This window comes from Homarus americanus, unplaced genomic scaffold (genome assembly GCF_018991925.1).
Source record: "Homarus americanus isolate GMGI-L3 unplaced genomic scaffold, GMGI_Hamer_2.0 scaffold46716, whole genome shotgun sequence".
Taxonomy (NCBI): domain Eukaryota; kingdom Metazoa; phylum Arthropoda; class Malacostraca; order Decapoda; family Nephropidae; genus Homarus; species Homarus americanus.
The window spans coordinates 909-138,616 of NW_024750650.1; the positions used below are offsets into that span (position 1 = coordinate 909).

A 137,708-nucleotide genomic window follows, 5' to 3' on the forward strand; every position below is an offset into this window, starting at 1 on the left:
AAGGATGCAGCCAAGATAAAGGAGCACATGAAGATCACAAAGTCTACAGGTGCTTCTATGATCAAGTACTGCCACAACCAGGTGCTTCTCAAGACGGAAAAATTACTTGTGAGCTACTTGGTTCGTCAGGCGCGACGGAACATGGCGGTGGACACACACTCAGTAAGGAGTACGCACGTGAACTGTACGCTGCAGTGTCACGTAAGATGGGAATTGCAGAGCCCAAACCCTTTAATGCTTCCTCTGGATGGTTGCAGAGGTTTAAGAAGAGGAACAAGATCACCAATATTAACATTGGTGGTGAAGAAGCTAGTGCTGACCGTGTTGCGGCTAGGGAATTTCCTCCGTTTTTACGTGAGATTATGAAGGAAGGACAATACACCGACGACCAAGTGTTTAACATGGACGAATCTGGTCTTTTTTGGAAAAAGCTACCTTCCAAGACCTTCGTTGTGAAGAATGCCAGCAAGTGTCGGGGCCGGAACTTGCAGAAGGAGCGCATCACCGTCCTGTTTACCACCAATGCCTCCGGTACCTGTAAGCTCAAGTTATCGGTGATCCACACAGCCCGCAAGCAGCACGCCTACAAGAGCATGAACATGACCAAGCTCAATGTCCACTGGCTGACCGCACGTAAGGCGTGGATGTTCTCTACTCTGTCCCTCTCCTGGTTTGATGACTGTTTCGTTCATGACGTTAAGAAATTCTGTAAGCAACACAATGTTCCATTCAAGATTTTGTTGTTGCTTGACAACGCACCAGGACACTTCCCCCTACTGTTAGATCGTCACCCCAACGTAAAAGTGGTCTTCCTCCCAACACTACGTCTATAATACAGCCCCTGGACCAAGAATTGATCTGTAATGTGAAAGCTGCATTCTCTGCCAAGAAATTTAAGCTCCTGAACGACTACACCAACACCAAGGAAGAGTTGCGTAACCTGACTGACACTGATAGCAAGAGCGAAGACGACGAGGAACAACAGTTGGCAGAGCAAGAAGTACTTGTGAAACAATTTTGGAGAACATTCAACGTCAAGAAAGCTGTGGACTTCTTGGTGGAGGCATGGGATCAGCTGTTTGTAGCAACTGTTCGTCACGCATGGAGACATGTGTTGCAAGGTATTCTGGGTGGGAGGCAGAGTAAATCTGTGACTGGTGAGGTTCAGACTTTTGCAGTAGCAGTGGACCTTGCCAGAGAAGCTGCGCAGAGTGTTACAGCTGCAGGCTTCTCTGAGACCACCAACGACGATATCCTAGAGGTGATAAGGGATCCTGATATGACTACCGACGAGATGCTAGATGATGACGACGTCAGTGAAGAGGCAGGTGGTGCGTCATCCCAAGAAGAACGCAAGTTATCCCATAGTAATGTAAGGGATGCCATCGAGTGTATTGAGAAAGTCAAGCTCCTCCTTTCCGACGACAACCGGTATGAAATCTTCACTACCCATCTATGGAGCCCTACATCAGGGTGTATCAAGACAACATAAACACCAGCCGTCAGCAAAGCATAATCGAGTTCTTCGCCCGCAACGCACCATATCCAGCCCAAGCCAGTGATAGTGACAGAGACAGTGATGATGACTTTGGGGGATTTGTCAGGGAGGCACTACTAAGTGCGGATGACAGTGATGAAGACTCACCTGAGGGCCAGTAGCCTGCCCTCTGCCTCGGAACCAGCCTCCATTCCCGTACGCCGACCCATCTCTTCTACTAACGTAAGTGTTGACCCTAACCTTGTTTTTTTCTAACCAAACCTACTGTACAATATATTATTCTCTTATTGATTGTTCCCTTCTATATTATGTGTGTGTGAATACCATCATAAAGTTAAGATGTTATTTTTACTAAAATGTACGTATTGTGTCGGGAAAAAGTGGAGTTTGGGGGTCGGCCCGGTCTCTATTTCAATTAATCCCATATATTATGTTGTTCGCTTTATGCGTTTCTCACTTTACACGGGCCGCCGTGGGTTCAATTGACAGCGTAAAGTGAGGGTTTATTATATATATATATATATGTTATATATATATATATATATATATATATATATATATATATATATATATATATATATATATATATATATATATATATATATATATAATAAACCCTACTTACTAAGTCAATTGAACTTATCGGCGTCCGTAAAAGTGAGAAAACGATAAAGTTTAACAAATAATATATATATATATATATATATATATATATATATATATATATATATATATATATATATATATATATATATATATATATATATATATATATATATATATATATATATATATATATTGAGTCATCTGAGTACCTTAGCTGGCCAGTTGCCTCTGAAGATGTCTTGAATAAAGACGAAGTTAAGGTAATTGTTTCCATTTTCCCGCAGGATTTTATCAAGATACAGTTTATCTCGCCTAATCATGTTTCACTTAACGCGTTTTCGCATATACGCGGTGCCTTGCCAAAGCTGAACTTTCACTTAACGTGGATTTTTTCCACATATACGCGGTGAGTGTCCGAGACGCTATTTTTAGATTTGCCCCACCCGCCACCCTGCCTGACTGCCTGTTTTAGCTCATAAAATTCATACAAATTACCAGGCCAGAATATAATTTACATTGCTGGAATTCTTATAATTTGGTGATCATTTTGAATATAAACATCATATATTTTGCTTTAAACTTACAATTTTTAGATAAAATTTTTTCTCTAGGTAACTATGGTATCTTTTGTGCAAAATATATGACATTTATATTCAAAATATTCCTGGTCTTACAAGGAATCCAGCAATGTCAATTATATTATCCTAACTTTAGTTTGAAGTATTATTTATTAAAATTTAGTGGTTATCCCACACATCTCCTTGGGACGGTTGGTGGGGGGGTGGGGGGGAGGGAGGGACCAACCGACCATCTGTTACCCTGTGAAGAATTATTATTTTTTTTTATTTACTGAAGATATTTGTTTTAGCTCATAAAATTCATACAAATTACCCGGTCAGAATATAATTTACATTGCTGGAATTCTTATAATTTGGTGATCATTTTGAATATAAACATCATATATTTTGCTTTAAACTTACAATTTTTAGATAAAAATTTTTCTCTAGGTAACTATGTTATCTATTGTCCAAAATATATGACATTTATATTCAAAATATTCCTGGTCTTACAAGGAATCCAGCAATGTCAATTATATTTTCCTAACTTTAGTTTGAGGTTATCCCACACATCTCCTTGGGACGGTTGGTGGGGGGTGGGTGGGGGGAGGGAGGGACCGACCGACCATCTGTTAGCCGGCTGTGTAGTGTGAGAGGGAGGGAGTTGAGTCCATTATTTGAATGGACATTAACTTGGCGACTGTATTTCTCTATTTCTCTTAAGTATTAATTGTGTGCATGTACCATCATAAAATTAAGATGTTATTTTTACTACAACATAGGTATGTGCCTTCAAAAAGTGGAGTTTGGGGGTCGGGCCGGTTTCTATTTGAATTAATCCCATATGTTCTGTTGTTCACTTAACGCGGATTTCACTTAACGCGGGACCCTCTGGGTTCAATTGACCGCGTTAAGTGGGGTACATATATTTATATATATATATATATATATATATATATATATATATATATATATATATATATATATATATATATATATATATATATATATATATATATATATATATATATATATATATGCAAGTAAATCACTGTAAAGTGGATCTAGGTAAGCTGATAACCACAAGGAAAGAAGAAACAAAAGTTCCCAAGAGCGTAATTCACATCTTCGTGTATATTACCGAAGTAAGCATTAACTCTTCCTGTATATATATATATATATATATATATATATATATATATATATATATATATATATATATATATATATATATATATATATATATATATATACACATATATATATATTTATATGTATGCTGATAACCACAAGGAAAGAAGAAAACACGAAGTTCCCAAGCGCTTTCGTGTAATTCACATCTTCAGGGGTGAGTACAGACTAAGGAGAAGTACAAAACAAGGTGTATATATACAGAGGAGGGTGAGATCAGGTCCACAATGGTCAGGTATTAGGTAATGACCCTACTAATCTTTAAAAAGCACCGCAACGGTCGGTAGTCAGGTCAGAGGGTAAGGTGACCCAACCTTCTCACCTGGTTACAAATCTTCTTAATTACAAAATTGTCCAGTTTGTACATGCCATTACTCAAATTCATGTTGACTGCTTCGGTATGTTTAATAAGACTAGATTCTATAATGTTCCTACCGTCAATTGAATTACAAGGTAATATTGAGGAGGCATTATCCCAGTCAATGCAATGCTTATTATCCCTCAGATGAACAAACAGAGCATTGGATTCCTGGCCTGTCCTAACACTATATTTATGTTGTTTAAGTCTAGTTACAAGATCTTTACCTGTCTGGCCTAAGTAAAACATATTCCATTCCTTGCAAGGAACTTTATAAATGCAACCAATTGTGTCGTTGGGGAGTTCTTGATTCACATTTGTTGAACAGTGCTTGAGTTTTTAAATGCCACATTGACGTTCCAGGTTTTTAGTTGTAAATGAATTTGAGAGAAATTTTTGTGAAATGGTAATATTAAGAGATTCTTATGGTCATGGGTGAGCTTGGGATCAGTTCTATAAAAAGATTTCTTAGTAATCCCTTGGTTAACGAACGCCTCGGTTAACGAGATTTCGGTTAACGATTTACCTTCCATAAGATTCTTAACTTCAGTTAACTAGCAATCCCTCGATTAACGAGTTTTTACGAGCCGACCTCAACATGTTTTCGCTTGCATTTGATGGTCCACCAGCTGTAGTATTAGTCCGCCAATACAGCAATGGGTTTTAGGGCTTAAATTCCTTACTATTTTAGTAAATATCAAGAAGTTTATTCCATTAAATAATTTTAAAAGTTTAATATTAAATTTTTTAGTCATTTTAACAATTATTGAACATAATTGAAGGTAAGAAAACTAGTTTCATGCACGCCATCCAGCCTGTCAACACACGAAACAGGCACCAGCCTCTCTGTCTTTTCAGTGGAGGTAACATCTTGCTTGAGACTCTCTTCAACTAAATGCTATTTTTCTGTGTGTGCAAGCAAATTATTGGTCATTTTGAAATTTATTTTACATATTGACAATATATAATACAGTGCAGTGTTGATTTAAAGAAAATAATCTTGAAATACACCAAGAGAACTAAAATTTTATGGGTCAAATGGTGCCATGGGGTGACTTCTCTTCCACCCCAATGCCTTCTCTTCTTCCTTCTCCTCCACCCCCATTGTAATTCCCATCATCATCATCATCATCCAGGAGCCTTCTACATACACACCTCAAAGTAAGTGAACTTTTCTACCATTTTTGTTGAATTTAGGAAATTTTCGGTGAGCTGGAACCAATTACCCAAAAACCCATTGAAACAATGGTTTCGGTTAACGAACTTTTCGGTTAACGAACGACCTTCTGGAACGGATGAGTTCGTTAACCGAGGGGTCACTGTATACATATATATACATATATATACATATATATATATATATATATATATATATATATATATATATATATATATATATTTGTTTTTGTTTTTATTTTCATGATCATTAAAATCGCCTCTAATCACAGTACATAAATTTACTTGATAGTAAGATTCCCTTTTGACCAGGCTACAACCTCCTTTTTGGGAGAATTTTCCTAAGACCTAAATTTAATTCACTAATATAGGTATTCCTAGAAAAAGTAAGTAGTATTGTGGAAATTTTGACACATAGCAGAATTCTGCTTCATCTATGACACATCTACAATATGTGAGTTTATGTTCAGTGACAAAGGCTAATAAATGCATACAGTATGATGCCCTACATTCCCCATACTTTTTCCTGTTCTCTGTCCAGTAGTGTAAAAATGTCCTGTATATGCAGTACAAATAAAAGACTTCTATGATATAAAAAATTTATGTCTTGTGTTCAAACATAATGGCGAGGGGTAAATGCCAGTTTTTCTTCACAGTAAGTGTTCTCTCTGTACTGTAGTTGATGAAATAATCATTCCCTGCCAAGTTTGTTAATGTTGGATTTCACTGTAAAACATTAACAACCAGTGTAATATCATTGTACGACAGAGTAAACTAGGTTGCAATTAATGACAGGAGATATTTGCTATTCTCACCTTGGGTCCACTACAAAAATGTATGGTTCATAGTAAGCACAGATGCAGATATTCACATATAAAAAGTTCTCTCATCTTGTCAAGGAAAATAATGCACTATCAAATACTGTTCGTACTCTGTATTATAATAATAGAGGTTTATTGCAATTTAAAGAGTACTGTATCCCTATTACTGTAATGTATTCCCTCATGTGATGCATAACCGAGGTTTATGAGAGCCTTAAAAGAGCCCAAAATGTAAGTGTGTTTACTGGCACACACTATGTGAGGGAACACCAAATCCACACTGTAAAAGCATTAAGAGCTATGTAAACTAGTCTAATAAATAACCAAGTGCTAAAAAATAAGTAAATAAAGTATATGCAGTGGCAGTTTTCTGTAAAGAATGACTCCTTCTCAGTGAGGTGAACAAATATGTGGTTGGTTCTGCATTCTTGCTGCCAGATGCAATGCAAGCTGTTAGAGTGATTAACTATTTTTCAAGTGCAATGTTTGCAACAGAAAAGTACTGCTGATCAACTGCTTAGTACAGTACCAGTCTTCAGTGTCACGGTAAATCCTGGGTGTTCACTACCAGATACTTGTCATGCATTAAACAAGTCATCTGAGTCAGACAATGTCATAAAAAAGTAAACATATAATAAAGTCATTATTACATTGTATCCCAAAATCATATTATTATTCTTTTATTTTGAAGTACATACAAGGATGTTTTGTTTTGTTTTATAAGTGTTCTGTAACCATTTTACTTCATCCCTAACTAACAGTTGGTTTATAATGTATTAAATGTAAGTGTTAACTCATCTCATGAAATCTAAAATGTAACTATGTATCTCACTTTCTCTCAATCAATATAAATTGAATATGTAAAAATTATACACAGGACATATCTAATATGTGAAAGCTTTTATCCATTTTGTAAAGTAGTCTCTCTTGACTTTTAGTGTTTTTTAATGAATAACTGCTTATTCTCAGAAATAAAAATCAACCTAAATTCCTTCAACATACCGAGACACATTTAAATGATGATAAACTCAAAAATTATTTTATATAAATTTTGTTATGAAACAAAAATGCCACAGGATCATATAATTACAAAGGTAATACCCAGTACCTAAAAAGCCCGATTCCATTTGATAGCTTGAATTATATCCATATAATGAACCCTAGCCAAAAATGTTGATACCAACTCATATTCTAGCTGTCCACCCTGACGCTCAGATGATCCTCCCCTCATTTCTTCCATTCTTTTCCTCTGCCCTCGATTCTTTTTTCCATCTTGGTTCTGAGGTCGAGACAGTCGAGCTTCACAAAGAACTTTCGTGGTAAGACACAACAGCCACTGCATTATCTAGAAGGTGAAATAGGGATTTATTCATGGATTAAAAACACATTAATGTACTATTTATTTTCTAATACAGGTTGTACCTCTCTAGTCCGGCAACCTCGGGACCTGACCGGTGCCGGACCATGGAAATTCACCCTATTCCTGGATAGATAGTGACTTGTGCTTATGCTTGGAAGCACTAGCACCACTTTCTCTGCATCATGGTCTCTTTGAAGACACATTGAAGGGTTAAATGTCGTATAGTAGCTTCTCAAATTTCGCGAGTTTTTAATTCTTAACGTATTTTATTGGAACACAAAAAAAAAAATAAATAAAAATTTTGACAGCGGAAACTTGAATTTCGACGGGTTTGAACGGCCCGCCAACATGCAGACGACGTGCATAATCGTGTAAACAGCGTCATTTCTCTTATGTACAAAAGATTCATTATTGTTTATTAGTGAATGTCTTTTTTATTGAATGAATGTTTATGTGTGCAAAATGAGCAATACAATTCATTAATAATACGTAGAATGTTAAAACACACGAGGAAATGACACAGCATTGTTTTCGTTGATTACAAAACCAGTGACTGACTGATTCTACATATAAAACTGAAGAAAATAAGACCTTGGTTGTAGCTGTAGTAAAATTAATATGGTTGTTTTAAGTAATGTTATTTAATGTTAATAAATGGAGCAATAGAAATAGCTAACGATAATGGTAAGGAAAAAAGAGAGATCGCGTATGTAAGTGCGCGCACGTGAAAACATTTCGTCATTACTTTACATAAGAATATGAAAGCAACACTTATTTACTGTTCATAAATATTTTAACTAATGTTTCTGAATATGTTTTTATTGAATTAATGCTTGTGTGTGCAAAATTAACAATACAATTTATTATTAATACGTGGAATATTAGAGGAGACGAAACGGCTACCGGCATTGTTTATGTTAAAGCTTACAAAACCAGTGACTCATTGGTTCTACATATAAAACTGAAGAAAATAAGACCCTGATTGTAGCTGTAGTAAAATGAATGTAAAAAAATTAATATGGTTGTTTGAAGTACCTGTTATGTTATTTAATGTTAATAAATGGAACAATATAAGTAGCTAACCATGAATGGTAAAAAAAAAAAGTGAGACTGCGCGTATATAAGTGCGCACATGTGAAAACATATCGTCATTACTCTACATAAGAATATGAAAGCAACACTTATTTACTGCTCATATATATTGAAGGGTTAAATGTTGTACTCTGTATAGACAAGCACACACACACAGAGAGAGAGAGAGAGAGAGAGAGACAGAGAGACAGAGAGACAGAGAGAGACAGAGAAGTATTATCGAAGCATTAATCACATTATCTATTAATTTGCTATTAATCGCTACATCACACATCAAGCACATCACATCAAGCATATCGCTATTATCATATTAATTTAAGACATCACACATCAAGACATCACATATCAAGACATCAAGACATCAAGACATCACATATCACATATCACATATCATACGTTACATCATATTATCAAGATATCGCATATCATGGAGCATCAAGATAATACATTATCGGGCATATTTACATTAATAAGACAAGAGACAGAGACATTAAGAGACAAGACATTAAGAGCATTATATCAGAGACAGAGACAAGAGACAGAGACAGAGACAGAGACAGAGACAGAGACAGAGAGAGAGAGAGAGAGAGAGAGAGAGAGAGAGAGAGAGAGAGAGAGGAGAGAGAGAGAGAGAGAGAGAGAGAGAGAGAGAGAGAGAGAGAGAGAGAGAGAGAGAGAGAGATATATATATATATATATATATATATATATATATATATAGAGAGAGAGAGAGAGAGAGAGAGAGAGAGAGAGAGAGAGAGAGAGAGAGAGAGAGAGAGAGAGAGAGAGAGAGAGAGAGAGAGATATAGAGAGAGAGAGAGAGAGATATATATATATATATATATATATATATATATATATATATATATATATATATATATATATATATATATATATATATAGAGAGAGAGAGAGAGAGAGAGAGAGAGAGAGAGAGAGAGAGAGAGAGAGAGAGAGAGAGAGAGAGAGAGAGAGAGAGAGAGAGAGAGAGAGAGAGAGAGAGAGAGAGAGAGAGAGAGAGAGAGAGAGAGAGAGAGAGAGAGAGAGAGAGAGAGAGAGAGAGAGAGAGAGAGAGAGAGAGAGAGAGAGAGGTAGAGAGAGAGAGAGAGAGAGAGAGAGAGAGAGAGAGAGAGAGAGAGAGAGAGAGAGAGAGAGAGAGAGTCAAAAATGCAAAATAATCGATATAAATTCTAAAATAAATTCTAAAATGGGTGTCTCTTTTTCTTCTCAGCACCACGAGAACTCTCATTTTTACACTTGACAGCCATTTTAAAGGGAATTACAAACAAAAATTTTGTCCGTACACAGCGCAATCACTAATGTCGGGACTCGAAAATACGTAATGTGAAAAATATTTTATACGACCATGGCTTTCGTATGTCTGGGTTGTCGTAAGTCGAATATGTCTACAGTTGTTCAGACTCAAGTAGTATTTGAGCGGTGTAGTACTGGGCCTGGTAGCCTCTACTAGCAGATGATGTGCCTGCTTGAGTTTTAAAATCTTACAGTAATATCTCGGTTAGCCGTTATCCCTCAGACCCGGAACTCTCCGATAGCTGGAATTGAAATTTTCTCGGAAAATCATTCCAAAAGCCGGAATTTTCCAGAAAATTCTGGCTTTGGGAACGATTTTCCAAGGGGAACATTTTCTGGAAAATTCTGAGAAAATTTTCCCAATATGTACCTGGAAAATCCCAGAAAATTCCAGGGATGGGGGAGTTTTTTCCAGGTTTGAGAGATGGAAATCAGGTGCATTTTCCGGAAATTCCAAGAAAATTTTTCCGGTGACCCGGAAATTTCAGGGGATGGGAGAATTTTTCCGGGTTCAAGAGATGATGTAATGCACAATTTCTGGAACTTCCGAGAAAATTTTTCCGCTATCCAGAATATTCCGGGGATGAGAGATTTTCTTCCGGCTAATGGAGACATCACTGTATTACAGTACAGTACAGTACAGTGAACCCTCACTTTACACAGTTAATTCAACCCACAGGGTACCGCGGAAAGTGAGAAACGTGTAAAGTGAACAACATAACATATGGGATTAAATGAAATAGAGACCGGCTGACCCCCAAACTCCAATTTTCCGACACAATACCTATGTTCTAGTAAAAATAACATCTTAATTTTATGATGGTACATGCACACAATTAATACTTAAGAGAAATAGAGAAATACAGTCGCCAAGTTAATGTCCATTCAAATAATGGACTCAACTCCCTCCCCCTCTTCTCACACTACACTCCTGGCTCTTCCCTCTCTGAGAAATGTTTGGGGGGAAAACCACTAGATTTTAAGGTATAGTAATAAATAATACCTCAAACTAAAGTTAGGATAATATAATTGACATTGCTGGATTCCTTGTAAGACCAGGACTATTTTGAATATAAATGTCATATATTTTGCACAAAAGATAACATATTTACTCAGAGTAAAGAAAATACTTACATTAGATTTAAAATTTGTATGTCTAATGCAAAATCTATGATGTTTATATTCAAAATGATCATCAAATTGTAAGAATTCCAGCAATGTAAATTATATTCTGGCCGGGTAATTTGTATGAATTTTATGAGCTAAAACAAATATCTTCAATAAATAAACATAATATACTTACCGAAATACTATCTGTCAATCAAAATACCCCACCTCCCCCCCTCTTCCCACCTGCTCCCTGGGTCCCTCCCTCCCTCACCCCCACCTTCCCTCCCTACCAGAGAAATGTTTGGGTTATAACAGTATATTTACATTTTTAGTAATAAATAATACCTCAGACTAAAGTTAGGATAATATAATTGACATTGCTGGATTCCTTGCAAGACCAGGAATATTTTGAATATACACTTCATATATTTTGCACAAAAGATAACATATTTGCTCTGAGTAAACAAAATACTTGCATTAGATCTAAAATTTGTATGTCTAATGCAAAATCTATGATGCTTATATTCAAAATGATCATCAAATTGTAAGAATTCCAGCAATGTAAATTAAATTTTCGCCGGATAATTTGTATGAATTTTATGAGCTAAATAAAAAAATTATACTTCACCCGCGTAAAGGGGTACACGCACCGCGGAATGTGAGCATTCCGGTTTCGGCAGGGTACCGCGTAAACGTGGAAACGCGGAATGTGGGACCACGTAAAGCGAGGGTTGACTGTACATATTTAAAATAACTTAAATTTGTTTTATTTATGGTTGTACGGTATTTATATGATTAGTATATGTTTATGTTTTTTTCCATGTTTAGCCCACAAATGTAACCTAACTTGATTGGTTAGGAACCAAACCACCACTTATTACATTGACTTGTATGGAAAAAATTGCTCTGTTATTCATACAATCATTATATATTACACCCTCGATTTAACAAAATCCGATATAACAAACTCAATTTAGTGGAAGTAATTTTTTTTTATTTTTCACTCGATTTAGTGAACTAGTTTGCCAAATCAGACACATAATATGTACATAGAAACATTATTCATGGCTTACCTTAAACTAGGGGGTTCAGTGTTTATAAATTTTTTCTATAATTTCCAAACTTTTGACTTTCTCCCCCACACCACTTCCTTTCTGATTCTTCTGAGAGACTTTCAACATGATGTCTAAGCACAGTAGTTAGTTGACCAAGATGTAGACCGAGAGGTAGCAGTGAACAACACACGCGGTGGTGGCAGGTCACAGATCGAACAGTTGTAAACAAACCCCTCGCAGAGCATTTAATGGACTCATGGGTGAACTTTCATTTCAAATCTCAAATTTAGTGGTCATAGTTTACAAATTTCGTAGGGGCAAATTTCTATAACCTGAATGGTCATCAGCCATTTTTTTTAAACATTCGGGTTACTTATTAGTAACCCGGAAGCGCCCTCCGAGACGTAATCCATTTTTTTTAAACCAAATTTTGTTGGGTTACCATTTGGTAGTCCGATAATTTTATTGGAAAGGTCGGGATAAGTCCTCGGGTGTGGGTAGGCACCCGAAAGACTTATCCCGAATTTTCAAACTAGTTATACAGTAATACCCATGGTTTACGCGTTTCTACATTTACGCGGTACCCTGCCAGAACCGGAATTCCCACTTTACGTGGTGCATCTACTCATATATGCAGGTGAAGTATAATTGTTTTATTTAGCTCATAAAATTCATACAAATTACCCGGCCAGAATATAATTTACATTGCTGGAATTCTTACAATATGTTGATCATTTTGAATGTAAACATCATGGATTTTGCATTAGACATACAAATTTTAGACCTAATGCAAGAATTTTGCTTACACAGAGCAAATATGTTATCTTTTGTGCAAAATATATGACGTGTATATTAAAAATATTCCTTGTCTTGCAAGGAATCCATCAATGTCAATTATATTATCCTAACTTTAGTCAGAGGTATTATTTATTACTATACCTTAAAATCTAGTGTTTTCACCCAAACATTTCTCAGAGAGGGAGGAGCCAGCGAGCGTGGGAAGAGGGGGGGGGGGAGGAGTTGAGTCCATTATTTGAATGGACATTAACCTGGTGAATGTATTTCTCTTAAATATTAATTGTGTGTGCATACCATCATAAAATTAAGATGTTATTTTTACTACAACATAGGTATTGTGTCGGTATTGCGTCCAAAAAAGTGGAGTTTGGGAGTCGGCCCAGTCTCTATTTCAATTAATCCCATATGTTCTGTTATTCTATTTACGCGTTTCTCGTTTTACACGGACCTCCGCGGGTTCAATTGACCGCGTAAATCGGGGTATTACTGTACAGTTTATTATATAGGAAAGATATGAGATGAGCCAAATATACTGTACTAGGTAGGTTGCTGACGTAATAGTTAACAAGTGTCATCTGTGACCCACGCTGATAATTACCATGGAAAAAATTTCTCCTGCTATATTTCACTGTTGGGGTTGTTGTTCCGATTGTGTTTAGGTACTACAAGTTGTACCTCTCTAGTCCGGCCTTCTGTGGTCCGGAAACTCTCGTGGTCCGGAACGATTTTAGTTTGTCCAATAGGTAGATAAGCAGCTCTCTCTCTCTCTCTCTTTTTTTTTTTTTTTTTTTAATCTGAATTATTATTATTACTGGAGTATTGCATTTTCGCCCTTCAGGCTCCAATGTGGGTCAGTGACCTGTGCCCGGGTGGGCTAATCCCCGTAAAAAAAAACAACAACAAAGCCGCGAGAAATTAAGGTTTGTTTACATCTGGCAGTTCGGCTCTCTCTCTCTGTTTGTCTATACAGTACAGAGTACAACATTTAACCCTTCAATATATATGAACAATAAATAAGTGTTGCTTTCATATTCTTATGTAGAGCAATGATGATATGTTTTTACATGTGCGCACTTACATACGTGCAGTCTCACTTGTTTCTTTAACATTAATGGTTTGATACTTTTATTGTTCTATTTATGAACATTAAATAACATTACTTAAAACAACCATATTAATTCTTTACATTAATTTTACTACAGCTACAACCAGGGTCTTATTTTCTTGTTTTATATGTAGAACCAATCAGTCACTGGTTTTGTTATCAACGGAAACAATGCTGTCTCATTTCCTCGTGTGTTTTAATATTCTACATATTATTAATGAATTGTATTGCTCATTTTGTACACATAAACATCAATTCAATAAAAAAGAAATTCAGTAATAAACAATAATGAATCTTTTGTACATAAGAGAAATGACGCTGTTTACACGATTGTGCACATCGCCTGAACGTTGGCGGGCCGTTCAAACCCGTCGAAATTCGAGTTTCCGCCGTCAAAATTTTAAATTATGTAGTGTTTTTTTTGTGTGTCCAAATAAAAAACGGTGAATTAAAAACTCGTGAAATTTGAGAAGCGACTGTACGACATTTAACCCTTCAATTTGTCTTCAAAGAGACCACGAAGCAGTGAAAGTGGTGCTAACTTAAGAGCAAGTCACTATCTGTCCAGGAAAAGGGTGAATTTCCATGGTCCGAAAATTTCCATGGTCCGAAAATTTCCATGGTCCGGCACTGGTCAGGTCAAGAGGTTGCCGGACTAGAGAGGTACAACCTGTACCAATATTTGATTAGGTTACGTAAAATATTTTTTTTAGATGAAATGTTTGAACACAGGGTTAGAAAAAAGTGCCCAAATTGATTAATGATGTTTTCAATCATTCGATTTAAATCGTGTCAGTCCTAATTTACATCACCTGAACAACAATAAACAAAAGTTAAATATACTATGGACAACTTTCTAAAAGAAATTCTCTGTAATAGCTGTGCAACACGCTTGTAAACTATTATCAAAAGAAAATTATCTTATATTCGGTAGTTACCGCAATATATAGATAATAGATATTTGATTTTGTTTTATTTTCTCAGGCTGTCATTATAGCATTGTGGTATTGTTATTAGAGACCATCAAAATCCTTTTGCATATCTCTCTGAGGAGGAGTTCATCAAGAGGTATAGGCTGTCCAAGGAATGCATCCATGAACTTCTTGAACGAGTTGAACCACATATGCCTCGGTTAACGAGTTACCTTCCATAAGATTTTTAACTTCGGTTAACGAGCAATCCCTCGATTAACGAGTTTCTTACGAGCCGACCTCCACATGTTTTAGCTTGCATTTGGCGGTCCACCAGCTGTAGTATTAGTCCGCCAATACAGTAATCGGTTCTAGGGCTTAAATTCCTTACCCTTTTAGTAAATATCAAGAAGTTTATACTATTCAATCATTTTAAAAGTTTAATATTAAATTTTTTAGTCATTTTAACAATTTTTGAACATAATTGAAGGTATGGTCACTAGTTTGTGGCACGTCAACCAGCCTGCCAACACAGCATACAGGCGTCAGTCTTTATGTCTTTTCAGTGGAGGTAACATCTTGCTTGAGACCCTCTTCAACTAAATGCTTTTTTTGCTGTGTTTGCAAGCAAATTATTGGTCATTTTGAAATTTATTTTACATATTGACAATATATAATGCAGTGCAGTGTTGATTTAAAGAAAATAATCTTGAATTACACCAAGAGAACTAAAATTTTATGGGTGAAATGGTGCCATGGGGTGACTTCTCTTCCACCCCAATGCCTTCTCTTCTCCCTTCCCCTCCACCCCCATTCTAATTCCCATCATCATCATCATCATCATCCAGGAGCCTTCTACATACACACCTCAAAGTAAGTGTACTTTCCTACCTTTTTTGTTGAATTTAGGCAATTTTCGGTGAGCTGGAACCAATTACCCAAAAACCCATTGAAACAATGGTTTCGGTTAACCATTGTACTCGTTAACCGAGGGACCACTGTACAGTACAGTGCAGTGGAGTGCAGTACAGTATATGTAAAATTAAATAATTCAAACAATTTAGTATTTTGCTTGAAATAAAATATATACACATTTCTAAAGGCTTCAAAGTACAGTACTATACTGTACTGAAATAGTTTGCAAGTGTCAGAGAAATCCATAAACAATTTTAGTTCCTCTAAATAAGAACAAGCAGTAAAACCAAATTTACCACAGTACCTGTACAGTCCTGTATATAAATTAATAATACTGTAAACATACTTAGTTTGAAATTGCAAATACAGTTATTGCAATAATCAATCTTTAAAGATTTTACATGTACAGATTGACCCTCGTTAAAACGGAATAATAGGGGGGGGGAAGGGTGTCCGTTTTAGCCGATTGTCCGAATTAACCGATTTAAGGGTTAATATTGCATAATATTGCATTATACAGCTATGTGTATGTATATTTGAGTGCCCCGTCATAGGAGTCTGTTTTCCCTCACTTCAGGACGCCTGAGTCGTCCGTTTTCTCTTTATCTTAGAGTGCAGTACACCAGTGACTTCTTTATTTCTTAGTAATGACACAGAATTTGAAATTGTAACTGGGGTTGCAATTGTTGAGGCAACTTAGGTATGTCTGATTACAGCTGGAATATTCAAGATCCATTGTGAGTGATGTTTAAAGCTTCAACTGTCTTTATGGTTGGTAAAACTTGTCAAATCTGTCAGTATGAATGGCATGTGTGAGGCCTTGTGTTTGTACAACCGCTAAATATATAAATATATAATGTTATGGTAATTATCAGAAACACACATAGGCATGACTAGGTTTATTACAAAGTGATGAAAAGGGTACTGTAAAGTGGGTAGTCCACAAAACATGTAGCTACGTCTCTCTTTATTTGAGTGCCCCGTCAAAGAAGTCCATTTTCTCTCACTTCAGGACACCTGAGTCATCCGTTTTTTCTTAATCTTAGAGTGCAGCACACCAGTGACTTCTTTATTTCTTAGTAACGACACAGAATTTGGAATTGCAACCCGAATTGCAACTGGGACAATCCCAGAACCAGAAATTTGATACAGACAATTCAGTTTTCGTCCGATTTATCCGAAATTCGGATTAAAGGGGTCCGAATTAATGAGGGTCGACTGAACTGTATTGTACCTGTATTGAAACTGTCATTGAAGTACCAAAGAAATGTGAAATAAAAGAATGATTAAAATTACCAAATAAGTACAGTGGTCCCTCGGTTAACGAGATTTCGGTTAACGAGTTACCTCCCATAAGATTCTTAACTTCGGTTAACGAGCAATCCCTCGGTTAACAAGTTTCTTATGAGCCAACCTCAACAAGTTTTGGCTTGCACTTGGCGGTCAACCAGCTTTAGTATTAGTCCGCCAATACATTAATCGGTTCTAGGGCTTAAATTCCTTACTATTTTAGTAAATACTGTATCAAGAAGTTTATACTATTCAATAATTTTAAAAGTTTAATATTAAATTTTTTAGTCATTTTAACAATTATTGAACATAATTGAAGGTAAAGTGACTAGTTTAATGCGCGGCATCCAGCCTCTCAACACACCATACAGGCGTTAGTCTCTTTCTGTTTTCACTGGAGGTAACATCTTGCTTGAGACTCTCTTCAACTAAATGCTTTTTTTCTGTGTTTCCAAGCAAATTATTGGTCATTTTGAAATTTATTTTACATATTGACAATATATAGCGCAGTGCAGTGTTATTTTAAAGAAAATATTCTTTATTTACAACAAGTTTAACTTTAAAAAACAAGTGTTGACATTGTTTGAATCCAGCATGGGGCCTAAGAGATCAAGAAAAGCGATTTCAATCCAAACCAAGCAGGAAATCATAAAAAAACATGAACAAGGCATTAGAACAAATGCGCTATGCAAAGAATATGGCATGTCGACATCAACTGTGTCGACAATTCTTGCACAGAAAGACGAATTTAAAGAAGTGAAAGTGAGAGACAAATCTACAAGAGTGTTTAAAAGTAGATCCATAATTGCAGAAACTGAGAGGTTACTTCTCATCTGGATTAGGGAAAAACAGATGAAAGGGGATTCAGTTTCTACTGAATTCATTTGTGAAAGAGCCAGGGAGATTTACGAACATTTAAAGACAGATCAACCTGGTTCTTCAGGCACAGAATTTGAAGATTTTCGGGCCAGCAAAGGCTGGTTCGAAAAATTTAAGAAAAGAAGTGACATTTTCAGTGCTGTTAGGCATGGTGAAGCTGCTAGTGCTGATAAGGAAGGGGCAGCAAAGTTTTTCGTGGAATTTAAAGAACTGATGAATACAGAAAATTATCTTCCACAGCAAGTGTTCAATGTGGACAAAACTGGGCTGTTCTGGAAAAAGATGCCCAAAAGAACATTTATCACCAGAGATGAAGCCTCTTTACCTGGGAATAAACCCATGAAAGACCGTCTCACTCTATTGCTTGGTGCCAATGCTTCAGGGGATTTCCGACTGAAGCCTACGCTTGTCTACTACTCTGAAAACCCCAGGGTGTTCAAGCAACAGAAAGTGGTAAGAACAAAGCTTCGAGTTTATTGGATGTCCAACCGTAAGGCATGGGTGACAAGACAGCTCTTTAATGAATGGGTTGTTGATGTGTTTTGCCCTCCTGTCAAGAGCTACCTAACCACCAATAAACTCCCTTTAAAGGCTCTTCTCCTCATGGATAATGCTCCTGGTCATGACCCTGACCTTGCCAGAAATTTGGAGTATCAATTTGACTTTGTGAAAGTGTTTTTTTTGCCTCCAAACACTACATCAATCATACAGCCAATGGACCAGAATGTGATCAGCAACTTCAAGAAGTTGTACATGAAGAAAATGTTTAGGTGTCATCAGGCAACTTCCAATGATCCTGAACTAACACTGAAACAGTTCTGGAAGACCCAATTCAACATCCTGGAGGCTGTAAAATTGATTGTGTCATCATGGCAAGAAGTCTCCACTAGATCCCTCAATTCTTCATGGAAAGCACTGTGGCCATCAGTAGTCCATGATTTTGAGGGATTTGAGGAAGAAACAGAGTTGGACCAGGACATTGCATCCATTGGTCAGTCATTGGGCCTTGAAGTGGAGGAGGAGGATGTGGAAGAGCTTGTGATGTCTCATGAGGAGGAACTTACTCCTGATGACTTGAAGCAACTGGATGAGATGTTACAGGTAGAGGCTGACAGTGGTGAGGAGGAAATTGAAAGTGATGACCATAGGCCAGCTAAACAGTTGAAAGATGTGATTTACTACTGGGAGAAGTTCAGGGAACTGGCTTCAAAGCACCCAGATGTGGAAAAAAATGAACTAACTTTGTGTCATGTTGAGGACTCAGTGGTCTCCTTCTTTAAACGTAAGTTAATGGTGAGGAGGAGAGATGCCCCACAGACCACAATTGACACTTTCTTCAGTAAAAGGCAGAGGGAACAAGATGCTATCCCTCAGCCTTCCACTTCAAGAAGGAGAGAGGATGTTCATGGTGGAGAATTTGTCAGTCCAGAGGTTCCTGACATTTTCATGGAAGGTGACTCACCTTCCACGAAGCAGTAAAATGCTTCTCCTCCACCTCCACTTCCTTCTCTTCTCCCTTCTCCTCCTCCACCTCCCACTTCAAATTCACATCATCATCATCATCATCCAGGAGCCTTCTACATACACATCTCAAAGTAAGTGAACTTTTCTACCTTTTTTGTTGAATTTAGGCAATTTTTGGTGAGCTGGAACCAATTACCCAAAAACCCATTGAAACAATGGTTTCGGTTAACGAGCAACCTGCTGGAACGGATTGTGCTCGTTAACCGAGGGACCACTGTACAATGAGTATATAATACACAGTATCACAGTAATGTATATTGTAACTGACATTATATCACAAATTGAGTTGAAAGAATCTATATTTGTTCCACAAAAGAAAAAAAAAATATTTCATATTCTCCATTAAGTGCCTAAGAAAAATTAGTAAACAGAGAGAGATAGAAGAAGATCACAGTTTATACATTATCTATTATGACACTGATGGCAAAGTCTCCATAATTTAACTTGATTGCCCACTGCCAGAGGTGGAATTATGGCTGCACTCTTGACATATGCCACTGGTCAACAACTCTAATGCTTGCTCTAAATACATTACGCACAGATTGGGCTGATAATGTATTGTACATACTTGTGAAAGCCTTTATAGCCTCCAATATAGCACCATTCAGTTCTTGTGCACTGTCCTTAATAATGGCAATGAAGCATTCATTCCTCTTATTCACCTGCTTCCTTATCTTCCCCGTGACTGGATGTTGATGCTGCTGTTGGTGGCACGGGTGATCCTGATGTTGGATCAGTTGACCTAAGTGTTCCTGCTGGTGCAGGCGCTGGCATAATTGTTGGTGATGTCTGCCTTCTTCCTTGAAGACGAACTTTTATCTCCACAACTCATGTTTCTGCTTCAATTTTGGCGCGGGGATCGACGTGGTTTGTTTGTATTTATGTTGGATAAGGCGTACCAACCCTCTCGAGTTGCGGCGTTCGGGTTACTAAATAGTAACCCGATGTTTGGGATTGATATTCGAGTTTCACGAATCCATTTGACGAGTTACCAAACAGTAACCCGACATTCGGGCTTGCTGCCCCGAGTGTTTAAAAATATGGCCGTATAACACAAAGGGGTGCCTGTAAAGCATTATCAGTGCTAACTTTAGAAATTAGCGAGCACAGCATTGCCTGAATACAGCATAGCTCAATTTTTGTTTTTGTAATGCAGAGCACTAAATTAACAGAGCACTAAACTAAGATGCATGTCTCTCATTGTTGATCAAATTTTTCACATACTTGTACTATATTAAATTTTTGGTGGAAAATACATGTTTGCACTTTATTGGCAAGATTTTTCAACTCTTGAAAGCTGTCATCCTTAAGTGAAGTATTGAATCGTTTCCTCAGGATTTTACTTTTACTTTTATCCTCTTCACCACTGATCGGCTTGTTAGCCGGTTGGGCAATCGGTCATGTCTCTGTTACGCACTGTTGGCAAGTACCGGGCATCCGGCTCCTGAATGTACCTGAACCTGCTCCAGTGTTGGTCAAATCTGGTCTTGAAAGAGCTCACACTCGGTGCTGTCACAACACTTTCTGGCAGATTGTTCCAAGAGTTCACAACTCTCACTCCGAAAAAGTTTGCCCTCACAGTTTTCTGGACCTGCGGCTACTTTAATCTTGAGATGTGACCCCTTGTGGGGCGAGTGTCCGCCAGCTCCAGGTAAGGACAGTCGACTGAGTAGTGCCCCTTGAGATGCTTATACACCTCAATTAGTTGCCCTTTGCCCATCTGTAGTATAAGCTAGGCAAGTTCAGGTGCTCCAATCTCTCAGGGTAGCTGAGGTGCCAAGGTGCAGGCACCAGTCTGGTGGCCTTCCTTTGAACATTTGTAACCAAGTGACAGTCCCTAGATGGGGAAGCACTTCACTCTTGAAGGGTCATTACAAGGGTCGGACCGTCTAGATATCTGAATGACTTTCTTATAGGACCAAATAATTTATTTGCCTGATTTACCTTCTTCTCGCAATGGTCCGAGAACTTCAGCTCATCTAATATACTATATGAACAGCCGTGTGTCTGTCTGTCTGTCTGTCTGTTCTGGGCAGCCGAAACGGCACAATCGTGTTTCATCAAACTTGGTGGAAAAATCTTTAGGAAGGCATTAATTAACCATGGAAAACGATGCAAGTGTACGGACTTGGCGCACCCTAATTAACCATGCAAGTCTACGGACTTGGCGCACCCTCATTCGCTGTACGCTAGCCAAGCACGAGCGTTCAAACTTTCACCGGGCACGAAGGGCCCGCGATCGCTTGTTGTCAACCTATACACCTAGATCCTTCCACATTCAGTCTCAAATAGTGCAATTTCTTCGTCCCGTTGGGACATATGATACGCCTCCTTACCGTTGGTACGCCCCAGGTGCATCCTCTTACACTTCGTGACATTGAATCTCAGCAGCCATTTCTTTGACCATTCTTGGAGCTCACAGAAATCCTTCTGCAGCTCTTCACAGTCCGCTTGGTTCTTTATTTCCCGGTATAACTTGGCGTCATCCGCAAACATTTGTATTAATGAGTGTACAGTTGTGTCTGCATTTACACGGTCAATTGAACCCGTGGAGGCCCACGTAAGACGAGAAAAGCGTAAATGAAATAACAGAACATATGGGATTAATTGAAATAGAGACTGGGCCGACCCCCAAACTCCACTTTTTCCGACAATACCTACGTTGTAGTAAAAATAACATCTTAATTTTATGATGGTATGCACACACAATTAATATTTAAGAGAAATACAGCGCCCGGTTGATGTCCATTCAAATAATGGACTCAACTCCCCCCCTCTTCCCACGCTCGCTGGCTCCTCCCTCTCTGAGAAATGTTTGGGTGAAAACACTAGATTTTAAGGTACAGTGGTCCCTCGGTTAATGAGCACAATCCGTTCTAGAAGGTTGCTCGTTAACCGAAAAACTCGTTAACCGAAACCATTGTTTCAATGGGTTTTTGGGTAATTGGTTCCAGCTCACCGAAAATTGCCTAAATTCAACAAAAAATGTAGAAAAGTACACTTACTTTTAGGTGTGTATGTAGAAGGCTCCTGGATGATGATGATGATGATGATGATGGGAATTAGAATGGGGGTGGAGGAGAAGGCACCCCATGGTGCCATTTCACCCAAAAAATTTTAGTTCTCTTGGTGTAATTCAAGATTATTTTCTTTAAATCAACACATGCACTGCATTATATATTGTCAATATGTAAAATAAATTTCAAAATGACCAATAATTTGCTTGCAAACACAGAAAAAAAGCCTTTAGTAGAAGAGAGCCTCAAGCAAGATGTTACCTCCACTGAAAAGAGAGAGAGACTGGCGCCTGTTTCGTGTGTTGCCAGGCTGGATGGCGCGCATAAAACTAGTTTCCTTACCTTCAATTATGTTCAATAATTGTTGAAATGACTAAAAAATTTAATATTAAACTTTTAAAATTATTGAATAGTATAAACTTCTTGATATTTACTAAAATGGTATGGAATATATGCCCTAGAACTGATTACTGTATTGGCGGACTAATACTACAGCTGGTGGACCGTCAAATGCAAGCGAAAACATGTTGAGGTCGGCTCGTAAGAAACTCGTTAATCGAGGGATTGCTCGTTAACCGAAGTTAAGAATCTTATGGAAGGTAACTTGTTAACCGAGGGACCACTGTATAGTAATAAATAAAACCTCAGACTAAAGTTAGGATAACATAATGACATTGCTGGATTCCTTGCAGGACAGGGAATATTTTGAATGTAAACGTCATATATTTTGCACAAAAGACAAAATGTTTGTTAATTTTCATCATCTCCTTAAATTACATCTAAAATTTTTATGTCTAATGCAAATTTTAAGATGTTTATATTGAAAATGATCACCATCTTGTAAGAATTCCAGCAATGTAAATTATATTCTGGCCGGGTAATTTGTATGAATTTTATGAACTAAAAACAAATTTCTTTAGTAAATAAACAAATTATACTTCACCCAGACACTATCTGTCAATCAAAATACCCCACCTCCCGCTCCCCCCCCCGCTCGCTGGGCCCCTCCCTCCCTCCCTACCAGAGAAATGTTTGGGTTTAAACAGTATACAGTGGCCCCTCGGTTAACGAACTCAATCCGTTCCAGAAGGTCGTTCGTTAACCGAAACGTTCGTTAACCGAAACCATTGTTTCAATGGGTTTTTGGGTAATTGGTTCCAGCTCACCGAAAATTTCCTAACTTCAACAAAAATGGCGGAAAAATTTACTTACTTTGAGGTGTGTATGTAGAAGGCTCCTGGATGATGGTGATGATGTGCATTTGAAGTGGGAGGTGCAGGAGGAGAAGGGAGAAGAGAAGGAAGTGGAGGTGGAGGAGAAGCATTTTACTGCTTCTTGGAAGGTGAGTCACCTTCCATGAAAATGTCAGGAACCTCTGGACTGACAGATTCTCCACCATGAACATCCTCTCTCCTTCTTGAAGTGGAAGGCTGAGGGCTAGCATCTTGTTCCCTCTGCCTTTTACTGAAGAAAGTGTCAATTGTGGTCTGTGGGGCATCTGTCCTCCTCACCATTAACTTATGTTTAAAGAAGGAGACCACTGAGTCCTCAACATGACACAAAGTTAGTTCAGTTTTTTCCACTTCTGGGTGCTTTGAAGCCAGTTCCCTGAACTTCTCCCAGTGGTAAATCACATCTTTCAACTGTTTAGCTGACATATGGTCATCACTTTCAATTTCCTCCTCACCACTGTCAGCCTCTACCCGTAACATCTCATCCAGTTCCTTCAAGTCATTAGGAGTAAGTTCCTCCTCATGAGACATCACAAGCTCTTCCACATCCTTCTCCTCCACTTCAAGACCCAATGACTGACCAATGGACACAATCTCCTGGTCCAACTCTGTGTCATCCTCAAATCCCTCAAAATCATGGACTACTGATGGCCACAGTGCTTTCCATGAAGAATTGAGGGTTCTATTGGAGACTTCTTGCCATGATGACACAATCAATTTTACAGCCTCCAGGACGTTGAATTGTGTCTTCCAGAACTGTTTCAGTGTTAGTTCAGGATCAATGGAAGTTGCCTGATGACACCTCCTAAACATTTTCTTCATGTACAACTTCTTGAAGTTGCTGATCACATTCTGGTCCATTGGCTGTATGAGTGATGTAGTGTTTGGAGGCAAAAACAACACTTTCACAAAGTCAAATTTATACTCCAAATTTCTGGCAAGGTCAGGGTCATGACCAGGAGCATTATCCATGAGGAGAAGAGCCTTTAAAGGAAGTTTATTGGTGGTTAGGTAGCTCTTGACAGAGGGGCAAAACACATCAATAGCCCATTCATTAAAGAACTGTCTTGTCACCCATGCCTTACGGTTGGACTTCCAATAAATTCCAAGCTTTGTTCTTACCACTTTCTGTTGCTTGAACACCCTGGGGTTTTCAGAGTGGTAGACAAGCATAGGCTTCAGTCGGAAATCCCCTGAAGCATTGGCACCAAGCAATAGAGTGAGACTGTCTTTCATGGGTTTATGCCCAGGTAAAGAGGCTTCATCCTTGGTGATGAATGTTCTTTTGGGCATCTTTTTCCAGAACAGCCCAGTTTCGTCAACATTGAACACTTGCTGTGGAAGATAATTTTCTTCTTCCATTAGTTTTTTAAATTCAATTAAAAACTTTGCTGCCCCTTCTTTATCAGCACTAGCAGCTTCACCATGCCTAACAACACTTAAAATGTCACTTCTTTTCTTAAATTTTTCGAACCAGCCTTTGCTAGCCCGAAAATCTTCAAATTCTGTTCCTGAAGAACTAGGTTGATCTGTCTTTAAATGTTCATAAATCTCCCTGGCTCTTTCACAAATGAAATCACCAGAAACTGAATCACCTTTCATCTGTTTTTCCCTAATCCAGATGATAAGTAACCTCTCAGTTTCTACGATTAGGGATCTACTTTTAAACACTCTTGTAGATTTGTCTCTCACGTTCACTTCCTTAAATTTGTCTTTTTGTGCAAGAATTGTCGACACAGTTGATGCCGACATGCCATATTCTTTGCATAGCGCATTTGATTTAATACCTTGTTCGTGTTTTTTTATTATTTCCTGCTTCATTTGGATTGAAATCACTTTTATTGATCTCTTAGGCCCCATGCTGGATTCAAACAATGGCAACACGTATTTTTCAAAGTTAAACTAGCTGTAAATAAAGAATATTTTCTTTAAAATAACACTGCACTGCACTATATATTGTCAATATGTAAAATAATTTTCAAAATGACCAATAATTTGCTTGGAAACACAGAAAAAAAGCGTTTAGTTGAAGAGAGTCTCAAACAAGATGTTACTTCCAGTGAAAACAGAGAGAGACTGACGCCTGTTTGCTGTGTTAAGAGGCTGGATGCCGCGCATTAAACTAGTCACTTTACCTTCAATTTTGTTCAATAATTGTTAAAATGACTAAAAAATTGAATATTAAACTTTTAAAATTATTGAATAGTATAAACTTTTTGATATTTACAAAAATAGTAAGGAATTTAAGCCCTAGAACCGATTAATGTATTGGCGGACTGATACTAAAGCTGGTTGCCCGGTCAGTGCAAGCGAAAACATGTTGAGGTCGGTTCGTAAGAAGTTCGTTTAGCAAAATTTTTTTCGTTAAACGAATTGAAGATCCTTATGGAAGGCAGTTCGTTAATCAAAATTACGTTAACCGAGGTGTTCGTTAAACGAGGGGTCACTGTACAGTAAAAGTCCAAAAATCCGGATGCCAGAAATCCAGACCACCCGAGAATCATGACTTTTCGAAAACTCACTTTTTTTTTAAATTTAGGTGGCTTTTGTGTATATGTGCGCATGCGTGAGCGCCACCGCTGCACAGCGACAACAAGCGAACACGCAGTCGCCACTTTAAAACAAGCAATCAAACTGTGACAACGCATGTAATTTTGAGTTCTACTCTTTCCATTTACAGAATACTGCACAAGCCCATAATAATGGCTCCTAAAGTAGATAAACTTCGTTGTGTGAAGAGAAAGAACACATTGAAATTGAGTGACAAACTTGAAATAATTAAGAAACTAGAACGTGGTGTGAGCAATACTGTTCTAATGGAAACATACGACATTGGAAAGTCTACAATTTATGATATAAAAAAGGCAAAGAATAAAATTCTAGAATTCATATCTTTTTCTTTAAGACTGCTCGTTTTGATAAATGAAGCATGCTATATTTGCTAATGAATAACCTATCAAAATGTACCTGTTCATCTCTTCTTTATTCCTCCTTAAATTAGAATTTTAAAAGTACTGCCTGAGAATCCGGAAAATCCGAAAATCGGGACCGACCCAATCCCCAAGCAGTCCGGATTTTTGGACTTCTACTGTATGTACATTTTTATTAATAAATAATACCTCAGACTAAAGTTAGGATAACATAATTGACATTGCTGGATTCCTTGCAGGACAGGGAATATTTTCAATGTAAACGTCATATATTTTGCACAAAAGATAAAATGTTTGCTAATTTTCATCATCTCCTTAAATTACATCTAAAATTTGTATGTGTAATGCAAATTTTAAGATGTTTATATTTAAAATGATCACCATCTTGTAAGGATTCCAGCAATGTAAATTATATATTTTATGAGCTAAAAACATATTTATCTTCAGTAAATAAACAGGTGCACCCCAACTTACGACGGGGTTAGGGACCCAAATCCAGGTCGTAAGTCCGACATGGTCGTAAGTCCGACATCGATAAAAAAAAAATCTACAATGAAATACAGTACAGTTAACCCTCACTTTACGCGGTTAATGTAACCCGCAGGGTCCCGCGTAAAGTGAGGAACGCGTAAAGTGAATAACATAACATATGGGATTAATTGAAATGGAGTCCGAGCCGATCCCCAAACTCCACTTTTTGACGACACACAACTATGTTGTAGTAAAAATTTTATCTTAACTTTATGATGGTATGAAAAAACAAGTAATATAGAAGAGGTTAGGTTAGGAAAGATAAAGGTTAACATAGGAAAAATAAAGGTTAGGTTAGAAAACTAAAAATTAGGTGTAACACTTACGGTAGTAGAAGAGATGGGTCGGCATACGGGGATGGAGGCTGGTTCCGAGGCAGAGGGCAGATTACTGGCCCTCAGGTGAATCACCATTACTAGGTGAATCACCATCACTGTCACTTACAGTTGTCAGGGCTTCCCTGACAAATCCCTCAAAGTCATCTTCACTGCCACTATCACTGGCTTGGGCTGGCTGTGGTGGGTTGCGGGCGAAGAAATCTGTTATGCTTTGCTGACGGCTGGCGTTGATGTTGTCGTGATACACCTTGATGTACAGGCTCCATAGCCTGCACCAGCCGGGTATGGAAGACTTCATAGCGGTCATCGTCATTGTCGCGGGAAAGGAAGGACTTCATCTTCTCTGCACACTCCATGGCACCCTTAATATCACTATGACTTAAATTGTGTTCTTCGGAGACTGACGCACCTTCTTCCTCCTCTTCACTGACGTGTTCTTCTTCCAACATCTCGTCGGCAGTCACTTCAGGATCTCTGATCACCTCCAGGATGTCGTCGTTGGTGGTCTCGGAGAAGCCTGGAACTGTAACAGTCTGCGCAGCTTCTCTGGCAAGGTCCACTGCTACTGCAACATTCTGAACCTCACCAGTCACAGATTGACTCCTCCTCTCACCTGGTATTCCATGCAACACATGTCTCCATGCGTGACGAATTGTAGCAATAGACAGCTGATCCCATGACTCCACCAAGAAGTCCACAGCTTTCTTGATGTTAAATACTCTCCAGAATTGTTTGAACAGTATTTTTTGCTGTTCTAACTGTTGATCCTCATCTTCTTCGCCCTTGCTATCGGTGGTGGTGTCACTCAGGTTACGCAACTCTTCCCTGGTGTTGGTGTAGTCGTTCAGGAGCTGGAATTTTTTTGTTGAGAATGCAGCTTTCACATTGCAAATCAACTCCTGGTCCATGGACTGGATTAAAGACGTAGTGTTGGGAGGAAGGAAGACCACTTTTACGTTGGGGTGACGATCTAACAGTAGGGGCGAGTGTCCTGGTGCGTTGTCCAGCAGCAACAAAATATTAAATGGGACATTCTGTCGCTCACAGAATTTCTTTACATCGGGAACAAAACAGTCATCAAACCAGGAGAGGGACAGTGTAGAGAACATCCATGCCTTACGTGCGGTCAGCCAGTGGACATTTAGCTTGGTCATGTCCATGCTCTTGTAGGCGTGCGGCTTGCGGGCTGTGTGGATCACCGATAACTTGAGCTTACAGGTACCGGAGGCATTGGTGGTAAACAGGACGGTGATGCGTTCCTTCTGCATTTTCCGGCCCCGAATCCTGCTGGCATTCTTCACAACGAAGGACTTGGAAGGTAGCTTTTTCCAGAAAAGACCAGATTCGTCCATGTTAAACACCTGGTCGTCACTGTACTGTCCTTCCTCCATAATCTCACGTAAAAACGGAGGAAATTCCCGAGCCGCAGCACGATCAGCACTCACTTCTTCACCACCAATGTTTATATTGGTGATCTTGTTCCGGATCTTAAACCTCTGTAACCACCCAGAGGAAGCATTAAAGGGTTTGGGCTCTGAAGTTCCCATCTTTCGTGCCACTGCCATGTACAGTTCACGTGCGTAGTCCTTAACAGAGCGCGTGTCGACCGCCATGTTCCGTCGCGCCTGACGCACCAAGTACCTCACAAGTAATTTTCTGTCTTGAGAAGCACCTGGTTGTGAAAATACTTGATCATAGAAGCACCTGTAGACTTTGTGATCTTCATGTGCTCCTTTATCTTGGCTGAATCCTTCTTTATAGTCCGGATCGTAGATTCGTTCACGCCATGCTGGCGCGCCAAATCAACCTGCCTTGTTCCTTTCTCCAACTCTTGGATGATGCTATACTTCACCTCGTAGCTTAAGGAACGTCGTGTCTTCTTTGGTTTAGTGCCGCTGGGTCCAGGTAAGGAAAGGTTTCTCTCTGGGGGTGGTGGTCCGGCGGAAGCCATTTTACGGAACAATGGATGCGCGTTTACACGGTGTGGCCTTGAGGGATGAAACTGCCGCGGCTAGGTCAAGCATCGTCTCTCCTCCCTCCCTCCCCGGGGTGGTCACGTCATAATACTTTAAGCCAATTACAGCTAGCAGCAGAGGGGGGTAGGGATGCATGGCCAATCACAGGTCTGATACGTCATATGACGTCAGTGATAACGCAACAAAGACACACACTGCGCAACCTTACCGCGCCGCTTGCCCAAGCGGAGGGAGGAGGAGGGAGAGGCAGGCAGGCAGGCAGGCGGGCGGGTGGCGCGAATCTAAAAATAGCGTCGCGCCGGACACTCTCAACGTAATGGGGTACACGACCGCGGAATGTGAGCATGTTAGGTTCTGGCAAGGCACCGTGTTAACGTGGAAACGCGGAATGCGGGACCGCATAAAGTGAGGGTTAACTGTACATTAAACGTAATAAATAACGAGGAATGGATACAGTAGAGTAAAAGTAATAAATAATGAGGAATGGATACAGTGTGACTGAGCACTTACCATAAATGTAGTCAGCTGAATGCACACAGGGCCCCCATAATTTTCTATTTACAGTGACCCCTCGGTTAACGAACTCAATCCGTTCCAGAAGGTCGTTCATTAACCGAAAAGTTCGTTAACCGAAACCATTGTTTCAATGGGTTTTTGGGTAATTGGTTCCAGCTCACTGAAAATTGCCTAAATTCAACAAAGATGGTAGAAAAGTTCACTTACTTTGAGGTGTGTATGTACAAGGCTCCTGGATGATGATGATGATGATGGGATTTAGAATGGGGATGAAGGAGAAGGAAGAAGAGAAGGCATTGGGGTGGAAGAGAAGTCACCCCATGGTGCCATTTCACCCATAAAATTTTAGTTCTCTTGGTGTAATTCAAGATTATTTTCTTTAAATCAACACTGCACTGCATTATATATTGTCAATATGTAAAATATCTTTCAAAATGACCAATAATTTGCTTGGAAACACAGAAAAAAAGCATTTAGTTGAAGAGAGTCTCAAGGAAGATGTTACCTCCAGTGAAAACAGAGAGAGACTAACGCCTGTTTGCTGTGTTAAGAGGCTGGATGCCACGCATTAAACTAGTCACTTTACCTTCAATTATGTTCAATAATTGTTAAAATGACTAAAAAATTGAATATTAAACTTTTAAAATTATTGAATAGTATAAACTTCTTGATATTTACTAAAATAGTAAGGAATTTAAGCCCCAGAACCGATTAATGTATTGGCGGACTGATACTAAAGCTGGTTGCCCGGTCAGTGCAAGTGAAAACATGTTGAGGTCGGTTCGTAAGAAATTCGTTAACCGAATTGAAGATCCTTATGGAAGGCAGTTCGTTAACCGAAATTTCGTTAACCGAGGGGTCACTGTACAGGATACATGGAGACTATATTATTTGGAAGAAGCAGAAGAGGAGACAGGGCTGGGTGGGTCATCAAAGTCGCTTTCTTCAGACAGGTTTATGTGCTGTGGAAACTTGCTGGTTGAAGGTATTGGATCATCTTGAGGGAGTGAAGAGGCAGCACTGGTGGGGCGTGAGGAGACAGCACTGGGGGACTTCTTGAAATAGATGTCCAATTTAGACTGCACAGTTTGCTTTTTCTTTTCACTATAAATTTCTCTGTAGCAAGCAAGTGCATCTTGGATCATTCTGTCAACTTTGGCATAACGCTCATAATTTTGATCCATGTCATCAAACATTTGCATTGCTTTATTAATTGTAGCAAATGCCTCTGCCATATGTTTCACTGAAAACTTTTTGGGGGGTACAGGTTCTTCTGTTCTTCTTCTACATTTTGTCTCTCTTCTTCCTCTGCAATTTTCTGTGCATCTAGTTCAATAAGATCCTCATTACTGAGGTCTTCTGCTACACTTTCAACCAACTGTCCAACATCTTCATTATCAATTTCTAACTCCAGCTGTTTACCTAACTCCACTACCTTGTTACTAATATCCGAAATAACTTCATTTTCATTAAATCCTTTGAAACTGTTCACAAATCTTTTCAGGATTTTCTTCCATATTCCATTCATGCAATGTTTTGTAACCTGATCCCATGCTGCACTAATGTTCTTTATACATGACAAAATGTTGTACTCCTTCCAAAACTCTCTGAGCGTTATCTCACCTTCAGTAGCAGCAACAGCCTGAGCGAAGGTCGTGCGTAAATAATTCGCTTTAAAGGCAGCAATAGCACCTTGATCCATGGGTTGGATGATAGAGGTAGTGTTAGGTGGAATGTAGACTACCTTAACATCAGGGTGCATGTCGTCCAGGTGTGGTGGGTGTCCCGGAGCATTATCCAAAATCAGTAAAATCTTGAATGGAATCTGTTGTTACAGACAATACTCCTTGGCTAGTGGAATGAAACAAGTCATGAACCAATCCTCAAACAGTGCTAGGGTCATCCAGGCTCTCTTATTGCTGTGATAAAACACTGGCAGTGTGTGCTTGCTGACATGTTTAAAAGCCCTGGGGTTCTCTGAATGATAGATCATGAAGGGCTTTAGCTTGAAACCAGCAACATTCCCCCACAACAGAAGAGTAATTCTGTCCTTGAATGCCTTGAATCCGGGCATTGTTTTCGCCTCTTTGTGGATGTATGTCTGCTCAGGCATGCGCTTCCAGAATAATCCAGTCTCATCCACATTGAATATTTGCTCAGGCAAATAATTCCCTTCCACAATCACATCAACTAACTTCGCCTTAAAAGATTCGGCAGCACCAACATCGGCACCAGGTGCCTCTCCACTCACCTAAACATTATGTAGACTGTAGCGTTTTTTAAATCTATCAAACCACCCATGACTTCCTGTAAAGGTTTGATCACATTCATCTCCTGCGTGCTCCTTCAGGCTTTGGAACAGGCTTCTTGCTTTAGCCTGTATGGTTAGAAGGCTTAAGGGTACACGCTACTGTATCTGGTCTTCTATCCATATCACCAATAATTTTTCCATATCGTGAATAGGACCTTGTTTTCTCTTTGATATTATAGTTCCCTTTATTGGTGTTGTTCCTTTCACTACTTCACGAATACGTTCCTTGTCCTTCAGAATAGTGGATATAATCGAGTGTGAGAAACCTAGGTCGCGTGAGATTGTTGCTACTGTTTTTCCATTCTCATACTGTGTTATTATCTTCATTTTCATCTCAAAAGTAATTGCCAGTCTCCTTTTCCTTGGAACACCACCAGCACTCTCTCTTTTACGCTTTCCAGTCATTATATAGTCAATTAAATACGATAATAACGAAAGTTTACAGCGCTCCACTGAGTGAGTGTACCCACGAGGCGACCCGAGACGCGCCACCCTCTCACCCGGGATGGAAACGTTTCAGTATAGAAAATGCGCACGTCATTTGAAAATATTTTTGGTCACGACGGTCGCAGTCGTATGTCCCGACGGACGTACGGTCAGAGCAGATAGTAGTCGGGGACTACCTGTATACTTCACCAACGTAAATGATGAAATTTACCGCGTAATGAAAACATCATTCTGGCAAGGTGCCACGTAAATGACCAAACGAGTAAACAAAAACCGCGTAAATCCAGACTCAACTGTACAACGTCAGGCATGTCATTTATGAAACAAACAAACAACAGCGGGCCCAATACACTACCCTGTGGTACCCTGCTTGTGACAGGTCCAGATGATGATTTTGTGCCATTAACCACCACACACTGCTTGCGGTTATGCAGAAAGTCTTCTATCCACGCTAGGACATTTCCCCGAATTCCGTACCCTTCCAGTTTGATTTTCAGCCTTTCATGGGGTACACTGTCGAAAGCCTTGGCAAAATCTAGGTCGATATTACTACCCTTTTCCAGAATATGGGTCCAAATATCCAATACCTTGAGCAATTGTGTTAAGCAGGAGCGCCCTGGCATAAAACCGTGTTGGCAATCCTTTACAAGGTTGTTTCGTATTACAGTAAACCCCCACTTTACGCATTTCCATGTTTACGCGGTACCCTGCCGAAACCGGAATGCTCACTTTCCGCGTTGTGTGTACCCTTTTACGCGGAGAGCGGCGCGAGCAGGGTGCGCACAAGGTCGCCCAGTCATCAAAACATTACCGACTTCTTCACCCGCCACCCACCACAGCCGGCCCAAGTCAGTGATAGTGATAATGATAGTGAGGATATGGACTTATATGGACTTTGAGGGGTTTGACAAAGAGGCCCTGCAAGCCTCTGTGGTGGATAGTGATACAATTGATACAAGTGATACAGGTGAGGGCCAATAATCTGCCCTCAGTCTCGGAACCAACCCTCCATCCCCGTGTGCCCAGCCATCTTTTCTACTCATGTAAGTGTTAAAAAACCTAATATTATTGATATTTCTCTTAATTATTAATTGTGTGTGCATACCATCATAAAATTAAGAAGTTATTTTTGCTACAACGTAGGTATTGTGTCTGAAAAAGTGGAGTGTGGGGGTCGGCCCGGTCTCTAATTCAATTAATCCCATATGTTATGTTGTTCACTTTACGCGTTTCTCACTTTACGCGGGCCGCCGTGGGTTCAATTGACCACGTAAAGTGAGGGTTCACTGTAGATGTTCCATCGCGGCATCTCTGATAATACTCTTAAGTACTTTACATATTATGCTGGCCAGGCTCACCGGTCTATAGTTGTTCGTGGAATGAAGATCGCCCTTCTTGAAGATAGGACTCACATAAGCAATTTTCCAATCACTGGGGACCTTTTGTTCATCCAGACATTTACAGAACAGGATCTTCAGGGGCTCAGCAAGCTCATTGCACAACTCTCTGAGCACTCTGGGATGCACCATTAGGGTGGGTCATAGGAGGGAAGATCAGCTAAAACTAATGGCCCATCACTTTTTTGGTAGATTTTAGTGTATATAAACAGAAAATAATTTCAGTTTCAATATTTTGCAACCTTATGCTAGGTAAATTTTAGCGTGAAATTTATCGAAAATCTAATGTACAGCTGCATTAGTGCATTACAATTAAATAGTGAACATTGCTTTCTGACTTCATTCTTTAACAACCCAACTAACATTATTTTTTTCTGTTTCAGATTCTGATGCATTTATAAGTTGATAATATTTGCGATGGCTGCTTGTGTCAGGACGAGGAACCAAAAATCCAGCCATCTCAGTCACTATCTTGGGTCTGGAAGAGAGCTCCTGAAGTAGGAGTTGCCTACATTGAGAGATGCTTTGAGATACGGTGTTTTAATCAGGCAAATCAGTGAAAAGAACCAAAGAACTTACACAAACAAAGACATTGCCAGTGATATGACCAAAGCTGTCTTGGCACAGTACACTCTGGCTAACGCTCAGTTCAAGCCTCCAGTCATAACAAGTCAGAAGAAGATTAGTGAGAGACTGCTAGCCAGTTGGGAAAAGGCAAGAAGATATCTCTCTTGGGGAGAGAGGAAAACTTGCAGTTGAGGACAGCTTTGCCAATAACTGGACCCAGTTATTTGACATAATTACTTGCAAGTGCCCAATTGTTCTCTGTCTGAGTTTGGATCGTCGTGACTGTAAAATCCGAGGCCCACATCTCCTGTATTTGCAAGCGTGAACTGAAGATTCCTGTGGTCGAACTGGCATTTGTCAAAGCACAGAGACTGGCAGTATAGGGCTCTCATGATTTCTAGCCAAGATATTCCGGAGTCCAAGAGACAGGAGGCTCCCACAGAGAGACAGAAGAGGAGAAGAGTTGCCGAGGAAAAGAGACTTGAGAAGGCCCAGGGTGAGGTAAAAAAGGCCGATGATTGGAGTCAAGCTGATTCAGAGTTTAATGACTTCCCCATGGCTGATCCGAGTGCTGACCAGGAGAATGATGACTTTGTCCCTAACCCAGAAAATAATGATCCCAAACCTTCCAGGCATAAGATTCGAAATAGGAAAGATATCCCGAGCATAGCTCTGGCCAGCATCCGACACCACACTGGTCTCAGAGAAACTGCAGAGATAGCAACAGCTGCCTGGATTGACGGTGGTTTGATAACACCTGATGATGTTCACCTGGTGATAGATCATAACAAAGTAAGGAAAGCTCAGGAGAAACTTGTCAGTAACCTAGAAGAGGAGTTTGATAAGGGGATAAGAGAAAATGGAATCAATTGTTTGTTCTTTGATGGGAGAAGGAATGACACTAAAGTGTTCATGAAAGTTGGAGATTCTGACAAGTTGTTTCCTGCCATGGTGAAGGAGGAACACTACTCCTGCTGCAGTGAACCAGGAGGGAAGTATTTGTGGCATTTCACTCCAGAGAAAGATGACATCAGGAAACCAGCTGAGATAATGGCAGATAACATTGTGAACTGGCTCAGAGAGAGGAACGTAGACCAGACCCTGCAGGCCATTGGAGGGGACAGCACCAACACGAACACAGGGTGGCAAGGGGGGGTCATACAGTGGATAGAGCGGAAGATTGGGAGGAAGCTGGTCTGGATTGTTTGTGACCTCCACACCAGCGAGTTGCCACTCAGACATCTGATCCAGGAGCTGGATGGCAAGACCTTTCAAACAATGATGGTCTGGTCCTCTTGGCAAGATGCTGGACTCTGCCACTCGAGTTAGAAATAAACTGAAGCCTTGAAAAATCACAGTTGGCCCTCCACTGCTGAGCTTGCACATACTGTCATTGACGACCTGAGTACCGACTGTACTATGGTTGCCACGATTTGCAGTGCCATCAAACCGGGGGGTCATGCCTGATAGACTTGCTTACCTGCAGATAGGTCCAGTCTCATTATCTCTAGGTGGTCACAACGGTTTCAGGTTCTACAGAATTTGGGTCAGCCCATCATAAACTGAAAGGGAACCAGCTTCACAACCTGAGATCCTATTGTCCACCTATCGAGGTTCACTTGCCAAATTGGTTCAACACCAAGGTCAAGTCATCGCTCTCCCAAGGTCCGAGGCATGTCTTCTTCCAGCTTGAGCGCCCTCTGGAGGAGTCAGCTGGGCGAAGGTTGTTCAGATTGTGGAGCAGATCAGAGGAGATCTTCTGCATCATCCTTAAGGCAGTTCTGCAGACAATGCCTTGCAGTAAGGATGAGGAGGAGAGAAGAGTGGCAGTCAAAAAGATCTTGGATATGAGACTTATGAGAGGATCTGGGCATGACTAACGTTGGTGGACGATTCCCTTCAGGGTCAGAAAGACTCCTGAAGTCAATCTAGGTGCCAAGACCCTCACTGATCTCATAGATCTGATAACATCCAGGCTGGCAGTGAGCCCCCTCTACCTGCAGCCTCACCCAATGTTCAAGTCAGAGCTCTGGACAATCCCCATGCATGTCCCTGCCTGGCCCCTCGCACACCCAGAGTATAGAGCGCAAGGCACAGCAAGTGAGCGAGGCCAGCAGTCACTGCAGGCTGAGCCAGGAGAGGAGGGAAGGCTACATCCTGAGCTCAGGTGGTCAGGCAGGGAGGTGATGAGTAGAAACAGAAGCAAGAAAAGACATGTTCTCATGGTGTGCAGCAACACCGGTCGTGAGTAGTAAACCGGTTTTGTATTTGATGACGCGTTTTCTAAAGGAATATTAAATTTACTGAATGTGTCAAGATCATTAGTTTAATTATTCTGGATCATTTTCATCCTAATAAATTAACCTGATACATTTACTTTACTTAAATAAGCTATTTAGTGGTGTTGGTAAAAGTGTGAATACTGAATTTTCATAAAGATTTCAAGTTGTACCCTACCTCGCAAAAAATGAAAACTTTTCAAATCTGGAAGATATCATGATTCTGCACATAGAACTACATCACATTAACATTCATGGGCCGATGCCAAACTCAAAATGCCTCCCGATAAACATGCACACCCTAATGCACCATGTCAAGGCCAGGACTCTTATGGACCTTTAGCTTTGACTGTTTATTTCTAATACCCTCTTCTGTGAACACACAATCAGTGCTGTGTCGAACCGTCTGTCCTCAAACGCAGGAAGGTTAATCGTATTCTCTCGTGAACACCAAGGAAAAGAAACTGTTCAATGCCTCAGCTTTAGCCTGGTCAGAATCTGCTTAACTACCATCTTCAAGCCTCAGGTCTCATACTCCTACTTGCGTTTTTAATTTTGACTTTGCATAGCGGTAAAACGCTTTTGGGTTTGACTTGACCTCGCTTGCAACCAGCCTCTGGAACTCCTTTTCAGCCCTTCTACACACTGCCATTGCTTGGGTTCTGGCTCTTGCATACATCTTCCTGTCCCTCATGATTTGACCTAACCCACGTTGTCAAACTCTACTATGGTTAAATCAGTTTTGATTTTCTGAAAGGCTTGAAAATGAAACAGAAACTCAATGTGCAAATTTGATGGAATATATGCACAATTTTGTCAGTTCATATCACTCTGAATAACTTGTTGCAAAGTGGTTGAATGTGCTGTTGTATATTTGTCCGGAAAAAAATATAGTGAAGAATGTTGTACACTTTATACACAAACATTCCTCTGCCTTGCAACCTGATGAACCCCTTCATTCACCTCAAATTCCTCATCACTTATTCTCACAGCATTTTTTGAGCTCTCACATAATGTCATGACCACTTGATGAAGATACTCCTTGACCCCTAGTTTTCTCATTGCCTGCTTTAGTGCTTCACATGGTACCCTGTGAAAAGCCTTCTCATATGTGGTAAGACTTTCTTGCCTTCCCTAGATCTCTGTATATTTCTCTTGTCGTTGCTTGGCCATAATTATTGCCTCAATAGTCCCCCTACCTGTCATGAACCCAACTGACATTTCATTAATGTCCACTCTTTCCATTATCAATTTCTTGATCACTCTTTCCACAACTTTCACAATCTGATCTAACAGCTTCAGGCCCCTGGAGTACATAATTTCTGTTACCTGTGAATACTGTTCAATAATAAAATACAAATATAATCCAGATAACCTGGTGGTAGTTGTTGAGAAAAATTGGGGGTTACTGAGTAACTACTCACTGTATACAGTCGTTACAAGGAACTGACCCATATTACAGGGCCCCCCCCCCAAATTCGAGGGGGTTAAGTTCTCAAAATGGTTGCAAATCGCCAACCATAATAACAGTTGCTAACCAGGGGGTGGGGGGTTACATCTGTGTCTGATGATTTATGAGAGTATTTTCCCATTATAATTTATTTTTATGTGTGTCTACACACACACATATTTACAATACAGATAAAGGAAATTACTGTCTCGAGAACGAATGGCTCCCTGTCCCACCCTGAAAATGCTGGCAACTTTGAAACTACCCACAGACATTCTTGGGTACATCCAGGGTGTCATCCACGAATAATAGAGGACCACAAAATAAAAATCTGCAAATTTGGGGGGGGGGGCCCCCTGTACTTGAAGAGTAATTCAGACCTCTGTATGTGTAGGAAGGGTGAGTGCATGCCGACTTAACCATTTGCTTGGTGCCCAGAGTATCAGCTGACACAATGTTGCTGCAATATTGACACTTGGCCTCTGTAGAAAAACAAGAGAAAAAAATATTTGTAAGCATATGTCCATGCCTTGAAACAGACAAACAAACAGCCATACTAATACCTGCATTACTACTTTGCTGTCACTCGGAACCAATTATGACAATCATCCCATGATACAATGATTTGATATAAAGATGTCACCTTTGTTGGTGAGCTACGAGGCAACTCGAGAGGCTGATACAGGACCGGCAGGGCTGTCCACAGATATTGCACGTGTGGAGGACTACATCTAGTGTGGGAAGGGCGGTGGCAGCATCTTTCCGGCGCTTGTCTGCCTCAATGTGCAGTCGGGCTACCTTGAAAGTATTGACACCTCATATGGTGCTCCTACAAGCATTATGGTGTGGAGTGATCGTCTTTGAAGTAAAAGGGCCAATTTGGCATTTTTTTCAGGTTTTTTCGACCCAAAACTTTTATATTATTAAATGCTGTTTTTGCTTGCTCTATTCTTGAGAGGCCCCCCAATACCAAGAACTAACTGACTGAGCATAGTTTACTAACTTGAGAGTCTCCTAGCTCCAAGAGAACAGCTGTTGCACCAAGACACTTAAAATAGAGTAGGATGTGGAGGAAGGAGAAATTGTTCTTATCGCCACAATGGCTTGCATAAATGGGGAAATGAAGGTATAACCAAGTTTTGCAATCTACATCCTCTATTATGAGTTTGGGACATAAAAAAGTTGTTTACTGATGCTTAACAAGATAAATGGATATTGCTTAACCCTTTGCCTTACTAAAATAAATTAATGTACCTTGGAAAAAAAGTTTGTGCAAAAAGAGTTCTTCACGAGTTGCTTTAATTTTTCAAATACTGTACAAGTAACCTTGGGATACTTGATTTTGTCCATTTCATATTAACAGATGGCAGCACAAGATGTGTTAACAGTCACTCAGTTGATGGAATGGCATAGCAAGGGGAGCGAGAAGTGATGAATATTAATAATTTTCTCACCATTTCCAGCCATTTTTTACCCCTAAAAATCTCTAGTGAGGAAATATCCTATGCTGATAGTAATGAATATGTAGACAAAGATGAGTCTGGAAGTAAGAGTGATGTTGTTTCTGACACTGAAAACTCAGATTCTGATGACAAACCAGCAAGTCAGACTGTTGTTCAGGGTTGGAAACAGGTAGATCTGGCTCTTCCTCTTGTTCAACCATTCCCTCAATTTCCATAAACCAGTGAGGCTTCTGTGAATTATATTTCTGACCCACATGATAGTACAGTATTGTATATTGCAATACTTCAACTTTTTTTAATGATCTTGTTGATGTACTGTGATGTACTGTACCTGCATATACCCTTCATAGTTGTCCATTTTTAATGTAATTCCTGAAGTATCTTGGGAGAGTAATTAAAGTGTACTTGACTGTATAATAACTTATATAAAAAATCTATAACTACTGTAAATGTTTTGGTTACTTTGTCCATATTTTTTTTTCCAGAACCTTTTGAAATAAATGGATAAAGCAAAGGTTTAATGAGTTTGTTTAGATATACAAAATGCTTTCTCCTGAAACAATATCATTATATTTCCTGCTACAACTACAAGTAGAAAAGAATAAAAAGTAAAATGATATACATGTATACTATCATGCATCTCGAGATTCACGGTGAAAATATCATGAACCAAGTGCTTAACCGAGGCCAGAACACTCTTTGGTAAGCGTGGCAACTGAGATTCTTTGTAAGTAGCAGAGTCAAGATACTTTTGTTTACCACCCGCTGCACTTTGCTCAGTGGGACAAAATGGATTTTCTAATCCAAATAATTCATATGCCAAAGCTCCAACTGCCCACAAATCCGAATTAGAATAGTCCACATATCGCAAGAGGCCAGGAACAGCTGTCTTAACCTGTAAAGATAAATAATATTAATTATAAGATTAACAGTATAAATTGTATGACATACTGTACCACAAAATCGTTACCACAAAAATACGAAGGTACTGTTGAGAAATTAACACTTCACTTACGGTATGTAGAAAAGAACAAATTACAAATTATTGTATTTACTCCAGGAGTTTTTCAAATTTATGCTTCAGTATGTATCCTTACCTCAGGAGCCATCAGTGCAGCATTGCCTTGTCTGGGATCTGCTTCATAAGATGGAAAAGAAATAGTCATGTTCGATGTATCATTGGCGATACTGCACCCAAAATCAGTCAAAACTAGCAATGGATACTGCCATCCTTCAGCCAGCGACAAAAGAATGTTATCCGATTTAAGATCCCTGGAAAGAGAACAATAGATTGTCATAAGTGACATCCAAAGATTGAATGAATTATAGCACAGAACTACTACTTTACAATCTTTCATATGACATCAGTTAAAAAAAAGTAAAATATGAATTAAATCATAAGGAGGAAACACTGCACACTATATGCTAATAATAAATCTCACAAAATTATCTAAACATTTAAAGGAGAGACTCAATAAGGAAATGAGTCAGGAGGTAAAAACTGTACCTGTGAACCACATTATGGTTATTGAGGTGAAGTACTGCCTCCAGCAGCTGAGTTAGAAGGAGAAGGGAGGTGTGACCTGGAGGCTTGTGTTGAATCAGGTATTCACGAAGACTCGTATCATACCTGCATATGAGAAATCAGTTCACAACAATAGATATTTATATTCAAAGATATCTTATATGAAAATGTCTCTCAAATTTAACAGCAAAAATTGTTCAGTCAAATAAAATAAAATATGAAATGGATTACAGGTTGTACCTCTCAAGTCCGGCAACCTCGGGACCTGAACGGTGCCGGACCATGGAAATTCACTCATTTCCTGGATAGATAGTGACTTGTGCTTATACTTGGAAGCACTAGCACCACTTTCTCTGCATCATGGTCTCTTTGAAGACATATTGAAGGGTTAAATGTCGTATAGTAGCTTCTCAAATTTCGCGAGTTTTTAATTCAACATATTTTATTGGAACACAAAAAATAAATAAATAAATACAAATTTTGACGGCGGAAACTTGAATTTCGACGGGTTTGAACGGCCCGCCAACGTGCAGACGACGTGCATAATCGTGTAAACAGCGTCATTTCTCTTATGTACAAAAGATTCATTATTGTTTATTACTGAATGTCTTTTTTATTGAATTAATGTTTATGTGTGCAAAATGAACAATACAATTCATTAATAATACGTAGAATATTAGAACACACGAGGAAATGACACAGCATTGTTTTCGTTGATTACAAAACCAGTGACTGACTGGTTCTACATATAAAACTGAAGAAAATAAGACCTTGGCTGTAGCTGTAGTAAAATTAATATGGTTGTTTTAAGTAATGTTATTTAATGTTAATAAATGGATTAATAGAAGTAGCTAACAATAATGGTAAAGAAAAAAGAGAGATCGCGTACGTAAGTGCGCACACGTGAAAACATCGTCATTACTTTACCTAAGAATATGAAAGCAACACTTATTTACTGTTCATATATATTTTAATTAATGTTTCTGAATTTGTTTTTATTGAATTAATGTTTGTGTGTGCAAAATTAACAATACAATTTATTAATAATAAGTGGAATATTAAAACACACGAGGACGAGATGGCTGTTGGCATTGTTTTTGTTAAAGCTTACAAAACCAGTGACTGATTGGTTCTACATATAAAACTGAAGAAAATAAGACCCTGATTGTAGCTGTAGTAAAATTAATGTAAAAAAATTAATATGGTTGTTTGAAGTACCTGTAATGTTATTTAATGTTAATAAATGAAACAATATAAGTAGCTAACCATTAATGGTAAAAAAAAAGTGAGACTGCACGTATGTAAGTGCGCACATGTGAAAACATATCGTCATTACTCTACATAAGAATATGAAAGCAACACTTATTTACTGCTCATATATATTAAAGGGTTAAATGTTGTACTCTGTATAGACAAGCAGAGGGAGAGAGAGAGAGAGCAGCCGAACTGCCGGATGTAAACAAACCTTAATTTCCCGCGGCTTTGTTGTTGGTTTTTTTTACGGGGATTAGCCCACCCGGGCACAAGTCACTGACCCACATTGGGGCCTGAGGGGCAAAAATTTAATACTCCTGTAATAATAATAATAATTCAGATAAGAAAAAAAAAAAAAAAAAAAAAAAAAAAAAAAAATCTACCTATTGGACAAACTAAAATCGTTCCGGACCACGGGAGTTTCCGGACCACAGAGGTACAACCTGTAATTAGTGTATGTCAAGCTTGCTAGAGAAGAGAAAAGAGGAAGAGGTATCTCTCACATAACAATGGGGAGGTGTTCCTGAAAACCCATGATTAAGCGAAATGATCGCTAAATGAGGAATAATACCCGTGGAGACAGCTTTTATGTTTTTTTTTTTACGGGGATTAACCCACCCAGGCACAGGTCATCGATATCAGAGTAAAGTACCTTTATTGTAATGTTGCATACTTGAAGCACAGAATTCTTAGTACAGTCATGCACCGGTTAACGTCCGACCGAACAACGTCCGACATATATGTCCGTGCCCCCCAAATCTGTGACGCCTGCTGGACCACCACTCCACGACCCCCTGACGGAGACACGATGATCCTCCCCATACTGGTCAGATATTATGTGTTAAGGTAATATGCTTCCTTGATTAGGCTTTTTTTAAACATTTGCCTCCAGGTGTAATGTTAACCTACATCTATTGAGGATAAAATCTTTCACCTACAAATTGACAATAACACATTTGCTGTAATCAGACATCTAGTTGCCTCAACAATTGCAACCGCAGTTGCAATTGGGGTTGCAATTTCAAATTCTGTGGCATTACTAAGTATAGTGAAGTCTCTGGTGCACTCTAAGATTAAGAGAGAAAACGGAGGACTCAGGTGTCCTGATGTGAGAGAAAACGGACTCGTATGACGGGGGACCAAATAAACAAAGCATAGCTACATGTTTTGTGGACTACAGTATTAAGCGTAACCTTTTCATCACTTTGTAATAAACCTAACCATGCCTATGTGTGTTTATGATATTTACCATAACATTATATATATATATTTAGTGGGTCTAAATGGTCGTAAAATGGGAAACCTGGGGTTGGGTCTTGGGTGCCTGGAACCAATTAGAGTAAATCCCATAGGTTCTGTACTTTCGTTATCGGCGGGGTCCCAATTAGGTGTGATAACCAAGGGATGGCTGTACTGTACTGTATATACTTGTGACACTGGCCAGTTGCTTCTGGTGTTATGGTACAGGGGTACCAAGTGACAGCACTAGGATCCCACTTCCTCTATCAAGGAATAAACAATTAAAATTTAAATTGAAAAAAAAAAAAAAAATTCAAATAATGGGACCTAGCGAACCTAAATGGCCCTAGAGCGGGCACAGTCACGTATGCATCGCGTATTCTTATAGATTGTGCTGCCAGGCGTACGTTATCTAGTGAATTTAGTCAATATTGTACAGTAACAATGGACCTAAGTGCAAACCTGTATTGTACATCTACTGAATGATTACGGTACTAAAATTGTTATGTCTGTTGCAAGTATAGCTTGTTTATACAGGTATTCAAATAAATTACTATCTTACAAGAATCCCTCCAATGTAAGTTATATTCGCCCAGGTCGTTTGGGTGGCAAATTATGAGAAGAGCTTAGTCACTCTTAAGTAATGATAAATAAACACGCAGGTAGGCCTTCAGCGCCAACTGTCAAATCTTATCTCAAATAAATAAACAAGCAAACGCCAGACATTCTGTCACACCCCCCCCCACTTCCCACCCTCCTTGTGTTCCCAGATAAAGGATTGGTGATTTCTTTTTTTATTTTATATAATATCTCAGACTAAAGTTAGGATAATATAATTTGCATTGCTGAAATCCTTGCAAGACAGAGATTAATTTGAATATAAGCATCATATATTTTGCTCAAGATATAAAAAATGTAGTACATTAGTGTACAGTACTCCCTCTTTATCGACGGGGGTTACGTTCTGTAAACGGCCGTCGATAAAGAAACCGTCGATACCGTGATGGTTGCGTAATTTTTCTAACTATTATTAGCATATGTTGAATAAATGTACCTTTAAGCATTAATGCGTTTCCTTTACACATAACCTTAAATAATAGTGTATAAATAATAATATAATAAGTGGACAAAAATACTAGCAAACTTACGATTTCATTTATTGAAGTGAACATCGGTCCTTACAGTAAACAATACAGTGTACAGTATATACAAGTGTGATGATTGAGGCTTATTAAAAGCCTGACCAGTCAGATGAGTATGATTAGTCAAGGTCTGCATCTTCTTGAGGGGTGTGGGCAGGTACTGCGTCTTGTTGTTGTGAGGTGCCGGCAGCTTCTACGTCTTGTTGTTGTGAGGTGTCGGCAGCTTCTGCCTCCTGTTGCAGGATGCCGGCAGGTTCGGCGATGGCAGGCACTCGGCGACTGAAGAAGTTGGTGATGGTGGTCTGTGCTTTCTTGCTTCTCATTTCCCTCTGCAGTTCTATATATGGCAACATAACATTTTCAATAGCTCTCTTTGCTTTAAGGGACCTATCAAGGGAGGGATCAATGTCATAGAGACGAGCAGAGAGGGCCTTACTCATTCTTATTACTTCACCAAGATTATCTAAAGTTAAGTTCTTATTTTCATCATCACTCACTTCATCGTCTGTTTCATCCTGCAGCTCCACTAATTGTTCTAGTTCATCACTTGTAAATGGGTCCCCAACATTTCCCAATAACTCTTCTTGCACCTCTGCCGCTGTTAGGTCAGAGAACCCTTCACCTCCAACTTCATTTGCCATAGTTATTATGTTGCGTAACTGAGGCTCGGCTGTTGGGAACCCTGTGAATGTTGGGACAATTTCAGGCCACAATTTTTTCCAACATGATCGGACACAGTTCTGCGACAGTTCATTGTGGCTTTCAGCGATGAAGTTTATGCACTGTGCAATATCAAATTTCTTCCACATTTCTCTGGGTGTCACATCAGCATCCTTATCAAGGCACTCACGAATCATGCTGAAAGTCTTCTCTGCATATTTAGCCTTAAACATGACAATGACTCCCTGGTCCATTGGCTGGATGATGGAGGTGGTGTTTTTTGGCAGGAAAACCACCTCAATGTTGGGGTGGGCAGTCTTGAGTTCTTCAGAGTGGCCAGGGCAATTATCTAGACATAATACCACTTTGAACTCCATGCCAAGTTCATCCAGATAATTTTTCACCTCTCTAGCAAAGCAGTTTTTCAGCCAATCCACGCACAAATCAGATGTCATCCACGCTTTCTTGTTGTTCCTGTAGAAAACTGGTAGCAAGTTCATGTTTTTATTTTTGAGAGCCCGAGGTCGTGCGGCAGTGTATAACAACATGGGCTTAATCATATGCCCTGCCGCATTCCCACATAGCATCACTGTCACTCGGTCCTTCGCAACTTTAAATCCAGGGGCACTTTTTTCCTCTTTAGAGATGTAGGTTCGGCGTGGCATCTTCCACCATAGGCCTGTCTCATCAGCATTAAAAACTTGTTCCGGCCTATAACCCTTTTGTGCTATGTGGTTAGCAAACTCTGCAGGGTATGCTTCCCCTGCCACAGTGTCTGCTGATGCTGCTTCGCCAGTCACTTTTATATTATGCAGCCCATAACGATGTCTGAATTTCTCAAACCATCCTTTGCTAGCTGCAAATTTTTTCAAATTGTCACCATCACCATCACCCTGATCATCACCATCACCATCACCAACACCATGATCATCACTTTTAGAAAACCTATCATAAAGTTCCTTAGCTTTCTGCCTAATAAATTTCGAGTCAAGTGGTATGCGGCGGCGGTTTAGGTCCTCTATCCAAATGTTCAGTGCTTTTTCCATTTTAATGAGGGCATCATCACGCACATGGCTTGTCACTTTTGATGTCACTGGTGCACTTGAAGCTAAAGCGTGCTTCAGATCCTTTGCACGTCGTTTAATTCCACGCACACTGGATTCGTTGAGCCCAAAGTGGCGGCCAACAGCTGTATAGCTCATACCGCTGTCGAGTTGTTTCAGCACTTCATTCTTCTCATTCAGCGTCAGCACTCGTCTTGCCCTCTTAGGTGTAGATCCAGAGGGAGCAGCAGGTCGTTTGGGAGGCATAGTGATATAAGTTCATGTGATGAACCACCAGCAAAAGTTGAAAATCAAAGACTGTTGCCCACTCGGCTTGGCTGATGTTTGTGTTCAGGGAAGGCGGGCCGCGGGTAGGCGCTAGTCACGCCACTAGTGCCGCCTAGCGGCGAAAGTACAAACAAGGCCCGCGGAGTTCAAATAAAGCCAAAATAAAAATCCCGGCTAAATAATCCGTCGATAATCGAAACCGCCGATAAAAAATCCGTCGATAAAGAGGGAGTACTGTACAATACTGTAGTACATTTTATAAAAAGTTTTTCAACTGTATTTTTAGGTAGATTTACATAAATTTCTTCATTTGATGGGATTTGATAAGGATAAAAGATTTGAGAAGAGGTTACCTGCAGTAAAAGCCTTCTATGTGAATACAAGAACATGTGTAAAAGTACAGTACTGTCAAGTACTGTAAATGGTGAGAGTGGAAGTGAAGTAGGTTTGTGTTTTTTTTTTTGTTTTTTTTTATGGGAATTAGCCCACCCGGGCACAGGTCAAACGACCCACAACGGAGCCTGGGGGGCGAAAAAAAAGAACGGAAAGAAATTGAAAATATAGAAAAAAAGGTTATACTGTATTAATCTACACCACGAAGATGCCGGAAAACCAGCTTTTTAAAGTGAGACAGATTGTAAGAGCATGGAAACACAGAAGAAGGCAAAGCATTCCACAGTTTAGCTGTGTGAGGAAAGAAGGAGGTACTATAACGGGTTATTCTCGTGTGACCGATATCCACAGAGAAATGGCGGGCACCGCGGGCAAGACGTGTGTTACGAACCCACGGCCTTACCGGCGGTACACAGGATGCCAAATCCCCTGAACATTGCCCGTTAAAGTACCTGTAAAAGAGAGAGAGTGAAGCAACATTGCGGCGAAGAGAAAGGGGATAGAGATTGTCGACTAAAGGAGGAGAGTTAATAAGACGAAATGCCTTTGATTCCACCCAATCTAATAGTTGGACAGAAGAAGAGCCACCCCAGATATGAGAGCAGTACTCCAAGTTAGGACGAATGAATCCCTTATATACTTGGAGCAACTGCTCAGGAGTGAAGTAGCTGCGGCATCTGTACAGCATTCCCAACTTTTGGGAGGCAGCTTTAGTTATACTAAGGATGTGTGATTTCCAGGACATATTGGAGGAAATGGTGAGGCCTAACATATTTATTTCAGAATTTGGGGGGATGATAGCATCCTGAAATGTAATTGGTGGGAGATCGTCTACTTACAAAGTGTAATTGGTAAATATTGAGTTTTGTTACTATTGAACTTAACCAAGTTTGTATCTCCCCATTCAGAGATGCTGCACAGATCCACGTTGATAGAAGTAATGATATCAGTTCTAGAAACAGATCTAGTTTGAGAGTTAGGAGGAAGGGGAAAATGTGAGGAAGAGTGAAGAGTAGAATCATCGGCATAAGAATGGATAGAATTAGTTGTAGTGTGAAGTAAATCATTGATAAAAAGAAGAAAGAGAGTTGGTGAAAGAACAGAACCCTGTGGGACACCACTATTGGTAGAGAAAGAGCGGGAAATCGATCCCTCGACAACAACTGCCATGGATCCATGGATCGATTCTCAAGGAAGCTAGAGATGAGAGAACAAAGTGGGGGAGAGAAACCAAAAGAGGGAAGTTTAGATAGCAAAGACTTGTGCCATACCCTGTCAAATGCTTTGGAGATGTCGAGGGCCACGACAAAAGTGGTTGCTCAATATACTACAGTATAACTGTTGTGATTCAGTAAAACGTGATTAATAATCTTAACAATTAAATGGATGAAAATTAGTATCGTTCAAGAGCAATTTATTTTTCAATTCCTCGAGGTTATACAGTATGTATTATACAGTGGAGTCGCAATAATTCGCAAAATAAACAAAAACAAATTCGCTTTCATAAATTTGGTTACAGTTGGGAATTTTCCCAACTGTTACAGACAGCGATGTCAATCCACATTTTCCATGAGGTGTGAACCCCAGGGGTACCGACTCGTGAATCTGAAGCATTCACCTAATCTATGGTTGATGGGGGATGGCTTGGAGTCTCTATACATAGTGTGTCTCATTATGACTTTCATCACCCAATAAATAACAGATGTATTTATTATATTGAACATTAGCATCAATACAGTATATTAACCTCGTTAATACAGTGAAACCTTGATTAACCGACCATCGATTAACCGACTTTCGGATTAACCGTCAATCCCGAACCCCTAAAAAAAAAAAAAAAAAATTACGGGGATTAGACCACCCGGGGACAGGTCACTGACCCACATCGGGGCCTGGGGGGCGATAATGTAATAATATTAATAATCATAATGCTAATAATAATAATAATAATAAAGAACCATAAAGAAATGCCAAAATGAAAAAAAATCAAGAGTGAGAAACAATGTATGTGTATGTATGTTGTGTTGTCAATAGTAAGAGAAACAATTGAGACCCTGCAATTGTGTGTAAATGAGGCAGAAAGTCAGATCAGCAACCTGGAACTTGGTCACAATTTTTGTGATGACATTATGTTCTTTGACTTTTCCATTTTTTATTCACGGTTTCTGTGCTGGTTCATATTTATTTACTAAAGTGGTTAATGTTTTAAAGCAAATTCTATTGAAATATGAATGGTAAATGAACAAAAATGAATAGAGGGAATTAAATGAGGTAGGTTAGCGAAAGGTACTTTGAAAATGTATGTTTTATTTCCGTAGACTTTATGCACTGTTATCCGACCTTTTCGATTATCAGTCGGCCCCTTCCCCCCATATGTGGTCGGTTAATCGAGGTTTTATTGTAATACGCGAATGAATGTTTCTCGTCTGTCTGTAACAGACCGGGACAACAACTCGTGAAATATACTGTATAATATGGACACGAAGTACAGTAGTACCTTAAGCTGTGTATTCTTATATTACTCTATTAATTATGTATAGTAAAGTATTACAGAACATGTATTAATCCTATGTAATATTTCCATTTATTATGCACCATGTTATGTATGTGAATTATCATATTTACATATTATGTATTCAGCTTGTGAATGCTGGCATCTGTACATGCCAGCGCGGAGTGAAACAGAGAGTGGAGATCGCTAGTCCTTATGGTGTGGAAGCCCACTGTCTATTTGATTCCTCTGTATACCTCCAGTACAAGAATAAGAACCTATTTTCAAGATAACAAGTGTTTGCGTATACCCTCCGTAGTGTAGAACATTTTGGGGTTATCAAAGACAAACATAGATATACTACTAGACTACTGAATAAAGTTGGGTCGGGAGAGTGTGTCGGGCATGAAAATCATTGGTGGCAAGTCTACACATATAACATTATTACACGAATGGGATTTATGCATTTGGTCTCTTTATACCCAACAAAACACCCCTAAATAGGGGTTGGATAACTGCTTTGGCAACCGAGAGTGCCCAATGCCACATTGCCATTATAATATTATTGTCTTAATTTTGGGTTACTCAGAAAAAAGCAACTACAAATACGTCAAGGATCCCACAGGGTGTTGTTGTCAAGTTTCATAAAAATCGGTAAAGGAGATTTCCAACTTCCTTACGGGCATGTACTTTGGAACATAAGGCAAATGCTGGCAATTTGCAGGGCTCAATGGGCCACTGTCGTTATTATTTTTTTTGGGGGGGGGTTGGGAGGACCATCATGATAAAAAGCAGGCCTCTATTACCCATAGGTAAAATTTTTTAGTAACATAATATGTCTGTATCATAACTAGAATCTTGATGAGTGACTCAGTCGCAACAAGCTATATAGTATAATACTTAATCTTAATGTTCCTTACAACAACCTATATCATATATGGCACTCAGGGGTGCATGGGTCTAGGGGCTAAGGGTGAGAGTCGGAGGGGTCAGGGGGGTGGATCAAGGAGGGATGGGAGCTGGGGGGGGGGGTTGTGGATGTTCTGCGGGTTCCTGTTGGTATATAGTAAGTTGCCATAAAACATACCAAGACTGTTAGCAAACCATTTATTATAAACAACATTAATGTGTAATCATCACCTCTTGGTTCCACCAGGAACAGGTATAGCAGATCCACACAACCTGAATTATATTGACAGAAGGGTGTATTACACAGGGAGGTAATCTACAAAAATAATGGTTATCATTCCAGTAAGATAGGTACAGTATTGTTAAAAACATATTTATTTGGCAACTCTTGAGTTACTTGGCAAGACATGAGGTGCACAGAGCAGCCTGATATTTCAAAACAACTTCATATAATTTTACTCATTACATGGTCTGGCAACATTGATGATTCTCAAGTTATTTTGTTTCCATATGCTCTCACAGAGTAATTGATGTAGTATGGGCACTTATCACTAAAGCAGCATGTGGCCTAACCTTTACCAGGGTCAATCACAGGGAGTTTGCTTGTTAATATTAATGATGAGTGACTACCGTGATATGATCTGATGTAATTTTTTTTTTAAATACTGTAATCAATTTTCCTGAGAAAAAAATCCCACATTCAACCCCAGATGAGTTACTGTGTCATATTAAATTCCTGGTGGTTTGTTTACATCACAGGCAAAATAGCTGACCAGCCAGCCTGTCTCCATGCTGGTGTAATTGTGTCACCCTGAGAATGATTATGAGAAGGGACGCTGCTGTGTAAGTAATATATATATATATATATATATATATATATATATATATATATATATATATATATATATATATATATATATATATATATATATATATAATAATTATATATTTTTTTTTTACAATATCTATGTGTTACTGTATTTTTCTGTGTGTTATGTATGATATTTAGTGTTTATTAAAACAGTTTTGGAACATTTTATGCATATTTTTTGGGCCTCTGGAACCTAACTAATCATTTCCATTTAAATTAATTAAACTATAATTTGCAATTTGATAATTCACAATGTCTTCTAGTACCTAACCCGCGAATTATCACGACTCCTATGTCTATGGCACACTCACCCCTCAGTCTGCATGTTCTCTCTTTATATGGCTTCCAATTGTATAAGTTGAATGGCCAAGGTCTGTTTTTTGGCTCTGGCAAATTTAAAAATCTATGCCAAGCCGGATGCATCACGGAAACAATGGTAGCAGAAGTTTGATGTGTGGATGTGCCAAAATTAATTTGCAACTGGTGTGCACAACATCAACTGGCTTCTCACTTGCCCACACAATCACTCCTATACATTTTTACATACGTTCCACTTGCTACACCTGCATGATGGCACCACCCAAAGTCTTGCCAGTAGTTCTCCTCAGCCAGAACTCATAGTAATAAAAGCAAATGGTATAATTATACTGTACAGTGGGATCCAAGTTATAAATAATTCAAAGACTTGAGAATGAGAACTCTGTCATTATACAAAGTCAATAAGTCCCGATGTGCATGCAGCTGTTACTGTACTGTGTGGCAGAAGTGGTGGGGAGCCAGGCAGTGTAGGTGTTGCATCTATCATGCAGTTATATATGCAAAGAGTCTGACACTGATCTTGCCTCCTGGTTCCAGAAGCCTTGTGTCCATTAGCATTGAAACCCATTAGACTTGTGTCCATTAGCTGTGTTTCACTAGGACTGTGGTTCACCCAATGAGAAAATAAATGACCCAACTTACCCAAAATAAGATTTAAATATATACTGGGAAGAGAGTTGACCAATGCAATAATAACCCCAAGAAAGTAATACTGTATACTGTACTGCACAACTGTATTTTGTAACTGCTTACTATACTTATGACTACAAAGAAAAGCACCAACCAAGGAACATTAAAAAGATTATAACACACTGATCTGGTCATTAACAGCCATTTCAATCAAATTTCTAATCATCTCAGTACTCTGTACCATATTACATCTTAACAATGTAGCGGGATAATTCTAAAATACACAGAACAAGAACCTGCATCCATTAAAACAAGTGTCTCCTACTTTAGCCACTAGATCATACAGTAGAACGTCGATTTAACGCCAATCGACTTAAAATTATCGATTGAAATTGACACCCACAATTAAGGACACATTATCAATTTAAAGTGAATCATTCCTATTTTATACGAGTCAAATCTGGCGCATCATATGGAAATACAGGTACCTCGTGTGTGTGCACGACATACATAGAGTGACGCCGAACATTACCCTACGTTGCCAAAGTTTGACCCACGCAGGTGTGAGGCGTCAGTTGTGTCTCGGCAGAATATAACTTGCATTGCTGGAATCCTTGCAAGACAGCGGATAATTTGAATATAGACAGCATATATTTTGCACAGGAGATAAAAATTTTAGTACTTTAGTGTACTGTAGTGCATTTTTCAACTCGTATTTTTGGGTAGATATACTAACTTTCTTAATTTATTTTTACTCATTTACATGCACACACATATTGTGAAAAAAGTAAAAGAAAAAATTGACCTAAGGGTAAACCTGTACTGTACTCAAATGTACAAGCCCCCCCCTCAAATTCGCAGGGGTTAGGTTCTCAAAATGGCCGCGAATCGCCAAGTCCGAGAAAAACATTTGCAGATCGGGGAGGGGTTACATTTTTACTTGTGTACAAAGAAATGTATATTCCCTTTATGTGTTTGCCCTTAGGACAATTATTTATTTTACCTGTAGTATTGTACAGTATATGTGTATGTAGACACACATGTGTGTGTGTGTGTGTGTGTGTGTGTGTACATTCAGTCACACACAGGGTGGTGAAATGCATCTAGTGGCAGCATTATTTAGTATTAAGGTGCAAGTGCTGCTTGCTCCCTCTTGCTTTCAGCTACCACCGCTGGCAGCCCTCGTGGCAACTTGCATAAGTCTTCCCCTGCCAGTACACAGTCTCTTCACCATCAAGACTCCTGCTGTGCCTCCTTGTGGCAACACACGGTAGCTGGGTGCCTTGTGGACCCAGGCTAGATCAGCAGGGGATCTCAGAGTATCAGTGGGCCCCAGAGGGACGGCGCATAGGCCCACTGGCATGAGGACACGTTCTGGCGTCTACCAACCACTGCCCTGTTGCTTTGCAGATTAACCTTGGTAGGTATAAGGCTACGGGAGTAAACCCAAAATGAAAAATCTGCGGTGGAGCCCCGCATCAGGCAGACATGCTTACAGAGCTCCAACAAGCCCCCAACGGCGGTGTAGGCGGAAGAGGTGACCACCATGGGAACCCAACAACTACACCAGCGGACGAAGGCAATGCCTGGACAGGCTACTAAGGTGAAACCAAACAAGCTGGGCTATCGGCAGTCCATTGCAACTCTCCCTCTCCCCAGTCGTTGCAACACTTGCACCTCTGGATCAGGAAAAGGGAGACCCAAGATGTGTAGCTGCAGTCTGCGCTCCTGCCTCACCACATAAATCAACTCACACACAGCCATTGTCCAGTTCATCACACGTCTCATCATCATCAAAACCCCTATACCCCCGAAAGTCCTATGGCGACGGACGAGTGGCGACAGGGACAGGCAGAGATGACTGTCGGAAGTTTCTAGTCACAACTCTGCACATGGGCGGCATAGATAAGATGGTCGTTTGTACACTGGGATCTAGGCAGCAGTGCAATCTGGTTCTGTCTGTGCAACTGAGTAGCCCTTTCGGGTAGCCACTCTGGTCACCCCACATGGGGAGGGGGCCAGAAAAGGTGCCTTAAACATAGCCTGCCTAAAAACCCATTGAAACAACACTTCGATTTAGTGCGAATTCAATTTAAAGCGACCTGTCTTAGAACGTATCTCATGTTAAATCGACGTTCTACTGCATATGTATAACCAATAATCTTACTACTTATGTGATATACCCAGTAATTCTTACCTTTTCATAACACAAAATAAACTCATGTTTCTGCCATAGCCTCTTGGGTTAATTCGTATTGGGAGTGCATCTGGATAGAGTAGCATCGAGTCTTCTAAAAAGGGAACACGGTCAACAAACACACATGGCATCTCCACAATGTTTGGATGTGTGGGTAAGTTCATATGCTTACTGCAAAATCTGGAAAAAATAAGATGACATTTATGAACTTACAATAAAAATTCATATACAAATCATTGAGATAATTTTCCTTTCCATCTTTATATTAAGCAGTATAATCCATATTCATTCTCAGTTACATGGAGAGTAACAGGTAAACCAACCTTCGTAAAAAAATGAAGGAGTCCGGATTAAGAGGATTTTACTGTAATTTTGAAGAGTTGATAAGGGTAGGAACATAGGTTTGGAGATATAGAAGTGAACATTACAATTTGGCTGCCTGATGTGGGCCATAGAAATTTTTTTTTAATTTTAATAAACATTGGTCCTATTTTGTATGCTGGCATATTTTTATCCTTTTATAGTTATCCAAAATAGTTACTACTATGTCCCTTTTTACAGTTTCTGATAATAAAAGCTGCCCACTTGGGAAAGAGAATCAAGGTAGCAAATCCATTAAGTATATTCCATCCACATTTAATCTTTTTCTTCTATTCTTGCTAGCCTTTTCCCACCATGATGCTGGGTGGTAGGAACCAAGACCAAACAAACTTTCTCTATACGTACTGTACAGTACTCAGTTGTTCACTCACTCTCAATGCAGAAATGGCTGTGTTTTGATGCCCCTCTTTCAGAAATGTCCCCAAGATATTTAATCTGGTTTATCCTTGTCTTTCACACAATCTACCACCACCCATCACCAGCAAATCCATACCCCAAAACACGGTTGTTGTCACTCTCTTGTCAGTCACACAGTGCTGTTATCTTGATGTCCTTCCCCTCACTTAAAATGCCTCTCTCGCCCATATCTTTCTATCTCCTTCTTAGACTTGCCTCCAGAAGAATTCAGCTTATTTCATATAAGATATTTACCGTTCCTGCCACTCAAGCTGTGCTTCATCTAACTGCAAACTTCTTGCTGGAAGCATTTCCTTGTACATAGCTCTGAGGATGGCTGGTGCATTAGACTCTGCTTCATAGTTGAACATCATTTTCACTGCTAAAGGGTATTCTTGTATATCAGTAGAATCTTCAGTACCCATTTCTGAAATGCAAAGCATTTATAATTAATCTCATGATATTGATATTCGCTACACAGCTATATATAGTTACGGAATTTTTAAATTATGACCAAAATTTTGGGTAATGGAAAAAACTCACCCTTATGGAATTATTGTAAATTAAAAAAAATCTTTTAACCCCCATTTTTACAAAAATTGTAAAAATTATTTTGTGTGGATTCTCGGTGGTAGGCATAAGGTGGTTGGAAGGCCGCTCACCTCCACAGTTGCCAGCAACCACCACAACAACGGTGCTGCTCAATTAGAATTCTTTCCTCAGCTTCTGTTGAGTTATGCGTCCGTGTTCAGGACTGTGTTCGCCCTTATGGAATTATGGTTAATTTATTAACGTTTTGAAAAGGAAAAAATTGCGCTGCTCAATTTGAATTCTTTCCCCAGTTTGTGTTCAGTTCTGCATCTGTGTTACTGTATGATGTTACTCATTGTGAGATGCAAGAATGTGATCATGAGACCAAATACAGCCACTCCTTGACTTATGACGGGGTTAGGGACCCAAATTCAGGTAATAAGTCGAATTGGCCGTAAGTCGAAAATGCGAAGATAATACATGGAAAATTTGAATTGGGTGTCTTTTTTTCTTCTCAGCACCACAAAACACCCACTTTTAAGCATGCCAGCCATTTTAAAGGGAATTACAAACAAAAATTTTGTCAGTACACAGCGCAATCACTAACGTCGGGACTCAAAAATACATACAGTAATTTGAAAAATTTTTGGTACGACTGGGGCGGTCGTATGTCCGGGTGGTTGTAAGTTGAGTAGGTCGTAAGTCGAGAAGTAGCTGTAACCTAATAATCACATGATGGTTAATTTTCATTAAATAAAAGCATGAACAATTTTAAGGAGCATAATTAAATAGTTTTTTATCAGAAAGAAACATAAACAAGATAAAAAAAAATATATTACATGAGAATTCATAAACGGTTGCGAGGAGGCAAAGTGTGACCGCTAAGCTAAACAGTCACTCTTCCACAACAGCTTGGGTATGAGAGGCGCTCTCTGACGAATGTCCCACTGGACGATCCCAGAGAAAACAATTACAGTACAGTACTACATTGTCTGTGAAAGCTTAGGGTTATCTCACATGTAAGTAACTCTACTGACACATTTAGAAGACATTAGGTATGAAAAATAATATAAAAAAGGGACTAATTTTAACAATATTCAAGGTCATGTGTCAATAAAACAACACATTCGTTCATGACCACGCACTCACGGATGATTGCGAGACACAACACTGCACATGAGTACCCACACCACCTGCCACAGGGTGCCAAGAAATAGCACACAGAGACCTGGGTAGTTTGGGGCTATGTTGAGAGCTAGCCAGCATTGACTGTATGATGCCATGGGTACAATGTCCATTTCAGACCAAAGTTAATTTGTTTAATTTTTTTTTAATAAAGAAAGGGCTGCCCAAGATAAAATCCAACAGAAATTGGTGGGCATCATTTTCAGGTTTTGGGGTAAACAAAATGCATTAAAGAAAAGCACCTACAGTTTTATCCCCTTCCTATCTACTGTACCAAATTCAAATTCAAAACTTTCTTCTCACTCAACACACCTGAAGACTGTATGCAGTACAGTATTGCTTTAGTGCAGCATGACAACCACATCCAAACTGCATAACATACTACAGTATACAGAAATTAATTTTTTTTTTAAATACATTAGATATGCTACCAAATTTATGTACAGCTGCTCCCTGACTTACGACGGGGTTAGGGACCGACATCCAGGTCGTAAGTCGAAATGGTCGTAAGTCGGAAATGCTTAAATAATACATAGAAAATCTAAAATGGGTGTCTCTTTTTCTTCTCAGCACCACAAAACACTCACTTTTAAGCTTGCCAGCCATTTTAAAGTGAATTACAAATGAAAATTTTGTCTGTGTACTGACTTTGGGACTCAAAAATACGTAATTTGACCAAATTTTGGTACGACCGAGGCAGGTCGTAAGTGCGGGTGGACGTAAGTCGAATAGGTCGTAAGTCGGGGAGAAGCTGTAATTGAAAAACTGCTTAAAACCAAAAAACATTTTGTTCCACCCCAACACAAGTGGTCAATATTTTTTACGTGTCGGTATGACCCAAAAGGACAAGAAGAGAAATGAAACTAAAGTATGATGTAGTATTAAAAGGAGTAAGGAATTGAAACGGCAGTGAGCAGACCAACTTGCACGTAAAACAGACCAACAATGGACTTTGGAAATCCTCAACTTGATGCTGTACCAAAAGGGAAGAAAAAAAAATAGGCACAGAGAAAGATCACCTGAAAGATGGAAACTGTATCAGAAACCCGGACATACAAAGGTGCTCAATTCGGTCTGGTAAATGTTATGACACCAGATTGTAAAAATATAGGGGGAGGGTCTTGTCCTGCATTGGACTGATAGAGCCTGATGATGATAATGGTACACATTACTGCACATTCATATTTCTGGGGTGTAATACTATTACTCCTCATTACTTGGTTCTCACCTGATTCATTTGGTATAGTAGGTGTTCTGGCCACAGCTCCTTGCTCTGAATCAGTAATTAATGTTTTCTTCATGCTGTTGCCCTGCTTCTCATCCACCTTAAACTTAACTTTCTTAATGTAATGCTGTGGTACCCGATTACTGCTTGACATTAAATTTTCCACATCCAAAGTTTCACTTAATCCTTGGGTGTCCATTTCTTCAAGCCCATTCAAAGAAAAATCATCTTCAGTAATTGTCTGGTTGTCATCGGGGTGATTTATGGACTGTAGCCTGTCAGTGACATTAATGAAAAATTGCTGACCCTGCTCTTCTTGCATTACTTCTTCTAGCTCCTCCACTGGTATTATCGGAGACCCAGACCTTTGTCTCTTCACAGGCTGTGAACTGAGATCCTCATCTTCAGGCTCACCTTAAATAAATTAAACATTGTAAATATCCTCTCTACTTCTATAATTTCTAGGTAGTGTAATAGATACAAGAAAAAGTGATTTATCAAGGAAAATATTCTGTTCCCTTAAAAGAAAAGAAGACTAAACATAAGACCAATTGCAAAATCTAGTTACAGTGTACCGTGTTCTTTTATTTTTCATCATCTGACCCTAATTTGGTACTCAGATTAAATTACACATCTGCTTGTCTTATGATAATTTGTTAATAGTGGTTCACATAAGATAGCTGGTACTGTTGAGCCAGGACATGGGAAGACTGGGAAATAAAGAGACCATATCTGTGATGTGTTAAATATGAAGGATAGTTTGGATACATCAAAGTAATATATTATGAGAAAGACTTACAAAGAGAAACAATGTATTCTAAATGAAAAATATACACAAAATGAGAAAAAGCTCAATTATGAAAGGAGAAAAAAATGACATGGTATCCTTTTGTTAAATTATGCACACACATATACTGACTATGTCCAAAAATTTAGTTGTTATTATTCTACACACACCTGTTTTCCATTTGGCTGCATAAACTACAGCATTGCAGCCCTTATCAATAACTGAACCCAGTTCAAAGTCAGCCAAGGTGAAGGCATGTTCTGTTTCCAACTCTTCAAAGGATTCATCCTTTCCCTCACTTGAATTTCCTTGATGCTGCCAATATTCAGGATTGTGTAACCATCCTGCTCTAAAGATGGCTTCCTGAAAAAATTTTAAGTCAAATCTTAGTTGCCCAACACTCAAATTGGCCTGAAACCTTTATCCAGAATACACTGAGCCATTAATACTATACTGCACTCAATTATTTTTATACAGTCCCCGGGTTATGTGAGGGTTCCGTTACTATGGACGTTCTGAAGTCGAACCACATACCCTTTGTGCATACCATACTTACAGAAATATGTTTAAAATCCCTCTATATCATAGACTAAGTCCTTATATACATATAAACTCACTTAATTTAAGAGAAAAGAAGAAATAGAATGACAGAATACAGTAAATGAAAGTAATAAATAAGTCATCAGATAAAGGTAGTACACAGCTACCAAACAGGGAGGTACTAACCCCAGGGAAGATATAGGACACATCACATGTTGTCTAGTGTGCCTGGGTGGGCTAATCCCCATTAAAAAATAAAAATAAATGAATAAATGAATTTAAAGTTTAACTTTATGGGATCTCGTTAGTATCGGAAGATGTTCGTAAGTCAGACATACTCACCCTGATATTGCAACAGAGAGCTTCCAGTTCATCTTCCTTGGTAACTAATCCTTGTTGTGACCCAGACACCAGAGTCACCCCTACTAATGCAAAATAGGGGGCGGTTTCTCCAAAAACAAGGCGTTTTGTCGTTCGTCGTTTCGCATCAGCCCACAGAGGTGCAGATACCTTGCGAACAAAGCCTTGAATCAAGCGGGTGGTCACAGGGCGCAAGCGATTCACCACACCACTTGCAACCAGTGATGAGCTGCTGCCTACACCAGTACTTGTCTGCCCACCACTACCACCACATTCTGTCACATGTCTGTCCACCCTAGGACCCCCTTCACTTTGCCACTGGAAAGAAAAAAACACAAATTGTATAGTATAATAAAAAAATGTCTCTGAAAATTTTAATTAAAGTTTAATAAGTTTGCAATTACTCAAAATACAGTACTTGTACTGTACAGGTATTCTCTAATGGGCTATATGTATCAAACCAATGTCAGTGAGAAAAGTTATTGATACTCCAGAGATCACTACTGTAGTGTACCACAAATAAACAAGTCAGTGTATTTTGTGTAGAATACTATATCTTGTGTATCAAGAAAGATTAATTACAAAGAAAGAATGGATAAAAACACTCCTCCCATTCCTTAAAAATATCACCATACAAGTATCCACAATTTAACGATGGGGATGTCTGTCATTCAGTGTTACTGTTATCAAATAGCTCATATACAGTATAGTTAATCCCCAATCGGCAAAGTTTCAGTTTACCAAAAATATCAAGTGATGAAAAAAAAAAAATTCCCATGATTCAATGTAAGAATGAAAAATCTGAAGTTACGAAAACAAATGTTGCCATTTTCGTGATTTTCCCCAAGTAATAATGTAATTACAGTACTGTACTGTATTACCTCTCTACATCGATATTCGCTATAGAGTACAGTACTGTATACCAAACCGAATTTGTTATTTACTGAACTTCTCAAATATTTCACTAGTTTCTGAGATAGACTCCCCTCTATCTCATAATCTAGTGTTTTATAATAGAAAACCTAACCTACTTAACTGTAGTTTCATCATAAACTCTGTAATTCAAATTCACCTGTGACTCCCACCCATGCACTATGTGGAGCTGTAATTGGTTCAAACAAAAACAAAACCACCAATAGTTCATTTTAATATGTATATATTAAAATGTTAAATACAGTACCTCGCTTATACATAATTTTGCGACAGAAATACCATAAAAGAAAATTGTCTTGGAACTGTCAAAACTACCTATAGTCAAGAGAAAATTCCCAAGATTCCCAAGTTATCCAAAAGTAAAATAATACCCGAGATTGAATTCCCTAATAAGGGTTTGGATACCGTATGTTTTCATTTTGAAGTGCATTCGACTCAAAGTCAACTGTATGTTCCTTTTGTTATTGTTCTTCCATAAGGACACGGATTGCTTCATGTATGCAATTGTGGGGTCATCTACTGGAAAATCCCCAAGTTATCACAAACCATCTGTGCTTACTGAGGATCAAGACCGTGTTATAGACTTTATATGTGATCATGGATTTCTTGGAAGGGCGTGCAAGTGTCCAAAATGCAGCAAGGAAGTGACATTCGACCGACATTATTTGTTTCAGTGTAACACGGGACCTCACTATTAAGTTAAGTTCCTTTTGCTGTTAGGGGGTCCAGGGGAACTTAGGAACTTAATGTGGCTAAACAACTTTATATGGCATGGGTCCAGTCTGGTTAGGAAATTAGGTAGGTCAAGGTACAGTCCCCTTCACTAGTGAGTTTACAGGGGCTCAACAGGTTTTGTGCAGTGTAGCAGCCCTGTATTTGTTTACATTCGAGAGAGGGAAATTAGCAATAGTAAACATAATATGGAATCTAATTAAAACAATATTAAAACAAATATCTCAGAGATAATGATTTGTGGAATGTTTATATAACAAGCCCCTGTAAATGCACTAGTGAAGAGGACTGGGTACATAAAAGAAGATGTAGAACCACTCCCTTAAGGTTCTGCAAAAAAAAAAATCAAGAGCTTTTGTCGAAGTTTTCCTTTGGTATGAAACACTGCATAGACATAAAACAGTGATTTTTTTAAATTGCAACAAGAGCCACTGACACCGAATAAAAACTGAAAATTATTCACTCATCGGCAAATCGTTCAGCATACTGATTGCCTAAGCTATGCATACATCACTTGGCTCTGCCCCTTTGGTCATTTTCTCAACTGTGAAGGTGCAATTCTTAAAGTGATCAAGATGATATATTTTTATTAGTGCCTTTAGATTTTAGTCTGACTTTCTTTTACTGTTCTAATTCCTGAATTTTAAACACTTAAGTATTATATTCTTTACTTACAATGCAATTTTAACGTTCGATTGTTAGAAAAAATCCTCACAAATTTGATTAATTTCATAATAAAGTATATTGTATATTTCATGATACTGTACCTGTATATACCTGTACAGATGAAAAAATAACAAAGCCTCAGGGCCTGATGGAATCTCAGCTGAGGTGTATAAAGCAGGAAGACCTCTGCTTACCAGCCATCTCTACTCTCTCCTGGAGAATGTATGGGAAAAGGAGGAAATCCCCAAGCTCTTGAAGACGTCTCCATCGTCAATATTTATAAGAACAAGGGAGACCGGTCAGACTGTGGCAACTACCATGGGATCTCGCTGCTGTCCGTAGCTGGCAAGATTATCGCCGGAGTCCTCCTAAACAGACTTTTCCCCGAGGTGGAAAACTTCCTCCCAGAATCTCATGTAGTTTTAGACCATCACATGGCACCACTGACATTATCTTTGTTGCCAGCGAGATTCAGGAAAAGTGCAGAGAATAGCGTCCTGAACTGCACATGGCCTTCATCGACCTAACCAAAGCCTTTGATTTGGTCAACAGGGAAGCCCTCTGGTGGACCCTCAGCTGTTTTGGCTGCCCACCAAAATTCATTGTGAGGCAACTCCACAATGGCATGAACGGCAGTCCTACACAATGGCACCCAGTCTGAGATCTTCCCCATTCAAATGGGGATAAAACAAGGATGTGTACTGCCTTCCTTACTCATGCCAGTGCCAATTTAGCTGGCAGGGTGGACATACTGTAGAGTACTGGATGAAGGGTCTTTTTAACATAAAGACTACTCCAGGCAGGAACAAAGGTGTCCGCAGCTTCCATTACTGAACTTCAGTATGCAGGCGACCTCACCCTTGTCTCTCACACTGAACGCAACCTACAGGAGATCCTGAACACCTATGCAGATGTTTATGCACACTTCAGCCATGAGGTGAATGTGCATAAAACTCGAATTCAATTTCAGCCTACCCCTGGTTCAGCCACACCTCCACCATCCATCCAGCTTAACGGTACTACCCTCTCTAATGTTACCCACTTTCAGTATCTCAGCTCTGCAAACATTGATGAAGAGAATCAACATTGGATCAGACATGCATCTTGAGCATTTGGCAGACTCCGTACCCGTGTCTTCGACTGTAGGGAGCTGAAATTATCTACATACAGTCAACGCAAATTGGCTTAGCACAATTGATGAATAGAAGAACGATATTTATAAAACGCGAACGTGTGTTGGCTGTAACGCGATTCCACTCAAACGTTTTAAGTTATTGTCGCTTGGTGATGGGTTATGCACTGTTTACAGTTCACGTTCGACATCACACGTTCAATTGATTCATGTGTTTTGTTTGTGATGTTATTTGATAGGGACTATAAATTTTATCCTTTATTTGCAAATTTAGCTGTTCCCATAAATATTGTTTGAAAAAAATAAATAAAAATAATGTTTGCAGTGCAGACTAATAGTGTTTTACATGATCATTGTATTCTTATCCTTATTATCACTACAGTTAATATTAAACATTAAGAATTGCAGAAATAATTTATGTAATATTTTTTATGTATAAAAATATGTAAATTGTAAAATTTTAAATAAAAGAGAACAAAAAAATAGTGTTTTACACCCGCGCTCTCTGTTTCCATCACACGATCAGTTGAAACACGTGGGTTGTTTTGAATTGACCTCAGTGATTTTTGCTTAATATTTCTCCAATTTTGTGGTATTAACTGTGAATATGGAAAAGAAGAATATCTCCAAGAAGCGTTCTGGTGATCGCATTCCCGGTGGTGATCGTAAAAGAAAGGCTATAACACTTGAAGAAAAGCTTGATGTTATCAAGCGTTTTGAACGTAAGGAAAGAACATGTGATATTGTGCGTGCAACGGGAATAAAGGAGTCTACTTTAAGCACCATTAGAGACAATGGAGGAAAGATTAAAGCAAGCTGTATTGCTGGAAAAACCTTGAATGCTCGCAAAAGTAAGAGATCACAGCCAAAGGAACTTGAGGAGATGACAGCTCTCAACTCCTGTCTGCGTGACTCCTCAACCTCAACATCACCCTTCTCCCCCATCAAGTTATATTCATATTTTTTCAAGGTAAAGTGTTACATTTACTGTATGATTTCATTATTAGATATGAATGTAACATTTATTTAGATTGTGCTATCCTTTGTGTTTGGGCTAACTACTAATTTTTTTTTCAATTTCGAGTAATCTGCACCTAACCCTATTTTCTCCATAAGCCCTGTTATTTCTATTGCGCGAATTTCTAGAATGCGAGGTTTTACAAGAACACAACTATTGCGTTGTAGCAGAACTGACTGTACTGTAGTTGCATTTATATCGAGCAATGGTCCTCCCAGCCCTGCTATATGGCAGAGAGACATTGGTCACATACAGGAGGCACCTCAAGGCACTTGAAAATGTTCCATCCTCCGAGTTCGCTGGGAAGTCGAGAACAAATGCCAATATTTTCGCTGACACCAATTGTAGGAGTATTGAGGCTACCATTATCCATGAACAACTATGTTGGACTGACCATGTTACCAGCATGGACAACAGTAGACTGCCGAAGCAGCTACTTTACTGTACAGTCACCTAACTAATAGTAAACGAACGTTGACAGGCAACTGAAAAATTGCAAGGATAGTCTTAAGACAAACCTGAAAAAGTTCCAAATCGACCCCCGTGCCTGGGAGTCGATTACTCCACACTATAACGCTTGGAGGAGCACCATGCGAGGTGTCAATACTTTTGAGCTAGCCCGACTGCAAACCGAGGCAGACAAGCACCAACACCGGAAAGACGCTGCCGCCGCCTCTCCCGCAGTAGATGTAGCCCTCCACATGTGCAACATCTGTGAACAACTCTGGCAGTCCCGTATCGGCCTCTTCAATCACCTCAGAACTCACCATCGAAGGTGACATCCCTAATAACATATCATTTTATCACAGCTGGATGATCGTCATACTCGAATCCGAGTGACAGTAAAGTACTATACAGTACAGGATATTCGTCTCTCACCCATTCCTCTTCACGCATTTCTGACTACCCTAAATATATAATTTTTTAAAATTAAGAATCAATATTAAGGAGTAATGTTTCTTGAGCAAATGCTTAGTTTTTAATATATTTACCCTCAAACATAAGGAATCTGCCGTGATCGGCGCGTGTTGTCGTATGCTCTGTTTGTTTACAACCAACCCACTCAGTCCAAGCGTACTCTCACGTCCACAAATAATGCAAAATCTCACCATGACACTTCAAGAAAGTTGCTTTATCCGGTAATACCAGATACCAAAATACTTTGTTTAATAAGGCCGAGAGTCCGGATTTAGGTAGGAAGTTTGGAAGGTTTTCTAGAAAAATGCTCATTTGCACAAGAAATGAAGGTCATATTTGACTAAAACACACCCAAATACTCCAGAAAAACAATTTATCATATCAAAAGAGGGGAATGGGCGATAAACGATTCATTAACCTTAGTATATTTGGAGTCACCAGAGGAGCATAAAAGACTTAAAACCTGGCTCACCTTGCTCAGTTTGTGGCGAGCGTCAGGGGCCCGGGTCTGTTGTTGAGGATGTTGCCCGAGATTCACCTGTCGGCGGTGGACGTGCTGCAGGACTCGTCTTCCGTGCTCCACAGCGCTCTCAACCACTGTCCTCAAACTCCACATCTTTACCTCCGCTTCAACCCGCGCCGCCGCCCATAGCCGGGCACCGCCGCCTCCCACAAGACACCACACACCCAGGGCTGCTTCACAGGATTAATTCCTGCGCCACTCAAAATAGAGGGCCTTATAATGACCCTGTCAGCATATGCCCACCAGTTCTTTGTCACATTTAATCAATCAAATGCCCTAAGAAAGCCCTTAATAACCAAGCAAACTGACATGTACAAATAAATACGCAGCAAGTGCACGGCGATGAAAGTTCCAACACCCTCAACCTCTCACCGTAATCTCAGTCAGCTGACTGACGACAACATATCCGGTGGTGCCGCACCTCCACACCACAGGCGATGGTGCCACCTTTACTGAGGCCCCGCATACTATACACGTAGAATTTGGTCAACTCCGTGAATGCGGGTGCCATGTTTTACTCAGCTGATGAAGAAGATTGCGGTCGCCCTGTAGATAATTTTTATTCAGTAAAATTATCATACATGTTTACAATTGGATAACATGGCGCCGGGGACAGAGGGGGGGGGGGGGTCTCGACTGAATAAAATCGTCTGGCATGAGCAAAATAAAAAATTTAGAAGTAGCGTCTGTCTTTCTCCCACGAATCAATTAATATTTTATTTCTAATTTTACTTCATGGTCAATTTCGCATCGAAACCCTTTGGGGAATAATAATGTTATGCCAAGGCATAATTTGATATAACGTTTGTAAACTAGGTGCTTTGATTATTTTGTCCCAAGCAGAAGTTATTTTTACTTTTATCCTCTTTACCACTGAACGGCTCGTTAGCCGCTTGAGCGATCGGTCACGTCTCGGTTACGCACTGTTGGCAAGTACTGGGCATGCACCGGCTCTTGAATGTACTTGAACCTGCTCCAGTGTTGGTCAAGTCTGTTCTTGAAAGAGCTTGTGGGGTACGTGATGTTTGGTTCACACTCAGGATGGGATGGAGAAAGGAAACTCACAATGTGCTCTCTGTATACATGTTGTATTGCATGTACAATGCAGCTTGGTGCTGGGAAGTGGCAGCGTGGTTACAAGCGTGATGTAGAGAGAGCTGGTTGGTGAGGGTGCTCAGAGTTGGACAGCTTGTGGGTCGCCATGCTCGCCGGCGGGAGCGAAGGCCGCCAGGCAGCGGCGGAGGAGGCGGTGTTGCTTGCTGCGGCTGCAGCTAGAAGAAGCGAGCGGTCACATGACATGACATGAAATACTAGTGACAGGGGGGAAGGAGGTTCAGGGGAAGAATAAAGGGAGGATTGAAGTGAATTTTAGTAGGAGAGAATAGGTGCAGTGGCTAAACACCGCTTGCGTGAGGGAGTATAAGTTGGAGGCAGCAGCAACTCGCCCGGACGCGGCCAGGAGGCGACAGGACAGAGTCAGGCTAGTGTGGGGTTCAGGATGTTTGGTTCACACTCAGGATTGGATGGAGAAAGGAAACTCACAATGTGCTCTCTATATACATGTTGTATTGGATGTACAATGCAGCTTGGTGCTGGGAAGGCAGCATGGTTACAAGCGTGATGTAGAGAGAGCTGGTTGGTGAGGACGCTCAGAGAAGGACAGCTTGTGGGTCGCCATGCTCGCCAGCGGGAGGGAGGACCGCCAGGCAGGCGGAGGAGCGAGGACCGCCAGGCAGGCGGAGGTGTTGCTGGCTGGTTGGTGTAGGTAGAAAGAGAGACAGATCACCACGAGGTCAGGTCTTAAATAGCGGGGGTAGGCGTGGCTTAGCAGTTGACCCCCGCTCCGTGGTGTATGGCGGCGCTGGTTGACCTAGACCACGAGGCATACACTGGGGAATTGGTGGGGTCGGCTAGGCAGCGACAAACAGCGTTTGTAGGGGAGAATTCCACTACAATACTCCCCCTTCCCTCCAGGCTGTGTAGGAGACTTGTTGTCTGCAGAGTTGCATAGCACATGTGAGGCAGAACGGGCGGTGCGTGCCTCATGTGAGACAACGGCGATGGCGTGGATGAGCCGGTCGCTGGGGACAACTGTCTAGATACACAATATCTGTGGGAGTAGAGAGGGAGAATAAGGGTGTGTGGAGGCGATGAATTTTGTGCTTCCCTCACGGCAGGTACCGAGTCGTCAGATGCGCCTGCTGGGGTGTGTGGGCCTGGGTCAGGAGCAGGGGCTGCGTCAGCAGAAACGGATGAGGGCTCGTGACAGCAGCTGGGTCCACGACAGCAGCAGGGTGCAGGACATTAGCAGGGAGTACCTGGGGGAGAAAAGAGGGGTGTGTGTGTCCGCACTCAGGAACAGAGGCCGCATCAGGGGCGGCAGGGGTTACTGCTGGGCCGGGGTCGGCGTCTGAGGCAGGACGGGTGTGCTGGGGTCGGTAGGACGTGGTGCTTGGGGGCAGGAAAGGAGCTGGTGTCTGCTAGGAGAAACAGTGCTGCTCTAGGGTGTCTAACCTGCGGTGTAGAGACAGTAGTTGTAGAGCCGATGAGAGCTGCTTCTGTGTGGATAAGCCAGTCTTCCATGTTGCTTGAAGACTGGGAGCGTGATCAGTTTCTCCTCCATCCTGTGTGAGTGCGAATCTCCGGGAGTCACCATTTGTGGGGTATGAGATTGTTTGGTTCACACTCAGGATGGGATGGAGAAAGGAAACTCACAATGTGCTCTCTATATACATGTTGTATTGGATGTACAATGCAGCTTGGTGCTGGGAAGGCAGCATGGTTACAAGCGTGATGTAGAGAGAGCTGGTTGGTGAGGACGCTCAGAGAAGGACAGCTTGTGGGTCGCCATGCTCGCCAGCGGGAGAGAGGACCGCCAGGCAGGCGGAGGAGCGAGGACCGCCAGGCAGGCGGAGGTGTTGCTGGCTGGTTGGTGTAGGTAGAAAGAGAGACAGATCACCACGAGGTCAGGTCTTAAATAGCGGGGGTAGGCGTGGCTTAGCAGTTGACCCCCGCTCCGTGGTGTATGGCGGCGCTGGTTGACCTAGACCACGAGGCATACACTGGGGAATTGGTGGGGTCGGCTAGGCAGCGACAAACAGCGTTTGTAGGGGAGAATTCCACTACACTAGCGTCAGGTCAAGCGTCAGGTGCGTGTTGGGTTGGGCCTTGGATTCTCAGTGCTTGGTCGGCTAGATTGTGTGTGTTGTTTTCTTGTGTGGAGGAAATGTCTTGGTCTTCTTTCTTGGTATTCTTCTTAGCTTGATGTAGATTTTCTTCTAACTCTCCTCCTCTTCTTGCTCTCTTGCAGTGTCCATTCGTTCGTGTTTGGGTCTTGTTGTTCGTCTTCCTCGTGTCTGAAGTCCTCATAGGTGTGGAAGAAGTTGGAGACGGTGAGGTTGACCACGTGGGCTTCAGCTCCACGGGCCTCGTGGTGTTCTTGATTCTGTGTGGCAGTTTTCTTTTCATGTGTTTTCTTTTCTTGGTTTTTCTTTTCTGCTGTTTTTTTCTTGTCTTGGGAGCGTACAGCAAGGAGGGCCTCTTTGTAGCTCAGTTTCTTGTCGAGTCGCCCCTTGGCTATCCTGCATTCCTCCTTCCATTTCGGGCAGGTCCGATCGGCGGAGGAGTGTGGGCCGCCACAGGCAGCGCATTTTTTTACTGTGTTGGGGCAGACCGTTAAGCGGTGTCCGTGGCTGCCGCACAGGGAGCAGGTGTCCTCCTGCGCCTCACACTTGTTGACAGTGTCCGTAGTGCTGGCATTTGTAACAGCGTTTCGGTCTGCAGTAGGGCTTGACTGGCACAGTTACCCACGCCAGTTGAGCCTCCTTGGGTAAGGTTGTATGGTGTCCGATGAGGGCAGTGGTGTCGGACAGCTTCTTCACAACTTGGAGTTGCCCCTTGAGGAGCTCACTCAGCTCTGCTTGGTCCACGTGGGCAATTTCGGCGTGGGAGATTACTCCCAGCTTCAGGTTGTCCCACTTGTAGGCAATCATTTTAAATGGAATGCCGTTGATGTCTGGGATCTCCGCGAGCTGTATGGGCATACCCTTCTCGGCAAAGGTGATCTTGATGTCACCATGGAGCTTCAGTCGCTCCACCTTGGTGACCCCCACGAGCCCATTAGTTTCAAAGAACTTCTTGAGAACTTGGAGGTTTAATTTCTTGGGGCAGGTAAGGTCGTGGTAGTTGGTGACAGCCAGGTGAGGTTTATGGATAGGGTTTTTTGTGCGAGAGATAGGAAACGTAGGACTAGGGTGTGTTTTCCTGGGACTGGGATAGGGCATGTAGCCGAGAGGTTAGACAGGGTTTTGTCTGGGGAGGGTACCAATCCAGTAGTGTGTCTTAGTGTGGGAGGAAACGACATAGATAAGGTTAGGAGTGAGGAACTTTTCAAGAGGTATAGGGAGGCGCTGGGGAAGATTAGAGATAGGGGAGGGATCCCGATAGTATGTGGTGTCTTGCCTAGAAGAGGCGTTGGTCGTGAATGGCTGTCCAGGGCAATTGCTATAAATTGCCGACTGGAAAAACATTGTGCAAACAATGGTTGGGCATTCATTGATAACTGGCAACGATTCTATGGCAACGACTACCTGTACTGTCGCGACGGAGTACACTTGTCTCGTGGGGGGGTAAAGACGTTGTCTGCATCCCTGGAGCGTGAAATTGTCACTCCGAAGGGGGGGTTTCGCCAGTAGAGAGGGGTCGGGGAAAGTGGGAGTCAAAAAACAAGCAGGTCCTGGGAAGTAAAATTAGTTGCTCAGGACAAGGGGTAAAACAGGACCAGGGAAGAGCAGGTTTAAATGTATACTATACAAACAGTAGGAGCGTTAGAAATAAAATAGACTTGCTGAGAGCGGTTGTATGTACCGAGAATGTAGACGTCATAGCAATCACCGAAACTTGGATGAATCTGGCGAGCAAAAATTTTTTATCAGAGTACCACATAGAAGGGTACAACCTTTTTCACAAGGACAGGGAAGGTAGGAAGGGGGGAGGGGTCGCACTCTTCGTCAAGGATACATTAAAATGTTGTACTAATAATTCAATAAAGGGTGAAATAGGAACCGAGTCTGTGTGGGTAGAAATCACGGAAGGAAGAGAAAAACTAATTATGGGAGTGATTTACAGGCCCCCAAGTCTTGGCAAAGAAGCAGCTCAGCCCATATGGCAGGAAATGAGTAGGGCAGCAAAATATAACAACCTATGCATTATGGGGGATTTCAACTTCAGAAATATTGACTGGGACAACATTGTAGGCGACTATGAATCTGAAGACTTCCTAGACGCAGTACAGGACAATTTTTGAAACAACTAATTACAGAACCTACTAGAGGTGACAATATATTAGACCTAGTATTAACAAATAAAGAAAATATTATCAGAGATATCACAGTAGGGGAAGAACTAGGTAACAGTGATCACAGAGAAATCAGGTTCACCCTAAATTGGGAAACGAAAAACAATGACAATATGGTCAGAGTCCCAAACTTTCGGTTGGCGGATTATCAGGGGTTAAGAAGGTACCTAGGTGAGGTCACCTGGGAACAGTCACGTCAGTTCCCAGTAGGAAGGGGTGAGGTCATAGATGACACAACAATTGATCATGACTATAATATATTCACTAGTATACTACATAAAGCACAAGAACAAAATATACCACACAGAAAAATTAGGTCAAATAAGAATGAGCCAAGGTGGATGACCAGAAAACTTAAACATGACATAGGAATAAAGAAAGGAATATATAAGAAATTAAAGGGAGTGGAGGAGCAGCTCAGAAATAGGTATAATGAACTATCTAGGAATGTTAAGAAAAATGTAAGGAAAGCAAAGAGAGACTATGAAATCAAAATAGCAAGAGAATCCAAGGCGAATCCCAAGGGATTTTTCCAGGTATATAGGACAAAGGTCAAGGACAAAGTTGGGCCTTTTAAGTCAGGGAGCGGAGAATTGATAAATGGCAGTGGAGAAATAAGCAAATCATTGAACAGCTACTTCTTATCAGTTTTCACAGAAGAAATTTGCGATGAAATTCCGGAGGTGGAACTGATATTTAAGGGAAAGGAAGAAGAGAAATTAAAGAATATCACTATCAGAAAAGAGGATGTTCTTAAGAAGATAAATAAACTAAAGAATACAAAATCCCCAGGGCCGGATGAAATTTTTCCTCGAGTCTTAAAAGAGTGTAGGGAACAGATTAGCGGACCCCTCGTAAACTTATTTACAAAATCATTAGACACTGGAGTTGTGCCAGAGTTGTGGAAACAGGCAAATGTAGTACCCATATTCAAAAAGGGAGACAGAGCATCAGCGTCAAATTACCGGCCGATTAGTTTGACGTCAGTAGTGGGGAAATTTCTTGAATCAATTATAGCAGATAGCATCCGATCGCATCTAGAGAAAAGCAAATTAATCTACGACTCTCAACATGGGTTTACAAAGGGAAAATCTTGTCTAACAAATCTGCTAACGTTTTTTAGGAAAGTCTTCGAGGTAGTAGATAATGACGAAAATTACGATGTTATTTACTTAGACTTTAGCAAAGCATTTGACAGAGTACCGCATCAGAGGCTTCTGAGAAAAATTAAGGATCATGGTATCGAGGGGAAAGTTTGAAATTGGATAAAATCATGGCTCACCGATAGAACGTAGAGGGTCAGCGTAGATGGTGTTAAATCTGAGTGGGGCCGTGTAACCAGTGGGGTTCCCCAGGGGTCAGTACTAAGCCCACTCTTGTTCATAATCTACATAAACGATTTAGATACTGGGATCAGCAGTGACATAAGCAAGTTTGCGGATGACACCAAAATAGGGCGGCAAATTAATTCAGGGCAGGATGCAAATGCATTACAGGAGGATCTAAATAAACTGCAGGGGTGGTCTGAAAAATGGCAAATGAAATTCAACACCAGCAAGTGTAGCGTACTTAATATTGGAAGAACAAATACTTATAATGTATACAGTGTAGGGGTATCGAGATATTAATGTCGTCTAGCAATCAGGATGGAAAGAAACTCTAATGTGGTTTTCTTGTATAATATATATAAGTTATATGATAGACAGTCTGGTGCTGGAGGTGCAGAATGATAGTTGGTTGGTGAGGAAGCTCAGAGTAGGACAGCTGGTGGGTCGCCATGCTCGCTGGCGGGAGCGAGGACCGCCAGGCAGGCGAGGAGATGCGAGGGAACCAGGCAGCGGCGGAGGAGGAGGTGTTGCTTGCTCAAGATTGGTCAGACTGAATCTCAATGGAGAGACAGAGCTTATATACACCCAGCAGCCGCCAGCCTATGAGTCATGGTGGGAAAACCCGAGAAGTAGCCGGTGACTAGTTCCGTTGCTAAGATACGGCGGGCATTGGAATGCGGATACGCTTGGTTGCTAGGGAAGGCGGTAACAGGTGGTGGCGTGGCTACGCAGTTAGGCAGTTGTAGGGGAGACGTCCACTACAATACTCCCCCTCCCCTCCAGGCGGTGTAGGAGACTTGTTGTTTGTAGAGTTGCTTAGCACATGTGAGGAAGACCGGGCGGTGCATGCCTCATGTGAGACAACGGCGATGGCGTGATGAGCCGATCGCTGAAATACAACTGTCTAGATACACACGATCTGTGGGAGAAGGGAGAAAAAGGGTGTGTGGAGGCGATGAATGTTGTGCTTCCCTCACGACAGGTACAGGGTCGTCAGATGCGCCTGCTGGGGTGTGTGTGGGCCTGGATCAGGAGCAGGGGCTGGGTCAGCAGAAGCGGATTAGGGCTCGTGACAGCAGCTGGGTCCACGACAGCAGCAGGGTGCAGGACATTAGCAGGGAGTACCTGAGGGAGAAAAGAGGGGGTGTGGAGGCGATGGATGTTGTGTGCTTCCCTCACGGCAGGTACTGCTGGGCCGGGGTCGGCGTCTGAGGCAGGACGGGTGTGCTGGGGTCGTCAGAATGTGGTGCGTGAGGCAGGAAGAGGAGCCGGTGTCTGCTTGAAGACTGGGAGCGTGATCAGTGTCTCCTCCATCCTGTGTGAGTGCTAATCTCCGGGAGTCACCATTGTAGGGGTATCGAGATATTAATGTTGTCTAGCACTCAGGATGGAAGGAAACTCTAATGTGGTTTTCTTGTATAATATATAAGTTATATGATAGACAGTCTGGTGCTGGAGGTGCAGAATGAGAGTTGGTTGGTGAGGAAGCTCAGAGGACAGCTGGTGGGTCGCCATGCTCGCTGGCGGGAGCGAGGACCGCCAGGCAGGCGAGGAGATGCTAGGGGCAGCCAGGCAGCGGCGGAGGAGGAGGTGTTGCTTGTTCAAGAAGATTGGTCAGACTGAATCTCAATGGAGAGACAGAGCTTATATACACCCAGCAGCAGCTATGAGTCATGGTGGGAAAACCCGAGAAGTAGCCGGTGACTAGTTCCGTTGCTAAGATACGGCGGGCATTGGAAGCTACGCTTGGTTGCTAGGGAAGACGGTAACAGGTGGTGGCGTGGCTACGCAGTTAGGCAGTTGTAGGGGAGACGTCCACTACAACAGCCTTAACAACATCAACCTAGAGAAGTCGACTTGTAAAAGAGACCTAGGGGTACTTGTAAGCCCGGACCTACGGCCTAGAAAACAGTGCGTTAATGTTCGAAATAAGGCAAACAGAGTATTGGGTTTTATATCTAGAAATGTAAGTAACAAGAGTGCAGAGGTCTTATTGCAACTATATCTTGCGCTAGTCAGGCCGCACCTCGATTATGCGGTTCAGTTCTGGTGCCCTTATTATAGAATGGATATCAATTCACTAGAGTCGGTGCAGCGAAGAATGACAAAAATGATTCCGGGACTTAGAAACCTTCCATATCAGGATAGGTTAAAGAAACTTAACTTGCATTCCCTAGAAAGACGAAGAGTGCGGGGAGATATGATAGAAGTATTTAAGTGGGTGAAAGGAATCAATAAAGGGGATATAGATAAAGTTCTTATAATATCCGAGCAGGATAGGACTCGGAGCAACGGATTCAAGTTGGATAAGTTTAGGTTTAGGAGGAGATAGGAAGAAACTGGTTCACAAATAGGGTGGTGGACGAGCGGAACAAGCTTAGCAACTTTGTAGTAAGTGCGGGAACTCTGGAAAGTTTCAAAAGGAGGCTAGATAGATTCATGGATGATAGAGAGTGGTAGTAACTCTCGACAGGAGCTGCCATGCACAGGCCAACCGGCCTATTGCAGACTCCTTATTTTCTTATGTTCTTATGTTATCAAACTCGTAACCGTTCATGGTGAGAGAGGGTTAGAGAGTGAGCGGTCACCACGAGGTCAGGTCTTAAATAGCTGAGGCAGGCGTGGCCTAGCAGTTGACCCCCGCTCCGTGGGCGGCGCTGGTTGACCTAGACCACGAGGCATACACTGGGGAATTCGCGGGGTCGGCTACTCAGCGATAAACAGCGTTTGTAGGGGAGAAATCCACGACAAGCTCACACTCGGTGCCGTCACAACATTTTCTGGCAGTGTTCCTTTTTACTTACTTTTATCTCTTCACCACTGATCGGCTCATTAGTCGCTTGGGCGATCGGTCACGTCTCTGTTACGCACCGTTGGCAAGTACTGGGCATACACCAGCTCCTGAATGTACCTGAAGCTGCTCCAGTGTTGGCTAAGTCTTGTCTTGAAAGAGCTCACACTCGGTGCCGTCACAACACTTTCTGGTAGATTGTTCCAAGAGTTCACAACTCGCACTCCGAAAAAGTTTGCCCTCGCAGTTTTCTGAACCTGCGGCTTATGCAGCCTTGAGCTGTGACCTCTTGTGGGGCGAGGGTCCGCCAGCTCCAGGCAAAGACACCCGATTGAGTAGTGCCCCTCGAGATGCTTATACACCTCAATTAGGTCGCCCCTTGCCCGTCTGTAGTATAAGCAAGGCAAGTTCGGGCGCTGCAATCTCTCAGGGTAGCTGAGGTGCCGAAGTGCAGGTGTAATGACCACGGTCGTACACGTCAGTTAACGTAAAATCAGACGATTCATATTACGTTCAATAGCCCACAAAACATGCAGCCATGCCTTCTTTGTTGAGTTTCCCATCTGAGGCGTCCGTTTTCTCATCGCTCCCAAGCTTGGGTACCGTCCATTTTCTCTGGCTGCCTGAAACCAACCTCTCTATAAAGTGAATTTGAATATGAGAGAGGACACCATTGTTTTGAGTCAACTTAGAGATGTCTGATTACAATTAAAGCATACAAGATCCTTTGTGATTGATGTTGAAAGCTTTAACTGTCTTTATTGTTAGTAACACTTGTTAAGTGAGTGTCGAGTCTAACAGTACGAATGGCATCCCATGATATTGTCCCTGGGGATAGCCATGAATTTCCTATTGCTACTGAAGTTAGATTATTTTGATGCCCAAACATCAGAGAATCTGATATTTGTAGTTTAGTTAGTGTCAGTTGTCTATTTAAAAAAGTCATTAATCTCCTGAACTATTCTGTCAACCTGTATAATCTCCAAGATCTAACGTATCCCTGTGAATAGTTCATTGTTCACAGCCATGCTGAATTTGTAAAACTAGTGTTAACAGCTGGGTATTTGACGTCAATTTCACTTTTTCCTGGCAAGCTCAATCTCTGATTATATTATAAAATTAGATGTAAGAAATTCACCTGATCCATGGCATTGAGTTTCATAGTTAAATGTACAGCAACTGAGTTGAATGTAATTTCTGTCATTGCGTGATTAGCCTTTCTGGCATGGGTAGCGCACAGGCTTGAGTTGCCAGTTAGCCATATATAAACTCGTGCTCAAGGAGTAGAGTCACATCTCTGACGCTGCTCCATCATTATCTCAGGTATGTGTATGATTCTCCGCCCTCCATATTAAATCAGTTTAACTTGGTGAATTTTGTGAATATCAGAACAGTTATTCATGTTGTAACAGTGAAATTTCCATTTACCCAGTGAAAGAATTAATGGAACTAAATATCGTCTGTCGTTGCTAGATGAAAGATTGTTTGTGATTGAGTTATTTTTTACACATCTCTGATGCTGCTCCATCATTATCTCAGGCACAGTGTGTGTGTTAGCTGCATACCTGACAGTCACAAGGGAACCGGTAGCTGCACACCAGCTGGCTACCTTGCAGGATGTCGTTAATCGGGCACGATTAAACTGTGCGAGTTCTCATCCTGGGAACTTAGCCCGAACTCCCTCGCAGTGTATCAGACTCCAACCGACCTTAACACCGCTCTCCGTTTGTTGTGGTGACACCAGTGTTACACCCTGGGGCACTCCTTACAGTTATATACTTTTACTTAACTTTTATCCTCTTCACCACTGATCGGCTCGTTAGCCGCTTGGGCGATCGGTCACGTCTCTGTTACGCACTGTTGACAAGTACTGGGCATGCACTGGCTCCTGAATGTACCTGAACCCGCTCCAGTGTTGGTCAAGTCTTGTCTTGAAGAGCTCACACTCGGTGCCATCACAACACTCTCTGGTAGATTGTTCCAAGAGTTCACCAGTCTCACTCCGAAAAAGTTTGCCCTCACAGTTTTCTGGACTTGCGGCTTCTTCAATCTTGAGCTGTGACCCCTTGTGGGGCGAGCGTCCGCCAGCTCCAAGTAAGGATACTCGACTGAGTAGTGCCCCTTGAGATGCTTATACACCTCAATTAGGTAACCCGTTGCCCGTCTGAAGTATAAGCTAGGCAAGTTCAGGCGCTCCAATCTCTCAGGGTAGCTGAGGTGCCGAAGTGCAGGCACCAGTCTGGTGGCCCTCCTTTGAACATTTTCAACCAACTGGCAATCCCTAGCATATCTCGGGGACGAGACGGGGTGACAGTACTCCAGATGGGGAAGCTCTTCACTCTTGAAGACCGAATCTAATAATTTATTTGCCTGATTTACCTTCTTCTCGCAATGGTCCGAGAACTTCAGCTCATTGTCAACCTATACACCAAGATTCTTCTCACATTCAGTCTCAAATAGTGCAGTTTCTTCCTCCAGTTGGGACATATGATACGCCTCCATACCGTTGGTACGCTTCAGGTGCATCCTCTTACACTTTCTGACATTGAATCTCAGCAGCCATTTCTTCGACCATTCTTGGAGCTCACAGAGATCCTTCTGCAGCTCTTCACAGTCTGCTTGGTTCTTAATTTCCCGAAATAACTTGGCGTCATCGGCAAACATTTGTATGGAGGAGTGTACAACGTCAGGCATGTCATTTATGAAACAAACAAACAACAGCGAGCCCAATACACTGCCCTGTGGTACCCCACCTGTGACAGGTACAAATGATGATTTCGTGCCATTAACCACCACACACTGCTTGCAGTCATGCAGAAAGTCTTCTATCCACATTAGGACATTTCCTGAATTCCGTACCCTTCCAGTTTGATTTTCAGCCTTTCATTGGGTACACTGTCAAAAGCCTTGGCAAAAATCTAGGTATATGCTGTCGATATTACAACTTCGTTCCAGGATATGGGTCCAAATATCCAATACTTTGAGCAATTGTGTTAAGCAGGAATGCCCCGGCATAAAACCGTGTTGGCAATCCTTTACAAGGTTGTTTCGTAGTAGATGTTCCATTATGGCATCTCTGATAATACTCTCAAGAACTTTACGTACTATGCTGGTCAGACTCACCGGTCTATAGTTGTTCCTGGAGTGACGATCTCTCTTCTTGAAGATGGGATTCACATAAGCCTTTTTCCAGTCACTGGGGGACCTTTGTTCATCCAGGCATTTACAGAACAGGATCTTCAGGGGCTCGGCAAGCTCGTTGTACAACTCTCTTAGCACTCTGGGATGCACCATGTCAGGGCCGGGACTCTTATGGACCTTTAGCTTTAACAGTTTATTTCTTATACCCTCTTCTGTGAACACAATGTATGGCAGGGCTGTGTCGAACCGTCTGTCCTCAAACGCAGGAAGGTTAATCGCATCCTCTCTTGTGAACACCGAGAAAAAGAAGCTGTTCAATACCTCAGCTTTATCCTGGTCAGAATCTGCATTACTACCATCTTCAAGCCTCAGGTCTCATACTCCTACTTGCGGTTTTAATTTTGACTTTGCATAGCTGTAAAACGCCTTTGGGTTTGACTTGTCCTCGCTTGCAACCAGCCTCTGGAACTCCTTTTCAGCCCTCCTACACTCTATCGTTGCTTGGTTTCTGGCTCTTGTATACATCCTCCTGTCTTGCTCATCATTTGACCCAACCCACGTCTTGAATTTCTGGGTTTTCTTCTTAACTTTGTCGACCGCCGCGTGGTTCATGTGTAGGGATCCCCTCGTATTCCTAGAAGCACTGGGTTTGGTCTTGGGTATATATTTATCGATCAAATGGGTCACTTTACTAGTTATGATATTTAGCGTAGTGTCTGCGTTCTTGTGCCTTAATGAGTCAGGCCAGTGGATACCCCTCATCTCTTCCCTCATCCCGTTGTAATTTCAACTGTAATATTTGCAGCTTGGCCTGGCCTTATCTTGAACTAGGTAACAGTTAAATCTGAATGACAACACTATATGGTGACTGGTGCCAACTGGGGCAAGGTGTTCCAGTTTGGCCACCATACACTTAAAGTGAATACATATTGGCAATCAAGCTGGTAAGGACAACTGCCAACCTATTCGTGTCATAGGTGCCACCGAGACTTTAAATTTCATTTTGTTTGTGTGCTTTCTCAAGGACTGAAACTGTGTTTATAATACACCACTCACAGGGAGATACAGTGTACACAGTGATAGTTCATAGTGTTGTCAGTGACCGCGGAAGTTGTAAATAACTTAAAGTGAGCGCTAACTAGCAAGCAAGCTGGAAAGGCACCGTGCCAGCTGAAACCAAGTCGTGTTATAGGGGCCACAGAGACTTTAAAATTTATTTTGTTTGTGTGCTTTCTCAAGGACTGAAACTGTGCCTACAATACACCATTAACAGAGACATACAGTGTTCGCAGTCGCAGAAGACAACTCTATGGGCAACAGAGAGTAGCTAAGTAGTGTTCTTTTTCTCTCTTTACTTTTTTTTTTAAATATGTGAGAGGTTGGAGTCATAGACCACGTGCTTTGTAGACTTTATTCTAACAGCGTCAGCTGGTGACTGGCAACCGGGCGCTGCCAAAGACAAGCCCCCATCGCAACATGGGAAAACATATCGTACGATGGTACAACCTTACAAAATAGGTGTAGATCAATACACCTGCACTTCTGCACCCCAAACAACAACAACCATGAGTTTGATATGTATCACTGCAGGAGACGTCGCATATGGAGGATACAGGCCTGACTAATGCAACGTTTAGAAGTTACTAACTGCCGTAAAGCATGATGGTTGTTGTTGGTATTGTCTCTGGCTGCATAGTCAAGGCGAATGAAGCTATTGCAAGCCATAAGGGAACGAGTTCTCTAGGGACGCAAATAGATGAAGCTGGAGCCCTGCTGGTTGCCAAACTGGAGCAAGTTGGGAAAGAGATCCTGCTAAGACTGAGGAAGTAGCCGATAGAATGGAGGTGATTGCTAAGAGGAGTTATGTGACGTATTAGCAAGGCCACGGAGGGGCGGAGAGTAATGCAGGATCAAACAGGTCCTACAACAGCTAGATTTTGAAGAAGTCGAAGAAATGAAAATTAACGGACCTACTGTTAGGGGAGAGGAGGAACACCAGGAACGTCTCCAGCGCAGGAACAATGTAATAAGCTTTGGAGTCCCAGAGAGCCAGGCGGAGGAACTATGAGAGGAAACACGATAAGATGCTGTTTCAAAATATTTGCACAGAGGTTTTGAAGATTCCATCAACCCCCAGGATGAGGAGGCTGGGACAAAAGCAGGGGGCTAAGCCCTGCCCTCAGGATCACACACTAGTGAGTGAGGAGGGAAATGGCAGGTTATTCGGCAGGCAAAAACTTAGCAAAGAGCGAGGCATTTCGGGATGTATTCATTCACCCAGATCGCACGGTAATGCAGAGGGAACAGCACAAGAAGCTCCTGCAGGACTTGAAGCAAAAGATGGAGGAGTCGAGGAGAACGGGGATTGGTGTACATGGGTTATACTAGGGGGAGGGTAGTGGAAACAAGTGCCGTACAGGGCCAGGGGCAGTAATGCACCTCCACCTGCTCAACCCCCCTCCACCTGGGAGGCAGCACCAGCTCAGCCTCCCAGACAGGAGAGGAGGCGAGCTGCAAACAATGACATTTCTAACCACACCCTGCAAAAATACAGTGTACTTAGCAAATGCTGCAGCTTCTGAGAATGGGGGTATTACTAAGAGCAGAGACGTTACCGAGAACAAATTCTGGCTTGAATGTCATGTACACTAATACTGACACGTTCCTTTATAAGAGAGAGGAGTTTGAAACACTACTGAAGGTACACCAACCAGATATTGTAGGTGTTGTAGAACTGTTGTACAAGAGCAGGAGAATCGACCCAGAGGAATGTGAGTTCAGTATTGCTGGATATGACTCATTTACGAACTTTTCTCAAGAAACTTGCAAGAGGGGTGTGGTTATGTACGCTAGGCAAGACCTTAGAGCCAACCAGGCGAGGGTACAGGGAGAGAATGTTTTTGAAGAGTCCAAGTGGTGTAAAATTAAACTAAAGGGAGGGGACTTACGTACTTATTGTCGGGTGTATCTGCAGATCCTCAAACTGTGGCCCACTAAATCAAGGGAACTTAAGAGCCTTAACAGACAATGCAGCGATGCTCAACCCTAGCTACCTCCTTATTATGGGGGACTTTAACTATGGCGACATCGACTGGAAAAACGAGTTCACCCCAAATGACTTGAATAACCCTGATACTCTTTTTGTAGAAACTCTGAGAGATAATTTTCTGTTCCAACATTTTAGAGACCCGACACATTACAGAGGGAAGCAAACACCCAAGCCACTGGACCTCATCATACTTTAACTTTTACTTTTATCCTCTTCGCCACTCATCGGCTTGTTAGCCGCTTAGGCGATCGGTCACGTCTCTGATTACTTTTCCTTTTCATTTATCTTTTTCATCAAAAGATCGGCTCACTAGCCGCCCGGGCGATCGGTCACGTCTCTGTCACGCACTGTTGGCAAATACTGAATGTACCTGAAACCGCTCCAGTGTTGGTCAAGTCTTGTCTTGAAAGAGCTGACGCTCGGTGCCGTCACAACACTCTCTGGTAGATTGTTCCAAGAGTTTACAACTCTCACTCCGAAAAAGTATGCCCTCACGGTTTTCTGGACTTGCGGCTTCTTCAATCTTGAGCTGTGACCCCTTGTGGGGCGAGCGTCCGCCAGCTCCAAGTAAGGACACTCAACTGAGTAGTGCCCCCTGTGATGCTTATACACCTCAACTAGGTCCCCCCTTGCCCGTCTGTAATATAAGCTGGGCAAGTTCAGGCGCTCCAATCTCTTAGGGTAGCTGAGGTGCAGAAGTGCAGGCACCAGTCTGGTGGCCCTCCTTTGAACATTTTCAACCAACTGACAGTCCCTAGCATATCTCGGGGACCAGATGGGGTAACAGTACTCCAGATGGGGAAGCACTTCACTACTGAAGATTGTTACGAGGGACGGACCGTCTAGATATCTGAACGACCTTCTTATAAGACCCAATAATTTATTTGCCTGATTTACCTTCTTCTCGCAATGGCCCGAGAACTTCAGCTCATTGTCAACATACACACCTAGGTCCTTCTCACACACAGTTTCAACTAACGCAGAGAAATTAAAGGTCATTGCATTCCTGAAGGAGACAAAATTTGCTGATTTGAATAATAATTTGCCATTTTATTTATCACGGAAATTTGCTATACTTGGTCTCACAATTCCCACAATTATGTGAATTTTGGCAATCATGTTTCTGTTTTGTTATTATAAGTCAGTGTCATCCAAAATGAAAGTTGTGCATAACATTTTAACCCATAAGACACTAAAGTATAGGACCCCTGTAGTAGATAAAACCCCTACAGTCATTGAATCCCCAGCTTAGTATCTACACCTATGTTTATAACATGGTTAGGGTTGTATAGGATGTACTGTACTCTGTGAGCTTATTTAGGCCTCACGGAGCTTGGCCGGTGGTGACCGAGCGATGTAATGGCCCCTGTCTCATCAACAGAAGTATTATATAAATGGGTTATTTGCATCTGATTTCTATTCAGATTTATCCCCTGTAATTTTCCACTATCTGTGAGGACATGAACTGAACACGTGAACGGTAGCTTTCCCAAGAGGGAGAAGCCCATATGTCAGCATCTATGTAAGCGCCCACCAAGGAGACGCCTTCAGGCAGTCACTCACACCAACTAATATCGAATGGACGTTGATTCACGTTTATATTACATAAACGCCGTCCTTTCTCATCACACTCATAAATAGTGGAACTTACTGTTGACCTTCACTCAGGAATTATATAAACATAATACTTTTCTAATAAAACAAGAAACTTCAATTGGGTTTCGTTACTAAAGCCCAATATAATATATGTGAACCAACCTGGTTAATTGGGTGTAAGGGCGGAAACGATCTTCCTGCTCATTACCGCTGCTAACTCTCTCGTTTGCTGGTGCTGACGACACTTGGGGAAGTTGGACAGAGGTGAGAACAGCAGCGACTATCTGGGTCACCGGCAGATTCACCCCAGCCGCCATGCAGTCACTATCTAGCTACCCCGCTGTTCGTCAAATTCTTGTTGTGATCTCATCATAGGTCCTGGACTCGTGGGCTGTGTCCCCAGACCTTCACTTATAGACTGGCAATTCTCTGGTCATCTACCACTACCACTTACCACGACCTTCAGTTCATCTCAATCCGTCTGTGCCCCGGTGTTCTCCGGCCATTTCAAGACGTCGCTCGAGTGTGGAGTTGAATGGACGCTTCCCTACCCTGAGTGTGGATCACCGTGTTCCAGAACCTTCCCCCAGGGCCACTGCCGTAGGAAATATCTGTTCATTGTTTGATTCTATGGTTGTTTGATTCCATTAATTGCTGACTTCCCTTTATTGTTCGATTCTATCAATCGTTGACTCCCATTAATTGTTTGATTCCATTAATTGCTGACTCCCATTAATTGTTTGATTCCTTTAATTGTTTGCTTCCCTTAATTGTTTAACTCCATTAACTATTGACTGCATTAATTGTTTGACTCCCGTAATTATTTGAAGTTTTGTCGAGTGGTGTCAGAGTTTTGTGTTATATTTTTTATAGTAAAGAGATGTCAATCTCAAACGGTTGTTTGCTATTCCTCAGAAAACCATGGTCCTTGACTTTCCTTTATTAAGAACCTGATTAGTCTGGTAAGGGATTTCTATCCCTAATTCCTAGGACTTGACATTGGGAATTAACCAACCGTTTCAATCCACAACTTCTGTAATTATTAATACATATTAACACAGGGTAAAACACCAACACAAACCGAATCAATGACACACAATACTTCAGTACTGTTTAAATTTTCAAATATTCTTCTGACATTTCTGTACTCAATCAATTTTATTCACATGCAAGTATCACTCAAAAATCAGATAATCCATCATTAAAATACTTGTCTACTTCTGCAACTTAAATCACAGCTTCAATTCCCTCGGATTTAGTCAATGATTAAAAACAATCCCACCGCTATAGCCACCAATTTATACTGCCAGATTCTGGGGTCACTAAGTCAAATGGGATAACTTAACTATACAGTAGTCTTAATTTTAAGGGTTGCTGCCACCAGACCCCCTCTGGGCAGTATGTAGCTCGTTAGGTAGCGTGCAGAGTAGACTAGGCATTGGGTTAGGTTTTTCATTGACCAGGTCGATAAGGGGAAAGAAGGGTGAGACCATAACATGTCTTAACTAATTTATTCCTTATAAAACATACTGCATTCCGGTAAAATACAAATGAGTTGGCCTTCCTCAGAAGAACAGCGATGATTTTGGGTTACCCTTCTTACAATAACACTCCACACGTCATACTGCTCCACCTGTATGGAATATAACACCTTAGGTCATCATACATAGTAATGTAATGACCACGGTCATCCACGTCAGTTACCGCCAAAATCAGACGATTCATATTACGCTCAATAGCCCACAAAACATGTAACTGCCTTCGTTTGAGTCCTCCATCTGAGGAGACCGTTTTCTCATCGCTTCAAGACGCCTCAGTCCTCTGTTATCCTATTTTCTCTAACTTATTGAAACCAACACCTCTTTAAAATGAATTTGAATGTTAGAGAGAACACCCTAGTTTTGAGTCAACTTAGATATGTTTGATTACAGTTAAAGCATACAAGATCCTGTGTGAGTGATGTTGGACGCTTTAACTGTCATTATTGTTAGTAACATTGGGTAGGTAAGTGAGTGTTGAGTCTGCCAGGACAAACGATACCTAGGAATGACCATGAGTTTCCAATTGCTACTGAAGTCAGAGTATTTTGTTGCCCAAACATCAGAGAATCTGATATTTGTAGTTTAGAGCTTGTCAGTTGTCTATTTAAGAAAGTCATTAATCTCCTGAACTATTCTGTCAACCTGTATAATCTTCAAGATCTAACGTCTCCCCATGAATAGCTCCTTGTTCGCAGCAGCCCTGAGCTCGCATTATTAATGGTAGAGAAGGTCTGGTGTTAGTAAGATCAACCTTTCTGGTATGAATATGGGGGCCCAAGATGCCCCGCGGGTGCACGTATATACATCTACACGAGGGAGAATCACGCATTCGTGACGCTTCCTCAACGTATCTCCAGGTATGTTAACCAGTGTTCCACGCCGCCATATTAATTCAGTTTAACTTATTCAATTTTGTGAATATCAGTGTTCATGTTGTAACAGTGAAATTGTCATTTACCCAGTGAAAGGATTAATATAAAGTAAGAGTCGCCTGGATCGTTACCAGACGTATGTTTTGTATACAGTAGTTGAAGTCAGGCATTTACGCACTCGTGACTCTTCCTCAACGTATCTCCAGGCCAGTGTGTTGAGCTGAATACTCATCGGCTACCGTGGGTCGGTAGCCGGGTTGGACGATGCCATTAATTCGACAGGACCAAACTGTGAAGTCCTGCAAATCAGGCCCCAGCTCTCTTGGCGTGTGTCGGTCTACAACCGACCCCCTAACAGCGATCTTCAATTGTTATGGAGACACCTGGGATATATACCCTGGGGCACTCCTCACAGCCACATGGGCCTAAGTATTATTGTATCTTGATTGAGGGATAACTAGCAGAAATATGGAAATCCCAGGTTAAGTAGTGAACCCATAAATGTTGATATTACCAGGAAATATGTTATGTGAGTTGAGTACATGAACTGAAGGAAAAGTATCATGTTTATGCCAATAGAACGTGAGGTTATAGGTTGATTTGGGATAGTGTCAAGTGTGCCATATTATCCACTTGCAGTAACAATGGAATAATATATTGATTGTTAAATGTTGTAACCAAGAATTGAAGATGTAGTTTGTTACTTATAAAAGTAAGACATGCTGGTCCACTGTTATCTGACAGTGTGTGATAATTTCGAAATCTTACTTGTCAAAGAAATAATACAACAGTTGTCTAATGAAGTAATGGGTAATAGTTGTTGAATGGTATAATAAGTACTTGGAGTTGTTTAATGATATAATAAGTACTTGAAGTGTTTAATGAATTAATAAGTAATTGTGGATCTATGTGATCAATGGTATAGTAAGACCTGAGGGCCCAGTTTTGTCTGGGTGAATTTAAGTCACATCGTATTCACTCACTGGGTTAATAAATATTGAATTAGCAGTCTATGAGTATCACCTCTCTACTCCTTCTAAACATTGGTTCCCAGAAAATAATACTTATTCACGTGCCAATACATCTACCACACTACCCAAAAGCTTTCCATGAGTTATGTTATACAATGAAAAGTCTGGGTGGTGGCAGCTTACCCTTTGTAAGTATAATAAGTATACTATGAATAACATGGTTCCCCAGACTAACCCATGTATGAGATTATAAGTAAAACAGAGTAAATCCTTCAGAAAGGTAAGGACAGATAAATTTAGAAAATATAATATACAGTATATGAAAAGAAATGAGAGACTTGGAAAGTACACTCGGAAACCATATTCTCCTCCAGGTAGTGGTGTTGATGCTCCTCCAGGTGGTGGTATCGTTGCTCCTCCAGGTGGTGGTGTTGTTACTCCTCCAGGTGGTCGTGTTGTTGCTCCTCCAGGTAGTGGTGTTAATGCTCCTACAGGTGGTGGTGTTGTCACTCCTCCAGGTGGTGCTGTTGCTCCTCCAAGTGGTGGTATTGTTGCTCCTCCACGTTTGTGGTGTTGTTGCTCGTCCAGGTGGTGGTGTTGTTGCTCCTCCAGGTAGTGGTGTTGTTGTTTCTCCAGGTGGTGGTGTTGTTGCTCCTACAGGTGGTGGTTTTGTTGCTCGTCCAGGTGGTGGTGTTGTTGCTCCTCCAGGTAGTGGTGTTGTTGTTTCTCTAGGTGGTGGTGTTGTTGCTCCTCCAAGTGGTGGTATTGTTGCTCCTCCACGTTTGTGGTGTTGTTGCTCGTCCAGGTGGTGGTGTTGTTGCTCCTCCAGGTAGTGGTGTTGTTGTTTCTCCAGGTGGTGGTGTTGTTGCTCCTACAGGTGGTGGTTTTGTTGCTCGTCCAGGTGGTGGTGTTGTTGCTCCTCCAGGTAGTGGTGTTGTAGTTTCTCCAGGTGGTGGTGTTGTTGCTTACTCCAGGTGGTGGTGTTGTTGCTCGTCCAGGTGGTGGTGTTGTTGCCTCCTCCAGGTGGGGGGTGTTGTTGCTCCTCCAGTTAGTGTATTGTTGCTCCTCCAGATGTTGCGGATGTTGCTCCTCCAGGTAGTGGTGGTGTTGGGTTGCTCCAGGTAGTGGTGCTGTTGCCTCCCTCCAGGTGGTGGTGTTGCTGTCTCTCCAGGTAGTGGTGTTGCTCCACCAGGTGGTGGTGTTGTTGCCTCCAGGTGGTGGTGTTGCTGTTCCTCCAGGTGGCGGTGTTGTTGCTCCTCCAGGTGGTGGTGTTGTTGTCTCCAGGTAGTGTGGTGTTGCTGTCCTGCAGGTGGTGGTGTTGTTGCTCCTGCAGGTGGTGGTGTTGTGCACTCCAGGTAGGGTGTTGCTCCTGCAGGTGGTGTTTTTCCTCCAGGTGGTGGTGTTGTCACCTCCAGGTGGTGGTGGTCACCTCCAGGTGGTGGTGTTGTTGCTTCTCCAGGTGGTGGTGTTGTTGATCCTCCAGGTAGGTGGTGTTGTTGTTTCTCCAGGTGGTGGTGTTCTACCTCCAGGTGCTGGTGTTGTTTTCCAAGTATTGGTGTTGTTGCTCGCAGGTGGTAGTGTTGTTGCTCCTCCAGGTAGTGGTAATGTTGTCCAGCAGGTGGTGGTGTTGTTGATCCTCCAGGTGGTGGTGTTGCTGCTCCTTCAGGTAGTGGTGTTGCTGTTTCAGGTTTTGGTGTTGTTGCTCTCAAGGTGGTGGTGTTGTTGCTCCTCCAGGTGGTGGTGTTGTTGCTCCTCCAGGTAGTGGTGTTGTTGCTCCTCCAGGTTTTGGTGTTGTTGTCCTCCAGGTGGTGGTGTTGTTGTCTCCTGGTGGTGGTGTTGTTGCTCCTCCAGGTAGTGGTGTTGTTGCTCCACCAGGTGGTGTTGTTGCTCCTCCAGGTGGTGGTGTTGTTGCTAATCCATGTGGTGGTGTTGTTCTCCAGGTGGTGGTGTGCTCTACCCTCCAAGTTTTGGTGTTGATCCTGCAAGTGTGGTGGTGTTTTGCTCCTCCGTAGTGGAAATGTTGCTCCTGCAGGTGGTGGTGTTGTTGCTCCTCCAGGGTGGTGGTGTTGCTGCCCTCCAGGTGGTGGTGTTGTTGCCCTCCAGGTAGTGGTGTTGTTGCTCCTCCAGGTTTTGGTGTTGTTGCTCCTCCAGGTAGTGGTGATGTTGCTCCACCAGGTGGTGTTGTTGCTCCTCCAGGTGGTGGTGTGTTGTTGCTCCTCCAGGTGGTGGTGTTGTTGTCTCCGTAGTGTAATGTTGGTCCTGCAGGTGGTGGTGTTGTTGCTCTGGTGGTGTTGTTGTCCTCCAGGTGGTGGTGTTGTTGCTCCGGTAGTGGTAATGTTGGTCCTCCAGGTTTTGGTGTTGTTGTTCTCCAGGTGGTGGTGTTTTGCCTCCAGGTGGTGGTGTTGTTGTCTCCGGTAGTGGTGTTGTTGTCTGTGGTGGTGTTGTTGCTCCGGTGGTAGTGTTGTTGTCTCCGTGGTTGTGGTTCAGGTAGTGGTAATGTTGGTCCTGCAGGTGGTGGTGTTGTTGCTCCAGGTGGTGGTGTTGTTCTCCAGGTGGTGGTGTTGTTGCCCTCCAGGTAGTGGTAATGTTGGTCCTGCAGGTGGTGGTGTTTCCTCCAGGAGTGGTAATGTTGGTCCTGCAGGTGGTGGTGTTGTTGCTCTCCAGGTGGTGGTGTTGCTCCAGGTGGTGGTGTTGTTGCTCCAGGTAGTGGTGTTGTTGCCTCCAGGTTTTGGTGTTGTTGCTAATCCATGTGGTGGTGTTGTTGTTCCAGGTGGTGGTGTTACCTCCAAGTTTTGGTGTTGTTGTTCTCCAGGTGGTGGTGTTGTTGCTCCTCAAGGTGGTGGTGTTGTTGCTCCAGGTAGTGGTGTTGTTGCTCCACCAGGTGGTGTTGTTGTCTCCAGGTAGTGGTGTTAATGCCCTCCAGGTGGTGTTGTCACCTCCAGGTGGTGCTGTTGTCTTCCAGAGGGGTTGTTTCTCAGGTGGTGGTGTTGTTGCTCCTCCAAGTGGTGGTATTGTTGCTCCAGGTTTGTGGTGTTGTTGCTCGTCCAGGTAGTGGTGTTGTTGTCCAGGTAGTGGTGGTGTTCTCCGTAGTGGTGTTAACTCCTAGGTGGTGGTGTTGTCACCCTCCAGGTGTTGCTGTTCTCCAGAGTGGTGTTTCTCTAGGTGGTGGTGTTGGTTCCTCCAAGTGGTGTATTGTTGGGTTTGTGGTGTTGTTGCTCGTCCAGGTGGTGGTGTTGTTGCTCCTCCAGGTAGTGGTGTTGTTGTTTTTTCCAGGTGGTGGTGTTGTTGCTCCTACAGGTGGTGGTTTTGTTGCTCGTCCAGGTGGTGATGTTGTTGCTCCTCCAGGTAGTGGTGTTGTTGTTTCTCCAGGTAGTGGTGTTGTTGCTCCTCCAGGTGGTGGTGTTGTTGCTCCAACAGGTAGTGGTGTTGTTGCTCGTCCAGGTGGTGGTGGTGTTGTTGCTCCTCCAGGTAGTGGTGTTGTTGTTCCAGGCAGGTGGTGGTGTTCTTGCTCTGGTGGTGGTGTTGTTGCTCGTCCAGGTGGTGGTGTTGTTGCTCCAGGTAGTGGTGTTGTAGTTTTCCAGGTGGTGGTGTTGTTGCTACCCAGGTGGTGGTGTTGTTGCTCGTCCAGGTGGTGGTGTTGTTGCTCCAGGTGGGGGTGTTGTTGCTCCAGTTAGTGGTATTGTTGCTCCTCCAGATGTTGGTGATGCTGCTCCAGGTAGTGGTGGTGTTGCTGTCCAGGTAGTGGTGTTGTTGCCTCCAGTGGTGGTGTTGTTGCTCCTGGTAGTGGTGTTGTTGCTCCACCAGGTGGTGGTGTTGTTGCTCCAGGTGGTGGTGTTGTCGCCCAGGTGGTGGTGTTGTTCCAGGTGGTGGTATTGTTGCTCCGCCAGGTAGTGTGTGTTGTTGCTCCTGCAGGTGGTGGTGTTGTTGTTCTGCAGGTGGTGGTGTTGTTTCACCTCCAGGTGGTGGTGTTGTTGCTCCTGCAGGTGGTGGTGTTTCCTCCAGGTGGTGGTGTTACCTCCAGGTGGTCGTGTTGTTGCTCCTGCGGGGTGTTGTTGCTTCTCCAGTGGTGTTGTTGATCCTCCAGGTAGTGGTGTTGTTGCCCAGGTGGTGTTGTTACCCTCCAGGTGCTGGTGTTGTTGTTCTCCGTATTGTGTTGTTGCCGCAGGTGGTAGTGTTGTTGTCTCCAGGTAGTGGTAATGTTGCTCCAGCAGGTGGTGGTGTTGTTGATCTCCAGTGGTGGTGTTGCTGCTCCTTCAGGTAGTGGTGTTGTTGCTCCTCCGGTTTTGGTGTGCGCTCCGTGGTGGTGTTGTTGCTCTCCAGGTGGTGGTGTTGTTGCTCCTCCAGGTAGTGGTGTTGTTGTCCTCCAGGTTTTGGTGTTGTTGCTCCTCCAGGTGGTGGTGTGTTGCTCCTCCAGGTAGTTGTTGCTCCACCAGGTGGTGGTGTTGTTGTTCTCCAGGTGGTGGTGTTGCTAATCCATGTGGTGGTGTTGTTGTTCAGGTGGTGGTGTTGTCACCCTCCAAGTTTTGGTGTTGATCCTGCAAGTGGTGGTGTTTTTGCTCCTCCAGGTGGTGGTGTTTTTGCTCCTCCAAGTAGTGGAATGTTGCTCCTGCAGGTGGTGGTGTTGTTGCTCTCCAGGTGGTGGTGTTGCTGCTCCTCCAGGTGGTGGTGTTGTTGTCCTCCAGTAGTGGTGTTGTTGCTCCTCCAGGTTTTGGTGTTGTTGCTCCAGGTGGTGATGTTGTTGCTCCTCCAGGTGGTGGTGTTCCAGGTAGTGGTGTTGTTGCTCCACCAGGTGGTGGTGTTGTTGCCCTCCAGGTGGTGGTGTTGTTGCTCCTCCAGGTGGTGGTGTTGTTGCTCCTCCAGGTGGTAATGTTGGTCCTGCAGGTGGTGGTGTTGTTGCTCCTCCACAGGGTGGTGGTGTTGTTGCTCCAGGTGGTGGTGTTGTCTTCACAGGTAGTGGTAATGTTGGTCCTCCAGGTTTTGGTGTTGTTGCTCCTCCAGGTGGTGGTGTTGTTGCTCCAGTGGTGGTGGTGTTGCTCCTCCAGGTAGTGGTGTTGTTGTCCTCCAGGTGGTGTTGTTGCTCCAGGTGTAGGTTATGGTTCCAGGTGGTGGTGTTGTTCAGGGTGTGGCTAATCCTGCAGGTGGTGGTGGTGTTGTTGCTCCAGGTGGTGGAGTGCTGCTGCCTCCAGGTGGTGGTGTTGTTGCTCCTCCAGGTAGTGGTGTTGTTGTTTTGGTGTTGTTGCTAATCCATGGTGTTGTTGCCTCCAGGTGGTGGTGTTGTCACCTCCTGTTGGTGTTGTTGATCCTGCAAGTCTCCAAGTAGTGGAATGTTGCTCCTGCAGGTGGTGTTGTTGTTCTCCAGGTGGTGGGGCTGTCTCCAGGCCCAGGTAGTGGTGTTGTTGCTCCTCCAGGTTTTGGTGTTGTCTCCGGTGGTGGTGTTGTTGCTCCAGGTGGTGGTGTTGTGCTTCAGGTAGTGGTGTTGTTGCTCCACCAGGTGGTGGTGTTGCTCCTCCAGGTTTTGGTGTTGTTGCTCCAGGTGGTGTTGTTGCCTCCAGGTAGTGGTGTTGTTGCTCCACCAGGTGGTGGTGTTGTTGTTCCAGGTAGTGGTGTTAATGCCTCCAGGTGGTGGTGTTGTCACCTCCGGTGGTGGTGTTGCTGTTCTCTCTAGGGAGTGGTGTTGTTGTTTCAGGTGGTGTTGTTGCCTCCAAGTGGTGGTATTGTTGCTCCTCCAGGTTGTGGTGTTGTTGCTCGTCCAGGTAGTGGTGTTGTTGTTCAGGTAGTGGTGGTGTCTCCAGGTAGTGGTGTTAATGCTCCAGGTTGGTGTTGTCACCTCCAGGTGGTGCTGTTGTTCTCTAGGGAGTGGTGTTGTTGTTTCTCTAGGTGGTGGTGTGTTGTTGCTTCCAAGTGGTGGTATTGTTGTCCAGGTTTGTGGTGTTGTTGCTCGTCCAGGTGGTGGTGTTGTTGCTCCAGGTAGTGGTGTTGTTGTTTTCTCCAGGTGGTGGTGTTTTGTCCTACAGGTGGTGGTTTTGTTGCTCGTCCAGGTGGTGCTGTTGTTGCTCCAGGTAGTGGTGTTGTTGTTCTCCAGGTAGTGGTGTTGTTGTCCTCCAGGTGGTAGTGTTGTTGTCTCCAGGTGGTGGTGTTGTTGCCTCCAGGTAGTGGTAATGCTGCAGGTGTTGGTCTTGTGTGTTGCTCAGGTGTGGTGGTGTGTTGTTGCTCCTCCGGTAGTGGTAATGTTGGTCCTGCAGGTGGTGTTGTCTCCGTAGTGGTAATGTTGGTCCTGCAGGTGTTGTTGTTCTCCAGGTGGTGGTGTTGCTCCAGGTGGTGGTGTGTTGTTCCTCCGGTAGTGGTGTTGTTGCTCTCCAGGTTTTGGTGTTGTTGCTAATCCATGTGGTGGTGTTGTTGTTCCAGGTGGTGGTGTTGTCACCTCAGTTTTTGTGTTGTTGTCTCCAGGTGGTGGTGTTGTTGCTCCTCGGTGGTGGTGTTGTTGCTCCAGGTAGTGGTTGTTGCTCACCAGGTGGTGGTGTTGTTGCTCCGGGTAGTGGTGTTAATGCCTCCAGGTGGTGGTGTTGTCACCTCCAGGTGGTGCTGTTGTTCTCTAGGGAGTGGTGTTGTTTCAGGTGGTGGTGTTGTTGCTCCAAGTGGTGGTATTGTTGTTCTCCAGGTTTGTGGTGTTGTTGCTCGTCCAGGTAGTGGTGTTGTTGCTCCCAGGTAGTGGTGGTGTTGCTCCAGGTAGTGGTGTTAATGCCCTCCAGGTGGTGGTGTTGTCCCTCCAGGTGTTGCTGTTGTTCCTCTAGGAGTGGTGTTGTTGTTTCTCTAGGTGGTGGTGTTGTTGTTCTCCGTGGTCGGTATTGTTGCTCCTCCAGGTTTGTGGTGGTGTTGCTCGTCCAGGTGGTGGTGTTGTTGCCTCCAGGTAGTGGTGTTGTTTTTTCCAGGTGGTGTTGTTGTTCTACAGGTTGGTTTTGTTCGTCCAGGTGGTGATGTTGTTGCCCTCCAGGTAGTGGTGTTGTTGTTTCTCCAGGTAGTGGTGTTGTTGCTCCTCCAGGTTGGTGTTGTTGCTCCAACAGGTAGTGGTGTTGTTGCTCGTCCAGGTGGTGGTGTTGTTGCTCCAGGTAGTGGTGTTGTTGTTCCAGGTGGTGGTGTTGTTGTCTACAGGTGGTGGTGTTGTTGCTCGTCCAGGTGGTGGTGTTGTTGCTCCAGGTAGTGGTGTTGTAGTCTCCAGGTGGTGGTGTTGTTGCTACTCCAGGTGGTGGTGTTGTTGCTCGTCCAGGTGGTGGTGTTGTTGTTCTCCAGGGGGTGTTGTTGCTCCTCCAGTTAGTGGTATTGTTGCTCCAGATGTTGGTGATGTTGCTCCAGGTAGTGGTGGTGTTGCTGCTCCAGGTAGTGGTGTTGCTGTCCAGGTGGTGGTGTTGTTGTCTCCAGGTAGTGGTGTTGTTGCTCCACCAGGTGGTGGTGTTGTTGCCTCCAGGTGGTGGTGTTGTCGTCCTCCAGGTGGTGGTGTTGTTGTTCCAGGTGGTGGTATTGTCGTTCCGCCAGGTAGTGGTGTTGTTGCTCCTGCAGGTGGTGGTGGTTCTGCAGGTGGTGGTGTTGTTTCACCCAGGTGGTGGTGTTGTTGCTCCTGCAGGTGTTCCAGGTGGTGGTGTTGTCATCCAGGTGGTCGTGTTGTTGTCCAGGTGGTGGTGTTGTTGCTTCTCCAGGTGGTGGTGTTGTTGATCCTGTAGTGGTGTTGTTGTTTCTCCAGGTGGTGTTGTTACTCTCCAGGTGCTGGTGTTGTTGTTCTCCAAGTATTGGTGTTGTTGCTCGCAGGTGGTAGTGTTTTGTTCTCCAGGTAGTGGTAATGTTGTCCAGCAGGTGGTGTTGTTGATCCTCCAGGTGTTGCTGCCTTCCAGGTAGTGGTGTTGTTGCTCCAGGTTTTGGTGTTGTTGTTCTCCAGGTGGTGTTGTTGCTCTTCCAGGTGGTGTGCTTCTCCAGGTAGTGGTGTTGTTGTTCAGGTTTTGGTGTTGTTGCTCCTCCAGGTGGTGGTGTTGTTGCTCCTCCAGGTAGTGGTGTTGTTGCTCCACCAGGTGGTGGTGTTGTTGCTCCTCCAGGTGGTGGTGTTGTTGCTAATCCATGTGGTGGTGTTGTTGTCTCCAGGTGGTGGTGTTGTCACCTCCAAGTTTTGGTGTTGTTGATCCTGCAAGTGGTGGTGTTTGCCTCCAGGTGGTGGTGTTTTTGCTCTCCAAGTAGTGGAAATGTTGTCTCCTGCAGGTGGTGTGGCTCCTCCAGGTGGTGGTGTGTTGCTGCTCCAGGGGTGGTGTTGTTTTCAAGTGTGAATGTTGCTCTGCAGGTGGTGGTGTTGTTGTTCCAGGTGGTGGTGTTGTCTTCCAGGTGGTGGTGTTGTTGCTCCTCCAGGTGGTGTTGTTGCTCCAGGTTTTTGGTGTTGTTGTCCAGGTGGTGATGTTGTTGCTCCAGGTGGTGGTGGTTCTCCAGGTAGTGGTGTTGTTGCTCAACCAGGTGGTGGTGTGTTGTTGCCCAGGTGGTGGTGTTGTTGTCTGGTGGTGTTGTTGCTCCTCCAGGTAGTGGTAATGTTGGTCCTGCAGGTGGTGGTGTTGTTGTCCTCCAGGTGGTGGTGTTGTTCTCCAGGTGGTGTTCTTGCCCTCTAAGGTAGTGGTAATGTTGGTCCTCCAGGTTTTGGTGTTGTTGTCTGTGGTGGTGTTGTTCTCCAGGTGGTGGTGTTGTTGCCCTCCAGGTAGTGGTGTTGTTGCTTCCAGGTGGTGGTGTTGGCTCCTCCAGGTGGTAGTGTCTGCCTGGTGGTGGTGTTGTTGCTCCTCCAGGTAGTGGTAATGTTGGTCCTGCAGGTGGTGGTGTTGTTGCTCCAGGTGGTGGTGTTGCTCCTCCAGGTGGTGGTGTTGTTGCTCCAGGTAGTGGTGTTGTTGCTCCTCCAGGTTTTGGTGTTGTTGCTAATCCATGTGGTGGTGTTGCTCCTCCAGGTGGTGGTGTTGTCACCTCCAAGTTTTGGTGTTGTTGATCCTGCAAGTGGTGGAGTTTTGCTCCAAGTAGGGAAATGTTGTCCTGCAGGTGGTGGTGTTGTTGCTCCTCCAGGTGGTGGTGTTGCTGCTCCAGGTGGTGGTGTTGTGTTGCTCTCCAGGTAGTGGTGTTGTTGCTCCAGGTTTTGGTGTTGTTGCTCCAGGTGGTGGTGTTGTTGTCCAGGTGGTGGTGTTGTTGTCCTGCGTAGTGGTGTTGTTGCTCCACCAGGTGGTGGTGTTGTTGCTCCAGGTTTTGGTGTTGTTGTCTCTGCGGTGGTGTTGTTGTCTCCAGGTAGTGGTGTTGTTGCTCCACCAGGTGGTGGTGTTGCTGTTCAGGTAGTGGTGGTTAATGCCTCCAGGTGTTGGTGTACCCTCCAGGTGGTGCTGTTCTCAGGGAGTGGTGTTGTTGTTTCTCTAGGTGGTGGTGTGTTGTTCTCCAAGTGGTGGTATTGTTGCTCTCCAGGTTTGTGTGTTGTTGCTCGTCCAGGTAGTGGTGTTGTTGCTCCTCCAGGTAGTGGTGGTGTTGCTCCTCCAGGTAGTGGTGTTAATGCTCTCCAGGTGGGTTACCTTCCAGGTGGTGCTGTTGTTCTAGGGAGTGGTGTTGTTTCTCCAGGTGGTGTGTTGTTGCTCCTCCAAGTGGTGGTATTGTTGTCCTCCAGGTTTGTGGTGTTGTTGCTCGTCCAGGTGGTGGTGTTGCTGTTCTCCAGGTAGTGGTGTTGTTGTTCTCCAGGTGGTGGTGTTGTTGCCCTACAGGTGGTGGTTTGTTGCTCGTCCAGGTGGTGGTGTTGTTCCAGGTAGTGGTGTTGTTGTTTCTCCAGGTAGTGGTGTTGCTGCTCCAGGTGGTGGTGTTGTTGCTCCAACAGGTAGTGGTGTTGTTGCTCGTCCAGGTGGTGGTGTTGTTGCTCCTCCAGGTAGTGGTGTTGTTGTTTCTCCAGGTGGTGGTGTTGTTGCCCTACAGGTGGTGGTGTTGTTGCTCGTCCAGGTGGTGGTGTTGTTGCTCCAGGTAGTGGTGTTGTAGTTCTCCTGGTGGTGTTGTTGCTACTCCAGGTGGTGGTGTTGTTGCTCGTCCAGGTGGTGGTGTTGTTGCCCTCCAGGTGGGGTGTTGTTGCTCCAGTTAGTGGTATTGTTGCTCCAGATGTTGGTCATGTTGCTCCTCCAGGTAGTGGTGGTGTTGCGTCCAGGTAGTGGTGTTGTTGTTCCAGGTGGTGTGGTGTTGTTGTCTGTGTTGTTCCACCAGGTGGTGTTTGTTCAGGTGGTGGTGTTGTCGTCCTCCAGGTGGTGGTGTGGTGTTGTTGTTCTCCAGGTGGTGGTATTGTTGTCTCGCCAGGTAGTGGTGTTGTTGCCCTGCAGCTGGTGTTGTTGCCCGCAGGTGGTGTTGTTGTTGCACCTCCAGGTGGTGGTGTTGTTGCTCCTGCAGGTGGTGGTGTTTTCCTCCAGGTTGGTGTTGTCACCTCCAGGTGGTCGTGTTGCTCCTCCAGGTGGTGGTGTTGTTGCTTCCAGGTGGTGGTGTTGTTGATCCTCCAGGTGTTGTTGTTTCTCCAGGTGGTGGTGTTGTTACTCCTCCAGGTGCTGGGGTTGTTGTCCTCCAAGTATTGGTGTTGTTGCTCGCAGGTGGTAGTGTTGTTGCCCTCCAGGTAGTGGTAATGTTGTCCAGCAGGTGGTGGTGTTGTTGATCCAGGTGGTGGTGTTGCTGCCCTTCAGGTAGTGGTGTTGTTGTCCAGGTTTTGGTGTTGTTGTTCTCCAGGTTGGTGTTGTTGTTCTCCAGGTGGTGGTGTTGTTGCTCCAGGTAGTGGTGTTGTTGCTCCAGGTTTGTGCTGCTGCTGCTCCAGGTGGTGGTGTTGCTGTTCCAGGTGGTGGTGTTGTTGTCCAGGTAGTGGTGTTGTTGCTCACCAGGTGGTGGTGTTTGTTCTCCAGGTGGTGGTGTTGTTGCTAATCCATTTGGTGGTGTTGTTGTTCTCCAGGTGGCGGTGTTGTCACTCCTCCAAGTTTTGGTGTTGTTGCTCTCCAGGTGGTGGTGTTTTTGCCTCCAAGAAGTGGAAATGTTGTTCTGCAGGTGGTGGTGTTGTTGCCTCCAGGTGGTGGTGTTGCTGCTCTCCAGGTGGTGGTGTTTGTTCTCCAGGTAGTGGTGTTGTTGCTCCAGGTTTTGGTGTTGTTGCTCTCCAGGTGGTGGTGTTGCTGCCTCCAGGTGGTGGTGTTGCTCTCCAGGTGGTGTTGTTGCCTCCAGGTGGTGGTGTTGTTGTCAGGTAGTGGAATGTTGGTCCTGCAGGTGGTGTTGTTGTTCAGGTGGTGGTGTTGTTGCCCAGGTGGTGGTGTTGTTGCTCCTACAGGTAGTGGTAATGTTGTCCTCCAGGTTTTTGTGTTGTTGTTCCAGGTGGTGGTGTTGTTGCTCCAGGTGGTGGTGTTGTTGCTCAGTGTGGTGTTGTTGCTCCTGTGGTGTTGGCGTTCCAGGTTAGTGTTCTCCAGGTGGTGGGCTCCTCCAGGTGGTGGTGTTGTTTCCAGGTGGTGGTGTTGTTGTTCTCCAGGTAGTGGTAATGTTGGTCCTGCAGGTGGTGGTGTTGTTGCTCTCCAGGTGGTGGTGTTGTTGCTCTCCAGGTGGTGGTGTTGTTGCTCCTCCAGGTAGTGGTAATGTTGGTCCTGCAGGTGGTGGTGTTGTTTCCTCCAGGTAGTGGTAATGTTGGTCCTGCAGGTGGTGGTGTTGTTGCTCCTCCAGGTGGTGGTGTTGCTGTTCAGGTGGTGGTGTTGTTGTTCCAGGTAGTGGTGTTGTTGCTCCTCCAGGTTTTGGTGTTGTTGCTAATCCATGTGGTGGTGTTGTTGCTCCAGGTGGTGGTGTTGTCACCTCCAAGTTTGGTGTTGATCCTGCAAGTGGTGGTGTTTTGGCCTCCAAGTAGTGGGAAATGTTGTTCCTGCAGGTGGTGGTGTTGTTCTCCTCCAGGTGGTGGTGCTGCCCTCCAGGTGGTGGTGTTGTTGCCCTCCAGGTAGTGGTGTTGTTGCTCCTCCAGGTTTTGGTGTTGCCTCCAGGTGGTGGTGTTGTTCTCCGCAGTTGTTGCTCCAGGAGTGGTGTTGTTGCTCCACCAGGTGTTGCGTTCAGGTTGTTGCTAATCCGGTGGTGTTGTTCTGCAGGTGGTGTGTCACCCTCCTTGGTTGGATCCGCAGGTGGTGGGTTTTGTCTCCGTAGTGAAATGTTGCTCGCAGGTGGTGGTGTTGTTGCTCCAGGTGGTGGTGTCTGCGGCAGTGGTGTTTGCCCTCCAGATAAGTGGTGTTGTTGCTCCTCCAGGTTTTGTGTTGTTGATCCCCAGGTGGTGGTGGTGTGCTGCTCCCAGGTGGTGGTGTTGTTGCCTCCAGATAGTGGTGTTGCTGTTCTCCAGGTTTTGTGTTGTTGCTCCCAGGTGGTGGTGTGTTGTTCTCCAGGTTGGTATTGTTGTCTCCAGGTGGTGGTGTTGCTGCTCCAGGTAGTGGTAATGTTGCCCGTGATAGGGTGTTGTTGTTCAGGTTTTGGTGTTGTTGCTCCTCCAGGTGGTGGGTTGTTGTTCACCAGGTGGTGTTGTTATTCCAGGTGGTGGTGTTGTTGTCCTACAGGTAGTGGTAATTTTGCTCCGCAGGTGGTGGTGTTGTTGCCCAGGTGGTGTTCCAGGTGGCGGTGTTGTTGCTCCTCCAGGTGGTGGTGTTGTCACCCAAGTATTGGTGATGTTTTCCAGGTAGTGGTAATGTTGCACCGGCAGGTGGTGGTGTTTTGGTCCCTCGATGTGGTGGTGTTGCTTCTCCAGGTGGTGGTTGTTCTCCAGGTAGTGGTGTTGTTCTCCAGGTTTGTTGTTGCTCCAGGTGGTGGTGTTGTTGCTCCTCCAGGTGGTGGTGTTGTTCTCCAGGTAGTGGTGTTGTTGCTCCACCAGGTGGTGGTGTTGCTGTTCTCCAGGTGGTGGTGTTGTTGCTAATCCATGTGGTGGTGTTGTTGCCCTCCAGGTGGTGGTGTTGTCACCCTCCAAGTTTTGGTGTTGTTGCTCCTGCAAGTGGTGGTGTTTTTGCTTCTCCAAGTAGTGGAAATGTTGTTCTGCAGGTGGTGGTGTTGCCCTCCAGGTGGTGTTGCTGCCCAGGTGTGGTGTTGTTGCTCCTCCAGATAGTGGTGTTGTTGTTCTCCAGGTTTTGGTGTTGTTGTTCAGGTGGTGGTGTTGTTGCTCCAGGTGGTGGTGGTGTTGTTGTTCTCCAGGTAGTGGTGTTGTTGGTCCTGCGTAGTGGTAATGTTGTTCTGCAGGTGGTGGTGTTGTTGCCTCCAGGTAGTGGTAATGTTGTTCCTGCAGGTGGGTGTGTTGTTGCTTCCAGGTGGTGGTGGCTTCTCCAGGTTTGTGTTGTTGCTCCAGGTGTGGTGTTGCTGCTCTCCAGGTGGTGGTTGTTGCCTCCAGGTAGGTGTTGTTGCTTCACCAGGTGGTGGTGTTGTTGCTCCAGGTGGTGGTGTTGTCTAATCCATGTGGTGGTTGTTGCTCCAGGTTGTGGTGTTGTTGCTCCAGGTGGTGGTGTTGTTGTTCTCCAGGTAGTGGTAATGTCGTTCGCCAGGGTGGTGTGTTGTTCTGCAGGTGTTGGTGATGTTGTTCTGCAGGCTGGTGTTGTTGCTCTCCAGGTGGTGGTGCTGGTTTTCCAGGTGGTGGTGTTGTTGTTCACGTGGTGATGCGTTCTGCTGGTGTGTTGCTGTTCTCTGCAGGTGGTGGTTTTGTCACCCTCCAGATATTAGGTGTTGTTGCTGCTGCAGTGGTGGTGTTGTTGTTCCGCGTAGTGGTGTTGTTTCATCTCCTGGTGTTGTTGTCTCGCAGGTAGTGGTGCTGTTGCCCGCAGGTGGTGGTGTTTTTCCTCCGTGGTGGTGTTGTCACCTCCAGGTGGTCGTGTTGTTGTTCTGCGTGGTGGTGTTGTTGCTTCTCCAGGTGGTGTTGTTGATCCTCCACGTAGTGGTGTTGTTGTTTCTCCAGGTGGTGGTGGTTTTCCAGGTGCTGGTGTTGGTTCCTCCAAGAATGGTGTTGTTGCTCGCAGGTGGTAGTGTTGTTGTTCTCGGTAGTGGTGTTGCTGTTCCAGGTTTTGGTGTTGTTGTCTCCAGGTGGTGCGTTCTCCAGGTGGTGGTGTTGTTGCTCCAGGTAGTGGTAATGCTGGTCCCGCAGGTGGTGTTGTTGCTCCTGCAGGTGTGGTGTGGTTCTCCAGGTGGTGGTGTTGTTCTCCAGTGGTAATGATGGTCCTGCAGCTGGTGGTGTTGTTGTCTCCAGGTGGTGGTGTTGTTGCTCCTCCAGGTAGTGGTAATGTTGGTCCTGCAGGTGGTGGTGTTTTTCTCCTCAAGGTGGTGTGGTGCTGCTCCAGTGGTGGTGTTGTTGCTCCTGCGTGAGTGGTGTTGTTGTTCTCCAGGTTTTGGTGTTGTTGTTCCAGGTGGTGGTGTTGTTGTTCTCCAGGTGGTGGTGTTGTTGTTCAGGTAGTGGTGTTGTTGCCTCCACCAGGTGGTGGTGTTGTGTCTCCGTCCAGGTGTGTGTTGCTAATCCATGGTGTTGTTGTTCTGGTGGTGGTGTTGTCACTCCTCCAAGTTTTGGTGTTGTTGCTCCTGAAGTGGTGGTGTTTTTGCCTCCAAGTAGTGGAAAGGTTGCTCCTGCAGGTGGTGGTGTTGTTGTTCCTCCAGGTGGTGGTGTGCTGCTCTTCAGGTGGTGGTGTTGTTTCAGATAGGTGGTGTTGTTGCCTCCAGGTTTTTGGTGTTGCTGTTCCATGGTGGTGGTGGTGTTGTTGCCTCCAGGTGGTGGTGGTGTTGTTGCTCCAGGTAGTGGTGTTGTTCCTGTAGTGGTAATGTTCTGCAGGTGGTGGTGTTGTTGTTCCTCCAGGTAGTGTAATGTTGTCTGCAGGTGGGGTGTTGTTGCTTTTCCAGGTGGTGGTGTTGCTGCTCCAGGTTTTGGTGTTGTTGCTCCTCCAGGTGGTGGTGTTGCTGCCTCCAGGTGGTGGTGTTGTTGTTCCTCCAGGTGGTGTTGTTGCTTCACCAGGTGTTGTTGCTCCTCCAGGTGGTGGTGTTGTTGCTAATCCATGTGGTGGTGTTGTTGCTCCAGGTTGTGGTGTTGTTGTCCAGGTGGTGGTGTTGTTGCTCCTGGTAGTGGTAATGTCGTCTCGCCAGGTAGTGGTTGCTCCTGCAGGTGTTGGTGATGTTGCTCCTGCAGGTGGTGGTGTTGTTGCTCCTCCAGGTGTTGTTGCCTCCAGGTAGTGGTGGTTGCTCCTGCAGGTGGTGGTGTTGTTGCTCCTCCAGGTAGTGGTGTTGTTTCATCTCCAGGTGGTTGTTGTTCTGCAGGTAGTGGTGTTGTTGTCCTGCAGGTGGTGGTGTTTCTCCAGGTGGTGGTGTTGTCACCCAGGTGGTCGTGTTGTTGTTCCTCCAGGTGGTGGTGTTGTTGCTTCTCCGTGTGGTGTGTTGATCCCACGTAGTGGTGTTGTTTCTCCAGGTGGTGGTGTTGTTACCCTCCAGGTGCTGGTGTTGTTGCCCAGGTGGTGGTGTTGTCCTCCAGGTGGTAGTGTTGTTGCTCTCCAGGTAGTGGTGTTGTTGCTCTCCAGGTTTTGGTGTGTTGTTGCTCCAGGTGGTGGTGTTGTTGCTCCTCCAGGTGGTGGTGTTGTTGCTCTCCAGGTGGTGGTGTTGTTGTTCTCCAGGTAGGTAATGTTGGTCCTGCAGGGGTGGTGTTGTTGCTCCTACAGGTGGTGGTGTTGCTCAGGTGGTGGTGTGTTGTTGCCCTCCAGGTAGTGGTAATGTTGGTCCTGCAGCTGGTGGTGTTGTTTCCAGGTGGTGGTGCTTGTTCTCCAGGTAGTGGTAATGTTGGTCCTGCAGGTGGTGGTGTTGCCCTCCAGGTGGTGGTGTTGTTGCTCCTCCAGGTGGTGGTGTTGTTCCAGGTGGTGGTGTTGTTGTCCTGCAGGTGGTGGTGTTGTTGCTGCTGGTAGTGGTAGGCATTTTGCCCTGCAGGTGGTGGTGTTGTTGCTCCTCCAGGTGGTGGTGTTCCGTCCAGGTGGCGGTGTTGTTGCTCCAGGTGGTGGTGTTGTCACCTCCAAGTATTGGTGTTGTTGCTCCTTGTAGTGGTAATGTTGCACCGGCAGGTGGTGTTGTTGCCCTCCAGGTGGTGGTGTTGTTGCTCCAGGTGGTGGTGTTGTTAATCCATGTGGTGGTGTTGTTGCTCCAGGTGGTGTTGTCACCTCCAAGTTTTTGGTGTTGTTGCTCCTGCAAGTGGTGGTGTTTTTGCCTCCAAGTAGTGGAAATGTTGCTCCTGCAGGTGGTGGTGTTGTTGCTCCAGGTGGTGGTGTTGCGTTCAGGTGGTGTTGCTGCTCCTCCAGGTGGTGGTGGTGTTGTTGCTCCAGATAGTGGTGTTGTTGTTCTGTATTTGGTGTTGTCTCCAGGTGGTGGTGTTGTTGCTCCTCCAGGTGGTGGTGGTGTTGTTGTCCTCCAGGTAGTGGTGTTGTTGTCTTCAGCGTAGTGGTAATGTTGGTTCTGCAGGTGGTGGTGTTGTTGCTCCAGTAGTGGTGTTGTTGTTTCACCAGGTGGTGGACTGGTGGTGTTGTTGCCTCCAGGTGGTGGTGTTGTTGCTAATCCATGTGGTGGTGTTGTTGCTCCTCCAGGTGTGGTGCTGTTGCTCCTCCAGGTGGTGGTGTTGTTGCCCTCCAGGTAGTGGTAATGTTGTCTGCCAGGTAGTGGTGTTGTTGCTCCTGCAGGTGTGGTGATGTTGCTCCTGCAGGTGGTGGTGTTGCTGTTCATCTGGTGGTGGTGGTGGTCTGGTGTAGTGGTGTGGTTGCTCCTGCAGGTGGTGGTGTTGTTGCTCTTCCAGGTGGTGGTGTTGTTGTTCCTCCAGGTGGTGATGTTGTCCTCCTGTTGGTGGTGTTGTTGCTCCTCCAGACTGGTTTTGTCACCTCCAGATATTGGTGTTGCTGCTGCAGGTGGTGGTGTTGTCTCCAGGTAGTGGTGTTGTTTCATCTCCAGGTGGTGGTGTTGTTGCCCTGCAGGTAGTGGTGTTGTTGCTCCTGCAGGTGGTGGTGTTTTTCCTCCTCCAGGTGGTGGTGGTGTTGTCATCCAGGTGGTCGTGTTGTTCTGCAGGTGGTGTTTTTCTCCTCCAGGTGGTGTTGTCATCCTCCAGGTGTTGTTGTTGCTCCCAGGTGGTGGTGTTGGCGTTCTCCAGGTAGTGGTGTTGTTGCCCTCCAGGTTTTGGTGTTGTTGTTCTCCAGGTGGTGGTGTTGTTGCTCCAGGTGGTGGTGTTGTTGTCCTCCAGGTGGTGGTGTTGTTGCTCCTCCAGGTAGTGGTAATGTTGGTCCTGCAGGTGGTGGTGTTGTTGTCTTACAGGTGGTGGTGTTGTTGCTCCCAGGTGGTGGTGTTGTTCTCCAGGTAGTGGTAATGTTGGTCCTGCAGGTGGTGGTGTTGTTCTTCAGGTGGTGGTGTTGTTGTTCAGGTAGTGGTAATGTTGGTCCTGCAGGTGGTGTTGTTGCTCTCCAGGTGGTGGTGTTGTTGCTCCCAGGTGGTGTTGTTGCTTCAGGTGGTGGTGTTGTTGCTTTCTGCAGGTGGTGGTGTGTTGTTGCTCCAGGTAGTGGTAATTTTGCTCCCTGCAGGTGGTGGTATTGTTGTTCTCCAGGTGGTGGTGTTCCTGCTCCAGGTGGCGGTGTTGTTGCTCCTCCAGGTGGTGGTGTTGTCACCTCCGTATTGGTGATGTTGTTCAGGTGGAATGTTGCACCGGCAGGTGGTGGTGTTGCTGTTCCAGGTTGTGGTGTTGTTGTTCAGTGGTGGTGGTGTTGTTGCTCTTCCAGGTAGTGGTGTTGTTGCTCTCCAGGTTTTGGTGTTGTTGTTCTCCAGGTGGTGGTGTTGTTCCCAGGTGGTGGTGTTGTTGTTCTCCAGGTAGTGGTGTTGTTGTTCAAGTTTTGTGTTGTTGTCCTGCAAGGTGGTGGTGTTTTTGCTCCAGGTAGTGGTGTTGTTGTCCTCCAGGTTTGGTGTTGTTGCTCCTCCAGGTGGTGGTGTTGTTGCTAATCCATGTGGTGGTGTTGTTGTTCTCCAGGTGGTGTTGTCACCTCCAAGTTTTGGTGTTGTTGCTCCCGTGGTGGTGTTTTGCTCCTCCAAGTAGGGGAAATGTTGTTCCTGCAGGTGGTGGTGTTGTTGCTCTCCAGGTGTGGTGTTGCTGTTCCAGGTGGTGTGTTGTTGCCTCCAGGTAGGTGGTGTTGCTGTTTAGGTGGTGTGTTATTGCCTCCTAAGGTGGTGGTGTTGTTGCTCCAGGTGGTGGTGTTGTTGTCCAGGTGTGGTAATGTTGGCCGCAGGTGGTGGTGTTGCTGCTCGTGGTGGTGTTGTTGCCTCCAGGTAGTGGTAATGTTGGTCCTGCAGGTGGTGGTGTTGTTGTCTCCAGGTGGTGGTGTTGTTGCTCTCCAGGTGGTGGTGTTGTTGCTCCAGGTGGTGGTGTTGCTGCTCCAGGTGGTGGTGTTGTTGCTCCAGATAGTGGTGTTGTTGCTCCAGGTTTTGGTGTTGCTGTTCTCCAGGTTGTTGTGTTGTTGCTCCAGGTGGTGGTGGTGTTGTTGTTCCAGGTAGTGGTGTGTTGTTGCCTCCAGGTATGTTGTTCCGCAGGTGGTGGTGTTGTTCTCCAGGTAGTGGTAATGTTGCTCCTGCAGGTGGGGTGTTGTTGCTCTCCAGGTGGTGGTGTTCTCCAGGTTTTGTGTTGCTGCTCCAGGTGGTGGTGTGTTGCTGCTCCAGGTGGTGGTGGTGTGTTCTCCAGGTAGTGGTGTTAAGGTTTCACCAGGTGGTGGTGTTGTTGTTCAGGTGGTGGTGTTGTTGCTAATCCATGTGGTGGTGTTGTTGTTCCAGGTGGTGGTGTTGTTGTTCCAGGTAGTGGTGTTGTTGTCCAGGTTTTGGTGTTGTTGTTCTCCAGGTGGTGGTGATGTTGCTCCAGGTAGTGGTAATGTTGCACCGGGTGGTGGTGTTGTTGCCTCCAGGTGGTGGTGTTGTTCTCCAGGTGGTGGTGTTGTTGTTCTCCAGGTAGTGGTGTTGTTGTTCTCCAGGTTTTGGTGTTGTTGTTTCCAGGTGGTGTTGTTGTTCCAGGTGGTGGTGTTGTTGCTCCAGTAGTGGTGTTGTTGCTCACCAGGTGGTGGTGTTGTTGCTCCAGGTGGTGGTGTTGTTGCTAATCCATGTGGTGGTGTTGTTGCTCCAGATGGTGGTGTTGTCACCTCCAAGTTTTGGTGTTGTTGTTCTGCAAGTGGTGGTGTTTTTGTCCTCCAAGAGGGAAATGTTGCTCCTGCAGGTGGTGGTGTTGTTGCCTCCAGGTGGTGGTGTTGCTGCTCCAGGTGGTGGTGTTGTTGTCCTCCAGGTAGTGGTGTTGTTGTTTTCCAGGTGGTGGTGTTGTTGCTCCTCCTACAGGTGGTGGTGTTGTTGCTCTCCAGGTGGTGTTGTTGCTCTCCAGGTAGTGGTAATGTTGGTCCTGCAGGTGGTGGTGTTGTTGCTCCTCCAGGTGGTGGTGGTTGCCCTTCAGGTAGTGTAATGTTGGTCCTGCAGGTGGTGGTGTTGTTGTTCAGGTGGTGGTGTTGTTGTTCAGGTGGTGGTGTTGTTGTTCTCCTGTGGTGGTGTTGCTGCCTCCAGGTGGTGGTGTTGTTGTTCCAGATAGTGGTGTTGTTGCTCCAGGTTTTGGTGTTGTTGCTCCAGGTTGTTGTGTTGTTGCTCCAGGTGGTGGTGGTGTTGTTGCTCCTCCAGGTAGTGTTGTTGCTCCTCCAGGTAGTGGTAATGTTGCTCCTGCAGGTGGTGGTGTTGTTGCTCCTCCAGGTAGTGGTATGTTGCTCCTGCAGGTGGGGTGTTGTTGCTCCTCCAGGTGGTGGTGTTGCTGCTCCTCCAGGTTTTGGGTGTTGTTGTTCTCCTCCAGGTGGTGTTGCTGTTCTCCAGGTGGTGGTGTTGTTCCTCCAGGTAGTGGTGTTGTTGTCCACCAGGTGGTGGTGTTGTTGCTCCAGGTGGTGGTGTTGTTGCTAATCCATGTGGTGGTGTTGTTGCTCCAGGTGGTGGTGTTGTCACCTCCAAGTTTTGGTGTTGTTGTTCCTGCAAGTGGTGGTGTTTGCTCTCCAAGTAGTGGAAATGTTGCTCCTGTGGTGGTGTTGCTCTCCAGGTGGTGGTGTTGGCTGCCCTCCAGGTGGTGGTGTTGTTCCCTCCAGATAGTGGTGTTGTTCTCCAGGTTTTGGTGTGTGTTGTTGCTCCAGGTGGTGGTGTTGTTGCCCTCTAGGTAGTGGTAATGTTGCTCTGCAGGTGGTGGTGTTGTTGCTCCTCTGTAGTGGTAATGTTGCTCCTGCAGGTGGTGGTGTTGTTGCCTCCAGGTGGTGTTGCTGCCCTCCAGTGGTGGTGTTACCTCCAGGTGGCGTTGTTGCTCCAGGTGGTGGTGTTATCACTCCTCCAAGTATTGGTGTTGTTGCTCCTCCAGGTAGTGGTAATGTTGCTCCTGCAGGTGGTGTTGTTGCTCCTCCATGTGGCGTGTTGTTGCTCCTCCAGGTGGTGGAGTTGTCACCTCCAAGTATTGGTGTTGTTGCTCCCCAGGTAGTGGTAATATTGCTCCTGCAGGTGGTGGTGTTGTTGTTCTCCAGGTGGTGGTGTTGTCACCTCCAAGTTTTGTGTTGTTGCTCCTGCAAGTGGTGGTGTTTTGCTCCTCCAGTGGTAATGTTGTTCTGCAGGTGGTGGTCTTGTTGCTCCTCCAGGTGGTGGTTGTAATGATTGATTGTGACCAAACCTTACAGCCCCAGAATTATGCCGATATAACAGCAAGTACACCACAGACCTCGTGGTACCACCACATTCGGTTGACACACCAGGTCGACCCAAAGGACTTGACCTCGCCCGCTAATGACCTGAGCCGGTGACCTACAACCGCACCAACCAAGACACCTGGGCAGGACCACACCTGCACACAGCTATCCAGATCAAACCAGTTTAGTGTTAATTGTTAGAGGTCAGAAGCGGCTGGCCGACCCCATATAAAGGCCCTACAGTCCCGTCCAGGGATTATCATTATCATTATCATTCTGATTCTGGTCATACTGATTCTCATTCTGGTTGCTGTCACTCTCTCCCGTTCGGGTCGTCACTCGGTTCACTAAGCAGAGTCACGCACGTCCTCCAGGTCGGGAGGGAGACCTCCCCACCAGACCACGGCATCGCCAGCTAAGCAGATCATAGGAGGCAGCCCAGCCAGCACTCACTGGGCCCACGTCAGGGGTCAGGGTACAACACGTGAGTCTTGTCAGAACGTCCTAGGGTGAGTTATCAGGGAAGTGTATTCATTCAGGTGTGTCCGAGAGTCAGTGTCGGGTAACGTAAAACATAATGTGTTAGTACCCGATATAATAGTGATATTAATGTCCATGTCATTGAGTGAATTAATAAATAGTTGTATCAAGAGGTGTTTAACAAGTTGTCCCTTTAGAAGTAATATATGTATTGACATACGAGATAAGATAAGCGTATTGACGCTGAGTAAATAACATCCAGGCCACGCTACCAAGTTTCCTATCTTTACACTCCTACTTCTATTCTTACTTATTCATGTAATTCTCCTTGTGAGATTTGTCTCATTATATGGTGTTGCTGTCTCCAGGTGGTGGTGTTGTTGTCTCAGATAGTGGTGTTGTTGCTCCGCCAGGTTTTGTGTTGTTGCTCCTCCAGGTGGTGGTGTTGTTGCTCCTCCAGGTGGTGGTGGTGTTGTTGCTCCTCCAGGTAGTGGTAATGTTGCTACTGCAGGTGGTGGTGTTGTTGCCCCTCCAGGTAGGTGGTGTTGTTGTTCCTCCAGGTGGTGGTGTTGTTGTTCTCTAGGTGGTGGTGTTGTTGCTCCTCCAGGTGGTGGCATTGTCCTCCAGGTAGTGGTGTTGTTGCTCCTGCAGGTGGTGGTGTTGTTGTCCAAGTGGTGGTGTTGTTGTTCCTCCAGATAGTGGTGTTGTCGTCCGCCAGGTAGTGGTGTTGTTGCTCCTCCAGGTGGTGGTGTTGTTGCTCCTCCAAGTGGTGGTGTTGTTGCTCTTCCAGGTAGTGGTGTTGTCACCCTCCAGGTGGCGTGTTGTTGCTCCTCCAGGTGGTGGTGTTGTCACCTCCAGTATTGGTGATGTTGTTCCTCCAGGTAGTGGTAATGTTGCACCGGCAGGTGGTGGTGTTTTTGCTCCTCCAGGTGGTGGTGTTGTTGCTCCTCCAGTGAGGTGTTGTTGTTCCTCCAGGTTTTGGTGTTGTTGTCCTCCAGGTGGTGGTGTTGTTGCTCCTCCAGTGGTGGTGGTGTTGTTGCTCCTCCAGGTAGTGGTATTGTTCCACCAGGTGGTGGTGTTGCTGCTCCAGATGGTGGTGTTGTTGCTAATCCATGGTGGTGTTGTTGCTCCTCCAGGTGGTGGTGTTGTTGCTCCTCCAGGTGGTGGTGGTGTTGTTGCTCCTACAGGTAGTGGTGTTGTTGCTCCGGTGGTGGTGTTGTCACTCTTCCAGGTGGTGATGTTGTTGCTCAACAAGGTGGTGGTGTTGTTGCTCCTCCAGGAAGTGGTGTTGTTGTTTCTCCAGGTGGTGGTGTTGTTGCTCCTCCAGGTGGTGGTGTTGTTGCTCTTCCAGGTGGTGGTATTGTTGCTCCGCTGGTAGTGGTGTTGCGTCCCTGCAGGTGGTGGTGTTGTTGCTCCTGCAGGTGGTGGTGTTGTTGCTCCTCCAGGTGGTGGTGTTGTCTCCTCCAGGTGGCGGTGTTGTTCCTCCAGGTGGTGGTGTTGTCACCTCCAAGTATTGGTGATGTTGCCTCCAGGTAGTGGTAATGTTGCACCGGCAGGTGGTGGTGTTTTTTGCTCCAGTGGTGGTGGTGTTGCTGCTCCTCCAAGTGGAGGTGTTGTTGCCCTCCAGGTTTTGGTGTTGTTGCTCCTCCAGGTGGTGGTGTTGTTGCTCCTCCAGGTGGTGGTGTTGTTGCTCCTCCAGGTAGTGGTATTGTTGCTCCACCAGGTGGTGGTGTTGTTGCTCCTCCAGATGGTGGTGTTGTTGCTAATCCATGTGGTGGTGTTGTTGCTCCTCCAGGTGGTGGTGTTGTCACCTCCAAGTTTTGTGTTGTTGTTCCCTGCAAGTGGTGGTGTTGTTGCTCCTCCAGGTGGTAGTGTTGTTGCTCCTCCAGGTAGTGGTGTTGTTGTTCTCCAGGTATTGCTGTTGTTGCTCCTCCAGGTGGTGGTGGTGTTGTTCCTCCAGGTAGTGGTGTTGTTGCTCCTCCAGGTATTGCTGTTTTTGCTCCTCCAAGTAGTGGTATGTTGTTCCTGCAGGTGGTGGTGTTGTTGCTCCTCCAGGTGGTAGTGTGTTGCTCCTCCAGGTAGTGGTGTTGTTGCTCCCATTGGCTGTTGCTCCTCCAGGTGGTGGTGGTGTTGTTGCTCCTCCAGGTAGTGGTGTTGTTGTCCTCCAGGTAGTGGTAATGTTGCTCCTGCAGGTGCTGGTGTTGTTGCTCCTCCAGGTACTGGTGATGCCCTGCAGGTGGTGTTGTTCTCCAGGTGGTGATGTTGCTGCCCTCCAGGTGGTGGGTGTTGTTGCCCTCCAGGTGGCGGTGTTGTTGTTCCAGGTGGGGGTTGTCACCTCCAAGCATTGGTGTTGTTGTCCAGGTGGTGGTGTTGTTGCCCTCCCAAGTAGTGTAATGTTGCTACTGCATGGTGGTGTTGTTGCTCCTCCATGTGGCGGTGTTGTTGCTCCTCCAGGTGGTGGTTTTGTCACTCTCCAAGTATTGGTGTTGTTGCCCTCCAGGTTTTGGTGTTGTTGTTCCAGGTGGTGGTGTTGTTGCTCCTCCAGGTAGTGGTGTTGTTGCCCTCCAGGTGGTGGTGTTGCTCCACCAGGTGGTGGTGTTGTTCCTCCAGGTGGTGGTGTTGTTGCTCCTCCAGGTGGTGGTAGTGTCGCTCGCAGGTAGTGTTGTTGTTGCTCCAGGTGTGTTGTTGCTCCTCCAGGTGGTGGTGTTGTTGTCCTCTAGGTGGTGGTGTTGTTGTCTCTCCAGGTGGTGGTGTTGTTGCTCCTCCAGGTAGTGGTGTTGTTCTGCAGGTGGTGGTGTTGTCGTCCTGCAGGTGGTGGTGTTGTTGCTCCTGCAGGTGGTGGTGTTGTTGCTCCAGGTAGTGGTGTTGTTGGTCCCAGGTGTGGTGTTGTTGTTCCTCCAGGTGGTGGTGTTGTTGCTCCTGGTAGTGGTGTTGTTGCTCCTGCAGGTGGTGGTGTTGTTGCCCTGCAGGTGGTGGTGTTGTTGCTCCTCCAGGTGGTGGTGTTGTTGCTCCTCCAGGTAGTGGTGTTGTTGTTCTCCAGGCTGTGGTGTTGTCACTCTTCCAGGTGATGTTGTAGCTCAACAAGGTGGTGTTGATGCTCCTCCAGGTAGTGGTGTTGTTGTTTCTCCAGGTGGTGGTGTTGTTGCTCCTCAAGGTAGTGGTGTTGTTGTCCTCCTGGGTGGTGGTGTTGTTGCCCAAGTGTTGGTGTTGTTGCTCCAGGTGGTGGTGTTGTTGCTCCCAGGTAGTGGTGTTGTTGGTCCTCCAGGTGGTGGTGTTGTTCCTCCAGGTGGTGGTGTTGTTGCTCCTCCTGGTAGTGGTGTTGTTGTCTCCTGCAGGTGGTGGTGTTGTTGCTCCTGCAGGTGGTGGTGTTTGCTGCTCCTCCAGGTGGTGGTGTTGTTGCTCCTCCAGGTAGTGGTGTTGTTGCCTCCAGGTGGTGGTGTTGTCACTCTTCCGGTGATGTTGTAGCTCAACAAGGTGGTGGTGTTGATGCCCTCCAGGTAGTGGTGTTGTTGTTTCTCCAGGTGGTGGTGTTGTTGCCCTCAGGTTGTGTGTTGTTGCTCCTCTGGGTGGTGGTGTTGTTGCTCCTCCAAGTGTTGGTGTTGTTGCTCCTCCAGGTGGTGGTGTTGCTGCTCCTGCAGGTGGTGGTGTTGTTGCTCCTGCAGGTGGTGGTGTTGTTGTCCATGTAGTGGTGTTGTTGGTCCTCTAGGTGGTGGTGTTGTTGCTCCTCCAGGTGGTGGTGTTGTTGCTCCTCCTGGTAGTGGTGTTGTTGCTCCTGCAGGTGGTGGTATTGTTGCTCCTGCAGGTGTTGGTGTTGTTGCTCCTCCAGGTGGTGGTGTGTTGTTGTCCTCCAGGTAGTGGTGTTGTTGCTCCTCCAGGTGGTGGTGTTGTCACTCTTCCAGGTGATGTTGCAGCTCAACAAGGTGGTGGTGTTGATGCGCCCCAGGTAGTGGTGTTGTCTCTGCAGGTGGTGGTGTTGTTGCTCCTGCAGGTGGTGGTGTTATTGCTCCTGCATGTGGTGGTGTTGTTTCCTCCAGGTGGTGGTGTTGTTGTCTCCAGGTGGTGGTGTTGTTGCTCCTCCAGGTGGTGGCATTGTTGGTCCTCCAGGTAGTGGTGTTGTTGCTCCTGCAGGTGGTGGTGTTGCTGCTCCTGCAGGTGGTGGTGGTGTTGCTCCTCCAGGTGGTGGTGTTGTTGCTCCTCCAGGTAGTGGTGTTGTTGCTCCTCCTAGGTGGTGGTTGTTGCCTCCAAGTGGTGGTGTTGTTGCTCCTCCAGGTAGTGGTGTTGTTGCTCCTGCAGGTGGTGGTGTTGTTGCCCTGCAGGTGGTGGTGTTGTTGCTCCTCCAGGTGGGGTTGTCACCTCCAAGTATTGGTGTTGTTGCTCCAGGTAGTGGTGGTGTTGTTCCTCCTCCAGGTGGTGGTGTTGTCACTCTCCAAGTATTGGTGTTGTTGCTCCTCCAGGTAGTGGTAATGTTGTTCTGCAGGTGGTGGTGTTGTTGCCCCCAGGTAGTGGTGTTGTTGTCTCCATGTGGCGTGTTGTTCCTCCAGGTGGTGGTGTTGTCACTCTCCAAGTATTGGTGTTGTTGCCTCCAGGTAGTGGTAATGTTGCTCCTGCAGGTGGTGGTGTTGTTGTTCCAGGTAGTGGTGTTGTTGCTCCTCCAGGTGGTGGTGTTGTTGCTCCACCAGGTGGTGGTGTTGTTGTTCCTCCAGGTGGTGGCATTGTTGTCCTGCAGGTGGTGGTGTTGTTCCCAGGTGGTGGTGTTGTTGCTCCTCCAGGTGGTGGTGTTGTTGCTCCTCCAGGTGGTGGTGTTGTCGCTCCTCCAGGTGTGGTGTTGTTGCTCCTCCAGGTGGTGGCATTGTTGGTCCTGCAGGTGGTGGTGTTGTTGCTCCAGGTGGTGGTGTTGTTGCCCTCCAGGTAGTGGTGTTATTGCTCCAGGTGGTGGTGTTGTTGCTCCTGCAGGTGGTGGTGTTGTTGCTCTCCAGGTAGTGGTGTTGTTGCTCCTCCAGGTGGTGGTGCTGTTGCTCCTCCAGGTGGTGGTGTTGTTGTCTTCCAGGTGGTGGTGTTGTTGCTCCTCCAGGTGGTGGTGCTGTTGTCCTCCAGGTGGTGGTGTTGTTGCTCCTGCAGGTGGTGGTGTTGTTGCCTCCAGGTAGTGGTGTTGTTGCTCCTCCAGGTGGTGGTGCTGTTGCCTCCAGGTGGTGTGTTGTTGCCTCCAGGTGTGGTGTTGTTGCTCCAGGTGGTGGTGTTGTTGCTCCTCCAGGTAGTGGTATTTTGTTCTGCAGGTGGTGGTATTGTTGCTCCTGGTGGGGGTGTTGTTGCCTCCAGGTGGTGGCTGTTGGTCCCAGCAGGTGGTGGTGTTGCTGTCCTCCAGGTGGTGTTGTTGCTCCTGCAGGTGGTGTTGTGTTCTCCGTGGTCCAGGTGGTGGTGTTGTTGCTCCACCAGGTGGTGGTGTGTTGTTGCTCCAGGTGGTGGTGCTGTCGCCCTGCAGGTGGTGTTCTCCAGGTGGTGGTGTTGTTGCTCTCCAGGTGGTGGTGTTGTTGCCCTCCAGGTGGTGGTGTTGTTGCTCCTCCAGGTGGTGGTATTGTTGCTCCTCCAGGTAGTGGTGTTGTTGTCCTGCAGGTGGTGGTGTTGCTGCTCCTGCAGGTGGTGGTATTGTTGTCCTGCAGGTGGTGGTGTTGTTGCTCCTCCAGGTAGTGGTGTTGTTGCTCCTCTAGGTGGTGGTGTTGTTGCCTCCAGGTGGTGGTGTTGTTGCTCCTCCAGGTAGTGGTGTTGTTGCTCCTGCAGGTGTGTGTTGTTGTCTCTGCAGGTGGTGGTGTTGTTGCTCCTCCATGGCGGTGTTGTTGCTCCTCCAGGTGGTGGGGTTGTCACCTCCAAGTATTGGTGTTGTTGCTCCTCCAGGTAGTGGTAATGTTCTGCAGGTGGTGGTGTTGCTGTTCCCCAGGTAGTGGTGTTGTTGCTCCTCCATGGTGGTGTTGTCACTTCTCCAAGTATTGGTGTTGTTGTCTCCAGGTGGTGGTGTTGTTCCTCCTCCAGGTGGTGGTGTTGTCACTTCCAAGTATGGTGTAGGTTCTCCAGGTAGTGGTAATGTTGTTCTGCAGGTGGTGGTGTTGCTCCAGGTGTGGTGTTGTTGCTCCAGGTGGTGGTGTTGTTGCTCCACCAGGTGGTGGTGTTATTGCTCTCCAGGTGGTGGCATTGTTGGTCCTGCAGGTGGTGGTGTTGTTGCTCCCCAGGTGGTGGTGTTGTTGCTCCAGGTGGTGGTGTTGTTGCTCCAGGTGGTGGTGTTGCTGCCCTCCGTGGTGGTGTTGTTGCTCCTCCAGGTGGTGGCGTTGTTGCTCCTGCAGGTGGTGGCGTTGTTGCTCCTCCAGGTAGTGGTGTTGCTCCTCCAGGTGGTGGTGTTTGCTCCTGCAGGTGGTGGTGTTGTTGCTCCAGGTAGTGGTGTTGTTGCTCCTCCACGTGGTGGTGCTGTTCCTCCAGGTGGTGGTGTTGTTGCTTCCAGGTGTGGTGTTGTTGCTCCTCCAGGTGGTGGTGCAGTTGTCCTCCTGGTGCGGTGTTGGTTCTGCAGGTGGTGGTGTTGTTGCCTCCAGGTAGTGGTGTTGTTGCCTCCAGGTGGTGGTGCTGTTGCCCTCCAGGTGGTGGTGTTGCTCCTCCAGGTGGTGGTGTTGTTGCTCCTCCAGGTGGTGGTGTTGTTGCTCCTTCAGGTAGTGGTAATTTTGCTCCTGCAGGTGTTGGTGTTGTTGCTCCAGGTGGTGGTGTTGTTGCCTCCAGGTGGTGGCATTGCTGGTCCTGCAGGTGGTGGTGTTGTTGCTCCTCCAGGTAGTGGTAATGTTGCTCCTGCAGGTGGTGGTGTTGTTGCTCCTCCAGGTAGTGGTGTTGTTGCTCCAGGTGGTGGTGTTGTTGCTCCACCAGGTGGTGGTGTTGTTGCTCCTCCAGGTGGTGGTGTTGTTGCTCCAGGTGGTGGTGTTTTGTTCCTCCAGGTGGTGGTGTTGTCAACCTCCAGATAGTGGTGTTGTTGTTCCTGCAGGTGGTGGTGTTGTTGCTCCTCCAGGTAGTGGTGTTGTTTCTTCTCCAGGTGGTGGTGTTTGGCTCCAGGTGGTGGTGTTGTCGCCTTCCAGGTGGTGGTGTTGTTTCTCCACCAGGTGGTGGCGTTGCTGCCCTCCAGGTGGTGGTGCTGTTGTTCTCTAGGTGTTGGTGTTGTCGCTCTCCAGGTTGTGGTGTTGTTGTTCTCCAGGTGGTGGTGTTCTCCTCCAGTTGGTGGTGTTGTTGCTCTCCAATTGGTGGCATACCCTGCAGGTGGTGGTTGTTGCTCCACCAGGTGGTGGCGTCGTCACCTCCAGGTGGTGGTGTTGTTGCTTCTGCAGGTGGTGGTGTTGTCACCCTTCACGTGATGGTGTTGTTGTCCTCCAGGTGGTGGTGTTGTCGCTCCTCCAGGTTGTGTGTTGTTGTTCTCCAGGTGGTGGTGTTGCTGTTCCAGGTGGGTGGTCACTACCCAGATAGTGGTGTTGTTGCCCTCCAGGTGGTGGTGTTGTTGCTCCTCCGGTGGTGTGTTTTTGTTCTCCGGTGGTGGTGTTGTCACCAGATAGTGGTGTTGTTGTTCCTGCAGGTGGTGGTGTTGTTGCTCCTCCAGGTAGTGGTGTTGTTTCTCCCAGGTGGTGGTGTTGTTGCTCTCCGGTGGTGGTGTGTGCGCTGCCTTCCAGGTGGTGTGCCACTCCAGGTGGTGGTGTTGTTGCTCCAGGTGGTGTGTTGTTGCTCTCCAGGTGGTGTGTTGCTACCCTCCAGATAGTGGTGTTGCTGCCCTCCAGGTGGTGGTGTTGTTGCTCCTCCAGGTGGTGGTGTTTTGTCTCCAGAGGTGGTGGCGGGTCTGTACCCTCCAGATAGTGGTGTTGTTGTTCCTGCAGGTGTGGTGTTGCTCCTCCAGGTGTGGTGTTGTTTCTCTCCAGGTGGTGGTGTTGTTGTCCTCCAGGTGGTGGTGTTGTCGTTTCCAGGTGGTGGTGTTGCTTCTCACCAGGTGGTTGCTGTCACCCTCCAGGTGGTGGTGTTGTTGTGTTCAGGGTGTGGTCGCCTCCAGGTTGGGTGTTGTTGCCCTCCAGGTGGTGGTGTTGTTGTCCTCCAGGTGGGGTGGTGTTTTTGTTCTCCAGGTGGTGGTGCTGTCACCCTCCAGATAGTGGTGTTGTTGTTCCTGCAGGTGGTGGTGTTGTGTTCTCCAGGTAGTGGTGGTGTTGTCTTCTCCAGGTGTTTTGGTGCCTGCGCAGGTAGTGAGGCTGCAGATGGTGGTGTTGTTGTCTCCAGGTGGTGCTTTGTTCCTAGGTGGTGGTGGTGTTGCTCCTTCCAGGTGGTGGTGTTGTTGTCTCCAGGTGGTGGTGTTGTTGCTCCTGCAGGTGGTAGTGTTCATAATAATAATAATAATAATGATAATAATAATAATAATAATAATAATAATAATAATAATAATAATAATAATAATAATAATAATAATAATAATAATAATAATAATAATAATAATAATAATAATAATAATAATAATAATAATAATAATAATAATAATAATAATAATAATAATTAATGTTTTGAAAGAACATATAAAAGAATGGAAAAATATACAATATAATTTGGGGTATGGGTTTCGATTTACAAATAATATACAAGCAAACATAAGTGATACAAATAAGATATATAAGAACAGCTTCAACTAAGGGACCTCTGGGCACAGAGAAGCATGCGAGGATACATGGCATATACCTTAGATTATGAACTTTTTTTCTTCAATAATATGAACTTAATATCCAAACTAAAAAAACAAAAATTAACAACACTAACAATATCTCTCTCATCACTTAAATAAATTTTATGGATTTATTGTTCAAGGATTTCTCTCTCGTTTGAAGATTAAAAGACCTGCAGTCAGCTAGGTTATGGTTGACTGTCAGATCAATGTGACATGAGTTGCTCTTTTACTGCATGTAGTGGATAGTTGCTGGTCACTATTTAATGATTGCTCCATGTGTAAGAGGATAACCGGTCCTCAAGAGTGATTTTTTTTAAGGCGTAGAAACTGTTCCCAACAAAACAATGAGCTGTCAAGGAATAATCAGAAAAAAAGATGATAACTCTCCAAATTGCACTGGTTAACCATTACCCTAGAACACAATCTGCATATTGATTAATCATCCAGCTTCCTATGACTGCAGGGTAGATAGAGGCAAATGGCACAAAGAAACTTGCCCATAGTTTCACCCTGCCTGGCAGGGCCGGATTCAGGAGTGGGCAAAGTGAGCAGCTGCCCAGGGGCCTCCACAATCTGGGGGCCTCCACATATTACAATAGGTTTTAATTTCCTCGATATAACTGCACATGGCTTCAAAAGTCTCCAAAGAAGTGTTCAAATTTCAAAATTTTCCCGGGGGGCTTTCAGCGCCCCCTGGAACTCCCAGATGTTTAGGCTCACTTCACTCGCCACCCCACCCTCTTTGGTAGTTATAATGAGGGGGGCCTCCACAAAGAGGCTGCCCATGGGCCTCCACAGGTCTAAATCCGGCACTGCTGCCTGGGAATCAAACCCATGTCCACTTGCTTGTGAGAACAAGTATGTTGATTATTACACCACAGGTCACCATTCCAGGTCACTAGGAAATGGAGACAAATATACTTCTTCCGTGATGACTATGTGGATACCTTGGCACAGCTAGAATTATGGGAGGGGTGTGGGGGAACCTAGAGGCCTATGAGATACAGTCTATAAACGTGTCACTTGGCATACACTTTTAAAAATTTACACCAAAGTCTTGGTAGCCAGCTGGCTAACTGCACCCTCTATAGTGGAATCCAGGTAAAAAAGTCACAGGAAAAAAAGTCATAGAAAAAAGTCACAGGAAAAAAAGTCATAGGAAAAAAGTCACAGAAAAAAGTCACAGAAAAAAGTCTCAGGAAAAAAGTCGCCCCACACCTATGGAATGTGCCTGACGCCACCATGAACAACAATGCTCGTACCAACAACATTTGTGAAGGGTGGAATAATAAGTTCTTCAACCTCGTCGGTCACTACCATCCCTCAATCTGGCGCGTCATTGAATGGTTTCAGCTTGAAGAAGCGACAGTGAGCACCACTGTCAAGCAGGATGCTGTTGGCAACCCACCTCAAAGAAGAGTTCGTCAACGCTATGTGCAGCTACAAGAACGCCTTCGCAACTTGTGTGTTGCTCGACGGGAGGATCACAAGACTGTAATAGATTTTCTTCGTGGTGTCAGTTGGAATATTAATCATCAACACTAAATATACATGTAATGCCATGCTATTATATAAGTTGTTTTCAACGTGTACATGTAACGTTAGTACTTCAATAAATGACTGTTTTAAAGGTTTCTAATAAACTGTGATTTGTTTCATTGCCTTGTATTGTCAGTACTTCAATAAATGACTGTTTTAGAGGTTTTTAATAAACTTTGATTTTTTTCGAGTATTTATAATGCTATGACATTATGTATGTTGTTTTCAATGTGTACACTCGGAAACCATATTCTCTAGCCCACCTGGGTCGGTGCTGGAGGTTAGTACAGTGCAGTGTAGGGCAGCTGCCCAGGGGCCTCCACAATCTGGGGGCCTCCACATGTGCGGTAGTAGCTATATCAGGGCTGGTCGACTTGAAGCCACATGAATGACTCCAGTCATGTCTCACTTTTGTGTGAGTGTGTGTGTTGGGAATTTGTAAACTATCAATAAATATACAGTAAATTAAAAAGATCTCAATGTTCTAATTTCCTCAATATAACTGCATATGGCTTCAAAATTCTCCAAAGAAGTGTTCAAATTTCAAAATTTTCTCGGGGGGCTTACAGCGCCCCCGGGAACTCCCAGATGTTTAGGCTCGCTTCACTCTTTTACTTTTATCCCCTTCGCCACTGATCGGCTTGTTAGCCCCTTGGGCGATCAGTCACGTCTCTCATTACATTTCCTTTTCATTTATCTTCTTCACCAAAAGATCGGCTCGCTAGCCGCCCGGGCGATAGGTCACGTCTCTGTCACGCACTGTTGGCAAATACTGGGCATGCACCGGCTCCTGAATGTACCTGAACCCGGTCCAGTGTTGGTCAAGTCTTGTCTTGAAAGAGCTCACACTCGGTGCCATCAAAACATTCTCTGGTAGATTGTTCCAAGAGTTTACAACCCTCACTCCTAAAAAGTTTGCCCTCACGGTTTTCTGGACTTGCGGCTTCTTCAATCTTGAGCTGTGACCCCTTGTGGGGCGAGCGTCCGCCAGCTCCAAGTAAGTACACTCAACTGAGTAGTGCCCCCTGAGATGCTTATACACCTCAACTAGGTCCCCCCTTGCCCGTCTGTAGTATAAGATAGGCAAGTTCAGGCGCTCTAATCTCTCAGGGTAGCTGAGGTGCCGAAGTGCAGGCACCAGTCTGGTGGCCCTCCTTTGAACATTTTCAACCAACTGACAGTCCCTAGCATATCTCGGGGACCAGATGGGGTGACAGTACAACAGATGGGGAAGCACTTCACTCCTGACGATCGTTACAAGGGACGGACCGTCTAGATATCTGAACGACCTTCTTATAAGACCCAATAATTTATTTGCCTGATTTACCTTCTTCTCACAATGGCCCGAGAACTTCAGCTCATTGTCAACATAGACACCTAGGTTTTTCTCACACACAGTCTCAACTAGTGCAGTTTCTTTATCCCGTTGGGACATATGATGCGCCTCCTTACCGTTGGTACGCCCCAGGTGCATCCTCTTATACTTCGTGACATTGAATCTCAGCAGCCATTTTTTCGACCATTCCTGGAGCCCACAGAGGTCCTTCTGCAGCTCTTCACAGTCCACTTGGTTCTTAATTTCCCGAAATAACTTGGCGTCATCGGCAAACATTTGTATGGAGGAGTGTACAACGTCAGGCATGTCATTTATGAAACAAACAAACAACAGCGGGCCCAATACACTGCCCTGTGGTACCCCACTTGTGACAAGTACAGTTGACGATTTCGTGCCATTAATCACCACACACTGCTTGCGGTCATGTAGAAAGTCTTCTATCCACGCTAGGACATTTCCCCGAATTCCGTACCATTCCAGTTTGATTTTCAGCCTTTTGTGGGGTACACTGTCGAAAGCCTTGGCAAAATCTAGGTAAATATTGTCGATATTACCACCCCGTTCCAGAATATGGGTCCAAATATCCAATACCTTGAGCAATTGTGTTAAGCAGGAACGCCCCGGCATAAAACCGTGTTGGCAATCTTTTATAAGGTTGTTTCATATTAGATGTTCCATTGCGGCATCTCTGATAATACTCTCAAGTACTTTACATATTATGCTGGTCAGGCTCACCGGTCTATAGTTGTTCGTGGAGTGACGATCGCGCTTCTTGAAGATAGGACTCACATAAGCCATTTTCCATTCACTGGGGACCATTTGTTCATCCAGGCATTTACAAAACAGGATCTTCAGGGGCTCTGCAAGCTCGTTGCACAACTCTCTTAGCACTCTAGGATGCACCATGTCAGGGCCGGGACTTTTATGGACCTTTAGCCTGGACAGTTTATTTCTAATACCCTCTTCTGTGAACACAATGTGGGTCAGTGCTGTGTCGAACCGTCTGTCCTCAAACGCAGGAAGGTTAGTTGCATCCTCTCTTGTGAACACTGAGGAAAAGAAGCTGTTCAATGCCTCAGCTTTATCCTGGTCAGAATCTGCGTAACTACCATCCACCAGCCTCAGGTCTGATACTCCTACTCGCGTTTTCAATTTCGACTTTGCATAGCGGTAAAACGCCTTTGGGTTTGACTTGACCTCGCTTGCAACCAGCCTCTGGAACTCCTTTTCAGCCCTTCTACACTCTATCGTTGCTTGGTTTCTGGCTCTTGTATACATCCTCCTGTCCTGCTGATCGTTTGACCCAACCCACGTCTTGAATTTCTGGGTTTTCTTCTTAACTTTGTCGACCGCCGCATGGTTCATGTGTAGGGATCCCCTCGTATTCCTAGAAGCACTGGGTTTGGTCTTGAGTATATATTTATCGATCAAATGGGTCATTTTACTAGTTATGATATTCAGCGTAGTGTCTGCTTTCTTGTACCTTAATAAGTCAGGCCAGTTGATACCCCTCATCTCTTCCCTCATCCCATTGTAATTTCCCTTGTAATATTTGCACCTTGGCCTGGCCTTATCCTGAACTAGGTAACAGTTAAATCTAAATGACAACACTGTATGGTGACTGGTGCCAACTGGGGCAAGGTGTTCCAGTTTGGCCACCATACCCTCCTCGTTTGTTATGATGAGTCGGGTCTCTAACATGTTGGAACAGAAAATTATCTCTCAGAGTTTCTACAAAAAGAGTAGCAGGGTTATTCAAGTCATTCGGGGTGGACTCGTTTCTCCAGGTTCACTCGCCACCCCACCCTCTTAGGTAGTTATAATGAGGGAGGCCTCCACAAAGAGGCTGCCCATGGGCCTCCACAGGTCTAAATCCGGCACTGGTACAGTGTCCTTTCTGGACGGGGGCCCCCACTAACTATCACGAGGCAACACACGCACGAACAACACAGTCATAGTACAGCTGTATAGATATTATGTATAAATATCGTGTTTCATTTAACTACATATTTCAAAAACCTTAAATTACATGTGGATCAGTCACTCCTCATTTGACACACTTATAGTGTAATACTTTGACCATCCCACCTGGGCACATGGAGGCCCACAGTAACTCTCACGGGGCAACATCCTTGCATTTGTTGAGAAGAGTTAAATATGTTATAATATATATATATATATATATATATATATATATATATATATATATATATATATATATATATATATATATATATATATATATATATAGTTACTTTCCCTCACACTAGTAAACTAGTTAGCAAAGCATAACCAAACAGCCTCACAAGGACCAATAGGTCTGTATATTATGTGTGTGCACGCGCTAAAATGACCTAGTATATTTTACTATTGTCTCATTGTCCGTGGGTTTTCTTACAGTTTGGCTGTGAGTTTTCTATTTTGTCTACATGCCAGTTCAACAGGACTGCTAACCATCCTCCCAGCAACTCATATGCCATCCCAGACCCACAGCCTATATGTATGGTGCAAGACCACAGTTTGAGGAGCACCCGCAGATTATTCTATTGGACTGGCCCCCTAAAGGAACCGATTGTAATCCAATAGAAAATCTATGGGCGCATATGGTTGTTGAATGGGATGTTGAGGAGAAAAAGAGTGAGGCAGTGAGGAGACACGTACATAATGTGTGAGAGGGAATAAGGAGGAGGCCGAACATCTGCAGCAATCTGGTAGATTCCATGCCCACCAGATTGCATGAAGTTATAGCAGCAGATGGAGGTTGGACACGGTATTAACCTGTGGTCAAGAATTAAATCTCCGCCCACGACGGTGCCATGTAGGGGGATGGCGTGGGAGTTAGCTTGTAGTGGATTTCTCCCCTACAAACGCTGTTTGTCGCTGCGTAGCCGACCCCGCGAATTCCCCAGTGTATGCCTCGTGGTCTGGGTCAACCAGCGCCGCCATACATCACGAAGGTCAACTACTAAGCCAAGCCTACCCCCTGCTATTTAAGACCTGACCTCGTGGTGATCTCTGTCTTTCTACCTACACCAACCAACAAGCAACACCTCCTCCTCCTCCACCGCTGTCTGGCGGTCCTCGCTCCCGCCGTTGAGCATGGCGACCCACAAGCTGTCCTTCTCTGAGCATCCTCACCAACCAGCTCTCTCTCTACATCACGCTTGTAACCACGCTGCCACTTCCCAGCACCAAGCTGCATTGTGCATCAAATGCAACATGTATACAGAGAGCACATTGTGAGTTTCCTTTCTCCAACCATCCTGAGTGTGAACCCAAACATAACGTACCCCACAAATGGTGACCCCCGGAAATTCGCACTCACATAGGATGGAGGAGAAACTGATCACTCTCCCAGTCTTCAAGCAACATGGAAGACTGGCTTACCCACGCAGAGGCAGCTCTCATCGGCTCTACAGCTACTGTCTCTAAACCGCAGGTTCAATACCCCAGAGCAGTGTTACTTCTCTAAGCAGACACCAGCTCCTCTTCCTGCCCCAAGCACCACGTCCTACCGACCCCAACAGACCCGTCCTGCCTCAGACGCCGCCCCCGGCCCAGCAGTACCACCTGCCGCTTCTGCTGATGCAGCCCCTGCTCCCGACGCGGCCCATGCGCCTGAGTGCGGACCCACACACCCCTCTATTCTCCCTCAGGTACTCCCTGCTACTGTCCTGCACCCTGCTGCTGTCGTGGACCCAGCTGCTGTCACGAGCCCTCATCCGCTTCTGCTGACGCTCCTGACCCAGGCCCACACACCCCAGCAGGCGCACCTGACGACTTTGTACCGCCTGGAGGGAAGGAGGGAGTATTGTAGTGGATTTCTCCCCTACAAACGCTGTTTGTCGCTGAGTAGCCGACCCTGCGAATTCCACAGTGTATGCCTCGTGGTCTAGGTCAACCAGCACCGCCCACGGAGCGGGGGTCAACTATCTACCCACGCCTACCTCCGCTATAAAAGACCTGACCTCGTGGTGACCTGTCTCTTTTCTACCTACACCAACCAGCCAGCAACACCTCCTCCTCCGCCTGCCTGGCGGTCCTCGCTCCCGCTGGAGAGCATGGCGACCCACAAGCTGGTCCTCCTCTGAGCATCCTCACCAACCAGCTCTCTCTACATCACGCTTGTAACCACGCTGCCACTTCCCAGCACCAAGCTGCATTGTACATCCAATATAACATGTATACAGAGAGCACATTGTGAGTTTCCTTTCTCCAACCATCCTGAGTGTGAACCCAAACATAACGTACCCCACAAATGGTGACCCCCGGAGATTCGCACTCACACAGGATGGAGGAGAAACAATTGGTGACTCCCGGAGATTCGCACTCACACAGGATGGAGGAGAAACTGATCACGCTCCCAGTCTTCAAGCAACATGGAAGACTGGCTTATCCACCCAGAAGCAGCTCTCATCGGCTCTACAGCTACTGTCTCTAAACCGCAGGTCAGACACCCGAGAGCAGCACTGCTTCTCTAAGCAGACACCAGCTCCTCTTCCTGCCCCAAGCACCACGTCCTACCGAACCCAGCACACCCGTCCTGCCTCAGACGCCGCCCCCAGCCCAGCAGTACCCCCTGCCGCTCCTCCTGGTGTAGCCCCTGCTCCCGACGCGGCCCATGCGCCTGAGTGCGGACCCACACACCCCTGTTTTCTCCCTCAGGTACTCCCTGCTACTGTCCTGCACCCTGCTGCTGTCATGGACCCAGCTGCTGTCACGAGCCCTCATCCGCTTCTGCTGACGCAGCCCCTGCTCCTGACCCAGGCCCACACACCCCAGCAGGCGCATCTGACGACTCTGTACCTGCTGTGAGGGAAGCACAACATTCATCGCCTCCACACACCCTTTTTCTCCCTCTCTACTCCCACAAATATTGTGTATCTAGACAGTTGTCTCCTCTAGCGGCCGGCTCATCCACGCCATCGCCGTTATGGCTCACATGTGGTATGCACCGCCCGTTCTGCCTCACATGTGCCATGCACCCCTGCAACAACAAGTCTCCTACACCGCCTGGAGGGAAGGAGGGAGTATTGTAGTGGATTTCTCCCCTACAAACGCTGTTTGTCGCTGCGTAGCCGACCCCGCGAATTCCCCAGTGTATGCCTTGTGGTCTGGGTCAACCAGCGCCGCCATACATCACGGAGGTCAACAACTAAGCCACGCCTACCCCCCGCTATTTAAGACCTGACCTCGTGGTGATCTCTCTCTTTCTACCTACACCAACCAACAAGCAACACCTCCTCCTCCTCCGCCGCTGCCTGGCGGCCCTCGCTCCCGCCGGCGAGCATGGCGACCCACAAGCTTGTCCTTCTCTGAGCATCCTCACCAACCAGCTCTCTCTACATCACGCTTGTAACCATGCTGCCTTCCCAGCACCAAGCTGCATTGTACATCCAATTCAACATGTATACAGAGAGCACATTGTGAGTTTCCTTTCTCCATCCCATCCTGAGTGTGAACCCAAACAAACGTACCCCATAAGCTCTCTGGTGTAACCTCGTTGGGGCCACATAGACTTCGTTTCCTAACTCTCGGGAATTTGTCCGGGTATTTTACTACAGTATGTGGTTTTACGTCACTTTGCATAAATATGCTTACAAAATCTATGCATTAATATGCATAGCTCTTGGTAATCTGTCCAGACATTAAATATATGTTATATACTACAATAATCACATAGATATGCTTACAATGTTTATGCATAATAAATGTGAAAAAAAATTTTGGGGTTTCAATTAACCAATAGTCATGCCTACAAAACAATCTTGATGCTCTAAGTGCATGTATGTGTTAAATAACGAGTAACTGATCCACATTATTTTGGTAAATAAAGAAATGAAAAGCAAGCGCTTAGCCATATGGATATAGTTACACGGAAGAAGGGAAATAAGGATGAACCATGGTTTTGATGGAAACAATGTGCTCTGGGACGATGCTCACAATGACGAATGGGAGAAACCTCTTTATGAAACATCTTACCTACTAAGGATGAAGCTTAATGTTACAGAACACACACACACACACACACACACACACACACAGTGTAACTTTGTGTGACGCGTTGTCTGACTTGGGGTGGCTTTGAGCAAACCTTCCACTTGATATTACAATTTATGTATCCTTCCTGTCCATGATTTACAACAATAACTGTAGGGTAAAAGTTACAATATTATACTAATAACACTGTCATGTATTGATACTATGACTAGTTACCAAGATACAGAGCACGATGAACATAACATGATAATGATAGTGAAGCCTGGAAGGGTTCATAGCATAACTTGTGTGCTCGTGCGTATGTTGCCCTGTGAGAGTTACCGTGGGCCTCCATGTGCCCAGGTGGGATGGTCAAAGTGTTACACTATAAGTGTGTCAAATGAGGAGTGACTGATCCACATGTAATTTATGGTTTTTGAAATATGTAGTTAAATTAAACACGATTTTTCATATAGTTATGCACACACACACACACACACACATGTTGTGTGGAGTCACTGGGTGGTTTGGAAGTGTTTATTTCCATTCATACTTTCGTAACTACAACCTATGGTATTTTTTCTTCGTGTTCATATATAATGAAGATAATGCAGAGTATAAAATGCCGTATACAATATTTATACATAATGTCATCTATACAGCCGTACTATGATTGTGTGTGTTCGTGCGAGGGTTGCCTCGTGATAGTTAGAGTGGGCCCCCGTCCAGAGAGGACACTGTTCTAACCTCCAGTACCAACCCAGATGGGCTAGAGATTATGGTTTCCGCGTGTACATGTTATATATTGCCAATAAACGACTGACCTAAATGTTTTTGTTTCATTGCCTTGTATTGTCAGTTAATAAGCGACTTAAAATACTATTTGTTTAATTACTTTAATTAGTATCTATGGTGTTTAAAGGAAATGTGACTTTTTTCCTGTGACTTTATTACAGGTCACCCTATAGTGGACTGCTTTACTGGGTTTTTGCAGCTGAAGGGTTAAATTATGACAGAAAATGATGACCAAAAGCAAATTTAAAATTATACTAAACATATAGATCATTTAATCTCCTAACCCTTGTGAAGTGAAAGTATTTAGGTAAAGTAATCACAGTATAATTCTGATGCAACTTTTAAATGTTGCTATTTTAGTATTTTTTATTTTGTGAAATTGACTACAAATTCTTTAATCTTGAATACGTTTTGTCATTACTGGGCAGAGTAATGGTATACGTAATGAAAATTTGCTGGCTGGAGACATTGCTCCTTTTATCATCACTTTTAATAGTCAGTACAGTGGTCCCTCGATTAACGAACACAATTGGTTCCACAGAGTCGTTCGTTAACCGAAAATTTCGTTAAGTGAATCTATTATTTCAATGGGATATTGGGTAATTGGTTCCCACTCACAGAAAATGTACATACAAAGTACAGTATATCGTTAATAGAATTTACAAAACATTAAATATAAACTGAATACAGTAGGCTACAGGTACTGTACTGTACAGTATACTGTATAATAATAAATAAAAAACAATAGAATATTACAGTATATTTTAACTTACTTTGAGGTGTGTATGTCGTATTCCCAGCAGCTTTGTTTACATATCAAACGGCTGATTGTAGGGTTCCACGAGAAAACCGCAACGGGGTTGTCATTTGTCAACACTAACCTAACTTAACCTAAGCATAAAAGTGTTTTATTTTATATTTTATATATGAGACTGGGCTTTTGTCAGTTCGGGTTTTATCCGGTCACCGATTGTAGAGGTAGTCGAAGATGACATGCCATATTCTTTACAGAGTGCATTGGTTCTAATGCCTTCTTCATGTTTCATAATAATTTCTGCACTGTATATTATCAATATGTGAACTAAATTTCAGAATGACCAATAATTTTAATGTAAAAATGCAACAATATTCAAGAGACCAACAAACTGGATGTTCACGCCACTGTAAACAAAGTTAAACTGAGAAGGGTTGGTGGGTGATTCGATCAGTTGATTGGCACACAAAAACTGTTCCCTGTACAGTAATACCCCGCTTTACGCGGTTTTTTTTACGCGTTTCTACATTTATGCAGCACCCCACCAGAACCGGAATGTTCACTTTACTTGGTGCATCAACTCATATACGCGGAGAGCGACTGGCGGTCATCTTGCCCCTCGCCATTTTTGGATTCAAACCTCCCGCCATGTTGGGTAAGTGGCGCGAGTAGGTTGTGCAGTGTATGTCTTTGTTGCGTTATCAGTGACGTCATATGACGTATCGAACTGTAATTGGGCCACGCATCCTTACCTCCCTCCCCGCTAGCTGTGATTGGTTTAATGTAATATGACGTGCCCTGCCGCGGGAGTGATGAAGCCCGTTGACCTACCCGCGTCAGTTACATCCCTCCCGGCTACACCGTGTATATCGGTATCCAGTGTTCCATAAGAATGGCTGCCACCGGACCACCACCACCACAGAAAAACCTTGCATTACCTGGACCCAGCTGCCCTAAGCCAAAGAAGATTTGACATGCCCTAAGCTACGAGGTGAAGTACAAGGTCATCCGAGAGTTGGAGAAAGGAACAAGACAGGTTGATTTGGCGCGCCAGCATGGTGTGAACGAATCTACGATCAGGATGATAAAGAAGGATGCAGCCAAGATGAAAGAACACATGAACATCACAAAGTTTACAGGTACTTCAATGATCAAGTATTGCCACAACAAGGTGCTTCTCAAGAAGGAGAAGTTACTTGTGAGCTACTTGATTCGTCAGGTAAGACGCAACAGTGTCACGTAAGATGGGAATTGCAGAGCCCAAACCCTTCAATGCTTCCTCTGGGTGGTTGCACAAGTTTAAGAAGAGGAACAAGATCACCAACATTAACATTGGTGGTGAAGAAGCGAGTGCTGACCGTGTTGCGGCTAGGGATTTCCCTCCATTCTTACGTGAGATTATGGAGGAAGGACAGTACACCGACGACCAGGTGTTCAACATGGACGAATCCGGTCTCTTTTGGAAAAGATTACCTTCCAAGACCTCCGTTGTCAAGTCTGCCAGCAAGTGTCGGGGACGGAAGTTGCAGAAGGAACGCATCACCGTTCTCTTTGCCACCAATGCCTCCGGTTCCTGTAAACTCAAGTTATCGGTGATCCACACAGCCCGCAAGCCACACGCCTACAAGAACATGGACATGACCAAGCTAAATGTCCACTAGCTGACCGCACGTAAGGCATGGATGTTCTCTACTCTGTCCCTCTCCTGGTTTGATGACTGTTTCGTTCCCGACGTGAAGAAATTCTGTGAGCAACAGAATGTTCCATTCAAGATTTTGTTGCTGCTTGACAACGCACCAGGACACTCACCCCAACGTAAAAGTGGTCTTCCTTCCTCCCAGCACTACGTCATTAATCCAGCCCATGGACAAAGAATTAATCTGAAATGTGAAAGCTGCATTCTCTGCAAAGAAGTTTAAGCTCCTGAACGACTATACCAACACCAAGGATAAGTTGCGTAACCTAGGTGACACCGATAGCAAGAGCGATGAGGACGAGGAACAACAGTTAGCAGAGCAAGAAGTTTTTGTGAAACACTTTTGGAGGAAATTTAACGTCAAGAAAGCTGTGGACTTCTTGGTGGAGGCATGGGATCAGCTGTCTGGAGAAGCTGCACAGAGTGCTACAGCTGCAGGCTTCTCCGAGACCACCAACGATGACATTATTGAGGTGATAAGGGATCCTGATGTGACTGCCGATGAGATGTTAGAAGACGATCACGTCAGTGAAGAGACAGGTGGTGCGTCCTCCCGAGAAGAACACAAGTTATCTCACGGTAATGTAAGGGGTGCCATCGAGTGTGTAGAGAAGCTGAAGCTCCTCCTTTCCGACGACCCTAACGATAACCGGTATGAAGTCTTCACTACCCAGCTGTTGCAGACTATGGACCCCTACATCAAGGTGTATCATGACAACATCAACACTAGCCGTCAACAAAGCATTACCGAGTTCTTCGCCCGCAACGCACCACAGCCAGCCCAAGCCAGTGATAGTGACAGAGACAGTGATGGTGACTTTGAGGGATTTGTCAGGGAGGCCCTGACGAGTGTGGATAACAGTGATGGTGACTCACCGGAAGGCCAGTAACCTGCCCTCTGCCTCGGAACCAGCCTCCATTCCCGTACGCCGACCCATCTCTTCTATTAACGTAAGTGTTAAACCTAACCTTGATTTTTCCTAACATAACCTAACCTTACGTAAGTGTTAAACCTTGATTTTTCCTAACATAACCTAACCTAACGTAAGTGTTAAACCTTGATTTTTCCTAACATAACCTAACCTTAAGTTAGTGTTAAACCTTGATTTTTTAAAATATAACCTAACCTTACGTAAGTGTTAAACCTTGACTTTTTCTAATCTAACCTACCATGACATGTGTTAAACCTTGATTTTTCTTTTACCTGGTACAGTATATTATTCTCTTATTGATATTTCTCTTCTATATTATGTGTGTGTGCATACTATCATAAAGTTAAGATGTTATTTTTACAAAAACGTACGTATTGAGTCGGGAAAAAGTGGAGTTTGGGAGTCGGCCCAGTCTCTGTTTCAATTAATCCCATATGTTCTGTTGTTCACTTTACGCGTTTCCCGCTTTACGCGGGCCTCCGTGGGTTCAATTGACCGCGTAAAGCAGGGTTACACTGTACTGTGCTGTCTATATTATCAATATGTTAACTAAATTAGAATGACCAATAATTTTAATATAAAAAATGCACAAATATTCACGTGCACAACTTTCTTGATATTTACTTCACTGGAAACGAATGTAAACAAAGAACCAATTACTGTAATGGCGGACTAGCAGATCAGCTGATGCGCACAACAAAGCGTGTTTCTTGTAAGGCTTTCGTTAATCAAAGTTTTGTTCGTTAATGGAATTTAAAATCCTTATGGGAGCTAATTTGGTAACCGAAATTTCGTTAATTGGACATGTTCGTTAAATGAGGGACCACAGTACTTTACTTTTACTTTTTACTTTTATCCTCTTCACCACTGATCGGCTCATTAGCCGCTTGGGCGATCGGTCAAGTCTCTGATTACTTTTCCTTTTCTTTTATCCTCTTCACCAAAAGATTGGCTCGTTAGCCGCTGTTATGATACACAATTTTTTTTTATGACATCATTACTTATGACTTAATAAATTGGATTAATGTTGTAAAATATTGGAATATTCCTGAATTCTCTTTATTTTCCCTAAAGTTTACTGTACAGTACAGGATCAGTACAGATACGAATACAGTGGGGTATGCTATAACGAACGGATTCTACTACGAATATTCCTATAACGAACGGTTTTACCTAAAAAATTGAGAATGCTATAACGAACTCAACTCCTACAACGAACGCGGATGAATACAGGACTATTTCGCCTGGCGCATGAATATTGTTGTACCGAGGCTCACAACAAGAGCGTCAGGCGCCATATTGGTTCATTGTGTAGCCAGTGCACCACTGAACTTGTTGAAATTTTGTCTTTTGATGTGGAAATTCGTGTTATTTTATAACTATTTTGTTATACAAGTGTTCAATTGTAACAATGAATCGTCAAAAGCGAGTGAGAAAGCTAATAACCCTTGAAACTATGAAAGAAATCATAAATAAACAGACAAAGTGCCTGTAAGACAGTCACCAAAGAGGGCTAGGAAGGATGACCCCTCTCCTTCCACCTCTTCTCCATAATTCTCTCCTCCACCCTCCTCCTCTGCCTCCTGTCCTGCATGCTAACAACACTAAGGTAAGATAAAGTACCGTATTTTTTACAATTTCCACAGAAATTTTTCAGTGTTAAGTGGTTGTATTTGGGGGCCTGGAATGGATTAATCCTATAACGAACGAATGCTATAACGAGGTTCTAGAACCAATTAAATTCGTTATAGCATACCCCCACTGTATATCTAAAATGGTTTGGGTATAAAACCTTACAAATTACATCCTCTAGGTGCCCACAATAGAGAGCTACTAAAAGTTGTAAATACTGTACTATATTGTACTGTATGGAAGTAGGACCCAAGGAGATAGAAAATAAAAAACTGCATACTTTTATTACAGATACATTTATACATGCAAGCAATGGTAGTGTATGTTCAAATGACAATGACTCAGGTGTACATTTAAGTGTACCTGCACAGTCAACAAAAAAAATTCTGCATCTTCACGGTGTTATATAATAAGAAACACCTGATAAAGAATTCTGAACAACACACATGAGTTATGGCATAAGTTGGTAGCACTGCCTTCTAGAGTTGCCAGTTACTCTTTGTGTTTATTATAAGGTGTTTAAGGTGCACAATGTGGTTCAAGATACGAAAAGAGCAGTAGGCATCGTATAAACCGCCTCAGTCAGTGATTGTTGCAAAGTCCGTCAGACCAAGGGGTGCAGAAATTATTTTAGTTGACTTTACATGGATCGGAGACAATAAATACACAGAAGTCTGATTCTACTTCACAACTTCTTAATTTAAAAATTTTCTCCATTACCTAGATCAGCCTAATTAATGGTTACTGTAATTCAGCATACAATATAATCTTCAAATGGCAGAATTGTTTTCAGTTTCCATAATATTGTACTGTACGTATTTATTATAAATTGGATTGTAGAAGTTATTAGAAATCATTTGAGTCAAAAATGTCATTTGAAGTATATATACTGTGTTGAATAATGATTTTAAGGAACAGAATCAAAATTTTGTATTTCAAGCAGAAATTTGTAGTACAGCAGTATCCTGAATTACCAGACACTGGCATGACTAGAATGTCAAAAGACCTCACAGGGGATTCTCCTCTTGTAACAATCTGATTAAAAGTTATACCTGTACTACTGTTTACATTTTGGGTTTTTATACCTGTATATGTGATCCATCTATGTATTGTAATACATATGTAGAACATTAATGTATACGATAGTTTAAATTCAATTTAAACAATAAATATACTGTACAGCATATAAACACATTAAGATCTCTATCATAAAGTATCTGTCAATCAAATATCTACTTCAGAACATAACACGTACATTTTATTAAGGATTTGAGCATTCTAAATTGCTGGTCTACATTCACCTAAGCTTTAACCCTGATTGGTCATTGCAACATCCTAAATTTCTGCCACTATGTCTTTGATGCTTGATCTAAAACTGATGCTGGGTTAATCATGTCTTCAAGTTGTCTTGGATCCTTCCAGTTGTGGTCTGTACTCTTTTGTTATGCTGATTCTATTTTGCCCTCAAAAAGCCTTCATATAAACATAAAAGTGATAGTACTGTACTAAGTGTAACTGTGCTAAAAGAAAACGTAAAGTGCAAATTATAAAACAAAAGTGAAAATTCTGTAAAAACTGGGCCAAGCACAATCAGTAAATAAAATGGGTGACCAGTATGGCATAGGAACAAAGACAGTGTATGACTTAAACACTTAGCATAAGTAAATTTTGAAATTTTATACTGAGAGCAAGTCTTGGGAATCCTATGATCAAAGAATATTCTCAGTGAACCTAAGTGTGGTAGCATGAATAAAATGCTATATGACTGGTTCAGGCAATGAAGGAATATCCATTTCTGGACCGTTGCTTTGCAAATAAAATTAAGGAGTTTCTCAAGGAGATGAAAATCACATAGCATGGCAACTTGACTGTGGGCTGGCAAGGGTTTCTGCATTTTGCTAAAAATTTCTGCTACTATGGTCATCACCTATTGCTATTCAGTCATTTTAACTAAGAACAGCTGACAAAGAGAGGCTTGTTTCCAGTAGAGTCCTAATGCCAGCAGCATCTTGTGTTTTTATGGCCAGGTGGTCACTCATGCAAGTGCTAACCAGACCCAACGTTACTTAATTTCGCTGATTGGGCAAAAAGAGGTGTTTCCAGCGTGGTACTACTGACAGTGAATTCTGGTAGAAAAGGCTGTGCATACAGTGCCTCTTGATGGATGAAGCAGTTAAATTATATAACTTCACAATTCAGCTACAGTGGTCCCTCGGTTAACTAGCACAATCCGTTCTAGAAGGTTGCTCGTTAACCGAAAAACTCGTTAACTGAAACCATTGTTTCAATGGGTTTTTGGGTAATTGGTTCCAGCTCACCGAAAATTGCCTAAATTCAACGAAAAAGGTAGAAAAGTACACTTACTTTGAGGTGTGTATGTAGAAGGCTCCTGGATGATGATGATGATGATGGGAATTAGAAAGGGGGTGGAGGAGAAGGGAGAAGAGAAGGCATTGGGGTGGAAGAGAAGTCACCCATGGTGCCATTTCACCCATAAAATTTTAGTTCTCTTGGTGTAATCAAGATTATTTTCTTTAAATCAACACTGCGCTGCATTACATATTGTCAATATGTAAAATGAATTTCAAAATGACCAAATATTTGCTTGCAAACACAGAAAAAAAGCGTTTAGTTGAAGAGAGTCTCAAGCAAGATGTTACCTCCACTGAAAAGACACAAAGACTGACGCCTGTATGCTGTGTTGGCAGGCTGGATGGCATGCCACAAACTAGTGACCCTACCTTCAATTATGTTCAATAATTGTTAAAATGAAAAAAAAATTTAATATTAAACTTTTAAAATGATTGAAAAGTGTAAACTTCTTGATATTTACTAAAAGGGTAAGGAATTTAAGCCCTAGAACCGATTACTGTATTGGCGGACTAATACTACAGCTGGTGGACCGCCAAATGCAAGCTAAAATATGTGGAGGTCGGCTCATAAGAAACTCGTTAATCGAGGGACTGCTCGTTAACCGAAGTTAAGAATCTTATGGAAGGTAACTCGTTAACCGAAATCTCGTTAACCGAGGCGCTCGTTAACCGAGGGACCACCGTATTTATTTAATAGAGAAAAGAAACTTTTTGTGCACCATCAGTCTTAACCAAGATAATGTGGCTGGTTTGTATTTCTTTTGTGTTTAAACAAGTGGTACTCGCTGAAAAAATGTCTTCTCCCCTCATTTGATCGGTGAGAGTAGAAAGCCGATGAGCTCCTCTTGTGGGCCTTTAGGATTCATATACCTGCCGAGAAAGGCAACTTATGCATTGTAACAAACATCATAAGATTCCTCACAGTCAATAGAAAAGTAGTGCCCAGAATTGATGTCCTCAATTTGTCAACCATTAATAGCTTTGATCAATTTTAATGTCCTATTCCTTACCGTCTTGGCAGACAATGGCATACAGTCGGCCCTTAACATACGCGGGTTTAGCATACACTGATTTGCAATTACGCGGATTGCCCCGCCGGAGGAATATTCTGTACATTGAAGTAATTTAAGTACATTTAAATTACGCGCCATTCAACTCGCGCGCAGCACCGAACACGGGACACCGCCCGCTCCCGCAACCTCACACACACGCATAGCGCTTTGTCACCCCACCCCGCCACTCCGCGCTCTGTCACTAAGTCAGTCTCGCTGTAACCACGCTTGTGTTAACATCAGAATTGAAGTTGCTACCCTTGCTACCCACATTTACCATGGCCCCTAAAAGAGCATCAAAGACACCAGCTGGAGCCACCCCTAAGCGCCAGAAGAAAGTGATGACTCTGCAGGAGAAGGTGGAGTTGTTGAATAAGTTAAAGGAGGGAATGTCGTTCGTTGCTGTGGGGCGACTGTACAACATGAATGAAAGCACAGTACGTACCATCAAGAAAAGGGAAAAAGATATCTGTGATGCTTTAAGTGCCAGTGCTCCATGCAGTGCTAAGCATGTCAGCAAAGTGAGGGAGAAGGCAATGGTGAAGATGCAGAATGCACCGGAAAGGTGTAGCAGTGGACTCTATCCTTATCCAGGAGAAAGTTAAGTCTCTACACACAAGCTATGTTTATTGTTTGTAAAAATGCACAGCACAGTACAGTTCAGTACTGTACATAGGAAGTGGAGGTGCAGCTATTCACAAAACATTTGTGTTTGTTGTCGGCAGTAGTGACGATGTGGAGGCGGAGGGATAGAGCGGGTAGGAGACCCGTTCTATCCCTCCGCTGGAGGCAGGAGCAGGGACGGGAACGAGCGGAGATGCCAGCCAGTACATTACGGGTGTACAGTATTAATTGTTATTATAGCTCTTTTGCATTTTTATATTAAATACTGTACATTACGTTTCAACAAAACTACTATTTATTTCTGAAAATATGGAAATGTTACATTTTTGCTGAAATGACGTACGTATTGCAGTGAAAAGTGGGATAAAATTGTGACAAAAGCAATGACTTTCGCTTTCTTTTGTTCAAAAGATGTTACCGTAATCGCTTTTCGAATGGTTTTCAGTTGTGGGATTATGAGGCTAATGATAGGATAGAATATTATTGCAATACAGTACAGTACAGGTTGTACCTCTCTAGTCCGGCATTCTGTGGTCCGAAAACTCCCGTGGTCCGGAACGATTTTAGTTTGTCCAATAGGTAGATAGGAAACATTTTTTTTTTTTAACTTATCTGAATTATTATTATTATTATTACAGGAGTATTAAATTTTTGCCCCTCAGGCCCCAATGTGGGTCTGTGACCTATGCCCGGGTGGGCTAATTCCCATAAAAAACAAAACAACAAAGCCGCGGGAAATTAAGGTTTGTTTACATCTGGCAGTTCGGCGGCTCTCTCTCTCTCTCTCTCTCTGCTTGTCTACACAGCAGTAGATAAGTGTTGCTTTCATATTCTTATGTAGAGTAATGACGATATGTTTTCACATGTGCGCACTTGCATACGCGCAGTCTCACTTTTTTTTTTACCATTAATGGTTAGCTACTTATATTGTTCCATTTATTAACATTAAATAACATTACAGGTACTTCAAACAACCATATTAATTTTTTTACATTAATTTTACTACAGCTACAATCAGGGTCTTATTTTCTTCAGTTTTATATGTAGAACCAATCATTCACTGGTTTTGTAAGATTTAACAAAAACAATGCCGGCAGCCGTCTCGTCTCCTCGTGTGTTTTAATATTCCACGTATTATTAATAAATTGTATTGTTAATTTTGCACACACAAACATTAATTCAATAAAAACAAATTCAGAAACATTAATTAAAATATATATGAACAGTAAATAAGTGTTGCTTTCATATTCTTATGTAAAGTAATGACGATATGTTTTCACGTGTGCGCACTTACATAAGCGATCTCTCTTTTTTCTTTACCATTATCGTAAGCTACTTCTATTGTTCCATTTATTAATATTAAATAACATTACTTAAAACAACCATATTAATTTTACTACAGCTACAACCAGGGTCTTATTTTCTTCAGTTTTATATGTAGAACCAGTCAGTCACTGGTTTTGTAATCAACGAAAACAATGCTGTCTCATTTCCTCGTGTTTTAATATTCTACGTATTATTAATGAATTGTGTTGCTCATTTTGCACACACAAACATTAATTCAATCAAAAAGACTTTCAGTAATAAACAATAATAAATCTTTTGTACATAAGAGAAATGACGCTGTTTACAGGATTGTGCACGTCGTCTGAACGTTGGTGGGCCGTTCAAACCCGTCGAAATTCGAGTTTCGGCCGTCAAAATTTTTTAATGTGTTTTTTTTTATGTGTGTGTTCAAATAGAAAACGTCGAATTAAAAACTCGCGAAATTTGAGAAGCTACTGTATGACATTTAACCCTTCAATATGTCTTCAAAGAGACCATGAAGCAGAGAGAGTGGTGCTAGTGCTTCCAAGCATAAGCACAAGTCACTATGTATCCAGGAAAAGGGCGAATTTCCATGGTCCGGCACCGGTCAGGTCCCGAGATTGCCGGACTAGAGAGGTACAACCTGTACAACAGTTTTTTAACTGAAAACCATTCGAAAAGCGATTACGGTAAAATCTTTTGAACAACGAAAGAAAGCGAAAGTCATTGTTTTCGTCATGATTTTATCCCACTTTCCACTGTAATATGTACATCATTTCAGCCAAAATATTACATTTCCATATTTATTTCTGAGAATATATTCATTCAGTCAC

General features: G+C 43.9%; 1 protein-coding gene across 1 annotated transcript; it reads right to left on the minus strand.

Moving 5' to 3' along the window:
• Positions 1-5,973: 5,973 nt before the first annotated feature.
• LOC121854128 (serine/threonine-protein kinase Pink1, mitochondrial-like) lies at positions 5,974-66,710 on the minus strand. Its single transcript, XM_042348520.1, has 12 exons — positions 66,251-66,710; positions 60,362-60,697; positions 59,650-59,842; positions 58,696-59,106; positions 56,007-56,178; positions 54,975-55,154; positions 41,522-41,644; positions 41,112-41,286; positions 40,562-40,909; positions 40,149-40,259; positions 38,932-39,141; positions 5,974-7,552 (listed from the first exon to the last, which is right to left on the minus strand). The coding sequence occupies exons 1-12, from the start codon at positions 66,392-66,394 to the stop codon at positions 7,316-7,318; spliced, it is 2,640 nt and encodes an 879-aa protein (XP_042204454.1). The 5' UTR covers positions 66,395-66,710; the 3' UTR covers positions 5,974-7,315.
• Between the last annotated feature and the right edge of the window lie 70,998 nt (positions 66,711-137,708).

Excerpts from the sequence above, each read along its gene's own strand:
- LOC121854128 (XM_042348520.1), bottom strand. The coding sequence starts at position 66,394 with ATGTGGAGTTTGAGGACAGTGGTTGAGAGCGCTGTGGAGCACGGAAGA. Across the intron at positions 59,843-60,361 it reads CTCTCTGTTGCAATATCAGG|GAAGCCATCTTTAGAGCAGG; the intron begins GTGAGTATGTCT and ends AAATTTTTTCAG. Across the intron at positions 56,179-58,695 it reads TACTATACCAAATGAATCAG|AAATGGGTACTGAAGATTCT; the intron begins GTGAGAACCAAG and ends TTTGCATTTCAG.